General features: G+C 37.7%; 2 long non-coding RNA genes across 2 annotated transcripts; both read right to left on the reverse strand.

Annotated features, from left to right (window-relative positions):
* Nucleotides 1-12,462: 12,462 nt before the first annotated feature.
* Nucleotides 12,463-98,250, reverse strand: LOC136288890 (uncharacterized). The gene is made up of 3 exons (XR_010720631.1): nt 98,166-98,250; nt 28,796-28,928; nt 12,463-12,502 (listed from the first exon to the last, which is right to left on the reverse strand). It is a non-coding gene; the product is annotated as an uncharacterized lncRNA (long non-coding RNA).
* Nucleotides 98,251-121,858: 23,608 nt separating this feature from the next.
* Nucleotides 121,859-125,459, reverse strand: LOC136288891 (uncharacterized). Its single transcript, XR_010720632.1, has 3 exons — nt 125,326-125,459; nt 125,181-125,251; nt 121,859-122,687 (listed from the first exon to the last, which is right to left on the reverse strand). It is a non-coding gene; the product is annotated as an uncharacterized lncRNA (long non-coding RNA).
* Between the last annotated feature and the right edge of the window lie 17,757 nt (nt 125,460-143,216).

Raw genomic sequence — 143,216 nt, forward strand, 5'->3', positions numbered from 1 at the left:
AAAAAAATACATGAGTATTACCATATATAATTAGGAGAAGATGAGAGATATTTCTAGAAAAATCAAGTATGTTCATAACGCACCTAAGATGAAAAACATGGAGAGATTAAAAAAAAAAAAAAAGTGAAATATTTCTGAGGTTCTTGACTTGTGACTTTGGAAACCCTGCATTCAGAGGTCTTTCTTCCATGTTTCATACATTGGAAATAATACTTGCTAGATTTATAACAGTATTTCTGAAAATGATAATTGAAAACATCATGAGAAGCTCTGGAATCATGGCAATAGAGGTCTCAAAGAAAAAAACATCAGGAAAAGAAGAGGAGTGGTAATCAGAAACATAAGGAACTTAAACAAATAGGCATTTACACTTTCAATAATGTTCCTAAGTATAGAATAAAACATATCTTTCAAAGTGGACTAAAAGGTTAAAAACAAATGGAGAATGAAAGGAGACTAAGCTAAAGCACATAGGTTAAAAAAATTCTTACTGTGGAGTTGCTAATAGTTCAGGAAAAAAAAAAATCTCCTAGAAAAGCTTTTTTTAGAAAAGGGAGGATTACTAAATTTAAGAGACACATGAAAAGGTAGGAGGTTTTGTATGTTAATACTTCCTGCCTTAAGATTATTTTTCCACTCTGCTGTATTAAATTAACACTTGTATTGCATAGACTTTAGAAAAAAACTTCAAAGAACAGAAAATCTCAAAGATCAAAGGCTATCATTTCCCAAGTTTACATGCTGCTACTAAAAATGTGTATCTAGCAAGTTTCAACAGCCTGGTGACAAAATATTTGCAGAAAGTCATATTTAATTAAACAGCCGGAGACTGTAATCACCTAATTATAACACTAACTTTAGTCTTGTGCTGATTCATTGGAAAGGGACTCAGGCAGCAGCCGACAGGGAGAAACTGGCTGTGTCCTGAGAAATGGGAACACTTACTCCATTATTTGTTTCTCTTAGCAAATTAATTTGTAGAGATCAATCATTGCACAAAGTACTTGCTAGTTAGCAAAACCACATGTTCCTAAACAGTCACAGCTGCACTTATATTTGAAAGAACATTCATGTATTTAAAGGTTTCATCAGCTGGCTCTTAGAGACATATGAATCTCATTTGTTTTGGTTCACTTTAAGTTCAGCGATCTCTGCTTTATTCATTTATCTCTCAAGTCTGTTTTGAATTTCAGATATGAACAGCTCAAGCAGGCTATCCTTCCATCCTGTGTGACTTCATCCCACTCTGTCTTGAACTAATCCTCCTGCCTTTATATATGTGGTCTGATTATAGCTACATTCTGTATTCATATGATTCTTGGGCTGCCTCTCTGTTCTTATAAGGCTCTGTGAATTTCAGAAAAATCAGGGTCAAGTTAAACTGCATATTTTGGACTATTTCACTAAAAGTAATCCAAGCTCTTTTTCCTTTGCTTTTACAATATCTACCACAAAATTTCTGATTCGCATGAGCAATAGCATCTACCCTATATTCTCTCTGAGGTTTTAAGTTCAGATTAGATTTATTATGATCCCCTGAAACCAAATTTGATTATGTGATTTCTACAACCAGGACTCTCAGTGGCAGAGCTCACAGATAAAATTTTGCACAGCTACTGAACTCCACACAAGGGAAGTGCCTCATTAATGTTTCAGATCTAGTAGTGAGTCAGCTCACAAATGCAAGTTCTATACAAAACCAGTCAACAACCTATTTTGTTCTCACAAAATACTTTTCAGGAATATATATCAGTTACAGTGATGTTTACTGCAACATCAGTGAAAGTGTATCAGAATGCTTCATTCAACAATGAAACACTTATGGTACATGAAATGAAAATTGCAAGATTGCTATTTACCAACCTATAGTTTTAGTTTTAGTTTTGTTAGAAAATATAAATTTCTAACAAAATTTGTTTGCCACAATTTGTTAATACATATAATATATCTTTTGATACTGCACCTCAACAGCCAAATATGATGAACTGTCGCCCCAACTTTGCCTGCTTTTCAGAGTTTGCATTTTGTTCTCACGCAGCTTCAAGTAAACAAAGTATATTTTTAGAATTTATCTTTTTGTTTACATATTTCTCCTCTGGGAGGAGAAAGGTGACTGATGGCGGTCTTCACCAACGTGGTCAAAGAGGTGGCAACCTATGCAGCCAATCTTGTGGCCTTCTGAAAGAACTGTATATAAGATGGAGTCAGAAAATTAAATATAGAACTTTCCTGCTGACCTTCTTGCTGCCTGCCTCATTCTTTCGTGCTCCTACCAGAGACAATGAACCATGCTGTTCATGTTGGCATTTTTGTCTGAAAAGATTTTGATGTTTACTTCTCAAAGTAGAGCCCCTAACATATGCTTTTGTCAGGTTGGTTGAACAAAATAATTCAAGTTGTTCCCAAAATAAAACTGTTGCTCAGATGAATATCGTTTGTAGTGCGGAGCTACAAACAGTATTCATGGCTGAATGGCTGAGCTCATTCTAGACTGCACTGTCAGCACCATGAAACACAGGGCTTAGAGCTCCAATGTGCTTTTAAGCCTGTAGCACAGCTGTCACAGGAAACCTGCCTAAGTATTCACCACTCAGTAGTCAGGAGTAGCCACTGATTTGTTCAAAGTACCTGACACCCTGAGAAGGTGAAAGTAATGAAAGAAAATTAAGTGTGCACTTCTGATAGGCTTTTTATGACTCGAGGGCACAGGACTTCTCCATCTACACAAGGCAGAGTATAGAAGAAAAATTCAAATTTCAGTGGTAATTCAGAACTCAAATTTCCCATACTTTTAACAAAGCCTTTCTAAAGGAAGCAGAAAGAAAGGCTTGGTTAACTGACTTGGTTGCAATTGTAATTATACACACTCTTCCATACTGGTAAACCTACAAGTGAGAAGCACAGCTGGAGGAATGAAGATCCTACACCCCTTTCGGCCAAGAAAATATCATGCTATGAGTCAGTCTGGGTGAAGTGATACTGACAGTGTCAGTGGAAAAAATGTGTATTAGAGGAAAAACTGAACTTCCTGACAAAGACATTGCTGCTGAAACGGAAGTGTGGCTTAACTAGCCCTACACTAAACCAACCTGGAAAACAGGAGACAGACAAAGCATTTATGCAGTTTAGAGTATTGGGTTTTTCTGAGAAGGGAGAAGTTCACTCTTTCACAGTCGGGGTTTTCTAAATTAAACCTAAGTGCTTACCCTGAATTAGCAGGTGGGGATTTTTTTCCTCACAGCCAACAGAATTTGTTATTTCCTAAAATATATGTAAAATGAAATATACCTGTAGGATAGATACTCTAATATCAATAAAACACAAACCTATGGGACAGAGAATAATCCTAATCCTATTGCAAGAAGAACTGGTGTTCATAGACTCCTATCAGAAGACCTGAATTTTAAGTTTATGCAATTATATTTAAAATTGTCTTTTAAATATTCAAAGAGAGTTAGGAAAGCAAAAAGTCTGTGTAGGGAGTAATGCAGGCCTACAAAAACCACAGTTTAAATACTGCCTTCTTATATAAGAAAATATATGCATTACGTTTTTGAGTAGAAAGTTTTTGTTTTGAGTGTGAGTATTCTCATTTCTGACAACTTCTCATGAAAATCATCTTTTCTTTTCTCTATTCCCCACGTGAACTTCTTTTTTCCAGAATATTATAAGTTGTAAATATGACTGTGGCTTAAAGAAAGAAAACGCATTAAAGAAAAAGAACTCATGCATTCTTTTGGTGAACACAGTCTCCATATATTCTCTGGAAAATCTGGCCCCGATTTGTTACTAAAAATACATGGTTTATTCTGTACATGAAGATATTCCACCAGCTTGGAATCATCAAAATCACCTTTCATCTTTTCACATTTGTGACAGAAATTCTGAGAAAAGTGTAAGACATTTATTATTTCCCCTCCCACTGATACCCAAAGTTGTTTGCTTTACTTCTGAGAGTAGTGGAGTTAGACATGTTAGTCTCCAGTTAGGCTCCTGACTACAGAGTTGGAACGTATTATTGTGCCCTTAACAATAAAGCTACATGGGGGAACAGTTGAATCAAAAATAAAACTTTCTGCCAGCCACAAAGCATTTTTAAAGACCTCCAGCAATTAAACATAGCACACTTATTACTCTGTTATGTTGGTACGGAAAATATTCAGTAAGTATTTCCTTGCTATAAAATAAACTAACGTGAACGCATGAACTAACTTTTATACCAAGCTCACACACAAACATTCACCATTTTGTTCCACATAGAAGCTACAGAATGCTAAGTCATCTTTCTCACATTTGTTTTCAGTTTTCTTGGAACAAGGTGCAGACTACTAGCATTACAAACACATGTTTTTAATACAGCAAGCAGCCTGGAAAACATCAGCTAGCAGGAATAAAGAAAATCTGTGAGAAGCTATGGCTGAATTTCTTTAAATACTGCTAGCAGATAGAGTTATTGCAAAATGTACAGGCATTTCTCTTGACTGATTCATCAAAATATTTCTTTTTACCACTGAAAAAAAAAGTATGAGCCAAAGGCACCTATTTGAGTGCTATATGCTTGGGCAGAGTGAGAGCAAAGAATAAAGGAGTCTCAAGGAAGGGTAAGAAATTATATTAAATGCTTTCTAAATTTCACATAACAAGGATGCGAGTGAGCTGGAATTAGAAATATCTTGGAAATGTAAAGCAGTGGATTTATCTCACGCACAAACTCAAACAGCTGGGTCTCAGGTTTGGTTTTCTTTTCCTGAGATTCAGGTGGTAGTTCAAGTGAGCCTTTTTTGCCCTCTGAAAGCCTCGAGCTAGACGCGAGAAAAAAGCAGAGTCTTCAAGGTCTTTTCCTCTTTGGTTTCTCGTGTTGTTTATTATTTTCTTATCTTACAATTTTCTCTGTGCCCAGCTGAGATGTTCACAGCTGCTTGGACACAGGACGACTCCCCCGGAGATGGGAGGTCGCTGCCTTTTATACAGATAATGACATGTAAATTATTTACAATTATGTGCCAATGCCTATTACCTATACTAAAGGGGCCAACACTACTCTGACCCAATCTCCTTTAACTACTTTGTGCCACCATCACCAGATGGAGGCCAGGGGAGAAGAAGGAAGAACTCAGGGCAACACCCTAAATCTTCCATCCGTTCCCCATGCACCTACATAGTAAGAATCCTAAAACTACAAAATTTTCCACCCTGTGACACACTACACTACTGTCTGTCACATCTTTGTGACTTGTAATTCTTCTCTCAGTGTTAGAAGCTTTTTTCCATGGACTGAAGTCAAAGACAGTGTCTCTCTGGGCTCTGTGCCAGGGTCTACAACCCCCCTGTACAGATTCCAGATCCCCCTGTACAGATCTCAAACCCTCTTGCTCGGGCCCCAGACCTCTCTGCCAAGGTCTGTGGCCTCCCAGGGCGCCCAAAGGAATGCCCTGGACTCCAACAGCTGGGTTTTTAGATGTTACTATAGTAAATATACTCAAATGGAACCACATAATTTGGTCTGAGCCACTGAACTGTACTTGGGCAGCTGAATTCCCTTTGCAGGGATGGAAATTAGCATTTCCTACTTTTGTCAAATGCAAGTACGTTTTACGAGGACTCTAGAAACATCTGAAGGATCCTTGCATCCTGAGATCATCTGACTATTATGGTTTTAGGCGTTGTTTCTTCGTGAACTGTGAGACAAGCACAGGATAAGTGACCGTGGACTCTTTAATATGATTAATAGTTCATTATGAACTGATTATAATGCTTGGTGATTACTGTAAATATCAATTGCATGAATTGTCTGCTGAGATATTTTGCGGTGAGTTTTACATTACCACCACAGTTTTTCACACAGACCTGTCTGCATAGGTGTCACCAAAGATTTAACTGAAGAAAGGTAACAGCCTGAAATAACATTAAATTTTCTCTGCTGCTGAACACAGAAAAGATGTCCTACCAAACTCTGCTCTTCTCCTCACCAATATATCTCCTGCCATATGTCTCCTCCTCCTCCTATGTGAAGGAATCATCTTCAGGGTTTGCCCTGACTGCTTATTGAGTACTGGGCTTCCCACCTGAAATTGCCAGCAAGTTGGTCAGCTGTGGCAGTACCAGAAGGTGGAATCAGTTCTGATATATTAAGAATGAATTATCAACTCTTCCCATGCTAGTCATAAAACTACATTAATTTTACTAATGCTGAGAAGAGACCTTTCTTCCATGGAGGCAATGCATCATCCAAAGTAAGGAAACACTGCAATCAGCACTTATCCAATTTCTTTTTTTTTAATTCTTGAAAGTAAAGTTATGGTATAATTGAAAAATAGCAGGTTTGATATTACAACATGAATGAACCTGTGCCTTCAGATAAGCCACTCTGATTTATATCATTGAGGAATGCATATTCCCAGACCCAGATTATGATACTGAATCTTTCAAAATTTAACAGAAAAAAACAAAAGGCTTGTTTTGCAATGCAGAAATGGTTTGTGGAGTGTTCAGTCAGGATACCCCATTAATCAAGGGAGGAAAAAAAGTAACTCTTTATTTGTGCTCAATTTCTTTATCAGGGTGCAAAATTTTGCTGGATGGAAATGAAGTTCTGATTTATTTCCATACAGCAAGTCATTATTTCTAGGAAAGTTACTTTGACTTGGCACAGTGTGAGGCTTTGCATAATTTAAGAAAAAATATGACCTGTTAGTTTGCAGAATCTCACCTGATACATTGCTACAAAATATTCCTTATAGACTGCTAAATGATTTAGACTAGCCTACTGTTTATGAGCACTTACCAGACTGGTTTTTCAATATAAACTGCTTCACTAAAACTAAGAAAATAAAACAAATTAGTTATCACATTCCCCATATAGTACATACAATACTCATAGGGTGATAGATTTCTTTTTTTAGAGGAGTGTTTATTCCCAAATTGAACAAAATTTTGGATTATTGAAAAAATAATTATTTTTCTGGAACTCAATTGAATTACTTCATGATTCACAAAATTTTCCACTTTGTAATGAATAAGTTTTTTTACCTCTGAGACAAGCCACAACAGAAACAAACCCAGTATGGTAGCATAACATTGTAAATAAAATACAAATTGTAATCATCTCATCAAACACACAGCCTCTACTTAAAATATGTTGCTATGCATTACATTTACCAGATCTTTCACCTTTCTCCTTCTACAGAAGAATTTTCTACAGGAAAGACTGAGTTCAGTTAAAATACTTAACAATTCCCTTATACTGCCAGTACATAAACACAGTAATCCCATTAATGATTAATAGTTGAATAATTGTGTTTTATGAAAATAAACACACAAAAAGATTACTTGGGCACCATGACACATTTTCATTCCATTTCATGTACCAAACCAAATTTACCAGCCATTTGTACATGCATTATGTGTACTGGCATACTACCTTTCCTTTGTGTAACTTTTACTTTGTGTAACCTTTACTTTGTGTACTACTTTAGCCCAGAGCTGAAAGAAACCACACAGTAGAAAATCAAGCAGAGTTTAGTCTCTCCTTGCAGAAGATATACAATGAATAAATACTACTCACATTGTCCTTCCATTCCATTTGCAAATAATTAGGCTTTTATTAAAATTATGTCACCTACTTTTCTTTCTTTGTCAATTCTAATATTAAAGGATGGCCTTACTAATACATTATTATAAGTTAATCGGGCATTGTAAACACTAATAGCAATTATCTGGGTGTATTTCCTTCTGGGCACAATTCTAGGTAAAAGTTTGAAATTGGTAGATGGCTGCCATTAAAAATGAAAGCATAAATTAAAACCAAAATATCTTCTGTCCACAAGCTAAAGTAAGCTGCTGAACAGAAAGTAATGAAACTAAACAAGGTCATCATCTTTCAAGACCTTTAAAGCACAGAAGTGTCCTGAGTGGTTTAAATGGGTTCAGATTCAGAGGTGGATTGTGCTGCAGTATTATGTTTATCATGATCAAATTATTTCTTTTTACCACTTAACCATCTGATCTGGAACAGTAATTGCTGTCATACACAGTTGTCTGTAGAGTTGCACATAAATTCTGTTTCACTAATGTTCCAGTCTGAAAACTCCAGAAGTGGAAGCCCGCAGTGCTGAACTTGAGGATACCTAACTCCTAAATACCTAACCTTAGGTATGGCAAACCATATCTCCCCTGTTCATCACCATCAAGAGGTTTGGTATGCATTTAAGTTGGAACCCCTGAAAAGCAATCTCCCCATCAGGGTCTGGGCTGAGATAACCACAGTGAAACACTAAGACGTGGCTGAGCTACATCTGAAATGTACCTCTTGCAATTCAAGTACTTTTCTCAAACATACAGGAATCAGCTTCATCTGTCTTAGATCACAGCAATAAATATTTGTTCCATGTCATGATTTATCCCAAGCCAACTACCAAATACCACACAGGTATTCACTCCATCTGCCTCAGTGAGACTGGGAAGAGAATCAGAAGGGTAAAACTGAGAAAACTTTTGAGCTGAGATAAAAACAGGGAAGCAAAAACTATTCACACATGTGAAGCAAAACAAAGAATTCAGTGCTTCCCATGGGCAGACAGGTATTCAGCCATCTCCAGGAAAGCAGGGCCCCATCATGCATAATGCTTTCTTACAAAGACAAACACCATCACTCCAAATGTCTCCCTCCTCTTTCCTTTCTTCTTGTCCCCACAGCTTTATATGCAACACATGAGCCAGGTGGTCTGGAATATTCCTTTGGTCAGTTATGGTCAGCTGTCTTGGCTGTGTCCCCTCCCACAGACTTGTGCACTCCCAGCCTGGTCACTGGTGGGCTGGGCGAGGAGCAGAAAAGGCCTTGGCTCTGAACATTCCTGTTCAATTAATACTGCTTTTAGCAAAAGTCCAAAACCCAGTCCTGTACTAGCTGCTGTGAAGAAAATTAAATCTACACAGACAAAACCATCATTTTATCTCACCCTTATTCCATAGCATTTCTGTTATGATCAGATCCCACACTATTAAATTCACCATCATTAACCATGTTCTCTCTTCCTGTTTTTAATATAATACACAGATCACTACCTTGGACCTATGGATAACCCCTGTAAAACGTCTGTAAAATATCCACAATTGTTCACAAAATATCTTTTGATTTCATTTAGTCCATGACTTTGGGCTCCTATTTTAATGGTCTCTCAAGATGGGAGAGGTGGTGTGTTTCTTGCATTCTTGGGTACCAAAGCCATGTCAGGTCACTGTTGCAATTTGCATTATTTTTTGTAAATCTTCTGCTCCACTGGTTCAAGTTGTTCCTGTTAAACCAATCCTGCAACATTCAACTCAAATGATGTCTTTCAACTAGTTAGATGTATTTCCATTATATTCTTCCTTCCATTACATTTTTCATCCCTGATCCCTTTAGGCCAGGATACAGGATTTAAGATTGCAATGGACTTTCCCCTTTGCTCTTAGTCTCACTGCAGCAAGGGTTTCCTGCTGTAGTAGTTTTCATAATATGCAACTCAAAACATAGGTTACAACAATTTAAAGGTATTTCCATTACAATCTCCCCCATTAACATATGTGAGGTGCAGAACAACCTATTTCACCATGGATTTCACCATGGGCTGAAGGGGAGTTTCTGCTCTGATTCCCTGAGCTTCTCTTCCCTATCTTTCAAGTGATATGACTTCTTAGACTCTTCCCCTGCTCTGGGATAGGATCACTCCCATGAGAGACAGTTCTCCTTTACAAACTGCTTCAACATGTGTTTATTGTTATATCACTGATGCATCTAGAAGTTATCACAGAAAGCTACTTCTGTGTAATGTATGCAGTAAGTACATACATTAATTAAATCCCACAAACTTCAGTAAGGAAGGACTATAAACATGGATAGTATTCAAAACTAAAAGAGTGAGGTGACACTGTTCTCAGATTCTGCCCTTTCCTCTCAATCTTCAAGCAACACCTTTCTGCTCCTTCAGTGAACACAGAGAAGAGTCAACAGTCTTTTATTTTCCAGATAAACTATTTCACAGACAAAGAAGGATATTATCTGCCCTCTCAGCTCAACTATTAAAGAAGATTCTTTAAGTGGGAATGGGATGAGACCATATAGGATAAATAACACTGTTCTTTTATAGCTGAAGAAAGGAAGAGGAGCCAGAAGACAGAGTGTAGGGCAGAGAAAGTGACCTCATGAAAGTCATTCTGTAAAGTATAGTAGTGTCAGTGACACCATGAAGTATGACATGGCTCCAAGAAAAAGATCTGTTGCACATACAGAAGAAAGTCTAACCTGTTACTGTGACAATATGCTTTGACTATGATGTTCTGAGAGGATAAATCATTTCAATTTAGCCTGTTCAGTAATTTTGCTATTAAAGCTGACAAGAAAGCAACAGAAAGCATCACTAGAGAAATCACAGTAATATGTATCTGTCATATCATAATATGTTGGGATCAAAGATCATCCAGAGGTGTCATAGTCCTAATTACAGAAAAACAAATTCTAATTAGATTATGGCATCTACCTGCATCTCTTCAGTGTGTTTTTACAATTTTCTATCTGTTTGCATCTATTCATATAGAGGCATTGTGTGTCATTAAATACAGTGTGAATAAGTTAGGCATGACTGTGAAAGAACAGCTTGAAATGAGGAGCTACAGAGTAACCTGCAGTGCTTTACAATATAAAAAGTTCTTTGATGTGTGTGATATGTGAAGTATGACACAAAATAATTTCAGGTACTGTTAATTTTACAGAGGTTTAAAGAATGGGATATTTTTCTCTCCTTTTCTAGTTTCCCACAAAAATCAGGCAATGAGTGCTTTATTCATCTTCCAGATCAAAGTCAATTGTTAGTCTCACTTTCTTTCCTTCAAGCAGGACAGTAGATCACAATGCTTCATAAGTGCCTGCTAGAAGTCTTGCCACTTTTATGGCAATTCATGTTTTCAAGAAAAGGGGGAAAAAAATTGCTTTGCAATTAATAAATTGATTAATTTTTATGTAGTTTCCTAGAGTGGCATCATACAGCATATTTTTAATCCACAGTCTGTTTCTTTCTGACCAAGATTGCTGCTGAACATATTCTGGCAGCACTTAACTATTAGACAGACTCTGTTGCCTCTACAATTCTTCACTGCTATAATTTACTTCTATATTTCTCAAGTTTTATCTTTTTGTTCAGAGGTCTGAATCACATTTTGGGCATGTCAGTACCTCCTCCTTGATGCACGACATAGGCAGTTATAGCTAACCTTCTTGCAAGGATTCACAGAATCATAGAATATTCTGAGTTGGAAGGGAACTGCAAGGATAGATGAGTCTGAATCTGAAGTGAATGTCCCATACAGAGGTCAAACCCATGACCATGGCATTATTAACACCATGCACAATTGCACAGAGGCAACATAAATTTACTCCATACTAGTGATGCTAGGAAAAAATATTCAAATTCACTTCAGTATTTGCCACCTACAGTATTGCATTAAATTAACACAAAGGAAAATTCAAGTTTAAGTGGATGCACAGAGAAGCCTTAATACTCTTCCAGAGTCAGAGACAAAAGTGCAAACCTCCATTGTGTCTGATGAAGTTGCAAGAAATCCCTGGTTGCCTTTCTGAGGTGTGCAACAGACAGCTCTAATAGATAGCAATCAGTAAATGATTTCTGTGAGGTGACTCTCAGCAAATCCACAGCTGAGGTTGTGACCAAATGTGTAGCAATGCCTACAGACACAGACTACAGACACAGACTCATGGCCAGTACAATTGAGGATGATTTTCAGAATGCGACCAAGAAGGAAGAAGTCTTGTTTCTCTCAAGTTTTCCTTCTGTCTACAAAGTATTTCTGCTCCGTTTTTGTTCCATAGTAATACAGTTAGTCTCAGGACTTCTACATAAGGCTGTTGAAAAGTTTCCGCTACAATGCATTCATATTTTTAAAAATAATTAAAGCTGTCTTTTTATATATAGCATAGCAATAAACAGTTCAAAGTGAAACATGGGGACTTTTCTAGTGTAAATCAATCAATGCTCAGTATTGCAAAAAAACCCCCAAACTAGTAGACTTATGAAGTAACAGCAATTGCAATAAGAAATTCCAAGGACATGAAGTATTATTTACATTATTCTGGTAACCAAGCTTGGACGCAGTTCTTCTAACACACCACCGAGGTTAGGGAAACGAACATGACACCTTTGAAATGAAAGGAGACCACAAGGTTAATATAATCCAAATGTTGAAAACACAAGATGTTTTCAACTGTGGCAATATCCTGCTTTCACTGTGTTATTTTTAGCATGTCTTAAAATATGACATGATAGATAAAGGAAATGACTATTTTTATGGTCAAAGCTTGTGAGTAAAGATAAGATGTGATAAATTAGCAGTTGTAAAAGAAGTAAAATGTCTTTTTAAAATATTTTTAAATATATAATGAATTTGTTTTAGTCTTAAAAAACAAAAATTACCTTTTTTTCTTCGCTGACAGGAAAATTGCATCTATTTCCTTGGGGGGAAGGGAAAAAAAAAAAAAAAGGTATTCATTTTAAAATGCTTACTAGATCTCCAGTTTCATGTAACACCAAAATATCATAATGCAAATCAAACTATTTTCTCCTGTATTGCTAAATATAATTTGGACTTTGCAAACAAAAACATCCTGACTAAAATTTTGCATGATCAAACAAAGTAATAAATTGCTAAAAAATATTATAATCCTTTTTTCAACCTTTATTTTCTTTCTGAAAGTTTAATGTTTAAGTTAATATTTTAAATTATTTTTTTTAAAAAAAACCAGACATCCAGAGAATACAGCAGGATTTTCTTGCTGTCTGGCAGTCAGATTCACATAACACAGACATATCCAGAAAGCAATAACATTCTATTTCCATCAGTGAACATACAGCACGCTAACTTGCATTGATTTAATCCCACAAAGAACTGCAGTGGATATCTGTGGCACTTTTTATGTCTACAAATGAATTTCACTCAAACAACTTCAGTTAGCTCCTCTATTCTGCACTTTTCACTGACAGGTTTTTGCATAATCAAACCATAACACCTACTCTTGAAATGTTTCTAAAGCTAAAAAACAACAATTTTCAGATGAGTGTGAAAAAAGCCTCGTTATAAAACAAAAAAAAATTGAATAAACATCAGAATGTATGTGTACATGACACTCAGACTACTCTTTTCTAATATCTGACCACATGACTTTGTGGTCAAAACATTACTTTTTACATGCCTTTAAGTGAACTAAGGGGGAAGATAATTTTATAATGGCCAAAAATTTAATAATTATACACATTTTTATGAGAACTTCAACAGAGCTTGAGAAGTTCAAAATCACAGGAATTCTTAAATTAAAGCTCTCTGCATTCTTTCTTTCCAAACATTTGGGAGGAGAAGAGCAAGGGGAGAGAACAACACCACAACACAGATCCTGCAGCACTTCCACATCCCTAAGAAAGGAATCCAAATAACACATTTCAAGATTATAGATGTAAACTTCATTTAGATGATAAAACCAAGGATATTTTCAACTAACCCTAGAGGGGAAAGAAAAAGAACAAGACAAAGAATTTTCTGGATGCAGGTTCTAATTTTGCAAATGATGTGAAGATGACTCTTTACCTCCTCACATATCTGCACAATAAAGTATATACTTTACAGAAAACTGAATAAAGTAAATAAGCAAGTTTCTCCAAAGTAAATCAGGAAAATAAGTTATCAGCATTTTTGCACAGTTTTTCAATACAGAATCAACACCGATTTTAAAAGCATTTCCTCCAAATTGCATACAAATAATTCAAACAGCTTGCAGTCAAATACATTTCCTGTACCAAGGCTGCATTTCTAAAACCCATCCTCATGAAAACATGAGAGAACTCTCCCACATTTACATTCCATGATCTACACGCAAAAAGCACACAGAAATGTACATATGCAACTAATTTACAGAGAAGTGTGGAACGGGCACAAAAGAAAGGTCAAAAGTGCCCTTTTCAAAGTTCAGCTGAGGGAAAAAGAGGAAGTAGAAAACCAAAGTCAATAAAAACTGAATTTCTAAATTAACAGAGTATGTCATGTTCAATATACTGCTTTATTAAAATTTTTATTGTTAATCAATTTGTTACCACCAGATTTGAATATTATAATGCCATGGAAATACATAAAAAAATGTAAGTTTCTTTTTGATTTACATAAGAAGTGCTGAGCATCATTTAGGGAGTTTTTTGCACATATGGGTGCTTTTTTTAAACATGTGTTTTTCATGTATTTCCATTTGACTGTTTGATGTTCCATCACATCTGACAAATGGCTGAGTTAAAGCTGTGAGCTGTTCCTAATGATGGAGGTTCAAAAGAATCCAGAATTAATGAGAACTGCCTTCAGATATTTTCCAACTAAGAAGAAATACTATTATTTTGCAACTCTTCACTTTTTCCCATGCAAAACATCAACTTTTAAAAGAACTCATAGCTAGTGATGGAAACAGATGCAGCATTTACTGCCTGCTTACCTTATGTGATATTCTGAGGGAAATAACTCCAAGGTTAATGTCTTATTAGAAACAATTAAAATGTCAGTAAATTGATAGCAATGCTGTGCAATGCAGTTCCACTCAAAATTACCTTATCAGCAATAAACCTTCTCTCACTTTCCCTCCCCATAAAGTGAAAAAAGTCATAAGTGAATGTTCATTTATCCCATGGCAGCTGTATGGGATCCACTAATCTAATGGACATAATAAATAAATAAAGTTATTGCTGTAGAAAGCAAACACACTCCCAGTGGAAGATATCAAAAGGCTCTATTTGTGCTCTCCAAAGTTTTCTTCTTTACACCACTCAAATGGGGAAGGGGAAGGGGAAGGGGAAGGGGAAGGGGAAGGGGAAGGGGAAGGGGAAGGGGAAGGGGAAGGGGAAGGGGAAGGGAAGGGTTTTAAATAGAGCACATAAATGGGTTTTATCAATCCAACAACCTCATGTCACCATTAAAAGATAATTTTGAGTCAGCTCTGAATTCATATCTCATGTTCTGGTGGAACAATGACAAAATCTTCTGTCTCTGAATTCATCTTAAAAATCTCCTCCCAGGCTTCTCAAACCATTCTTTATTTATATATAATATGCTTCAATAGCGAAAGGTGATAAAGCAGGACTTAGATCTGCAAGTTCTCTCTCAGTGTGGAAGCTAGCAAGAAATGCTGGACAAAGTGATAGGCAAATAGAAGGTGAAAATCACAGTGAGTGGGGAATGCTTTGAATCACTTTATCATCATCTTAGTCTGTCACGATGTGCTTTGCAATTTTAATTGTTTTGAAAACTTCTCCTCCCCTCCTGTTCTTCCTTTAAATGTTTAGCCATTTGAGAATTTGAGAAGACTAAAACCTGTAATCATTCAATTTTTCACTTTCTAGATGATACATAAGTGCATTTTGATCACTTTAAAAATCAAATTCAAATCTATCTCTGTGCAAACAAATTTTAATACAAGTATATAAAAGTTTGTAATATGGAAATTAAGATGAAAGAGTGATATTAACACTATGTAAAAAAAAATTCGGAACAATTTGATTATATATTATGGGTTGTGGCCCCTAGTATTAATTCTACTATCCCTAGGGCAATCATCAATAGAGATTAATCACATTCAACACACTCCTAATTTAAGTAACTACCCTTGACCTATTGCCTTATACTGGAGCCTGTATTTGTAGTGGCATTTTGGAGAATGACTCCATGATAATCATCTTGATAATCAAAATAAAAAAATATAAAAATCTGGAAAAGATCACAGATAACATTTTACTGCAGTCAAGCCCAAACATAAGCATTGTCCCGCACTACTTGGAAGAAATACTCCATGCTTTTTAGATCCAAGCCATCCTGGTTTTCATGTAATGGCAAAGAGAAACTTATTCCCTTGAAATTTATAATTCTTTTAAATGATTAATTACTCTTTGACTGATGTGGGTCCAATTTTTTTCCTTTGAGCACAAAGTATGGAAGAACAATGTGACTGTGACTTTTCAAGTCTGTTTGTTTGTTGAAAAACCTCATCACAAAAGTGTCCTTCCCACTGGAATTTTACATCATGTAAATTCATACCTGTGGTGGCCTCAAATGAGTTGAAAATAATTTAAGTAGATGTAAAACAGACCACTAATCAGTAAAGAAGATACAATTTTTGTTTTGGTAGATCTTTCTTTCTTTCTTTCTTTCTTTCTTTCTTTCTTTCTTTCTTTCTTTCTTTCTTTCTTTCTTTCTTTTTCTTTTTCCTTCCTTCCTTCCTTCCTTCCTTCCTTCCTTCCTTCCTTCCTTCCTTCCTTCCTTCCTTCCTTCCTTCCTTCCTTCCTTCCTTCCTTCCTTCCCTGCCCATTTTTTCTCTTAGTTTCCATGTACGATTCTCCTGGTTGTCATGCACAGACATATTACATTCAAGAGAGAATACTGGCATTTCTCAAAAAGGTTTAAGATTAAAAATATTAACCCAAAACAGCTGTGTTGATTTAGAATTCCTTTTTAGCCAGGAAAGCTGACAGAATCTTAAAATGCTCTTGTAATTCTTCTTTAACTGTTAAACACACCTCCCATCCCCAGTCTAACCAATTGGTTAGTTTCTCCAATCTAACACATAGTTTTTATCATTTACATTTTTATTGACTGGAAAGAAAACCTACAGGCACAAAGAGACAAGGACACACAGATATCCATATTTCATCATATCATATTTCATATGCGATCTGGGCAAGTCCTTTTGGGCTTCACTGATTTTTGACCCTGGTGATGTTTGCTTTTCCTATTAAGCTAACAAAAAGGGATAAATTCTGAATAGAAGTAATTCCTATAGGGAAACATGTTTCAGATTATACAAAAGAAGTTTTAATTAATTTATTTTTGAGAGGTTCCTAGAAAGTGGAACCCTGTCTATTGCAGGCAAATCTCCTTATGCATGCCTGATTTTCCCAAGAACTTGTTAGAAAAGGGAAACAACAAGGGAAGACTTCAGCAGGTACAACAGAAGCAGCAGAAATTGCAGGCATTTCACAGAAGAGGGGAGATACATCTTGTCCTTTCAAGACAATGATCAAACACCACCTGTATTAGGAATAAAAACAGAAAAGCTGTAGGAAAAAAAAAAAAAAGGAAATCATGTAAATAGATCAAATGGTATTGTGTCAATTGCCCATCTAATTATCCTCCCACTACTCTAAGAAAATTGCAAAACAGAAGACTTCTAATGGAGTTTGCATTAAAAATACTTTTTATTCTGGATGAGACTGTCCTTCTCCATTTTGCACAATACAGTTAATAAATCCATGAGAACACACATAGTTGGCCTATTTTTTCTCCCTTCTCTCAAGCATCAATTCCTACTTCTTTTCCCATCAGTAAGAGAAAAAGCTTTACTTTTATCTAGAGCTGACTGCACCTTCTTCCTCAGCATTTCATTCTGAATAATACCAAAATACTAAATAACTAGAGGAAAAAAGTGGATATTGTTTTGTAATTTGCATTTAATTGTTGCATATTTTCTTACTAAGTAATAAATAGTAATAGACTGGTAACAGATAATGACTCAGACTGGTAATTTTTCATTCTATTTTATTGTTAAAATCAGGTTATTTTATAATTTATGTTCTGATGCATAGTTACTATAAAATACATTATATAGGTGTAAAATATATATGTATATTACATTTTAATATATAAATTGTTCATAATTATTTATTTTAGAGATGAACTTTGGCACATCATTTTATCTTTATATATGAATGGGGTTTTGGCAAATGTATTTTTGATCTCTGAGGATTTGTGCTGTCAGACAAAGATTTTTCCTTGATGCCCAGAGGCTTCATCCAACAGATCCTTAATATTTCCAGGTCAAGAAACAGAGCCTTGTCATAAGCTGTGCTACCAGCAGCACTTTAAAAATTGCTGATTCTGGGTAAGAGTTTCAGATTTTTTAGTGATCCCCCTGACACTATAGAAAAAAACAATTTCCAAGCTTGAACACCTTTATCATCTGTATTCTTTCATGAATATGAAACATCCTGCCAGCCTTGAGAAATGTAGACAATGAAAACTAAGGTTCATTTTGGCAAGCAGACATCAATTCTTAAAGAGATGAATTTTACAATATTTTTTTCACATGGTCTCATTTAAGAGAGAATATTCCTACCCCTCTATTATATGTTGTTAGGAAAGAAAGGCAGGAAGACCAGGGTGGAAGGAAGGCGTGGCCCCAAGCAAGGTTCCCAAAGAGACTTCAGTGTGAGTCTCACAACACCATGCTGGAGGGAAGGGATTGGCTTCACCAGAGAACAGAAATGACCCTCCACCTCCTGGGCTTACATCTTCCTCACCAATAAAATTTGGGCAGAGGTAGGCTCAACAAACCAGATAGGCTAATTTCATTTTGCCTGCAAGAGTTATGCAATCCCTGGTCTGTAATACCAAAGGGATCTTGCCATGAATGCCAAGCTATTACATGCTGACCAGAGCGAGTCAGCTCTGGACAAAAGTTCAGGGCCAGAAACACTGAATCAGTGGAAATTTACATCTGAAAATACTGGCAGTTGCAAGGCTTGGCTCTACTAAGCTGGCTGCTTTGAGAAATTAATTGCTAGGCAGAGGCACTTAAATATTAGGAGCACTTTTAGATACACAACACTTTTCTTGCAGTCTAGTCCTAGTCAAACATGAGATCAACACAGGGAGCTTCTGAAGGAGCAAAGAAACGTTACCAATTTAGCACCCTTCCCACTAGACTGTCCTGATTTTATATGAACAGACATAGTAGATCAGTATTTTTGTACCAGAAATAATAGTTTTCATGTCAATCAAAGCCATAAGAACACATTGACTCCTCAGCAATTAATCTAAAGCCAACAGTCTTTCAAAATATAACATTAAATAAAACCAGGAAATCTGAACATATCTTGTTCAATCTTACTTATTTTACAGGTAAGTTAGTTTGTTTGAGCACAATGCATGATACTTATTTCTGTACTTCGATCAAGTCAGCAACCTTGAATCTGTTTTCCAATGTATCTGCAATTCTCCTTCTAGTCTACCCCTGATAACTATTTAGAATTCCTTATGATGGAAAACATCCCTATGTTCAAACTTGAGCTTGAAACAGGACATAGATATATGGGGAAAATAACTGAACTACATTTCTTTCCTCTTTTATAGTAAGTTTACTTTGAAATCTGAGCACATCTTCATGAAAAACTGCTTCCAGAGGCCCAGTTCTATATGTTTTTTTATTATAATACCTCTGCTATTCTCGTGTCCACAAGATTGAATGTAATGTTCAGATTTCAAATAGCATACAGTACAGCCATGGGAAAGATGAAGTTGTGTTTAGCAGATAAAAACAAAGAACAAATGGGAGGCCAGATTAGATTACTGCCTGTCAGCAGACTTGATGAGGCAATTGCCTGGCAGCTTTGGTAAAGCTAACTACAAACAGCTTGCAGTACCAAACCATTATACATATTCCTTGCCAAGACTGCCTGTCAGCTGTATGACTGCCCATTTCCTGCCAACATAGCTGACATTCTCTCCTCATTCATTAGTGTGTGCCCTGTACTTGCTGACACAGTAAGTCAACCTACTGAATCAGGATGTCTAGATTATAAATACCTAGGGATGTAAACTATTTTCATGGAGTAAAAAAATAAATTTTTTTCTCAATATTCAGACTATCATGTTTGTGGGCTGGTGGATATGTATGTACTGGAAACCATCTTTTCTGCATCTTCTTTTCTAAAATAACATTGTGTGGTCATTTCTTATTTGTTGCTAGAGTAAGGCTTACCTTCACAGAAGTAGAGAAATGCATATAAAAAAGATTAGATGGGTTCCATTTCCACAAAAAGCAGTTGGCAGACTAGAAAAAGTAAGTGTCTTGCCACGTGGTCCAGAAAACAAATCTAGTTCTAGTACAAGTCATTGTGACAGAGAAACCCCAAGTGCTTTCTTGGAACTCTGTGTGGTATTAATGCAACAGTGTGGTCTCACTGTGGTCTGTATGTCCTAGACTTCAGCAGTCTTATTTACCCCAAAAACATGGTGGGACAACACAGACAACAAGGGGTTTTAAGATAAACATTTGTGGAATTCTTGGTGCTAAGGGGATTTCAGCAATCTCTCTCTGGAAAACACAGACTTCTGACAGTTTTCTCCTGGTTAACGACTTCATGCTATTTTAGGCCTTTAAAATTTACTGTGGGCACCAGTCCCAAAATAAAATTCAGCCTATTCAGATAACTCTGAGTTATAGTTCCACATTCCAGATTTTGAGTCAACTCCCATCTGAATGGGCAATACTCTTGGCAGACTTTAACTTACCCCCAAAAATTAACATTCTGAATATAGATTTCCACAAGCCTTCAAGGTAACTCCACAAACACAGGCAACTTCTATTTGTATTTAAAAGTTTCAGTCTCCTATTCCACTCACTAAACCATGTACAAAAAGTTACCACAAGTCAAAATTACTAGAAAATGACATCATGTTTTGTGACATTTAACATATAAAATAGACTATATGTATAAATTTCTCCACTAAGACTGGCCAATATCAAAACATTTGAAACTGAAATGACATAGAAAATGGACAGTGTATCCAAGCCCAGTATAGCCAAAAAGAAGAAAAAAAAAATAAAGTCGAAGTAAATAATTTTCTCTAACCAGTCTTAAAAAACCCCAAACCACCTACTTTTCCATTCATTTTTTTAATTATGGTTTTCTTCTGAAACTTAAATACAATGTTCTATACATAGAATCATCAAAATCTTTATATTTAGAGAAAACATAAATAAAGTTTGCAAATATTAATTATTTCCATTCTAACCATGCAAAATTTAACAATTTCATTAAATATTTTCATTTGAGGTATAGACCACACTTTGTAATTTTACTTCACTGGAAACTAAAACCTGTAGGTTGGTATTAGTTAAAATGTAAGCAATTTTTAAATAATTCTAATAATCACATTTATGGACTCTGTTATGTATTATGGACTTTTTTATTTTCTATAACTGCAAAGTTACAGGATCATTCTCTTTGTTCTGCAGACTGACATACATACTTTTAGATTAAAGCCTACTTTTCAATGCCCAGTTGCGCTGGTTTTGCCTGGAGTGGAGTTAATTTTCTTCACAGTCCCCAGTATGGAGCTGTATTTTGTACTTGTGCTGAACACAGGGCTGATAGTTATAGAGATGTTTTTGTTATTGATGAGCTGGGCTTACACAGACCCAAGGCCTTTTCTGCTGTTTGTACTTCCATGCTGGTGAGGAAGTTGGGAGTGCATGGGAGGCTGGGAGGAGACACAGCTGGGACAGGTGACCCCAACTGGCCAAAGGGATATTCCAGACCATGTGACATCATTCTCAGTACATAAAGCTGGGGGGAAGAAAGAGTAAGGAAAGAATGTTTGGAGTAATGGCATTTGTCTATCCAAGTAAGCACTACATATGATGGGGCCTTGATCTCCTGGAGATGGCTGAACACTTGCCTGCCCATGGGGAGCAGTGAATTCATTCCTTGTTTTGCTTTGCTTGTGTACATGGATTTTGTTTTCCCTATTAAACTGTCTATATCTCAAGCCAGGAGTTTTCCAGCTTCTACCCTTCCCCCAGACCGGTTGGGGAGGGATGAACAAGAGGCTGCCTGGGTGGCTGCTGACTGGGGTCCAACCATGACATAGTGGATTGTCCAGTTTATCAACTCTGTTACTCCTATTACACACATGATTTGGAGGATAATGACATATATATGAGGAATCATAACTCATCAATTTCTCAGACATGAAATTTTGTGCACTCAAAAATGAGATGTAAAAAGTAATTGGTATGTATTTGCAGGAGTTATTCAACAAGTGGCTTAAGTTATGAAAACTGCACAGAAACATTCCACAGTCTGCTTCTTTATGGTTGCTAACAGATAAGAAGATTGTAGCTGGTGCTGAGGATATATTGCACAATTCTTGCTCATTTTGCATGGCAAAATGGTTTCCCCTGCCAGCTGCCCTTGAAAACAGCAGGAAATAGACAAACTTCTAGCTGATAGTTATGAAGAAAGGTAGTTATGAAGGTAATGAAGGATGAAAAATTCAGAATGCAAATTATTTATAATCAATTTCTTCATTTCCAGTGCTTGGAAATTTATTTAATGATTTTTATACACTAAAGTGAAGGAAGAAAGCTTTATATTCTTCCCTTTATAATAAGGAATCAATTTTATTTGCCATCTAGTTAATTTCTTTATCTTTCCAGCTCTTTCTGCACAGACGTCTTTCAGACTCAACAGTAATATTTTGATAAACAATTTTTTTTTCACAGAATTCTTGATATACTGTGCAATGTCTGGTTAGAGCAGACATATAAAAAGAAAGTTGAAAAACAAAGAAAATGAGTGTGTGTAATTGCATTGATATTCACTGTGAATTCCTATTGCTAACATTTTGGGTTTAATATTTATGTTGGAGGACAATTCAGTACTGATGAAAGTGAGACATGACCAAATCTGTTCAGCCTTACTCTGCTGGACACAGAGAGTTTACTTTCTCTGTGAAATTAGTTTTACCACATATCCAATCAGACTCCCACAAGTTTTGAGGACTCTGTTTTTTGCTGCTTAAGACCAGTCTGATGACCACATATGACAAAAACTTCTCCTGAATACTCTGCAATGTTCTGCTTTACTGACCTAGCCAAGGAGTGGGGTGTTGGAGAAGAGGAAAATGCAGTGTTTCTTAGACATTTTAAAGAGGTGCATTAAAAATCTACCTAGAAAGCTCACACTTAAGCAATTCAGATAATAAAATATATAAGATAATAAAATATTCCGTTTTACTACAGATTTACAAAACTGTAGTAAATCTGAGAATAATATTATTCTTCTTCCATTTCACTGGTACCATATTTCATTCAATTACAATTATTTTTTTATGCAGGCAGAAACATGGAAGATTGACAGCTCAGTAATTTACAGGAGGTGATGAGCAGAATAGTACTATTGTAGGTCATGCCAAAAGATGATTTAAAGTCCTGAATTATTCTTTAGTCCTGAGGGGGTTTTTTGGTTTTGTTTGGGGGTTTTTTGGTTGGTTTTTGGTTTGGGTTTTTTTGGGGTGGGGGATAGGGGGGCCGGTTGGCTTGTGTCTATATGAAATGCCATTTAAAAAAAGGTAAGTGAAAGTATTCCCTCAATATCATTTCAGAGACTCAGATAAATTAGGGCTACAACATTACCCATATTTTAAAGAATCAGATTCAGTTGATAGTCTACAAACCCATCTTTGGTTTGGATATCTTTCCTTGAACATTATTCTGACAGATTAATGTGAGTTAATATTTTTTAAATTAGAAAAAAAACAGACAATAAAGTTCCTGAAATATTTTGCCAGTCATAAATTGATGGGTTTTCTATGTTTTCCAACAATTCACTATACCACACTGCCTCAATCCAATTAGTTGGGTTAAAAGGCATTTTTCTTGCTATAAATGCTTCTCAAATGTGGAAATATCTGTAACTAAAACAAGATTATACATGATTGGTATTTATGGGTCAATCTTACAGTATTGGAAATTGAATTTAAAGACCCAGACTTTATTTTTAAAGGTCCTTCTGTAGAAAAGGAGATTTCCTGACTGAAATAATTCTCAACTGACAGCTGTTTCATAGCTTTAAGTCTAAGCCCATTCCCAGAGGACAGATGCTTGCATCTTGAGAACCAGCACCAGTACCAATAAGAGTAAAAACTTTATATATACAAAGTTAAAACAGAAGACAATGTAAAGGATAATGCATCACTGCATCAGTGCAAGCAAAGTATTTTGAAAAACACAATCAACCAGTACAAGCCAGTTGTAACTGTCTCATATTTACCTTCCTCCAGAGTGATTCCTTGACAATTGGCTGGTTTTCTCTTGTATTCACTCTTATAAATTCAATTTTTGTCAACATTACAAGAAACAAATACTGGTAATACAAAAGCTATAAATAATATAAATTAAATTTCCTGTAGTAAAGAACTGAGATCATATTGTAAACTTCCTCTGTATATAAAAATGTCAAATCTATCATTTAGTGGCCAGGAAGAAGAAGGGTAGGAACAGAGTGATGTTCAAAAGAATAAATTACATGTGCTAGATATTCTGGTCCAAATTTTGACGTTTGAGGAGTGAAAAAGACTCTGCTGTCAGACCACATCAAACAGACAAGAAAATTGGGAAGACTGGGCAGGCAGAATTGACATCAGTCTGAGTGCATGTCTAAGCTGAAGATATTGCCTATTTTTTAACATATACGTATATTCTTTTTTTTTTTTTTAAGTGCTGCTATGAGAAGATTCGGTAAAAAATATACACCTTAATTGACAATACTTATAGGATCGAAGAGCAGAGTGTCAGAAAACTCAAACCTCTGGCGAGTTTTCACTCTCTAAAACGAGAAATGGGCCAAGTTGCCAGGTCTGAATTAGTTGGAAACTTGAATAGAAAAGCCTAACCGGCAGTATTCTATATAGGCAAGGCAGTTTTGGAAGCATTCCTGGATTTTTCTAATACCCGGAGTATTCAGACAAAATTAATTGCTGAATTCAATTATCTTATTCCCCTGACTGTTCATGGCATAAGTCAGCTCATCTGTGTGACAGATATTGGAAGCTGGATGCCTTTGTCTCAACACAGCATACGTAAGACATGAAAACTTCATGCTCCAAGACACTCTCATTTGCAACTGTCAAGATCTCATTTCCAAGAAGGTGAAACCCCAGATTTGCTCCATCCTGCAAAAGCTTAATGTACAAGGAATTTTTAGCCCATTGAAAAATCTGATTATAAATTAACCAAGAAAAAAATAATCGAAAACAAGTACAAAGAGAAAAGTGAAATGACAAGTTCAAATGAATGAAGACATTTAGGTGAAGTGCATTGAAGATGTTTAGAAGGTTGGAACACCACATCCATGAGGGAAGACTGAGAGAGTTGGGGCTGTTCAGATTGAAGAGAATGCAGCTTCAGGGAGAACTTCTGGCATATTCCAGTACCTAAATAGGGTTTATGAGAAAGATGGGGACAAACTTTTAGCAGGGCCTATGGTAATAGAACAAGGGGTAATTGTTTTAAACCACAATAGGGTAGATTTTATCTGCAAATAAAGGAAAAAAAATTAATACTGGCACAGGTTGCCCAGAGAGGTATATTCAGGTTCCATTCCTGAAAACATTCATTCTTGGGTTGGACAGGGCTCTGAGAAACCTATATAGGGATGGACTTTTAAAATTATATCCATGTCGCTTGCCATTATTATGTTAAGAAAGGCAGATCTAGACATTCAGCATGAAAAGCTTAACTGAAATTACCTATTCATTTTTGGGCTAGTCTTCTATTTAGATAAAATCAGTATCTGGCAGCAAGACAACAAATATGTTTAAATAATGCTGATGCCCAATGATGGAATAATGTGTTAAGAATAAGGTCTTATTCATTGGTTAGAAAGACAAATGGAAAATATGTACATCAGTCATCTCCTCCTACACTTATTTATTATGAACTGGTATTTTTGAGGCTCACTATTTGGGGTACCCTTAACAGGTATTGAAATTAACAGCTGAATTTTTTATTCTCATAATTTTTAATAGAAATGAAATGTCACTGATTTTTGTTTGCATGGACCAGCTGTGTAGCAAATGACTCATCTTTTCATCAAACTGATCACTGATATAACTTTTCTTATATTGATGGATACAGATTTCCAGCACTTTGCATAAATATTCTGAATCTTAACAGAAACAGAGATGTGGGTTATCTGAGGCAGTCTGCTATGCAGATCATTTATTTTCATGTGCTGAAAACTCCAATCCCATAAAATTATTGCCCTTAAGTAGACTAGAGCTCAAAAATATAGGGGAAAAAATTTAAAAATTAAATGAAAAAATCCCCCAAAATAAAACTAACCAAAAACCAAGTAACCAAATGAAAACAAAACACACATAGAGTTAAGTCCAGTTTGATTTCTATTAATATATTATTTTAGGTCTGTACATGAGTATCTTTGCCACTTTATCATTAAAGTTATCATCTTATTTTTGCATGTAGTCTTCCAGCGTGATCTCTGAACAAAGCAACTTTAATGAAGATTATTTTAAGACTTCTTATGATGAAAATGCAAGCAACTAGAGAATTTAAATGCATAGTATTAGGAGAAGGAAAATATTCCAAGAACAAGAACATGGGCTGATTCTATCCACTGATTCTTGCTTTGTCTCTTACTCCAATTTTAAGAGCTGCATGAGGACATGGTATTCTGAGTTTGGTTTTCAATGCACTCATTGCCTGTTTTCCTTATCAGACTTTCACACACTGCACAAGAATTCCCTCTCTCCTCTACAAACCCTAAGTGAACTGGCAGACAGATGAAGCTCAACACTTCCAACCAGGTGTAAATTATCAACAGACACTTTCATTTTTATCCATGCTAGGGGTAATAATGGATGTGCTAAAGCTGTTTTTTTGCCTGATGGATAACCAGTTTATCCTGCTTCTCCAGAAAGACTTGGGAGATAAAAATGTTAATAGTATGTGTTTTTAATCTATACACTGTAGCCCAAAAATGGACCAACCGGATGAATTTGCTGACAGACCTCCACACAACTGCAGTTTGATTTTGAGCTTGTATTAAGCTGCCCAGCTGGGATCAGCATACTGCATGACAGTCTGGGATGTCATCATAACAGAAGTAAAAAGACTTAAGAAGAAAGGTGGCTGGGACGGTTGTTTGTGAGAATGCACATTTGGAGCAGTGGGCAGGAAAATTAAACCAGAATGGAAGAGGATATAAAAAGCCCTGAATAAAGTTTATTCTGATATCAGAGTACCATGGTATCTCCATGAAACATTTGGTATTAGATTCTAAGCCATCAAAATATTTGGAGATTCCTTTGAATGAATGAGCCTTAATATTTAAACACTATCACAATCACTTCCCACCCACAAATACACATCTAGCTAGATTCCCCACATTGGCATCTTCGCTAAAAGCAAAATAGTTCCAAAAATGCAGATTGAAGTTGCTTTCCTGCCCTCCACCAAAAGGCTAGAGAGGAAGGAGTGTCATCTTCACACCATTTTCCCATTATTAAGTATGACAAAAACACCAATGAAGACCAATGTTGATGCCTATAGAAGGATTTGTGCAGGTGAAAAGAATCATGTATTTCTGTTAATCTCTGTACCTTCTTTAGGGCATATTTTACATTAAGCTCCATGCTCTAATATTTCTTCATACCTTATTTTAAATCCTGCAGAGCATGTACATAATGCACTTTTATCTTCTACTTTCGTTATTCATATGAACATATGCTTCTTTACATTTTGGCAGTCCTTCAAATGGGATCAGTTGAAAAAGACTTACAGTTAATGACTTTAACCCTCCAAACCTAAATACACCACGTCTTCAAAATCTGGAGAAATTTCTCTAACTTTGACAGCCACTTCTGTTAGTCTGACAAGTCATTCAAATTGATCATTTTTTTTAGGTAAATATAATTCAAAAATCCTCCAAAACGACCACAAATATGTATGCAATATAAAATTATATTGTTACTCTTCAAAGAAATTCTTCTTTGTGTATAAAAACCATTGACTTAGAGCAGCTTTTTCCTTTAACATCAACATCAGTTCTTTCTAATATGTTGCCATTCTCCATCAGAAAAAGAAACAATGAAAATATTTCAAGCAAATTCTGACTTTTAACCAGTGACAAGTTTCATAATATAGACATCTCCAAAGTCCAGGTCAAATGAAACTATCAAATAAATTCAGAAAGATTGATTAATAAAGAAAGGTAACATATATACTGTATTCAAAAGTGTATGGATCAAACAGCTACCAGTTAATACTAGGACATGCAAAAGGTGATATTAGTTTTTGTATTCCTTCTAACCGTAAACCCCTCCAACACAAAAAAACCAAAACCAAACAAACAAACAAAAAAAAACCCAACCAAGCAAACAAAAAAAACCCCAAACAAACAAACAAAAAAAAAAACAGCAAAAGACCCTAGCTCTAAGTCAAAACCACTTGGATCTACCCCTTCTACTGTTTTTGTGGAAACCCATGAGATTCTTGCAATTTATGCACAAGTGGAGTAAAAAATTACGTGATGTTAAGGCATAATTTTGTCCCCTATATGTCAATGAAACTTTGGTATTTTATCCTTCATCCAGTGTTTGTAGCCTTCATGTCAAACTGAAATTGGAGAAATTTACCCAGAAATTATATGGGTGTGTTCAGACCTATTTTTGTTTTTACTGATGATGGCTAGATATCAAAAGTTAGCATGAAAATTGGAAGCAGAACACTTGTTGTAGGAAACAGCATTTTTCTTTTTACTCAAGAAAAGATATTAAAAAGCAGTTGGGATTACCATATTAGCCAAAATATGTACTTCAATATATGTAACGAAAGAGCTGTTCTCCAACAGATTTGTCATTAGCAGGAGTTTTGCACTCTGCTTAAAATACAAAGCAGCATTCAGGAATGAAGAAAAGGGATAATGAAAATAAGGGATATCCCTTGTCAGATGTTTGCCCAATTTTTAAACCTCTAGTGCCAAGCTTCTTTTCTTCCACCAAATGTAGTAATTAGTGGCAAAAACTATCTCCTTTTTGTAATTTCATGCATGCTTGCAAGTCCAGATATTCTTCTGTATTTCTGTTCTTGCACAGTAAACCAGACTGACATTTATAAAGGAGTTATAAAGCAACAACTTACCATCCCTCCTATCACTGTGTTTTAAATTGTCTGTTAGTTATCTGCTTTCCTTCTCCTCAAGTAGTCTTTTTTCAAGAAAATCCTTCAAGGTTCAGAAGTCAGCATACAAATGAAAAAGCAGAGCCTTTCAGGTCTAAGAAAAAATGAGAGAGAAAAAGAAGCATCATTTAACATTACAATGATCTCATTTGTAAATAAGGGCAATGATTTTCAGTAGATGTTCATCTTTCTAAGTGCAAGTTTTCTTAAACACTTTTTCCCTGCACTCTGGATGACCCGCAGAAGTCTAGAATAAACCTGAACAGAGTACATCTGTCCTCATTTTCCTACATGTTTCTACCACGGGATATAAAAATGATATATACTTAATAGTGTTTTAAATACATTCATTGAAACTAAATCTGGTTCCCTTGCAGCATTTCACAGAGTCACATTATCACAACTCCTGGAAAAAAGTAGGAAGAGCAAGGCCTGTGGCTGAATGGCTATAAATGGCAAGTTTTTGTAGTAAGCTTTCCTATAAACTTTCATTCCTGTTCCTATTACAGAGCACCTGCTTTGAATCATCACCTCAAAGAGTGCAATCTTTTCCTCATTTTTGCTTCTCCCATTTTACCTCAGCAAAATAAATTCAAAAACTGAAGCCTGGAAATCATGGGGAAGAATGAACATATTTCTTTCTTCTTTCCCTATAGACTGGGACACAGGGACTTCCTCCCCTGCTTGGAATCAGGTAGAGAGTGCCTTTGAAGTCCCACACTCCTCACAATTTGCCTCTGATATATGGTTGTTTATACTCAGGCATAGGTCCTTGGAAAGGTAATCACTGTGCTTTGCAATTCTCTGCAATATTTTTGAGGAGAAAGATATAAATTTAAACTTCCTTTCACAAATGAGTTAATTGGACTTTTGTCTTTTATGTCCAGACTTAGAGTGGCCTGCTGGAAAAAAAGAAAGTTCTTCCCATCACATTTGGTAAGTAACAGTACTTTTTATGGGTAACCTTACCTTTTATAGGTAATTAATTCTCCCTTACTGTGACATTTGTATATTCTCCCTTTCAGCATTATTCCTGTTCAAATCTATCTGTCTGTCTGGCTCCCATCACCCCTTTATGTCATCTGCTACCACAAATAGTTATATTAAAAGAAAGGAAAAAGGAATTTCCAACAGGAGACAATTCTGTTGTTGTTTTAGTCTAAACTACTGTATTTTTCAAGAAACTTACTGCGTATTTTCCAGAATATTTTTCTGACAAATATTTTTCTGAAAGATAGTATTCCTTCATTTGAAACATTTTATTTTTCTATGTTCACTCAAAATACTCAAAACTACTGTTCCTCAAGTCAGGCCAAAGGCCCAGTGTGTACCAGCAAATGTGAGCAAATTCAAAGCTGTAAAACCACAGATGTGAAAAGCAAGGTAAACCTAAGATAAAACACACATGAACAAAGAGCACACATGCTGGAAAGATCAGAGTAACAAAACAGCCTTCCCTGGCAAATATTTAGCTTCACCTTATTGTCGGTTTAGCTAACCAGGTGGAAGCTGTATACATATGGCAGGAGGGAAAATACTGCAGCGACACCGAAAACTCCTCAAGAGGCAGTGAAAAAGAAGATAAAAATCAATGGAAGAATGTTGCAGATGAAGCTAACAACTTAAAGGTCAGTCAAGCTCAATAGACACTGTTCAAATTGTATTATTGCATCATTGCATTGGTTTGCTGAAATCCATGGGAAAACATTGATAACTGAATTTCCAACGGAAACCAAGCAGGGAAAACCCTCCTCAATCTCTCTGAAATTTCTCAGCAAGTCCCATCACTTCTGACCATAAATTTTACAGGTAACATACAGAAATGCAAGCTCTATTTCACCCAGTGTATCTAGTGACATCCATGTATAATGTATGACTAATATCACCACTTCATGCTATATGAAAAAACCTTTTCCTTAAAAAAAATGGTCTACAATATTGCACTCCGTAAAAATAAAATTATTCCAAGAGTCAGAGCAAAAGTACTCAAACCATCCCAAGCCTAAATTATGGAAGTTACAGAATCATTACTCTCCTCAAAAGCATCCAAGCCTCTCAAAGCCAAGTCCTTTGTCAGTGATTTTATGTCACCATTACTACCACTGTGAAGCAACAGGACCTTGGAGTATAGCAACATTACCCAGCTGAGGAACAGCTGAAGAATGTAGCCTTTCTTATGAGAACATAATATTAATATTCAAACCACAACCATGAGGAGCCATTGAAGAAAATATTTTACTCCTTGAAGGTCAACAAGGCAAAAGGACTTCAGGTGACAAATAATTTCACAGGAGAATCAATTGTTGAGGTAGATATAACAGAATAAATCCACTTATATAGCCTTTTCTTTAACCTTTCCAAGCACCTTGGAAATCTCTTCAATTCTTCCTGTCTGTGACAGATTTTATGTGCAGATATGAGTAGAGACTTGCCAAATGCTTCTGTAATTCCAGACACTGAAGTCTCTAGATATTTAAAATTATTATTAATTGTTGTTACATATTTCAGTCATTTTACTCAATTCAGAATTTTATTGATTTTAGGTGAATTAAATACTACACTTTACTACTAGTAAAGATTCTTATTTTTTTCTTACAAACACTGAATTAAAAATGAAGGAATTGTTATGAATAGCTCTTTCTATTGCCCTGGTTCAGAAAATATCTCTCACAATAACTTCATAATGGATAATTTCTCGGATATTGATGCTGGCTTTAGGAAACAAGTCTATAATCTTTGGTATACTTTTACGAGTGATTTCAGAAATATTTTTTGGATACTGTTAAAGAAAAGACAGCATGTACTCACTACCAACCAGCTAAATATTACAGTAATTCCTCTGTTCTACCTTTGGTTGTGTTATCAATAGATATATTAGATATAAAATAACCACCTGCTCATCTGAACAGGTTTCTCTTTCTTTTCTCTCTCAGCTGATCTATTACCACTACAGCTCCTAGTTTTCACTTTCTGAGCATTAGCCATTCATGGCTTTATTGCAACAATAAAACTATTGCTCTTTAGTAGTTCTAGACTTTAAAAATATAGCTGCAATGAACCTAGTCCTTTGGAACACATTAAGGGTAATAAGTAGCCATCAGGTAATTTCTAACTTATGTACAGAGTTATTTGCATAAATCAAAAACCAAAACACTCTTGCCTCACAGCATTATTTTTATAATCAGTGAAAGAGATACAAGAGAATACATTAGCTATATCTTCAGATTATAAAGCAACGCATTGAGAAATCCTGCACAGAAACACAAGGATAAGCATGAAAGAATATATTTCAGTTTAAAAGCTGAATTGCTTCTTTAAAATACTAAGTTCTTGGTAGGGGTGGGGAATTAACATTTAAGCCATAGCAAATTAAAATGCTCTTCTATAAAGCTGAAGACAGAATTACACTATTTCTCTAGGCTATGAAAAATAGTCATTGAAGGAAAATATTTTCAAACTATTAAAATAATGCATTAAATTTAATGTTCGTGACCTGGGTCCAGCTATACTCAAAATAAAAGCTACAAGATAACTATACAAGTAATGCCATAGAAATAGACTTACTGCAAAATTAATAACAATAAATTGAAACTATGTCCAGAAAGAGACCATAATGTTACATATTTATCCCAGATATTCAAATGTCCTTGATGACTTGAAGGAACAAACATGCCATAGCTAAGATGACATCACAAATGAAAAATAGTAGTGACTTTTAAAAGGATATTGCAAATAATGAATAAAGAGATCGTAAACCACAAACTAAATCACTAATCCAAAATCAGTTTAGAAGTGTTTCCAGTCATCAACAAGACCAAAAAAAGTGATAAAACCATGAAAGATATACAATTGTGCCATGGAAATAAATACAGGAATCTTAAAAAGCACAGAAAAGAGATTTAGCAGAATACGTTGTTGGCAAGGGTCAACAAGACTACAACAGCTTTTCTAAGCAGTGTATTGATTCTTTCTGATGCCGTTAACAAGTGTATGTGTTTTATTTTCCAAAGACTTGTATGCTTAATATAGGGCTTTTTCTAATTCTTCATCTTCTTAACATTTTAGCTAAAACCAAATCATTAAAGGCGAATTTTTCTTGAGTATTTTCACCTCCTCAGAGGAGGAATAACTGATTTGATTATGCTTTTACTTAGTGGTGATAGAATACTTACTTGATGATAGCAGAAATATTCCTGGTTCAAATTGTGATTTTGATTCTTTCCCACTAATTGCATTAACAAGCTGAACAATTTGATAAAAACTTATACTCACCTTTTTTTCCAGGAGAAGAGTCTCAAGTTTATTACAACATCACAGCCGGAAATTATTACCTACAGGTCAAGGGACTGCTTGCTATACTCTTCTACTGATATCCTTAAGTGGTTCAAGAGAGACTCTGTGATAATTAGATTCAGTTCCTCTCAAATAAAAATGGGGATTCTAGAGGGGACCAAAATATATGTTCATTTCTTTTTGTAGCAAAATTTAAGAAGGCACTGCATTTCATATTTAAAAAGGCTCCTACTGGTAGGAGTTTCTTCTTGGAGATCAGCATTAATAGGGGACGGTTATGTTAGTCACATAGAATACTAACCAAAACAGAGAGATCAGACCATTTTTATTTATCATTCATCTGCATTATTTATCTGCATAATAAACCTTTATTTTAAATATAATAACAATAACTGTAATTGTATTTATTTATTAATTGTTATTATATTTATATTTATTTGTTTAATAAACAAACTTGACTTTTTTTTGTCTTGTTAAACAAAATAGTGAAAAAGAAATGGTCAAGGAGAAAAAAAATCTTATGAAAATAAAAGAGCAAGAGAGGAAACACATGGAAATGTAAAGTATATGAGGGTAAAATCTGTGGTCTCATAAACATTCTGTAGCCTCCCTGCACAAACACATTTTGGTAATGGTTCATCAAATGCTTATGTGCATGAGGAATTCCTAGTGGATACAATGATTCTTACATGAAAAGCACTTACCTCTCTGACAAGAAAACCGTCACTGAATTGAGATGAAATGCTTAAACACAGGGGAAAAAAAAAAAGGAAAATAAACTATTGGGTCGACATTTTCAACAGCTCTTTAGCAAGTGCCAAAGAACTGAAGCAGACTGAGCAAATAAAAATGGGCAGATGCATAGGGCTGTATCTAGTCCATTCCTAATTAAGATGCTTTAGAAGCTTCTCAGTTGAACCACTTCTCATTGCTGTTACAAATACCTGGGTATATAATCTATTAGGAAAAAAAACCTAATTGCTTTTATTATCAGCTAAAGAAAACATTTCCTTCCTCAGTTGATATGTAAGTCAGTTGGAGCCATACTGGACCTTAAACCACAGCTATATACAGAGAAACGATTCCACTTAGTCAATATTTTGCCCTATCTTTCCAAGGTTTTTTTATGTTTTTTTCTTTATCAAGTGTTCTCATTTAATTCAGAGTATTTTTACTGTGTACTTGGCAAAAAAATGCACACTTTTGTAACAGTCGATTACAACTAGTTCACCCATTCCTTAAAAATTTAAAGGCAGATGTTCATTCTCATTTACTTTATCCTGTGAGACTTTGTGTATCTAACCAAAGGGTCTTTTAAAATTATGAAAATACTGAAATGTATTCATTTTATTCATGGCAATTAGGTCACAGGCCAGACACCTCAGCTCCAGAGCACTGGAGTACAGTTGGCAGCTGTTTCACAGCACAGAGTGCTTTCCTTCCTCTCCTGCATTGCATACCACACACATAAACAGCCTCCAAAATCAACGGGGTCGACTTTTCAGCTTGATTTTTGTGCAGTTCGATGGTACATCATGAATATATAATTATCAGAATTCAACAGATAAATGCAATCACTCAGTAGTTCTCTCTATTTGAGCATACCTTCCATTGGAGGGAGCAAGATGAAACAATTTGCTGTGAGTTTCCACACCTCTCCATATGAACTGAGCAAGCACCCTGTGGTGATAGCAGCTGCTGTTCTCTGCTGTAATGGATATAGGCTTGGAAACATTGCTGGAGATGGGACTACATCTGTGGCCTCTAGAATTTTTACATCTTCAAACACACATTCCCTTGCTCTACCAACAGCCTGTTAGGAGTCTTTTGAAAAACTTTTGTGGTGTCCTCCAAGAATAGATGACCTTTACATTTGCACCGTGGCTGTGCTCACCATGAGGACCTGTATCAGTTCCACTCTACTTACAAGTGATGAAGTGAGAACTGGATTTCAGCAACCGGGTCCCCTAAAAAATGCACCCATCTGTGTTTTATTAAAAATTGCCTAGGAGATGATACAGCCACGTGTTATGCTGCAGAGTTACATCTCAGACACAGGGTGGCTCTGCCACAACATTCTAGAGACAGAGAACCAGAGCAACACACACCCACTGCCCTTGGAGCTATCTCTCTGGCTTCTGTCTCAGGCATTTTCCCAGACTGGTTCCACTGTTTTGGAACACCTCCATCACTGGTCCTGTTATGCAGTAGTATTATCTTCCATTTTCACCTGGTAACCTTAGTTTCCTTGATGACAAGTTTATCTTTCAAATTCCCCTACAATAAACAGTCTTCTGTATAAGCTCCCAGGCTCTTTCAAATCTTTACTTTCCTTTGGAAGACCCCCAGGACACAAATAATGCTGAATGAGGAGCAGTGAAGTATGTGTTTACTGAAGGATATTATAAAAAACTTCAGCTTGACCAAACATTCCAGAACAAGGGAAACAACGTGTACATATCCATGAAGCTGAACCTCTTTTTTTATTTATATTTTTTATTATTTGTATTTTCAATTGGTCACTTCGCACATATTTGTCATAAATAAGGGATTCATTTCAACTGTTTGCTGGCTTCACCAAAATTAAGTGGTTGCAAGATCCCAGACACTGTTTTTGACAGTGTTAGTGAGCCCCGCAGCAGCACAAAACAAACCTTAACTTCAAACTTATTTACTAATTTGGTCACTGTGAGCAAAACGTGCTTCTTTCACTGCCTTTGGAAAAGGGATTCATAAAGACATGGTTTAAAAAGGAGTATAACCATCTTACAAAAATAACTCTTAAGTGTAAAAACAGGGAGAGTAGGCTGTAAGGGAGCAAAACTAAGGACACCAGAGAAAGAGGGGGAAAAACAAGATTAAAGATAAACAGACATTTGAAAATTTTAATTTGTCTTCACTTGACCAAAAGTACGCCATGAATCAACAATGCAAACTGTCTCATCCATATTCTAACTGTATCTGATGCAGTAAAGCAGCTTAGCCTTTCCTCCATGTGTGCTGCTGTTTACATAATCAGTTCTGACTCAGTTATTTAATGATGTGAAATACAAACTTTTTTTATCAACTCATTTTGCAAAATATTCTGCCTAATTAATCTCTCTCCAGCACTACCTATTACTCTCTGTTTTTAAACACAAGTTTTCACAGCAGATGTTACAGGAAGACGACAAGGGCAATTATCACTAGAACAATGCTGAACAAAGCTATGGTAATGGGAGGAACTGCAGTTCATTCACTGAGGTTCTGGAAGTGATGAAAGGAGTAAACTAAGCCTACCTTTATTTTATAGATAACAAAGCAATTACAGCATGTAAAGTAATACAGAGAAAATAATAATTTACAGGAAAACTGAGAGAACAGAAGGCCCTGAAAAGTACAAAGGAAAGCACACTTGTATAAAAAATAATTCACTACATCAAAATTATTATGAATAGGTGACATATTAGAAGCGTTGGGATGCATAGCAAATAAAACCACTTTTACAACAGGAAACACTGTTAATTGGGAAAAAAAAACAAAACAAAACCCCCCAAAAAAAACAAAACAAAACAAAACAAAACAAAACAAAACAAAAAAAAAAAAAAAAAAAAAAAAAAAAAAAAAGAAAAGAGAGAGAGAAAAAACAAAACATAAGGTGAAAAAAAAAACAAAACCAAAACAAAACAAAATCACAGGAAGAAACAGGAGTGCTTTATTGGATCCTGCAAAGAGATATCATATTTTGTTATTGTAAAATTTATCCTCAGAAAGCAAAATGTTGTTTGAGTAAGGGAAACACCATGGTCCAGGAGCAGCGCATTGTGAGGAAAAGACACATTTAGAATGGTGCACTTTGGGAGGCTAGTGAAGATCATGATAAATTAAAAGTACCATTGCACCTGTTGTTATGTAGCTGCCACTCAGGATCTGTCAGAAAGGCAAATTAAATTTTTTTCTTTCTCCCTGCTCCACAGTGCCTTCAAATGAAGCTCAGGATTGGAAAACCTCACAGTGTATGAGCTGGAAGGCTCAGATAGGGTTCCTGTGTTGCCCCTCCTGCAACATCCACAGACACTTCCACCAGATGTAAATGCTGCCAATGAAAATTGGTTACACATTCACATCATGTCATCTTGTCTTCTGATTACAGCAATTTTGCCCTTCTTAGGAACAGCAAGCAAATAAGTGAAAGGCTTAGCTAGGAAAAATCTTCTGCACTGGAAGTTCAGTCAGATTAATCTGAAAGTCATGAAACATCACACTAAAATCCAACATTTCCTAAGCTCATGTTTTGGCAGCACAGCATGGCTTAAAAGTAAATTAAGAACATGCAAAAAGAAATCTGAGGCTCAAAAAGGCCTGCCTCAGATTCAGGCAGTGAGCAGCCAAGACAGCCTCAGGTCCTTCTTGTGCAGTCAATCTACTGTCCTGCTTTGCCTCCACTTCAAGTGCATTTGTGGAAACCTCTCTTGGATTTTCAACATAATTTCATTGCCTTTTTCTGGGTTAGAATTGCCCATCATTGCTTACAAGGAATTTCCTATGAATTCAAAGCAGGTCAGTGGTACCTTTTAGGGAAGACAGATGCCACAGATGTGTATCTTCCTTATCTCCCTGGCACAGAGTTCAGCATGAGCACCTACAGCCTGGAAAGCAGCATTAACCCCGTGTGCTAGGCCGAGGAGCTGAAGCTTTAAGCAGTACTCCAGCAGATTAGGAGCAAGAGTAAGTGCCAAGTGACCTGGGTTTCCACCCTCTTTCTGAACTTGTTTTATTGCAGAGCATAACCTCTACAACTTACAATTCTCACACTTGAAAAAGTCAAATAATTACACCTCTGTACCTCATGGGGAGTCTGTGAAGTTTAAATTAATAATGTTTGCCAAGTGCTGTGTAAGTGCAAAGAATTATTAGGGTCACTCAGCATCAAAAAGGGGACCAAGAGTGCAAGGTTTTATGGCTCTTGGTCCCATAAATAAAACACAAGATTTTCCACTCAAGCAGTTGTATTAAATAAATCCAGGGCTTCAGTTCTTTACTATTTAATATGTGAAATGTCTAGACAGCTTTTCATTCCAAAACTGATTTCTACAAAACACATACATTTTTTACAAAGCAAAATTGTACTTTTTTGGGCTTTCTAACTACTCACTAAGATATTTTCTGGCATGTTAAGCAAGAATTTTCCTCCAGCAGTTCTATCCCACAGGCAAATTGGTTTTTTCGAAGACAATAAATAAGAATAAACACAATGGGAAAAAGGGATAATTCTTATAAGTAGATAACAGATGGAAGCTTTTTTTATTTACAAACAATTTTAGGAATGCACCTATTTGTTTTCTTTTTTTGTTTTTAAGCTCAAAAATAATGCTTTTTATTGAGTGGAAAGAAGAATGCAAGATTTTTCTATGTTTATATTCATGCAAGAACATGATCTTAGGAAAAAAATCCAACTCATTAACAATCCTTAACTTCAAATTATGCCATAACAAAGAGGATTTAAACACAGTATAAATGTGCCCTTAATAACATCTTGGCCCATTCATTTGGAAGGCTCTTGGGGAAACAGAAAGCTCAGGACTAATTTTTTGTTCAAACTGGCTCACCATTTCTGGGAGGTACTATACCTGACTTTAGTATTACAAGACAAGATGATGGAATCAATTGCTGTTTCCATGCTTTCTCTTCCAGACACATTCAATGACAAGTAATTGTTCTCTGGAATATGGTTTAAGAACTGGTAAAATGCTTCTTATTATCCCTTCCAGTCACACTAAGAACATCAGTCTCCAAAACTTATTCAGCTCACTCCTTTCCATGGGCTGGATAGGGGAGATAAACTGTGAGTACAGTTCAAAAAAAATCTCTCATTGATAATGGGTAATATTTTAAAACAGTGACTCTGTGTAAATTCTCCATCCCACAGGAATCCAGTAAAATTTGCAAATGTCAGATACCTAGGATAAATTTGCTGCAGAGTAAATTGATTTCATATTTTAGAATTTCTGTTAAAGAAATAGGAAGCATGCCTGAAGTCCACAAATGAGATTACCCTCAGAACTCCACCCAGACTCTGCAATACACAAACCCAGGCTTTACTCTAACCTCCTTGTCTGGCATGGAACAATACAGGACAGTCATTTTAATATAAAAGACATCTTTTTTGTTTTCTTTCTTTGTTTGTTTGCTTGTTTTGTTCTGTGGGTGGGCCAGCATGAGGCTGAGTGGTATTTTCCCCAACTCCAGTGGTATTCCCTTTTACAGTTTTAATTTTGAAGCTATAACGTCATAAAAATGAAAAATAAGCTGAGATTGACATTAGACCAGACAATGGTATTTCTTCAGAATTTAAAGTCACGAAATTACAACAGTAGTGTTAAAGTATATGCAGACTTCTTCTCTATAAGACAGAGCATGACAATTTCTGGCATCATTGTAAGATGTAGATACTAAAACTAAGATTTACATTCCTTTCATTGCCAAAATTATGGAATGTTGAGGGTTGGAAGGGACCATAAAGATCATACAGTCCCAACCCCCACTGTGAAGGACAGGGATATCTCCCATTAGAACAGGTTGATTTCAAAGCCTTATCCAACCTGGCCTTGAACACTGCCAGGGCTGGGACATCCACAACCTCCCTGGGCAACCTGTTCCAGTGCCTCACCACCCTCACAGTGAAGAATTTCTCCCTAATACCTAGCCTCTTTCAATTGCTACTCCTTACTCCTTGTCCTATCAACACAGCTCCTGAGGAAGAGTCTTTCTCCAGCTTCCCTGCAGGCTCCTTCCTGTTACTGGGTGGTTGCTGTGAGATCTCCACACAACCTTCTCTTCCCAGGCTGAACAGCCCCAGCTTTCCCAGCCTGGCTCTCTAGCGGATGTGCTCCAGTCCTCTGAGCAACTTTGTGGCCTCCTCTGGACTTGATCCAACAGGTCTATGTCCTTCCTGTGCTGGAACCCCAGAGCTGGATGCTGGGTTCCAGGTGGGGTCTCACTAGAGAGGAGCAGAGGGGCAGAATCCCCTCCATCCCCTGCTGCCCATTCTGCTCTGGATGAAGCCCAGGCCATGTTTGGCTTTCTGAGCTGTGACTGCTCATGGCCAGGTTGTGGAGTTTTCCACTAATCATCATGCTCAAATCTTTCCCCAAGCTGATCTCAATCCCTTCTCCACCCAAACTGCGGGTGTGTCTGGGATTGCCATGAACCAGGTGAAGTATATTTTACTTTAATTTAATAAATTTGAAATAATAGCTAATAAATATTTAAACTAATCAGTCCATCTGGAAAACAATACTATTACTAATACTATTGGGCCAAGTGTTTACTTTAAAGAAAAATACACAGAAATAAGGTTACGCTGGACCTTGCTCTTTCACTGATAGTTTCATAAATTAATCAGTAGCAGCTGTTGAAAGCTAAAATTAATTTTAAAATGAGAATATAAAAATATACACGTTGGCTTAAACTAACTCTACTGGAAGGAAAATTTTGCCAGCATTGTATCTAGGTTGTTCTTGCTGATGAAATATAAAACTGTACTACTTTCTCTGAAGCTGGAAGGAAGGACAATAATTTAAAGTGAAACCTTACATCCATCTTTGAAACAAACAGAGTTTGTGATGAAGACAGCAGTTTGAAGTTTTTGGCTTGCTGGAGTAAAGCCATTAGAGGGAGTATCTCTTCTATTTCTGGTTATGAACAATACCGTTATTCAAAGGTTTAACTTCACATTTCTGTTCACTTTGTAAGTCAGGTTGGAAAGTTCTCGACCACAAAACCCTCACAGCCCTGACCCTTCTAGACTGACAGAGGACTAACATATTTCCCATAATGCAGCTTTCCTTTAAGAGGCAGAATGATATATTTCTGAAGTGGTGAGAGGGGAGAACCATTTAAGTCCTCTCTGATTAACCAGATACTTTAGTGTGAATATTTTTCATCAGCTGCAGAGAGGGAGTGAAATTTAAAACTCCTTGTGGTACATTTTTTCTTCCTGAAGTTCTCCAGTTTCATCCCCAAACAGGTATACTTCAGCTCTGTAAGGTGAATGTTAATTATTTTGATAATGCCACGGTAAAATAAAAGCTACATGCTTGAAATCAGCTTGGTGAAAATAAAAATAGGAGCCGCATACAGCAATGTCTGACATGTTGTGCTCATTACTCTATTAGTCCCAGGGAGAGTGTATCTTTAAACGAGAAGCGTTTCAGTTTCAGCGCATTGTCTGGTTCCTGTCTCCTTTCACATTCCATATGTCAACCCTGTTACTATTACTTGAGCTAATCTAAAAGAAATAACCTACCTATTCAGGAGAGGTCTGAACATTTCACGTAAGATTACATGTCTTACTTTCTATGTCAGGGGAGATAACCAAAACCCAATACCCAGAGCAAAAAAATGATAATTCAAAGAGAAAGAAAATACTCTTGACATTTTAACAATAACAAGTTATTAATATAATTCACTTCAGTTTAAAGAATGTAGAATACATTTACAATGCAACTGAATAAAGGTTAAGTGTATTTTGTGTTTTGCTCCGCATTAAATATAAATATCTGTCATATCAAATCCTAGACTAGTTGTAAGCACCCTCTTAAAATCTATGTTACTACAAGTAAAGAAAGCAATTTAAAATACCTTTTTTACAAAATCCAAATCAAATGGAATAGCTCAAGGAATCTACCATAACTATTCTGAGCAGAGTTCTCCACACACTGGGAACATCACAATCTCTTTAATACAATTGGTGCTATTGAGATACAGTACCCTTGCAGCATCTCACTTAGAACCAGCTTCCCAAAATAAAGAAATATAAAGCAGACTTGTGTCTTCCTTTTCCCTGCTTGTTTCATGTTATCCCTTCCATACTACCCTCTATGAAAATTGTATCTTTTTATACAAAAAAAAATTTAACAAAATAATTAAATTTTACCATAATTTTAAGATAATTAAAATTCAAAATCATTTAAAAAAAACCACTGGAAAATTCATCATAAGAATTTTTAAAGGCACATGCTATATTATAAAAGTACAAGACAAAACCCAAATATATTAGAAACATGCAATGTCATTCTCTCCCTCTTTTTAATTTATGAGAGCAGTCAGTCTGAAGAAGGCGTTGATTTCTGAAGGCAGCATTGGCTTCCCTATATTTGGGATCAAAGACTGAAGCTGCCAGAACCATTCACTTTCACCAGTGGCATCTTTGCTCATTCCTGGGACACTTTGAAGTCATCATTTGAAATGCCTTTTCCTTCCTGTGAAGTTTAGGTCAAGCACTGTCCCCCAAAGGTAAAAATTTCTGAAATGTAAGGGAAGTAATGGGCTTTCGGCTGGCTTCCCACTACAGTTTCTTTTTTAAATGGACCACCAGAGGTAAAACAGTTCCAAAGCTAGGAGATATGACTTGTCATCACTAGCAAGAGTCTCACTATTTTGAAACAAAACCCAAATAATGAAAAAAATAATTCTCTTGGGGGATTTTACACCGTTCAGGATTTGAGGATACATAACCACCACTGCCCCACCTGCCCTTAGGATGCATATTCTAGCCAGTAAAATTCTTCACAGTCAAGGACCAAACTCCACTTTCTACTATTTGCTTTACAATGCTTAGAAATATGTACAAGGTTGCCTACACAAATATCAGCTACTGAATATATGACCTTTGTTCCCTGTACCCTAAGCAGCCACTAACAAATGAGTCAGTGTAACAGAATAAAGGGTATTTGTCAGGAGCATTTCTGGTTTTCTAACATGCTTTCCTTCAAAAGCTCAAAAGGTAAGGCACTTGGCAGATGTGGTGTGCAGAAAATGTTTTACACAAGGTAGGAACCATCAGAGTCAGAAGAAGAAAGGATGCATGAAAGATTTTCATGTGCACAAGTGTTCTTCATTTGAAAGGCATTAAATGGAGAAAGGAAATGGGGAAGGAAATAGACAACAAAAAATAACACAACAGGATGCAGAGGGTAAAGAGGAATTAAAACTTAAAAAAAAAAGTTTATGAGAAGTTCAGCTGCAAATCAATGCAGTACAAAATCATACAAAGGTAATTAGAAAAGCATGTTTAGTCTGTGAATGGAACATACAGCTTATTTGAAACCATGGGTTTCGCGTTAGAAAGGCCATTCCAGCATCAGTATCAGATACACATTTACTTACTTGACTGCTATAAGAAAACATATATTTACAGTGAGCTGAAGGTTATATTTAAGGCGAGTGCAGCCAGATCTCCCAAAGGACATATGTATCTTCTGTGATGCAGCTCTAAGCAAAGTAGAAACTGATGATAAACAAGTAACACTGATGATATTTGCAAGGTTTTAGAAGTCACTAGCTCTGTTCAGAAAACATCTGCAGAAACCAGCTGCACATGGACAAGGCAAAAGAGTAAAGAGAAAACAAGCCAGTAAATTTTTCCTTTTATATCTGTGATGACAAGCTCAAAGGCTGCCAAACAGCCACTTTTTACTGGGAAAAAGACACGTAAAACTACTGCAATGAGAGTAAAATTGGATGGTAGAAGGAATAGAGAAGCCTACTAACATGAAAGGAAAATATATATATAAGGAAAGCAAATTCAGTGAGGAATGCAACTAGTCAATTAAAATAAACACCTACTTAGAGGAATGATCTTGTCTGCCTCTGCTGCTTCATCTGAAGTAAAAAACCAAAGACTGAAAACAAATCCAGCTCACTTCCCTGCCATAGAAGGAGGGCAGGCTCCCTGTGAGTACAGCAGCTTTCCTGCACGGATGGCACAGGAATAGCAGAGCAGCAGGAAGTTTTCAAGAGAAGGGAGTGTGAAAAGTTCTTCTTAGATACTCCTCACTCTTCAGGATGCTTCCATAGGGAATGCCCTCTGTACCTTTTTGACCTCAAAGTGAGTATTAAACCCTGCATTTGTTAAAATTACTGTGACTTAAAGAAGTGATCAAATACTAACACATGTTAAGCAGTTGCAACTGAGACAGCATATTTTCTTTCAGATTTGCCTACAAAGAGAATTTAAATAATATACAGCAACGTGGCAGTTTAACTCTTGCCATGAAGATTGAGGGGATGACCTCAATTTTCCTCCCACTCATCTGGGACTCTGGCCTTTGGGCTAGTTAGTTCTGTCACAGTCATGCTGTGAAGTTACTTTCAACTCCATTGAGAGGTTTTGGTTGAAAGAAAATATCTTTAGGAATAAAATAGTTCTTTAAAATTAGTAAATAAAAGGCTTTAAATAAAAAGCACACCTTTAGTAATTGCAAACCAATAGATAGAGCTCTACCATTCACAAAGTTCACAAGGAACTTTGAGATCTAAGACATTAGTTATAAAACTGTTGTAAAATATTTTTTCTTTAAAGAACAACCTGTAAAAGAATTCTAAAAATCATGTTAGTCATATTTGCTATTCACATACTCTCCCAGTGTATGTTCTTAATATATTCAAAACAGTCTTTCCTTCCACTGCCTCACACCTAATTCCAGAAAAATTTCAAGTAGAGGAAAACACAACCGCATTTGAGTCCAAAATCCATTAAAGCTAGTGTTTTGTTGAGCGGGAGAAATGAAGGGCCAGTCAGTGTGTGCAACTGGTGACTGGAAAGACATCCAAGAAAGATGTTTCTGACTCAGAAAATAGTTAAAAGTGTTACCTGCTTTTTCATCAATTAAACAGGTCAAAAGTTCTGAAGTAAGCTTGATGTACCAAAGCACCTTTATATGTACTTTGGATGATACAATTAAAAGTGACTGCGAAAATAACTACCCTGGTAACAGGAAAAGAAGAGCAACTACTAACTCCTAAGAGAATTATGAAGAAAAATAATTGCTTCATCACAATTTTGCCATTTTCCTTATACAGATATAAGGGGGGGTGAGAGAACACAGAAAAAAAATTCACGTTTTCATACGTTAAGATTGTATTTAAAATTGAATTTTCCTGCTTAGAACCTCTGAATATTTTGTTTAAGGAGTGGAAAGAGATCCAGACGATGGAAACACATCTGGAGTTTGCACTGTCAAAACAACATATTTTCTTGAAAACACATTTATATGAAAACTCTAAAGCTAACATTCAAACTCAGATATACCTAAGTTATATAAAAGAGGACAGCATTTTTGCTACAAGTATTTCAATTGATCATTTGGTCTTCATCAGCTCACAAATGCTGGATCATGTTAATGCTGTTCTTTTAAGGGCACAAGAGAAATCCAACCATCTGCCTGTTCTATGTAAGGGTTGAATCAGCGTTATCATATTACAGTAAAGAGAGTGGCCCAAACCTGAGCACAGAAAAGCATAAAATCTGTTTCTTATCATAGTTCTTTGTAAACCATTTGCTGATTTTTGTCTGACAAGTTATCTTTAAGGCATGAAAGAGCTAAACCATGAATACTACAGGCTCGTAATTTTTTTTTAATCTCCAAAAGCATAAACAGTTATATTGAAAGCTTTTCATAATGCAATAAAGATGTTCTACAAGAGTCACTATTAACAAAGACAACACACTGCCACTAATGACTTTAACACTCTCTAGTGTTATGTATTATCATCATCAAGCAGAGTGCCTTCTTATTTGCTACGAGGTAGACTGCATCAGTTCACCCAGAAAGCACTCAACAAAAACATTCTGGGTTTTCCCAGAAAAATTGAGTGTGCATTTCATTTTATGGTGTTCATACCAGGGGTGGAGTGTGATAACTCAGGCTAGCGTGCCATTGATCACTTCAAACCTCTTAATTGACAGTTGTACCAGGAAAATAATAGCAGCTGGCTGAAAACATGAGCTGAGGACACATCTTCCTGACACAGGGAACAAGAGCAAGCCTGTACTTTGCCATGTAATGTTACAGCTAAGCTCCCTGGAGCGGGTTAACTTTAAATTAGGATGGTGTCTACAAGAGATGCTGTGACACACACAAAATGTGTCCTACAAGACCACACAAACTTAAAACAGCCACAGTGATAGACAATGTATTTGCTTAATTTTAAGAAACAAAACAAAAATCAGCTAACTCCTGGACATCAAGGAGAATGTGGACCCACAGATTTTAATATCTGTGGGACACTAAAGTTGGTGAATACAGTTGTTGGTACTTTTAGGAATAGATTTTTGAAAGTCTCTGCAGAGAATAGTTTTGTGTAGGAAAGTAAGTTAATAAGTAAAAGAGTTGCAGTGATTAAAATGGACTCGATGTTTTACACTATTTTCCCTACTCCTGTAATTGCTCTTTCTGATTTCTTGTAAATGCTTGCAAATGCTACAAAATATCCATAATCTGTGAATACTCTACTAAAACCGGAATAAAATAACAAAGGGGTAAATATTTTTTTAATACCAAACTTCAGATCAACAGTTTCTATTAGGAAAAAAACATCTATGTAAAAATTCACAAACTAAACCATTTGCAAAGGAAATTAAAATCCATGAGGTATCTACAATATTGGGAGCAACCTAAGATGCCTCATGAAACATTGGTGATTTCTGCAGTGTCCCCTAGAGATAACATACATCAAAACAGACCTTTCAGATAGAAGGCAAGTTTTACTTCATCCCTGAATGCAGATAACATGTACAGAGAGAGGGGTTCTTAATATTAAGAATTTTATTTTATCCTTGAAGTTATAAAACACTTTTAGCTGATACAGCATTTATAAAATAATACCTATTTAAAACAATTGCATATAATTTAACATATTCTGATTCTCCTTTTGAATGGTAACTGCTACATCAAAATAAATAGTCCAGGTTTTTGTTTGTGTGGACATTCAAAATACAAATAATGTCGTTGTTTGCCTCAAATAACCTTTTGTTTATTCTGAATGGGTGAGAACGTACAATTGTTTGATTAATTAATAGCTATTTCCACCCAGGACATAGAATACTAAGAACAGACAAGGATTTTGTTGCTGTTAGGATGGTGTGTGTTTTTATTTTGTGGTGATTCTGACTTGAAAATTGAACTTGTACAAAAAACCCAGAAGGTCGTCCAAAGAGTAGCAATTTCTCTTTATATTTTGAGGCTAAAAGTGGGCTCATAATTGCCCCTCTAATATCAACTTTTACATTCACAGAGGATAATAATATTTAAATAATTTATAGTATCTGTTAGAAACAGGTATAGGGTCTGAACCTTCACTAAGTTTTAGACAATTTACATAGTTCAGCATAAGGACAGCAACATAAGACAATTTAATACTCAGCCTGTGGGAAGACAGTTTGATAGCTGTGATGTTACAAAGGGCTGTCTTTCTATTGCTTTTACCTCAGGTCAGTAATTTATGGGGTGGTGAGAAGCCTCAACTTCATAAAACTGTGGTGCTTAAGAAAAAGGATAGTGACCAAAACCAGGGAAGAGTGATATGCCTCTGTGCAAATCCATGGGACAGAAATGTTTTGATGCTGCATGTAATTCTGGACCTGAGTGCAAAAACACTGAACTAGAAGGAGCAAAACAGACGATCAGCGATAGGTAGTATCTGCCTAAGGAGTTACTAGACAAAGAAGGTCTCTTTGGCCTCGGGAAAAGTGGAGAAGGGTTTGCTAGAAGGGACCTGCAAGGTTTCCTGCCACTTGGAGAAATGAAAGAACAGTCTTTGCCTAACCTTTGAGATCCCAAGGACTGGCAAAGCAAATGACACAACTAAGGTGGTGCATGTGTCCTCTGAATGAAATGGGCATTCATCACATCAATCAAGCTTTGGAAATCCTTGCCATGGGGCACTGTGACTTACAGGCATCCACAAAGCAACTGGACTACTTGATAAGAGAGTAAAAAACACCAGGCTATTAAATAAAAAGACAGGCATCCCCAAGATACAGGTTGCTAAAAACTGAGACCTTGTTTTGGAGGACGTGTACTTACTGTGCTGCTACGTTATGGTGCCCTCTATGTCCTGCAGGCATTTGAGGCATCTGCTCCCAAATCCTGGCTTGACAGACTTTTGTCTCACCTATATAAACAATTCACATAATTTTACATAACAAACCAGTCATCTGCTGCATACCTCGAGGTGTTGAGGCTGTTTATTGGGTATGATCCAACTCCATTTACCTAACAGCTACAGTAACACTAATGAAGAGCACCAGTGAACCTAGACAGGAAGTGTTATCAAAAATGTGATGCATTTTAATATATTTAATAAATTTTAAGTAGTTCCTTTAAAATGCTTAAAATGTACAGCATGAAAGAAACAGTACACAACTTAAGAAGACCTCCACAAAATCAAGAACCATCAGGAAGGAGAGAAAGAGAGAAAGGGAGAAAGGGAAGAAGTGGGGGGAGGGGATGGAGGGTGTGTGTGTGTGAAGAGAGGGAAGGATAGCTATCAAACCTGCTAGGTAAAGTGAACACCAAGCAAAAATCCAGAACATTTTATGAAATACATAAACTACCTATGAGGTCTCCTGTTCAAACCCACCAAATTTTGGAGCCCTTCCAAAACTCTTGTTTTCTTGATATTTCATGGGTTGAAATTTATCAAAATTCTGAAGGACATACTCCCCTAAATGCAAAGATTTAGTTTACAAGAACAAAAAAAACACTAAAATAGCCTCAACACTTAAAAAAGAAACTCTTCCTTATTCACAACTAATTAACTAGAAATAAAGTGTTCAAACCCAGGAAAAATCAGCAAATACCTGTTTTCCTGCTTTCCAAAACCAGCCCCAGTATTGCAGAATTCCATATGTTGAACTCACCAGTCAAAACAACTTTCTTAGCCAATTTTAGTCAAATTCCCAAGACATCTCATTTTTCTTTCTCCAAGACAGTCATTTTGGAATCTGTCAATGACAGATGCTGTAACCAACCTTCTGACCTAGTTAAGCACTGTTAGTTATATGGATTTAATATATAACTTATTCAAAAGCAATGTGTTGAAAACATTCTTCCAAATCATTGGCTGCTAATGAAATACCAGCTCTTCCCTATTAAATTATATTATATTATGGTGCTGCTTCACCTCTTCACAATGTAATTCTCTGCTGAGAGATTATGGATGTTGCCAGTCCCATGCCCTTTAATCAAATCTGAATGCTCAAATGTTTTATCTGGCTTCTATTTGCTTGTCTGGCCTTGCACACGGTCCTATTTAACTCCTGTGTGGTTTCTATAAAGTCTGACAGGATGTCTTGGCATGATTACAGTTCCTGTATGTGCTGAAGTTATTACTCTGGTATTAGGAAATGTGTTGTCAACTAGGAATTAACAAACCAGCTAAGATAAAATAACTGTAATCCTGCACCTTCATTAAAACTGGATTCAAACTGTGATTATCAAAGAGAAGGAAATATGGGTGTGCAGCTAATGCCACGGCTATATGCTGAAGGCTTCAGTTCCTGGTACTCTGAAAGATTTCTTGCTTGATCTGGAGCTGTGCCTCTTGGAGCCATGAGCTTGCAAGCACTTGTTAAAGCATCTAGTCACGTTTGCAGATACTTCAAAAGGTTCTTGCATATCACTGTTTCAATATTTTACAAGCATGAAAACTAGCATTTTTTAAAACTTCAACACATACATATCTGCACCTCCAGAAGACTACACACCTTGGAAACATTGAAAGCTGTATGCCTTCACCACTTTTCACCTGTGAATTTGGGATATCTTTGCTAAATACATTACAGTGCAGTGTTTAGAAAATAATTTTACCTAATGATCAGGATCACTCATTGTTTTATGGTCCTAAGATATGACTGCTCCACACAGCCATTTTTTAGCAAAAGTAACTTCCTTTTCCTTAGGAAAAAAACAGGCTACAAAAAAATCTGAGTACAAAGCAGTTAGCCATGGAGGTAGATCTTAAAGAGTAATGAACAAAACAGGGAGATATATAAGAATGATAGTATCACCTCTTGAAGGATCTGAAAGAGACACCAAAGGCACCTTCACTGATTATGTGGATTGATTGAAAAAGCAGAAAGGCCAACAGAGGTCCAAAGGCACTCTCAGTTTTGGACCTATCTCTAGAGCTGTCAAAGAACTGAAGACAGAAAAAGAATAAGGAAATAATAAGGAGAGAATGGATATTGAATGAAAGCAAAATGAGAAATATCTTTACTGAATTTTGCTTTCAAATTACTAAAGTGAAAACCTCATTCATTATTTGGGTGTTGGGCAAGTAGACACAATTACATTGCATATCCAAATTCTACTGCATTCTTAGTGAAAAAAATAGGTAGTTCTTTCTTCCTTAACATTTGTTAAAAGAAGCAGCATTAGAATTACCAGAGTCTGATAAATAGTACCTTTTACTTCAACATAACTCAGGAAACTCCTTGGGAAAAAAAGAGGATTTTTTATAATTTTATTACATAAATTCATTATATCTATTGCATGAAACACTCTAAAATTCTCAAGAAAAATAACCAGAGTTCCAAAAAAACATTTTTCTAAGAGAAACCTGCAGTTCTGTAGTAAAAGCAACTCAATCCGTTCTCCTATTCTATTTTGTACCAAAGGCACAGCATTCAAAACAAAATTCAACTTTTATTTCCACACTAGAAGTCTAATGTGCTGGTTTCAGCTGAGGTGGAGTTCATTTTCTTCACAGTGCCTGGTACAGGGTTGTGTTTTGGATTTGTGCTGAACAACAGGTTGATAATATAGAGATGTTTTTGTTATTGTTGAGCTGGGCTTACACAGAGCCAAGGCCCTTTCTGCTTTTCGTACTGCCATGCTGGAGAGGAAGTTGGTGGTGCATGAGAGGCTGGGTGGAGACATGGCTGAGGCATGTGGCCCCAACTGGCCAAGGGGATATTCCAGACCATGTGACATCCTGCTCAGTACATAAAGCTGGGGGGAAGACGGAGAAAAGGGGAAACATTTGGAGTGATGGTGTTTGTATTCTCAAGTAAGCATTACACGTGATGGGGCCCTGCTCTCCTGGTGATGGCTGCACACCTGCCTGCCCACAGGGAGTGGTGAATTAATTCCTTGTTTTGCTTTGGTTATGTACATGGATACTGTTTTCCCTATTAAACTGTCTATATCTCATCTCAGGAGTTCTCCAGCTTTCACCCTTCCTATTCTCTCCCCAGCCACACTGGCAGGAAAGTGAGCAAGGGGCTGCCTGGGGCTCAGCTGCTGGCTGGGGTGAAACCACAACATATGGTTTCCACTAGAAGTTCTCTCATCTCAGTGGTCACAGTCCAAATAGCAGGAAGTAACACCTGGATGTAGACATTAGTTTATAACAATTCTAGACCTCATTATAAAACCCACATCCAGGAAAGATCCTAAACCTCCAGCTCTTTTTGGGCGATATTATTTCTCAAAAGGAGGATGATCCATTGTGTTCAGATGCAAAACCTTCCTGGCATACTGACTAACATCTGAAGAGACTAAGGAAGACACCAAAGGGGTAACTGAAGACTATTGAATGTGAGGTGTGTTGGATAACCTTTCCACAACATAAAGAAAATGACTATTTTTGCCAGAACTGAGTTCCTTAGGTTCAGTGTAGCTTTTCCTAATAAATCAAAAAGCAAACACCACTCTGATTTTTCCCACTTATAAGGTCTGATTTCACAGCAAGTTAAGTGCCCTCACACTAAGAGTGGCAGAGCACCAGAACAGGCTGCCTGGGGTGGTCATGTAGCCTCACTCTCCAGAGACATTCAAAACACCCAGCTAGATGCATTCTTGTGTCACCTGCTGGGGACCCTGCCTTGGCAAGGGGATTGGACTGGATGGTCCCCAGAGATTGTTTCTAACCTGATGTATTGTTCTGGCATGGCCTGTTTTTTGGTAGCAGGGGGGCCACAGAGGTGGCTCCTGGAAGAAGCTGCTGGAAGTTTCCACCATGTCCAGCAGAGCCAGTCCCTGATGGCTCTGAAGACGGACATGCTGCTGGCCAAAACTGGACCAATGAGAGAGGCTCCTAACGCCTCTCTGATGACATATTTAAGAATAAAATCAAAACAACATAACAGGTTTTGCTTCTAGTTGGAGATGAGGAGGAGGTGAGAACATGTGAGGGAAGCAACATGGAGACACTGAGATCAGTGCAGAAGGAGGGGCAGGAGGTGCTCCAGGTGCCAGAGCTGAGATTCTTCTGCAGGCTGTGGTGAGACCATAGTGAAGCAGCTGTGCCCATGCAGCCCATGGGGATCCACAGGGCATGCAGAGATCCATATGGAAGATGCCCATGCGGGAGCAGGGGGATGCCTGAAGGAGACTGTGATCCTGTGGGACACCCGGTGGAGTGAGAGGGTCTTTGTTCCAGGCTGGAGCAGCTTGTCCTTGGAGAACTGCACTCCATGGAAAAAGTGACCCATGCCACAGCAGTTTTGGGAGGACTGTCTGCCCGTGGGAGGGTCTCATGTTTACAGTAGGTGCAGTTTGGCTGCTGCTCATGAGAGTGAACCCACATTGGAGAAGTTCACACAGAACTGTCTCCTGTGGGAGGGATCCCATGGCCTGACAGGGGACGGACTCTTCTGGAGCAGTGGAAGAAAATCTCGGTGATGAAGTGACTAAAACCCCCACTCCCTGTCAGCCTGTGCCAGGGAGAAAAAGGTTTTTTAAGGGCTTATTTTACTTCTCATTATCCTCTTCTGATCCTGTTAGCAATAAATTTCACTTTGCAACTTTAAGTTGAGCCCGTTTTGCCTTTGAAGTATTTTCCCCTGGTCCTTATCTCAACTCAAGAATTCTTTGTTTTCTTTTTTTTCCAAACATTAAAAATTGGCATATAAATATTCAAAGAAGGTGTGGCAGATGGTTTTATCCACTGACAACCCATTTCTAAATTTTGCACTGGAGATCTGAATACCGTATTACTTTAATGACTGCTTTGATAGTAAGTAATATTAAATTTTCTTACTTTTAAAAAATCTTTCTGTCCATAATCAAGCACAAGTCTGTATTTGCTTTTTATTTAAAGGGGTAAGATCATATATCTTGGTAATCTTAAGATATTGTTTTAATTTTGTTAACTGTATGAGAGTGTCTGTCTTACAGTACCTTGCAGGCTATGAATATTCAAGAGATCTTCTGCTAAGCAATTTCAATTAATCTGTCTCTCATGTCATAATCAGAGAAACAGTTTGCATTTTTTACAGGAAATGGACAGGATTCCAGATATACATTGCCTGCCAGAATTTATACTTCCCACTGTTCAGAGAATAAATTGTGCAGGATTTACTACCAATGTAACAATCAGGTTGCAATAAATGTTACTTTGAATTAGATGTGCTTTAATTTACCATGACTTTTGCATCTCTAAGCACCCTGCTGGAGCTCAGTGTTAATATTAACTGAAGCACATGGTTCTTTTGTTACTCATTAATAGCCCTATTCAACAGAAATTGAATTTCCACAGCTGCCACGCACTGCAAGAACCTAAGGCTGGGTACCCAAAATGCCTAATCCTGGTGCAACTGATAGATTGTTCTTTGTAGAGGGTTAGAGCTTTCTTCAGGGCTGCCATATCATCTCAGATGGCCTTTCACAGCCTTCTCATCTAGACCCAAGGAGAAGAACCACATCCAGGTAATGGATGGAACTGTTTCTGGAAGTGCTGACACACTTGACCATTTTAAAAGGCATCATCTGGACATTACAGGGTTTTACAATGATTTCAGGTCACAAGTGTGATACCAACCTGGAATGAAAATATTAAATTGTATATAACTTGATGAAAGCACACTTTTTATTGAATGGCTGACAGGTAATAGGAAAGCACTGCAAATTCAGTGCTTTCACCCTTCCATTTTGTCAAAGGCGATCAAAATTTGATTCTTACTATTTCCACATGTTTCTTAAGGTACAAGGCTCCTACTTAAGTGAAAATTCTCCAAAATTCAGAAAAAGCAGAAGACCTTCTCACACATGATTCATTAGGTTTTAGCTTTCATATTTTTCAGATTCTGTGCTGCCTAGGTGTGTAGTTCTGAGCCTCCTATTAACTGTTAGTAAGCTCTCTTCACAGAGTAGGTAGACAAAACAAATCAATTTCCAGAAGAAGACCAAGGACAACGAGTACAAGTATTCAGGCCCAAAAGCATAAACAACATTGGACTGAAGAAAGAAACAAGAAGGATGGGACCTCATAATATGAAGTTGTAATTGGACAATTAACCCCAATATGCAAATGGACCAAAACTTATAAAAGTGTGAGACCTTGCAACTGGTGGTCCAGTTTGTGACCATTTTAGGTCCATCTAGGGTGCAGCCCTGGTTAGGCCCTTGTCCTGCCCAAGGTGTACCCTTAGAGGCTTCTTAATAAATACCTACTTTATTCTCTTAGCTCTCTCTAGTCTCTGCTCCAGGTCAGCCTTCCCAAGGGGTCACAGATACTTCATTTCCATAGCCATTTGACCATTTCATATTTCCTAGGTAATCTGGGGACATGGCACTTTTTTCTGCATGCTAGCATTTCTAACAATGCAAGACATTTCTGCTAAATATAGGAGCTTAAGATAAATTCCTTTGTGATGTTTGTTTCCCATGTAACCTGATCTTGACTAAAATTATCAAAACCTCAGAGAAAGCATTTTGATTTTGCACTTGTCAAAGCATATCTGTAGATATAACTCTTCATATCTTTTACTTTGTCAGTCAAGCAACTTGTGTTGGGGTTAGAGAAAAACACTGAATACCAGCTGAGCATCATACAATCTACAGAGATGAATACTATGATAAAAGCAGCACCACCAAGAAAGCCTTCCCCAACCTGTTTTCTGCCTGTAAACATGCCTTGAGCTATCATAAAATCATTGAATGACAAAACAGTTTGGGTTGGAAGGCACTTTAAATACGTTGTTTCAACCTCCCTGCCATGTGCAAGAACACCTTCCACTAGACCAAGTCTCTCACAGGCCCATTCAACCTGGCCTTAAACACCCTCAGGGGTGGGACATCCATAGCTTTTCTGAGCCTGTTCCAGTGCCTCAGCACCCTCCCATCTGAGGAATACATCTGAAGCACGTAGCTCACTTTGCAAGCTGCAAATTGAGATGAATTTTGAGAAGCAGATTGAGCTCTGGGTAGGAGCCTGAACAAAAGGCCATGAGCTGCCAACCCTTTGGATAAAAGGGGGAATGAAGACAAGTGGTACCAGCCAGGTGAATGGACATTGAAAGACACAGCAGGAGCAGCTGGAAGAGCAGCAGGAGTCAAGAGGAAGAGCAGGACTTGCGCAGCAGTAGACTGTGAGAATATAAAAGCCTGGGGATGGCTTTGTTGGGGATTCCTCCTCAGAGACATCAGCTCAAGCTGTTTCTGTGTTACTGTGCTGTGAACAAACTTCTCTGTCGGATGAGACAGGTGAGACTTTGCAATGAGGAAATCTGATCTGAATGTGTGGGTGTGTGGTGAGCAAAGCAGGGTCCTGTCAGGTCACTGGAGCCACTCACTGTGAAGGGGATTTGGTCCCATTTGTGAAAGTCTCTGGCCTTGAGAGTGTGACTGCCAAGAGAGGCTCATGAATGGTCAGGCTGGGAAATTTCCTTAACATTGACAGCATAATATCTAATCTAATCCTACCGTCTTTTAGTTACCTCCTTGTTCTGTCACTACACGCCCTTGTAAAAAGCCCCTCTCCAACTTTCTTGTAGGTTCCTTTCAGGTACTGGGAGGCTGCAATTAGGTACCTCAAAACCTTCTCTTTTCCAGGCTGACCAGTCTCAACTCAGCTTTTCCTACTGGAGACATTCTTCATGCCTCTAACGAACTTGGTAGCTCTCCTCTAGACTTGTTCCAACAGGCCAATGCCCTCCCTGTGCTGCACCTTAATTACCCATATGCCTCAGGACTGTGAACTCCACCAATGCAGGGTCACTGCAGCCCAGGCTGCCTCTCATCTTGATAGCCCCAGTTAGTTCACCTGTGTTGGTGACCAACACACTCAGTAAAACAACCCCTCCACCAGGGCTGTGTATTAGCCCTTCCTGTGGGTTAGGAAGTTATTTTCCACGCATTCAAGGAGTTTCCTGGACTGCGTACAGCTCGCTCTGCTACTTTTCCAGCAGACACTGGGGTGGCTGAAGTCTCCCAGGAGGACAAGAGGCTGCAAGTGTGATCCTTCCTGTAGCTGGAACAAGAAGGTCTCATCAACAGACTACCCTTGGTGAGGGACATGTAGTGACATCATCCACAAGGTTTCCTTTGTTGCCTCAGTCTCCGTTCTTACACACAGGCTTTTACCTGTTCATTGTTGTTCTACTTCAATTCACAGGTTCTTCTCCACAGATGGCGCATCACACTCAAACCACTTCTCAATTTGAAGGGCAACACCTCCATCCCCCCTTTCTCCCCTGTCCCTCCCAAACAGCCTCTAGCCACCAATAGCTGCACTCCAGTCAGGGAATTCATCCCACCAGGCTTCGGTAATGGCAGCTAGGACACAGTTTTCCAGCAATGTGGTGGCTTCCAGCTCCTCCTATTTGTTGCCAACGCAGCATGCTCTGCTGTAGAGGCACTTCAGCTGGGCAACTGGCCATGTTGTCTTCCAACAGGTACGCCATTCCTGTCAGATTGTTCTCTGGAGTTTCCCTGTTGGCTCCTGTTACCTCAGGAGTCCCTGGCTCATCTCCATAAGACTGCAAGTGTGTCTCAGTGTGGTCAGCTCTCTGTGACTTCAGAGTCAGCAGCAGAGAGCCCTTGCTGGAACCGTCCCTCCAGCCTTTGCCTCTCATCCTACAGCTGGCCAGGAACAAGTCTGATATTGTCCCTCTATCTTGACACATCTAGCTCTGCAAGTGAAACACTAGTTTTCCCAAGAAAAAAAAAGGCTCCTCCTTCACTGAGGAACATCTGATGCCAGCATGCCTGGTGTGCATAAGCCTTTCCATTGTCATAGAACCCAAAATTTTTGCAGTGACACCAGCCATGGAGCCATATATTAATAGACTCAATCTGTTCCATTTCTTCCAATGTTACTCTCTTCTACTAGAAGAATAGAGGAGAATATAACTTGTGTGCCAGATTCCCTTACCCACTGCCCCAAGACCCTGAAGGCATTTTTGGGCAGCCTCAGACTACATGCTGCCACTTCATCATCCCCTCCATGGAAGAATCCAGTAACAACTAGTGTAGTCCAACACCCAGCAATTTTCAGCCTGTTGTCTGCAGGTGTTTAACACACCCTGCCTACGTTAAGAAGGGAGAATCTGTAGTACAAATATTTTATTTCCATGCTAATATTAAGCAGAGAAAAGCCCTTTTTTTTTTTTCTCAAAATGCCAAGCTCTCAGTATCATCAGGATTGCATACAGGGTTCCTATTTATCTCTGAGATAGAAATTGACTGGAATGATACAATTTTTTTTTGCCTGCTGCAACTTTGATTTTCTCATTTTACCAGATATATGCAGCATTCCAATAGCTTTGTAAATTCATGCCAAGAAGGTATGTTCAGAAAATTGCAGCATTAAAATTACTAGCTATAGATTAAAATCTTAAAGTTTTAAAATGTAATAAAATAAACTAAATACAAGTTAAATACACCAGGGTCTGTGATTCTTAGCCAGCATGAAAATTCATTATATTTAGTGGGATTGCTCATAAACTCCAGAACTGGTCTTCAACATTTCCAGAATCTGTAGCAATGTTAGTCTGCAGATCACAGAAAGCACACTTTACAGTCTTTGTAATTAATATGAATTAAAGGTTAGCAGCACTGGATTTTTTTTTTTAATTCAAGTATAACATAAATATAATTTAAAATAAATATAATTTAACAGAAAATTGCTGCTAAGTTTCGTGCTAACTCAACATGCAGGTGGTTTTTTCCAAGTTTTGTTTTGATTTCCTTGGGTAAGCCCTACTTGTCATAGTTATAGACTTTTATATTAAACAAAGAAGTTTAATTAAGACAAAATTCAGCTGTAGGAAAACAAAGTGTGGACTATCTAACATAGAGTTTCAGACAGAGAGTCCTTAGTGAGCATCAGAAAACATACCTACCTTTGCCATTTTCTTTACATTTTCTGGTGTAGCATCTGGCCCAACAAAGTCTCAATTGCATATGTACAGAAAGACATTACTATTGTTATTGTAATAGTTGTTAATGCTTTTTGTTTCCCACTCTCAGAAGGGCACACACAACATACTTTACACTGTTCTGATGGTTTTTTATAGATTATAGAGTCACAAAATATCTCAAATAGAACTCTGGATTATAGAATCACAAAATATCTCAAACTGGAAGAAACTCACAGGGGTCAGCAAGTCCAATTCCCTGATCTTCACAGGGCTATTTAAAATTAAACCATAAGAGGATCATCCAGATGCTTCTTCAATTCTGTCAGACCTGTGACCACTTCCCTGAGTAGATTGTTCTAGTGACTGACCACCTTTTGGGTTCAGACCCCTCTATCATCAAGGAAGTCCACAGCTCCTCCTAATACAAAATCATCATCAAACTAACTTAATGGACATTTGACTCCTGCATCCACATAATTTATAAAAAATACTAATGAACACTGGCCTTAAAATTGAACCCTGTGGAACTATGATCAACTATTTCTTGATTTTTTCTATTCATTTGAAGTTTTGCTTGCTTCACCTCTACTTAGGTTACTTTCTTGCTTTGTGGATTTTTTAAAAAAAAAATCTTTAAACATTTGTGAAACTTTTTTTTTTTTAATTAAAGACAAACTCACATAAGATTATTCTAGTTCTACAGATTTTTTTAATAAGGATAAAATTTCAAGAAAAATCAATTAAATGCTCAGAAGTAGTCACTATCCAACCCAAAATCCAGTTCAAGTTAGCAGTCACTTCCACTGCATGGTAGGTATACAGACAAATAGTTTTGCAGGAAAAAAAAAAAAAAAAAAAAAAAAAAAAAAAAAAAAAAAAAAAAGTGAATGAGTTTTCATTCATCCTTCTGTGGATCAAATATAGCAGACAATGTATCTATCAAAATGAACTTACTTTGTTCTCAATAAATCCAGGCTAGTTGTTACTCTGTTCCTTGTTATTTTTCAAAATCTCAGTCTTGGAACTAAGCTAGCTCATTAGTCCATGTTTCCCTTTTCTACATAGAGGAAAGGATCTCCCTTTTCCACATAAAAGTTAGTACCAGGCACTACACTTGCTGTTTTTCTAGCACTACTGTTGCACAGCAGTCATCCACCATTTCTCAAAGACAAATCCCAACCATTCTGAAATTGCTTAGGCAACATCACTAAGCATACTATTACAAAGTTTATCTGACCAGACAATTTCAAAACACCTAATTTGTCTAAGTGATCTCTTATCTGTCTTTTCCAGAGTTCAGCTTGAAACCTTTGTCATCAGTATTGTGTTAGCCATTTGCTCTTGACTGTCCTTTCTGTGAAGACTAAAGTAACAAGGCTCAGATATATCATGTGATGGTTGGAAAGGGTTTTCTTTTCCCTTCAATTTCCTTTTGCCAGCAATAGATTTGTAGAATTTATAATTAACTCCTTTTAAAATGTTTTCCTTTTACCCTTGACCTTTTCTGCTACTTAACCTCATTTCATACTTTGACTTTCCAACTTTGTTGCTACATATTCACATTATACTTAGTTTCCATCAGACTGTCAACCAGATAACCAAGTTTGCATTTTGTGTTTAGTCACTCCTTGAGGTCAGTAAAGCTGCCATGACTTGGGCTTATTTACTCTACCTAGCTGTCCTATTCTATCCAGTTTTCTTCCTGCATAACCTTTAGTAAAAATTCTGAGAACTAATTGAAAACTGTTTTCTGGAAGTCCATAAGTGTTTGTGTGTTTGTTTGTTTGTTTGTTTGTATGTTTGTTTTGGGGAAGGTTGTTTGTTTGTTTGGGTTTTTTGTTGTTGGGGGTTTTTTTGTTTGTTTTTTTGGGTTTTTTTTGTTTTTTCTTTCTTCTTCTTCTTCTCTTTCCAAAGATCACAAAATCTTCTTTTAGTGTCAGTCATTTTCAGGGAGTTTCATCCTTGATTTCCCTCTCTACTTGTTCTTTAGTAAAAGAAATCTTTCCCCTGTCAGTTCCTGTACTCTGTTGGACAGTTTGGGTCTTCACTTGGATTTGTTATGATCTTCCACTGAACACTGTTATTCATCTGGTGCTTTTTATTCTTTTATTTTTTTGACATAAATTATCACCAATACTTCTACCATACAAGTCTGCATTTTGTATCATGGACTTTGAACAAGTCTAACTCCACATGTACTCAAAGCCTCCAGGCAAGCATATTGTCTTACTCATGTTCAAGATCACACTTTTTTTCTGCCTGAGCAAGATAAACACAGGAATACTAGCATTCCAGGAATGAGTAATGCCACAAAACCCATTATACTAATTAAACTGTGGTTTTGAGTGTGTATCAAGATTTTCAGCTTCTCCTGTTGATAACCCACATTATTTCACTTATGTGCTGACATGCAAGACTTTTTTTACTTTTATTAGCTCACTTGAATGAATATACTTAATTTTGCCATCTTATCTAAAGACTATTTATGATCATCCACTGTTTCTTCTTACATGCTGCTTCTTGATCTTTACTTAATTAGTAGCTCAAAGTGCAGATGTTCTCCCTATGTTTAGGTAAATCCATTCTTGTCCAGTAGACCATAAGAATCACTGCAAGAAGTTTTATACTTGTCTTTGAAAAATGCCAGTGAAACAAATGTTACTCAAACATCTGAGTTCAAATTACATTGAGTGTAAGGGGTGGGCGGTTGTGTTTCATTTTTTAAGGCCAGGAGAATTAAACTGAATATCTCTGTTTACCTTTCAAGTAATCATAAGGGAACATTGGAGCTTATTTCTGTATTCAGTTATAAGAAGGTGCTCTAGAAGCTCTTTTCTTTTTTTACCAAATTCAGTAAAACCCAAAAATAATCCTCCCTTTTGATTTGATTGTTCAATAGTTGCCTATTTCATGACTTGTTAATCCTTCTTTAAAGCAGCTGGTTTCTGAAATCCTTGGATACAGGGTACTAGAGCAGCCAGAACCCTGATGCAGTAACTTGAACAATTCTTTTCTGATGCTCTTTAGTCATTTTTGTCCATTTTCTCACTAGGGGCCCAGCTGTTGCTCTTAAGGCTAGATACCAAGCAATCAACTACTACACATTCATCAGTTTTTAGACAGGATGCTGAAGAACTCAAGTAGTGAGGAGATGAGTACCTAAGTACTACTTCTCTGATGTGCGGACTACAAGGAAACTCCACTGCATCAAAGACTGGCAGCTATGCACCAGCAGAGCTGATAGCACTGTTGGGATCTGACAGCTACCCAGGTCCCAGTGACAGGAGGGGTAGGCACTCCACAAACCAGCAGTGGAAAAGAAACAGCAGACTCACATGGAAAGCAGTTGAGACTGCAAGAAACACGGATTAAAACATCAAGTACTGGATATGATTACCATAAATCATGCAAAAGTCTAATACCAAAAGAACCAATATCTCAAGGCATTTCAGAGTCCCTAAATGATGGGAAAAACGTCAGCATCTACACTGCTGAAGTGATCAAAGTATTTGATTGAGATGACAATGAAAAATAAGAACTAGAAGGAAACTGCTTCAGAGAACTTTGGGTGCTGTAAAGTCCTAACTGAAATTATAAAATCACCACTTCTCTGGCAGTTCTAGAGGAGCATACAAGAATTGTTTACAATGAATGTTATTATGCTACACATTATAAAACCTAACTATATCAATGCTTCCTGAAACCACTGAATACAAGTAACTCTTAGGGTATCCGTTTCTACCTTACCTTACGAAAATTCAGTTTAGATTGGTACCTATGACTCATGCATAAAGTCTGTTTTTTTCTGAATTCCTCTTTTAACTCAATCTACACATTGTGTTAGGCAAAAGAGCACCTGAACAATACAGGCTCAGTAGCTGAAAAATTTTAAAACCAAAAGGTTTGCTTTTTCTCATAGAACTCTTAAAGCCAGTATGCTTCCAAGAACAAGGAGTAATAGATGCTACAGATGACAGGAAGAGAAGTCTTTGTCCAAGGAAGAACAGAAATATTCCGTGACAAAATCCAGCTCATATGTGTACCATCAAAACTAGGCAATTAAGTTTTAAGAGAGAGTTTTCAGAAGTCTTAGGAACTGTTTTATGTATTGCTCTTTGTGCTTTATTCCTTCTCCCCAGCCCAAGATTTTACCCCTAGAATGCCTGTGAAGGAAAAGAAAAGAAACCCATTTTGTTTTTTAAAAACACTGGATACCTTATTCTATATTTATGTGCTATTATATGTATTGCTAACTGATTTCTCTGTTAAAATAATCAGGATGGTGTCTAACTTAGAGCAGTAGCAATGGCCAGCTTCCATGGAAAAAAAACATGGTAGAATTGACAAAGTATAAATGGGGGGTAGGAGGCATCTCCTGTAAAGGACCTGATGGCAATTAATATCAGGTCTAACTGCCTGTGCTGAGGAATGGACATGTGAGCTTCATCTGGACCTTACACAATTAACATAGCGAGCAAAATTGGTCTTATCTATGTTTTCAAAAAATACAGAACATCAGGCTTCCCAGCATAAGCTGACTGAATTGCTATTAAACTCCATGTACAGCAATTATCACTTAACTAAAAGATGTAATTGGCAGTGGCACATACCCTAGAGAATTCTAGGGAGAGAAAAGGGATTCTAGGGATTGGCTTTTCTCAGACACTGAAACTGAGTAAGAGAGCATCTAACCTCTAAGGAACTTCCATGTTCTTTAAATGGGACAGTTGCAACCTTCTAGAAATGTAACTCAAAATTTTCAAATGGGCTGTAAACATAAATTCTCAAAACCTGGGGTTCTTCAAACTTTTATCTCAAAGGGATTATCTCAGTAGCTGTAACACATTTCGCAAAATGTCTCAGGTAACTAAAACTTTATTCTAAAACAGTTTTTAGAATATGCAGACACTCCTATTACAGCCTATAATTTGCATGACATATCTTCTCATGTTGATGAGAAACAAATCAAGTCTTCAAGTTACTCTTTCACTGCCAATTATTGTTGAGAGCCAAATTTTGTTCTACTTTTCTTAAACCAAAATTGTCCTTTAGTCTTCCAGTTTCTTAATTGCGTGAGGGTTCAATGCAAACCACAGAACAAAAAAGAGAGACCAACCAGTAAGCCCTGTGTTGCAACCCAAATTGGAGAATGTCCACTGACCTCTTTGTGACCTATAAGCAATTCCTAGCTTGTTTTGATTATAAAAACAGGGGAGAAAAATAATGAAAAATGTAGGATTTTAGGATTTTGTTTAGGTGCTCATTTCTGTAGGTGCAGCTTGAATGGAGTTACACCTCTGAGCTATAGGAGGAAGTACAAATTGGGGCCAAATGCTCACTGGACTCCTACCAGCAACACTGAGGAAGTGGCTGTGGAGTAGGTCTTTGAGGTTTTCATGATCATCATGGACTGTCATCATCATGTTATTTCTCTGTTAGTAACAACTGCTACAGGCAGGTAAGAGCTGAGTGAAGTTAGCCAGGCAGCCCACTCTGGTCACCAGGCTAAGAAATGCCAACAGCTCACAACACAAGAGTATCACACAGAAGGAACAGGTAAATTCCCCATATCTTCTAGAACACTGCATCAGCCTTTTTTGGGTTTTTATTTTGACAACACAAGAGGCTTCCCAACTGAGAATAGGTTTCAATAGCATCACACGACAAATGGCAATCATGACTTTTCCATCAGCTTTGTGATGGTAAACTAAATTAGTTCATATCATTGTTCAGAGTTTAAAATGCTGCCTTGTGAAATTATTAACTCTTTTCTAAAAAAAAAAAAAAAAAATTAATGACATTTTTAAATTATTTTATGTCCCAGAGAAGCTGGAATCTATTTTTATGAGCACTCTTTTATTAATTATAGCCAAACACACTTCAAAACTTGTTTAACGTCAAAAAAAAAAAAAAAAAAACCAAAAAAAACCCAAAACCCACCAAACACAAATACAGATGATTGATCTCCATGAAGTTCAAACTGAGCAAGGAAAGTCTTGATAAAATGTATGTAGGAATTAATTTATCAATGGGAAAAATATATGTATATTATATGGTAGAGCCTAAGGGATTAGGGAGAATGTTTCCCCCACTTGAGATTTTAAATCTATATCATTGAGTCTTTCAGAAAAGGGAAATTATTTCTTTGTTCTTACTATCTTTGTATTCTCCTTCCAGGAAAAAAAAAAAAATTAAATACAAGGCTTGCAACTTCCTTATGGAAAAAAATAAAAAGAAAGAAAAGGAAAGAAAAGGAAAAAAAATTGCATTGTGATAGTAATCCTATTGAGAACTGCTGATTAAGAGTTTTCTTTGAAATAGATTTTAATTTAGATATCTAAAGGAGATTTTTTGAAATTCAGTTGAAGTGTGATATCCATACCACAAAAAAGAAGCAATTTTGCTGGAGCCTGAAATTGCAAAGATTTCCGTTTCCACCCATTAGAAGATAATGATATAATTTATCCTATCATTCCATAATCTGCTTTAAAAGGTGCAGTCTTCACATATAGCCCTTCTTGTTCTGTCAAAATTACCAGTGTGAAATTAGAAAGAAAAGTGTTGTCATGGTGACAATAGTTTGACATCTTTTTGTACAGTGGTCTGGATAAGTTAAGTCAGCCTGAGTGAGCAACACAATCGTAATGGAATATCTTGCCACGTTTGCACACACGCATTGCCTATCCAGCTCCAACATATAAACACAGCACTTTACAACAAGATGTCAAATTACAGTTGCAAGGACATTTTGCTTTCTAAAGAACTTCCTCACCAAGAGCATATCAGAGGGGGAATAACACTCAAGTCACAAATCTCCTGGTGACGTGTAATTGAAGCAATCCATACCCACTCAAGCCCTCTTTCCAGGCACAGTCATAAGTCGTGTTCTCCCAAGCATCTCATCTGACATCAGGTTTCCCAGTATCTCAGCCCTCCTTCTCTAAGATTAATAATGTCGTGGGCTGCCAATCAACCCGTGAAATGTGCAGACACAGAAGTGAAGAGATTCCCTTTCTGAAAGAAGGAAACCTTGCAAAGGATGCTGTGGTTCCAGGCAAACAGAAACCAGTAGAGGTATGGCTAAGCACACTGGCACCTGGTAGAGTATGCAAAACCAGGACAATCCCACCAGCACCTATCAGAAAAGTCCTGCTTGAGAAGAGCAAAGCAAGGCAGCCACTGAGAGAGGACTTTATCACTCTTGTAGTGTGTCTGACAATTTGCTTACCAACCTTGCCTTATGGTTTTCACCCTGGGTGAAAAACATAAAGTTCAAGGTACAGACACATCCATCATTGGTGGCACTCCAAACTACCAGTGAGGGACCACTGGAAATATGGCTGATAACCAACCTTTGCTCTCCTCCTGCCTTCAACAGGAGAATGAGGAAAATAAGTGTAGAACAAGGATACTTTAATTTTATAGTGCAACTTTAGGCCCAGATTCATTCTCTCTGTCCAAGTGCTTAATGAAGCCACTAAATCATCCTAGCTTTCCTCTGGAGTCAATATAGGAAAACAATGGACAGAATTGCCTGCTATATTAAAGGCATACCCGAGGGCAAGAAGACACCTATTGTCAAGTGTCTTGGGGAAGCACAAACTGATTGGGCCAAAACCTCTTACTACTTACTTCAAGAACATAATACGCTCTGTTCAGTTTACTTTTCAGGGATCTACACAATCCTGAATTTAAGCATATTCCTCAGACTTTCTTGAACTCAGAAATAGCTAAAAACAACATGAAACTATTTACTAATATTATGAGTACTTCAGCTACATTTATGGCATGGACATAGATTAAAGTTACTGGAAAGACAAAGTGCATAAACATTTTGTGCATTTGCAGGTAGAGTTGAATTAAGTGTGCCTGTATCAAATTGTGTTTCTTACTATGAAAACCTTAAATTTTATCTTTGTGTTTCCAGTTAGACTTTGTCTAATATCTGTTCTCCTCTTTCAATAGATTAGATTTCCACTTAATTATTACAATGTTTGAAGTAGGGTATTTGACCATAATCTTAACAGTAGATTCATTATAATTTATACATTAAGCAGAATATGTGAGCACTCTTTTGGAATCATGTGTGTTTGTTCTGTGCATTACATAAATAGATTAGCTATGAACTCCATAGAACATCCAATGCAAAATATGTCTTGACACTATGATTTCTGTTCAAATAAATTTTTGGGGGGAAACCCTGTGTAAGCAGAATTACATTAGTAAGTCATTTCAGGAGAAAAAAACAAGGCTCACTAAAACTATGCAATGCCACAACAGATACAGTCACTTGACACCTAAAAATTAGGGAAAAACTAATTTCACACCCTCGGCAACCATTCATAAAAAAAAAAATTAGCCTCACAGTTGCTTTCTGAGAACTGTGATTGGTAGTATTCTTGTGTAAAGTTAGTGTAACCTTGGAAGTGTCTCTGGGTGTTAAATATTATAAGGAGCAATTAAAAAAAAAAAAAAAAAAAACACAACAAACAACAAAGTGTAAGCACATAATTCTTTAAGAAAGATGTCTTTGATCTTTTTACTAGAGCTGAATTTCATATGAACTTCCTTCCAGATTTTCTCTGCCCTTGACAAAGTAGAAAATTATCCTTTTTGACCTCCACTGTAGGTAGTTTTAAAGGAGATAAAAGAGTTTTAACGACATGGCTGCTCATTCTCCCAAACAAATTGTACCACTTCCTTCCATTGCTCCTGCTACACCCCTGTGAGGAGGTGCAGGGGTTAGGCCCATGCAACATTGCCATCTGGTGAGGAAGTGCTTTCATTACTCTGTGAGCATGTTAGACAGAGCTTTACAAAAAGAAAACTAGACAAGATGGTTACTTCACTCACTCATGACAGACCACCTTAGAATACTCAGTAGGGAAGATAAGGGATTACAGAAAAAATGGGCAATGTCCCTTTAAAAAGTGTTTTCTTATATATTGTTCTTATCATCCACTACAAGAAATTGTTCTATGTTCTCACTCTGTGAGAAGCTCCAGCTGCATCTGTTACAGTGTGCATGCATGTAAACAGTGTTACTGTTTACTGGTTTTAAACTAATAAACATATTTTGCATCAGTATTTAAGTGACATAGACTAGAATGGAAAAGAGAAAGCACTATCTCTGGAATAAGAATTGCAGTTTAAAGAAAAAAGAAGTAATTGTTGTTATTGCACTAAAACAATTGCTAAAGACCTGAAAAGCAAGAAATCACTTGCTTTTTGTGGGTTTTTTTTTTTTTTAATCCTAAAATAATCAATATTGGTAAATTTCATAACTTGACATTATTAGGCCACTGTACAGAAAAATAAAAACATGACAATAAAATTTTTTGCCTCTACATAAGTCACTAGAAATCAGTGTCAATAATACATGTCAACAGCTTGTCAAGCCTGCAGCACCACTTGTTACATCTGCAGAACAGGACACAAAAGTGATAACAAGTATGAAGATGCATGCATACAGTATAAAACCCCTTTTCAAAATAAGTGGGAAAAATGTGTACAGTCATGCAAAAAACCATTTGAGTTGTAATTTCTGAGGTAAGATTAAGCTTTAGGTTCATGCATGCCAGTGTCCCAGTAAAACTGGAGCAATTCCAGGTAATTTCGGTGGCAAGCCAGTATTCAAAAATAATCAAACTCATGCAAATGAAAATCTTCTGAAAGAAAGACATGGCTTTTCTACCAGTTACATGAGTTTTTTTATGGACAGACAACTAGCTAGGATGATAGCAGGGACCATTTGTTATCACCCTACACATTGAAAAGAGCAAGGGTGATTGTAGTGAAGGAAAGAGGAACAACTGTGGTCAGGGTGAGCTCAGAAGAGAAATTCTCAGGTTATTTCCAGCTGATCATAGCTGTGGAATATAGGAAAGAAAGAACAATTTTTTTACCAAATTCTAGCTAAGGAACAAGAGTCATGACTGGAGAAATGAATCAGTTGAAGCTACAGAACCTTCTAATGATCAAAATGGAGAGCTTTCTTTATGGTCTGGTACAAAAAATCTATTTACACCAGACTGTGTAAAAAAGCCTCCCTGGTGTACTTGTAAAGTGCACTCTTATTTATTGTACATATTTAAAATCATATGAAAATTAATATACTGAAAAGCAAATGGAGAGTCATCCATGCACACTTGTGATGTAAAGATATCACAAGCTGTTCTTAGGAGCTTGATATCTTATGTCAGAACTGTGAAGAATTTAAGTCAAGCCACTGCAGGAACACTAGGCACTCTCATTGCACTGCCATTTTATTGGTTTTAGAATTAAAACAGGATATTACAAAAGTAACTCAGTAAATTAGGGTCCAGAGGCCACAGAACTGACACTGAGAACAAGTGCTGCTACATACCAGATTTGCCTGGACCACGAAATACTACAGACAGCCAATGCAGTACAATTACAGGGAAAAAATATTGTGAAAGGGCAGTTCCTCGAAAGATTTCTAGTCTCCATTCTATGGAATGCAATATGGGCTGCATTAAGGTAACACAGCAGCTTACTCGTGAGCTCCAGGGCAACTAGGGTACCACCAAACCTAAAGGGAAAACATCTGTCTGCTACTTCTTTGCCTGTGACATCTGTGGCAATACTACAATGCTTCTTTCCTCATTTTAGGGCCCAGGAAAAAGTGAGAAGGCTCATGTTTGCTATTTTCACTACAACTGTAGATCTTTGCTAATCTGGCTGCATTTTGACCCTCTATCCACAGCAGCTTTTGTGTATGTCCAGGCACTGCTGTTTGCCCTGAAACAGAGTTACTTATGGCCAGTAACATTAGTAAATTAACTTCAGATGGACACATCTCTGCTTTCTGATGAGCAGATAAATAGGGGAAACAATTCACCATGGGTATAATTTTCAGTTCATTTGTATGTACAATTATTCCATTTGTTCAGGCATGTTCTGAATTAGTAATTTGTGGACTTTATCAAAAAGCTCATAATTGGTAAAAGGAAACATTTTTTGTGATTTTGGAAGCAGTGTTACAGAGGGACTAACATGGGCACATGCCAGGCATGATACTTCTGATCTTTCTTCTCAGCTTTGTTCTCCCAGCTTAAAACCAAGAAAAGAAGAGGAATACAATGAAAAAAATCTCAAGCAGTGTGTTGCATGAAAAAGTTAAAAAAAAAAAAAGTGGATATTTTTAGGTTTTATTTTCTTTTAAAGATGATGACATTGACATTCTGAGGGAATTCTCTGACTAAAGATTTCCTTTCAAAGTTAACACATCTCAAGTACAGATCCCAGAGGAAGCGACATTTCATCTCATGTTCAAGGTCACAAAAATCCTCTGAAAATAAATTGTGAATGGGAGAGAGACTGATCACATCAAATAGCAAAGTGTAGAGCAACATTAAATTAAAGTCTTACTTGCCTGAACATGTTTACTTTCTATCCTCTTAAGGTAACAAAAAGACATTCCACGGGGGGACCAGCAAGGCTCTATAAGTGCCAATGCTCCTTGTGCTAGTAGAGGCCATCCTGGAAGGAATGAAGATATGTCTATTATGTCATTGTTACCCTTTAATTATTAATCATAGATGTAATTTCCATAATTCCTAGATCCATGAAACATAATGGAAGGTGCTATATACTGTTCTGCCACTCTCAGACAGGATAATGTCAGAAGAGCAGCAACACAACCATTTCAATGATTCTGGAACAAGCTCCCCATTTCTTAATTCTGTTCATGACTTTACAACTTACTGATACTCTGTTTAAGCATTTTGACATGACTTTAGCAAAAGAGGAAACCATTAAAAAAACAAATGTTCAAGCAGACAATAATGCAAAAATGAGCCTTTAAAAATGGCAGATCCACCAGGGTGCAAGATCCAGCTTCAAATGACACTGTAAGGAGTGCAAGCAAGCATTTTAAAGGAACCTAATTAAGAAAACTGACTGGCACTTGTTCTCATTGCTGGTCTTCTGATGTAGGGAAAAATCAATCTAGCATAGAAGACTTGACAGCTGTATAACATAAAGGGCAAACTGCAAACTGGTGACTAGGTCCAGACTAAAATCTAAATTGCGCATTCAGAGAGGGATCTGCCAGCATTAAATCAGAGAAAATCAAATACAGGGAGCCTTTGACTCCACAGAGTAGTTGACTTTAGCAGACCCTACACATAGCAGTTTGCCCTGTGCTTCACCTGCAAAAGAGAAGCAAGCTGTTGCTTTTCTGCATAGTGCAAAAATAAGCATATTCTCCCTCCAAAGTACAGGATTTTTCATGGGAAAACTGTAAGGGAACAGTGAATTTTATTTCTCCAAGAATCATTTTCAACCAGCAGAGGCATTCATGTAGACATTAGTTTGGAGACATCTCAATTCCTTTTCATTCCCTATTTATCTCTGTCCATTTGAAAATCCAAGAGATTTATTTACAGAAGATGAAATAAAAAGGAATAGTCACATATGTGCATACAGAATAAATGCAAACAGCAACATAAAAACAAAGATGACTGGGTTCTTATTAAATAATCTGCAAGACAGCCACAGCATAGGAGATGGGGTGGTAAAAACACACACTTAAAAGATGACACAGAATGATGAAAAAGCAGGGGGTTTTAAGAAAGAATTTTAAATTGCTTAAAAATTTTAACTTATGCCAAAGAAAAACCAGAGAAAGACATATTTCTTCTATGGTCTGGTTTCTTTTGGTCTTCTACCATCTATTTAGAATACAGCTTTAGAAAGCTTTGTAATATCTGGACAGGAATGTCATCTTAACGTGACTGTTAGCAAGGCTCATTGGTACAGAACATCACAGCTTCTAAAAAGCCCTGAATAGGTGCCATTCACATGCATAGAAATTTATTATTTCTTATTTCTTACCTAACAACATACCTATACCAAACTAGTACAACCTTGAAGTAAGGCCCCTGATACTAATGTAAATGAAAACTTCTGCAAAACACACATGCCAATGTTCATTGGAGATATAGAAGAAAAGCTCATGCAGCAAGTCAGCTAAAACTGAGGAAAAAAATTATTCATTACAGTGGTTTTGATCTGAAAAACAGGAAATTCCATCATTTTATGTCTTTACAGTGCTACAAGCAGAGGATGCAAAGCACTGCTGAGAAGTCAGCAACTCTTTGTCCCACAGACTAAAACTGCAGTTGCTAGGGCTCTGTAGGCGGGCTTATACATATGAACTTTAACTACAGATCATGTCTATATCATTCTTTTTCCTAAAGAAGAGTCATATTTTAAAAGAAAATTCGACTCATGCTCTCATGTATAACATGCTTAAATGTCCAAGTGAGAACTTTATTGTAGCAGCACTGTAAAAATACGGCAAACAGAACCTTTCCTAAAAGCTTCTACCACCAATTAACAGAAAAAAAGAAAAAAAAAATAATCAAGTCTTCTTTATAGTCAGCAATTGAACTTAGTAGCTACTGAGACCTCAAAAAACCCCAAGTCATTGACTTTCAATCTGCATTACCATGCCCAAGCATTCTGGGTCATCTTTGTTTAAAGATGACAACTCAATCTCTGAATGGTGGGAGTGAGAACTTAACATAGTCCTAAGGAAATAGTGTCAGTGCTTAGTTCTAATGCATGCAAACGTGCCTTTTTTATTTTTAGATAGAACTTTATTGACAGATGGGTTTCGCACTTTTGTTTCCTTTAGCTATCCACATAGCACTAATTTTACCTCTCAAGGACTGGTCTGTCAATCCAAGTCACGTGGTGGTCTGAAGGGCACCCCACACGGTATCCTATGGCACAGACAAATGCCAGTTAGCTGAACTGGCACTGGCCAAAGGCACAGTACAATTTGGCAAGTATGAGTTAGCTCGGGTACCAAAGAAATGCAGCAACATCCACACACTCTGTTAAGCTGCCCAGGGAGGTGTATAAACACTACACCTAGTTCTGGGCAGGGTTCAGACACTGCCAGCTTCAGCAGAGGCGTGCATGTGGGTGGGGGGTCTGTGTCTGCCACACTGTGTGAGACGGCCATACTATTTAAGAGACTCCGTTCCTTTAACATGGTGACAAAAGCTGTTAATCATACTGCAGAACAACACAAATACTTGGTCCAAAAAATTTAATCCACCATGATTTCCATTGGTTTCAGAACTCACCCACACACATAGTCCAAGCAAGGTCATATCTGCATGTTTAATTCTGTAGAATAGGAAGGGGGTGGCAGAAGAAGAGACTTTTGAAGCCTTTTTATTCTCTTGAATCTCAAGCACACAACTTTGTTATGAATTACAGTAAAAATTACTTTTCATTTTGACTTCTGTCAAATGGACAAGTGTTCCACTTCAAACAAACATCTTACCGTACAGTCTCCCATTTACGTATGTGTTGCAGAAACACAAACCAGCATTTAGTCCAAAAGATCAGAAGCCTTGATGAATTGTGCAATGCTTTTTAATCAAATAGGCTTTCACAAAGGGGTAGGCAGGAATCAGACAATGTGAAAAGCATTTCAAACATCTTCTGACGGAAAAATTTGCAGATCAATGACAGTGGACAAAAGCTGAACTCAAAAAGACTTTTGATCACATCCCCTAAAGTTTCTATTAAAAATGAACTCAATAAATTTAAATTTAGACAGCCTGGAAAACAGAAACATTTAAATCTGAGGGTTTGGTTTCACTCATTATGATGGTAAAAGGTCATTTGTAAAATTTAAAAATACACTTAGATTTTACATTCTTGGGTGGTCAAAACCTGCATGTTTTATGCCTGATCAAAACGAGCTTAAGAGGCCGAAGAGAGGCAAAGGAGTGGAAAGGCAATGACACCTCTATGCCACCATCTTTCTGTTCACCAAATTCTGACAGTTCAGGAGGCCAAAGCTACCACCTCCACCAGTCTTTATCCCTAGAACTGGCTTTCATAATTCCCTTGCCAGGAGCAATACTGTCACACAAGAACAGAGTATTACCACCTGAACATTCACGGTAGGCAGCCAGTCCAGGCAGATGCTGTCCTTGTGCTGGACATCAGTGCTATCCCAGGCCTCTGTCAGTAAGCAAGTCAGTTTAGTCAAGTACAGCTGAATGGTAGGAGAGGCAGGGTTATTCCACTTTCCTCGTTTGTTTGCTTAACCATGCCTTTTCAGAGGCCTTGGTTCTGCATGATCAGGACTAAGTCATGTTCCACTTCAGGAAGTTTTCCAGGCTACTCAGTAATTCTTAGCATATGAAGGTTTGACCCTGTCCCTAGCTTCAGATGTTTTTGCATCTTTGGCCCCAGAAACACAGTATACTAATTCTGTGGGCTTGATATTAACTAGCCCTTATGTTAAAGACCTAATCATTGAAATAATGTCTTAGTCATAAACCTCAATTTCTAATTATATTTCATTTTTTTAAGAAAACTTTTACCGTCCTCGGGGTGGTGCAAAAAAAATAAATGAAGAAAAAAAAACCCTGAGTCCAGAAAGCTCAGGTACCAAAAGAACACCAGATAATAACTAAAACCATTCAAGACTAAAACATAGTGCAGAGCCAACTTATTCAAACAGACATAATGATTCCCAAGTTTGAAACCCTATGTAAGAACTTTTTAAATTACTATATAAATATACCTGTTTAATTTATAGACTGTAAACCACCATAGATTTAAAACATAATTGGGTTTTATTTGTGTTGAAAGGATCTTTTGAGTCTAAGTATAAGATGGAAGACCAGGAGGCTCTAGCCTCCAGGGTGTGGATAGCCCTGTAGTATATCTTGGGACAGAGATGAAGTTGTGAAATGGAAGAAGAAAGAAAGAAGGACAAATATCTTATCCTATAAATATTGTTTTTACTTTTGAGTCATAAAAACTGAGAAGAAACAGTGATACTTTTTTCTCAGAAGCCAAGAGTAAAAAGAATTCCTTGACTGTGAGACGTGGCCTGTTATCTAGTTACCTCAACAACTATGCATGGGTAAGGCTACATAAAGCTGCAGATTACATTTGGAATGAAAATATATACACTGATATCTGCATGAGACACAAAGTATTAGTTTATTCACAAATTTTACTCTCTATTTGTCATAAGCAAGGCTCAATAAAATGATTTTCCTAAGAGACACTTTGCTGGGGGAATTATGACAGTTCCCATTTGAGTTTTTTTAAATCCTTCAGAGAAACAGCAGTCAAAAAAATCATAATGCAATAAAAGAGCTCATTCTTAAAATCATGAGACCTTCTTCTAAAGCCATCTGCCTGTTTTTCTTTGCAACCTATTTTTATAGCTTTTTCTTTGCAATATCTATATACCTGCCTTGTGCTAGGCTGAACCTGAAAAGAAAAAAGAAAAAGAAGTTAGTAGAGATGAATGGAAGAATAATATTTAGGAGCAGCTTACTATGGGATATTTCCATGAATGGGAGAAAAAAAACAGGAGTTCTAGCATATTAGACAGCTTAGTTACATTCTTTAAGCATGAAAGTGTTAAAAGCAACAAAAGGATCAATAAAGTTAGGATATGAAATGGTGCTGTGTGAAGGATTCATTTCACTTTTTTTTCCCAACCACAAACCCTTGAGTCAGTTGTACACCAGAAGAAAAAGAGTTGAGTTACCTGCCCTGTTATTTGGAGATTTTCCAGAGCTATAAAAGTAACACAATGAGTATAAATTTTTGAACTGTGAAGAAAAAAAGCTGGCTATCATTGATTAGTTTTCCTCAAGGCAAAGATTCTGGGGAAACTAATTGAAATATCATCCCCCTTCTCTTTTTGCAGATTATCTTAAAACTTCAATAACCCCAAGTCTAAGTGCAAGCAACAAACTCTTCATGAGTGTGCAATCCTAAAGATAAACAATTTCCTAGACGTACCTGAATCTTGCACATCAGCTATACACTCCAAAACAAGAATCATTAAAACCATCAGCATCTTTTCTTGGGAAACACTCAAGGAGAGATGAAAGAAATAACTGCTGTTTTTATATGTAGTTAATTCATTTTAGTCTTTATTTTTCACCCTCTACTACCTAGTGTGAATTTGTCTGGCACACCCTTGCCTGATCCAAAAGCACTTCTCTGTACCTGTTCCTCTAAACAGCTTTTAACATTGTGTTTAATTAATGCCTAGGGCCCAACATATATAATTTTCTTGATTTTCTGCTAATTAAAATTGCTTGGTTCTTACTTCAAAATTCAAGAATATTCAACACACACTATAATATTAGAACTAAATTTTACATCATTTTTAAAAAAGGAAAAGGTCTCTTTCAACATGTCTGTGACAGCTATGTCCTTTTGACAATTTTAAGATCATCAGCCTGGTATTTAGTAGTGAACTGAGCGTTCCCATGAGCACAAAATAATCCACTTAAGTTACTGGACCACTGTGCTTTGGGCAAGAAAGTTCAAAACCGTTTAAAATTTTTACAGCTCTACTCATTATCTATGTTATGTAATTTTTTTTTTTCTTCTTATATTTTTGTTTCTCAGCTCAATTAAATGTTCAGATGCATTTTTAAAACAGTTTAAAAAACTACGACCTTCCGGACTTACAGAATGCAAAAATTTGCTATGGAGCTTTGAATATGCTCTGCATACCAGCATCAAAATAGAAAGGTGGACCATAGTGGCCATGAGTATCTCAAAAGGGATTTCTTTGAATTACTTAACTAATTCACTTGACCTGGATTTACACTGTTTCCCTTCTCTCTGTGTCATCTAATAGAGAAATCTGCAGCTAGTTTGTTGGAAATGAACAAGAGACAGAAGTGCTGCATCTTTCCCCATATGGGGAGTTCGAAAGCAAACCAAGGTTGGATTGCATAGGTCCACCAACCTTGCCAAGCACATGTGGCCGCCAATAGCAAGGACTGAATCTTGCTGGTAGCAATATTTATCTGGTTCAAGAGCCAAAGCTTTCCTAGCATGGCATTGGAAACAGATAGGAGAGGGTTTGCCAGACAGCAGTCCTCCTTTGCTACCAAGTGATAAAATGCATTTGTCCCTGGCAGGCTGACACAGCCACAGTATAGGAGCTGCACAGCCTTCTGTCAGATCAGGGCCAGGACTGCTTCTGCTTGCAGAGACCATGCTACAGCATCAGCTGGGATCTGCTCTTACTTGGTTTTTGGTCAAGTGCATTTACTGTTAACCTGTCAGGGAGCACTGAAAAACACCCCACCCTTGACAGACCCTGTGGGTACACACAAAACCATACAGCTGCCATTGCCAAGGGTACCTGATCTCTGAATATGTTCCCTAAGTCCTCACATGGCAGTCAGTACACAGGAATACCCACAAATGCTGTTATAGTTACATGGTCAGTTACAGTGCTGACCATGGCAATGAATTTCAGGTGCAAGATTCCATGTGGACTGCAGTGGAGGTGGGCTTGAATGCGGTCCTCTGTCTCCAGTGCGGGCTCTTAAAAATTTCTCATGTGCTTTTATTTAGAACAACTAGTACAGTGTCTATCTTGGTGACCATTAATAAGTCAGAAAATAAATTTTTTTCCTACATCTAGCCTATTTTCATAGTACTTTGCCATCTTTACAAAATTTTGGATTCTTTTCCACAGAAATGGCATTTTTTCACTTGACTTGTACATTGTTCTACTGTGAGCAGCTGTAACAAAGGGGAAAAAATAGAGAAGCCTCCATCCCCAAATTACTAAAACCCATGAACTAAAAGAACTAGCAAAGTGGTTAGTTCTTACACAGTGAAGTCAAGGCTGTATCTTCCTGAGGACAACATCCTAGAGCACTCTAACTGGCACTCTGAAAATTGCTCTGGCTGCTTCTTTTCTGCTTCACAATTAATGATGTATTACTCACTCCAGAGAAAGGGACAAGCTGATCATCCAGATAAAAGTTCTCACCACTCAGTGAGAGACGCTTTTCTCAAGCTTTTCATATGGCTGTTCAGGAATTTTATACACAACAGAAAACCTTCACTTTACCCCAAAATACACCATAGTAGATTTTCTGGATGGCAAAAAGGACATGAGTTACACCAGAGCTATTTTGATACTGTTAAGCAAGCTGGGAGAGGATCAACAGCTTGAAGTGAGAACTCATCCCAGGCATCATCGACATCTACTACAGGTGATAAGTTAGGTAACCCTTACCATTCTCTCAGGCAGAGAGGATCAAACTTCACATCCTTGGTCAGAATGCTACTGATTTTTACGACTGTCTCTCTCAAAGAACATAGCAGAGAGAAAATCGTTGCAATGAATTTATCCCCAAAGCTACCGAAACATTCTGAGCACCAGAAAACTACAACTCTGACTGGAGGTTGCTGCCTTCCTCAAGGGGGGCTGATTGTGGAAACCATGCAAATTTTTATACTTAGATACAATGAAGTTTTACTGTTTGCTGTTCATTTTAGGGCTCACTCTACTGACAGAAAAGCTTACTGACAGAATTCAGATCTTAGTGTAAAATATAAACTTCACATCCCTTTCCATATCTGATACTGCAGTATTATTTCAGATAGGCAGACTTGGGAAAAAACCAAAGAAACAAACAAAAAATATAAAACTTTTCCATCCCATACCACCTTAATTATTTTTTTTATCTTTCCTGTGAATAAATACGAGTAAGAATCCAGAGCTGACTCAACAGCTGCAAATCTCTGTTCTACGCATTAAAATGTAACTTATTTCCAGGAATGTCCTGGTCAAGAAGTAGAATTTTGTATGGACAAGATATCTGGTTCAAATTTGAAAACATTCTTTTTAAGCACTGATAGAACCTACAATAAAAACTGACTAGACTACAGCTAGAATTCATGAAAACATTATTTTAAAATTTTTTCTACAATTGGATTGCTCTATATCTATGAAACAAACACAAAAAAATTTCTCATAACTGTGATATCAAATTAAGCATTTTAATTTGCCAAACTTCAAGTACAAAGCTGCACAGTACCGGCAAGCTGCAACTCAGACCTTCAATGTTTCAGTCACACAGTTAATATCACTGACAATTTCTGGATGCTTATGGTTAGCATTAAAGTCCAGAGTAAAGATCTTTCTTAAAGAGAACAAACACTTACATTGTTAGTTTTGTGTTGATATTGTTCAGAACTTCATTACAGGTGCTGCAAGACAGATTATGGCTCTCATTCAGACAAAAAAACCCACCACACTAAAATGCATAGTTACCATTGAATTTGCTCTTAGATACTTCATAAAAATCAATTTCTCCAAAGCCAGTACATTCCATCACACACTTGTTCTCAAGCACTCTGAAGGACTTTAGAAAACAGCAATGTATGATGGGTTTTGCATAGATGTTTTGAAAAAAATACAGCATTCAGTTTACTGTTCTTATTAGACAGACTTTCATGAATGCTGCTTATAAAGATCTAAGAATGAGCACCAAGAAGTGTTTAAAAAATACCACAATAGGCTCTGCACAGATAATAAGACAAAATAAACTTGTCTGGCTGAAAATGAGCCTATGCAGCATAAATTAGCTCTTTTAATCCTCTTTAGTTTTGGTTGTGAAGCTTGTCACCAAGGCACAGCCTTTTGTTTTAAATGAATATCAAAGAAATTATCTGAAAGAAACTCTAGTGAGAAAATCATTAGCACTACCTGTGTTATATGAAAATACATATTATTCCAGCCAATGTCAATAGCACACACTAGGACACACCCTAGAAAGGAAAGAACTAGTTAGAGAAAGATTGTAGGAAAAGCCCGTGTCAGATAGCTCTCTCATGTACATACACCTCCCCTCATTTAAAATTTATGAAGATGAAGTGCTGCTTTTGTTTTCTGTCTCCAAGATGAGCCCTAATACCCTTGCCAAAAGCAAGCTAACACAGTGTAATTGTTTTACATATAAATTGCATGTCCAATCTGCTTAGTTTTCAAAGGACATTAATGAGGCTACTATGATACCCAACTGCCGAAAGACAAAGTGCAGGGCAAAGAGGCAGACGGGCATGATGTGAATTTTTAATCATTATGTTTCTCAGTCATTTTACAGAGTGTGGAATAGCAGGAAAGAGAAGAAAAAATATTTGCAATTAAATAAATAAATGTTTGTAATTACAAAAAAAATTTGTAAGAACAAGATCATTTTTATTTTTATTAAGAATAATATAGAAAAACAAATAAGAAAAGAAACAATTCAGCACAAAGATCCTCTGAGGCATTTTAAATCTGCTATGTTCCATATTGCTAAAAGTGTTTTTTGAAAGATAGCAAAGTGGACAGAGAGAATGGACAGAAAGCACAGAGGCTACTTCCTTTTTTTAACAAAGACACTAGTCTTCATTCTGAAAGATAGCTTCAGAGTTTGATATTTACAGAAGACACTTGTAAGTTGCTGACACCATAAATTAGATTATAAAGTAATCATCCTTTAGCTTTCTCAAGTTCATAGACAAATCTTAACTGTTGGCACTCATCTCCTATTTTTCCTCTCCATTTTATTTCATGTCATCTGTTTTCAGAAAGCAGAACCACATGGAAATATATAAGGAAATGTATGAACAGTCAAATTCTCAAAATACATCCTCAGTGATGATCATCCAGTGCAGAAAGACAAGCAGCTTCTACCTTTGATCCATACACTTCATTCTGTTATCTGGAGCCAGAACAAAAAAACTTGATTCTGTTTATCATGCTTGTCTGGGTTAATTTAGTACATTTCCAGGTTAAACTATTGTTCTCTAATTACATTCTCTAAGCTTTACAGTGCAGGGGTCAGGGAGTATATTGCATTTCTTGTTGTGCATAAAAAACACATGGTTTCAGCAGCTGCATCTATCCTGCTGGCTTTCTGTAACCTTATCTTTATCATATTCAGCCACTGATGCTTCAAGGAGAAGCAGGGCATCCTGCAACACCTCCTTTAGATGTGAGTGAACACATGTGAAGAACAACACTGCATGTGGAAAAGAATACAAAGAAAAGCATACAAGACCAGCAGCACAAGATCATCACAATGTCAATCCAGATCTCACCGTGAATTAAGGAAGGAAAGGAGAGGCAAGGTTCTTTTGCCAAGACTTTTTCCCTTTTTTTTTTTTTTATTATTGCAGCTACTGCCATTTTTCTGTTAAATGGAAGCACAAGTATCACAAATATCAGTTTCATATTTAATACATATCCTCTTCTATTTTCAAAATTAGTCAAAGGACGTTAGCTCTCATGTTTCTTTCTTTTCCCCAGATACTTTCCATCCACTTATGCACGCATGTATATATTCCTGGCTTAAAAGAGACAGACATCAAGAAAATAAGACCACTGACATTTCATGAAAATTATTCAAAGAGAAGTTGACTCAGGGCATACATGCCCATTTCTAAACTTACCATCATTTTGCCATCTGACTACCAGTTATGACTTCCCCTTGTGACAGATTTGTTCCATCCATGGAATAGGAACAATTCCATGGATGGAAAAAAACCACATACTTTCCCATGCAACACTAAGGCACATTGTATTTCAATCATCATTTTGTCCAAATGCTTAACATTCAACTGCCCAGATATTTTCACTCTCACTAAAGCATAGCTTTCCAGGTTGCTAGTACACCTATTCTGAACCATTTAACCAAATGTTTAAACACATTTATCTCTTTAGGTATTGGTCTTTTAGCTCTGACATCAGGATCATCAAGGGCTATTGAGTAATGACTTGCTATTTAAAAATTACCAAATATGTAATTTTACTTGTATAAATAGTCTTGCAGAAAACCTTAGAAGAAAGCGCCAAAAATGCCTTTATTGTTTGATTTTGTTTCTCTCATTAAAGGAGAAATAGTAGCATGATAAAAAAAAAATCAGTATGAGGCACAAAATACTCTGCTTCAAAATAACAGGTGTACACAGAATGCATCCAGCTAGAGAAGTCCCACAGCCTATTAGCAGGAACATAGATTTTGCATTTACTAAAACCTGTCTGACCCTGTGAGAAGAGAGCAAGGAGAAAGGGAGAACAAACCAGCAGCAGCGCCGTAGCCTGAATTTCACGTGAGTGCTATTGATCTTATTGACTGGGGCACTGAAGTGTTGCTGTACATTTAGTTGGGAGAACAACAGAAAATTACATTAATTCAAATTGTTAAATCAATATTTAACAGTATAGTTAGTGGCAGTTGACCTTCAACACACCTTTAATAAAACAATAGTGAACTAGAATTGCAAGAGTCATAGGCAAAATAGTCATCTGAATTAGTGTGCAATATGTGTTTTAAGGGCCTGTACAAATGTAGACATTTCCATGTAAGCTTAGATATTCCTTGCAGCTGCTTTGTTTCTTGTTGCAAGTAAAAGCCTCCTGTCAACAACATGTTGTGTTACACTTCATGTTAAATGGTCAGATAACCATTCAGAAAAAATCCTAATATTTCACTGTCACACATCTTTTCTGATATATTTTTGGACCTTGAGAAGAAGAATAAAAACAGAGTAACAACATTAAGGAGGAGTGGGCCACTGGCCAGCTTGTTTTAACATACAGTGCATTCCTCCCTCAGATAAGTGAGCTGCATCCTGATCTGAGCCTCAGGGGTTCCTTCTGCGGGATGATTCTGGCAAGATAAAAAAACAGAAGTTTTAATAATAATTTTTTGTCAAGCTAGCACTACAAAAACACAGAGTGGCAAAACCAACAAAAAAGCAGATTTAGATCACTGCACTTGAATCTCCCAGTAACAGGTTCCTAGGACATATTTAAGCTGCTGCTGACTTGTCAAGTGAGATTCTTAAAGCATCCGCTAGGCAACCAGGGTACCAGATCATCATATATGACAGATGATTCCAAGAAATGTGTTGTCATTAACAGATTTGTAGCATTGGATTAATGATTAATACATCAAATTAATCAGAAACACATTAATCCATGCAATTTAAAGTCAATAATAAAGCAAATCCTTTTCCCTGCCTAATAACTTAGATCCCTAAGATCACTAGAGATCTAGGTTCAAATCCTTCCTTTTTCATAGGCGTCTTTCACTGATAGCAAAGTACATCAGCTGTCTTGACTTACACTCCATTCTGCCTATCTAACAGAATATAAATAATACTAAAATAATTAATAATATGGTCTTAAAAAATACTCTGGTCTTCAGACCAGATATTTCATAGCCATAAGCACAATTTATTCAAAGAGAGACTAAAAAACTGGTTAGGCTTAAAAGCCTTCATTATTCTGGGATCTCTAAGTGAGTAAAACTTCAGGAGAATCATTTCTTCCCACAGACTGAAGCCTGAACAGCTTTGTAACACTTGATGTAATATTATCCACTCCACTTATTTAAGAAAATCATCCTTACAATTTCCTTTTTCTTTTTTTGATTGGGGAGAGAAGGAGATCAGGCATTCTGAATGAGCTCTGAAAGGCCATGACCACCTGCCTTTTTACTGCCTACTGACCGAGTACCACAAGATTCCTGTGCAATCTTTTACAAGTAGGCTTGCTCCTTACTATGTTCAATGCAATGCAAACAAAAGGTAATGCACTTTCAAAACATATAGAGTGTTAGTTCCTAGGTTGACTGTTTCTAGTCACAAAAGATTATGTGATTAAATTAGATGGGTTATTGAAAATACCAGTCTAAATCAGTCTAACACCCAGTTCCCTGTTATGGGATACTTTCCATGCTGGAAGTCTACAATTCAAAAGAAAAGAGTTAAAAAAATAAAAAATAACCCAAATACACACAAGGGGGAAAAATAATAAAAAAAAAAGCCTGGAATATCTACCCACCAGGAAATATTTAAATTTACTTTTATATTTCTTCTAGTTCACATAATTCCAGAATTACAAGTGTTATTGTATGCAGATTTTCTTAACACAGTTAACTTAAGTCACAATACTACAAATAAAATTTTAGAAGTGACTGGTTAACTAAATATTAGATTTGTAAAACCTGGCACATAAGTTAATGAGGAATTTTCTTTTATACTGGCATAGTTGCAAATATTTTGAAAGTATCCACTGTTGTCTAATTATTTTAATTCTAAATGTGTCCTAAGTCTTTCTTATTCCTTATTTTTATCCGCATTGTTTGGGAAAGTTTTACATCTCCTTTGAAGATTTAAGTCAGAAATTTAGCAAGTAATGGAGGCTTCATGTTTTCATAATGACTGGGTCCAGGAGACCCTTGATGGATGGAGTAACTGTGAATTAAGGAATAATAAGCTCCTCTGAAGTGAATTTTTAATTACTGCTCTGCCTTAATGCAGTTCACTGGTGCCATGAATGTCATCCAGGATATATTTTCTAACAGTGCTTTTCCTTTAATGCATCTTTCTGTTTAAAACAGATGACATTTTGTCATTACTAAAGCTGCAGTGGTGCAGGCATATCCATAGTGACTACACTTGAATTATTATTTACTGTAAAACACCTAGAAGATATAGACGTAGTGTATTTATTACTTAGGTGAATTTGTTCAGGTGTTACTTCTCTTCTGATAACTGGATTTTAAACACCAAATATTTACTTTCCTTTTATTTTCTCAATTAAGAAATTTCACTGCCAAAATAACATCTTCTAGTCAAAGAATATGTTTAAATAACATTAGGAAAATTGGCTACCCTTTGCCAAAAAAAATTGGCAATTTTTTATTCTATTATTGAAAGCAAATCCTATTTATAATTGCCAAAAAAATTCAAGTCAACCTGATGCACTCCCCAAAACGTCTTACTCATTACACATTCTGACTTTCATTTAATGTAAGTTGTACAGCTCCTTTACTGCAATACTGATGTCATAGCAAAGAATGAGCTTAAGGCAATATTATTTAAAGATTCTTAGTAGCATGCAATAAGAAATACTTCCTGTCAATTTTATGATTCCTCAGCTGCATACCATGCTCAATATACTCACAAGTGACCTGTATTTGTCTTTTCATGTCTGTTATTTCCTGACACAAAAGTTTTATCCATTCAAATGAAGTTATATAAATCACAGCGACTTCTTTTTAACTAAATGTAATAGCAGAAAGCAGTAGAAAAAAGTAGCTGGGAATGCAATGCAGTGTTCTTTTATGAAGCTTTTTTGGGTACAATGTAAACCTCAGCTGGTTTGATAAGAGAACTGTATTTGGAGTTGCGTTATTTGGAGAATGAGTTCTTCTCAATTGTCATTGGAGTGCTGCACCAGGGTTTTGATTTGCATAAAACCTGGTTATATTTAGTATCTGCTCATGTATCCATGCTAAATCAGCATTCCTTCATCAGCACACAAAGATTATCTTTCTGCCTGTATTTCTTCTAAGATCTTCCTTAGACTTATTATTGGAAGACTTCTTATTACGGGACTTGTTAGTATACTTCAGTTAAAAAATATGCATGAAATCATATCTGTAATACTCATGGGTCTCCAGATGTCTCCTAACATCCTATCTTTCTAGAAGAAGAATTCTAGGTAGAATTTGTTCTTCAACCTCCAATAAATGTCTGCAACTGATATTCCATTTCTAAACGACTCTCCACTGGAACTAGTACCGACTTCTGAGGTGCACAGGACTTTGGTAAATGTATGAAATTATGATTAAAACTATAGAATCACCAAATGTTAAGTGGTTGGAATGGACCTTAAAGACCATATAATTTCAAACCCTCTGCCAAGGGGGGTTTGATTAAAGCTTTGATTTCTCAAAGCTTTATCTAACCTGGCTTTGAACACTGTCAGGGATGGGGCATCTGCAACTTCCCTAGGCAACCTTTCCAGTGCATCACCTCACTCACAGTAACAAATTTCTTCCTCATATCCAGCCTAAATTTTCCTTCTTTCAGTTTGCACCCATTACTCCTTGTCCTATCATTACTAACATTGTCCCTAGTTTCCTGTAAAATTTCCCTGTATTCCTCCCAGGTCACGTGTCCTTGTTTCTACTTCCTGAAAGCTTCTCGGTTTTGCTCCATTTGCTCAGTAGGTAGGTCCTTATCTGTCCATAGAGACCTCTTGGCATTTTTTCTGGATTTCCTCCTTGTTGGGCTTTATAAATCCTGAGGAGGTGATCCTGGAAATTCAGCCAGTAATACTGGGCCCCTCTGCCTTCCGGGGCTTTATCTCATGGGACTCTACAAGGAACCTGGACAGGCTGGATAGATTGGCTTGGGCCAAGTTCAACAATACAAAGTTGTAACAAGTCCAAGTGCCAAGCCCTGCATTTTGGCCACAATAACCCCATGCAGCACTACAGGTTGGGGATGGTGTGGCTGGACAGTGCCCAGGCAGAAAGGGACCTGGGGGTTCTGGCGACAGCAGCTGAACATGAGCCAGAAGTGTGCCCTGGTGGCCAAGCAGGTCAAAGGCATCCCGACACGGATCAGGAATAGTGTGTCAGGAGCTCCTGCTCCAGCAGGAGCAGGGAGGCCGTTCTTCCCCTGTTCTGAGCACTGGTGAGGCCACACCTTGAGTGCTGTGTCCATTTCTGGGCCCCTCAGTTTAGGAAGGACGTTATGATTCTTGAGCACATCCAGAGGAGGCAATGAGGCTGGTGAGGGGCTTGGAACATAAACCCTGTGAGGAACAACTGAGGGAGCTGGAGTTGTTTAGCCTGGAGAAAAGGAGACTCAGAGGTGACCTTATCACTCTCTACAACCTCCTGAAAGGTGGTTGTAGCCAGGCGGGAGCTGGTCTCTTCTCCCAGGCAACAACTGACAGAATGAGAGGACACCATCTTAAACTGCCCCAAGGGAAGGTTAGGTTAGACGTTAGAAAAAAATTCTCCACTGAAAGAGTGATTGTGCATTGGAATCATCTCCCCAGGGAAGTGGTGGAATCACCATCCCTGCATGTGTTTAAGAAAAGACTGGATGTGGCACTCAGTACCATCAAGGAGGTGTAAGCTCATGAGTTGGACTAGATGACCCTGAAGGTCTTTTCCAATCTAGCTCATTCTGTGATTCTGTGATTCTGTAACCACCAAAGCACTGTTTGTCACTGCAATCTTGGCAGCATCAGCCTACATACTTGAGTTGCCTTTGTCTTTATACTCTAGACACCTGGGATGATCCTGCAGTCAAGTATCACCCTGCATGAAAACAGGATCCCATATCACTAAGTTCCTGAACAGTCTACCAAGTCCAGCCAGAAGGCAAATATCAGAAAGGTCCTTACTGAAAGAAAAAAAAAAAAAAAAAAACAAAAAAAAAACAACATTGAAACAGGTATTTCCAGAAAAAAGAAAAGTTCTATTTCTATTGAACATTTTTCCAGAAACTCATTATATTTTCCAAGCATGTCAGACACATCACTTTGAGCTCACACTGTGTTCAGTTGTGCTTTCTTTTACACACAGCTGAGTTCTGCTCAACTAGACTGAGTTACACAAAACATTTAGGCACAAATTCTCCAAGTATAAACACATATAACCCTGTTTGGTTCAGATATGGACGCCTTGTTGAGTGTAAGTGCAACCGTTTCCAGGATCCGTGTCTTATCTAAATGATTAACATATGCAACTGTCTTAATGTACATGTAGGGTGGTAAAATACACTCACATATGTGCAGAGCAAATATTACCCTTTCTTCATATGCAAAAAAAGTGCCAGCTAGCAAGGAAGTAAACGTGAATTTGTTTTATTAGACTTCAGGAGAACAAACTGTCCAGCTCTGATGAAAATACAGATTTTAAGTTTTAATTATTATTCTAATGGAGTCACTTTCATTTTCAATTACACATTTCATTTTGCAATTTAATAAATCATCACAGTGGGAGATAAATAAGCAGACATTCATGCTTCAGCCTGAAATTTCTGCTGTCATTTGCATAAAAGACAACATCTCAGAGAAAATACACTCCTGTTACATTTTCACATAGTGGAAATAACTGCAAAAACTAAAGAGATGCAGCAGGGTGTCATGGGTTTTGTAAAGAACATGTTATTCTATTCCATCTGGGTAGAGCAAAATTGCTTATCTTTGCCCAAATGGGTCAGTGACACTTATCAGATGGTGGAGTGCTACTTACCTCTCTTCATTGTTTCACTACTTCCATGGGGATGTCTTCTGCTAATGGACCATTAAGAGCTCATCAATGACATGACACATTACACGGCACTATTGTAAGATGCTCCACACAGGGAGGAGGAGCCAAACCATCTTAACCTAGATAAAAAGGAGCCACAGTCCCACTAGGTATCCAGTTTTTCTACCGGATCCCTGGAGGAAGACAGGACCCATCTCACCATTACTGGACCCTTTTTCTTCAACAGGACCATCTCTACTCCAACAGAACCACATCTGCCACTCCAGGAGGGCTTACTTTGGACTGCTTCCAACACCCTGACCAACAGGGTGTCAGGTTGTATTTCTGACTCTGCCAGGGTTTTTTCTAGGATTTCTTGTTTGTTTGTTTGCTTGCTTATTCTTCTGTACTACAACATTTGTAATTTTATATCCCTAATAAAGAACTGCTATACCTATTCCCAAAATATTTGCCTGACAGCCTTTTAATTGCAAATTTATGATAATTTGGAAAAGGGGGGGAGGGGCTTACATTTTAAGGGAGACTCCAACCCCCCCTGGCAGACACCTGTCTATCTAAACCAAGACACAGGGACAGATTTATTGAAAAGAAAATTCACACTGTCAATATTTAAATATGGAAACTTCATAATAGTGTGATCTTAGATACCTCAGAAGGAGAATAACTTCTTACTAAAACTCATGATCTTAAATGTTTTCTGTGATATATATTGACAATAGCACTCTCTTTTCTTAAAAAGCCTCATTTCCTTAAAAAACTCATTTTCCTGAAAAAACCTCATTGAAGTCATCATTTTACTAACACTAATGCTAGGCATCCATAATAAAAATAGTAGAAAAATTACAAGTCTAACTAACCAGATTTATAATCATGTATAATAATTGGGCCACATGAACGAGCCACATTTTGTCAATGACTTAGAGAAAAGACATGTTTTTGTACATCTTCACTCTTATGAAAAGAATTACTTGCATTTCTATATTTACGCCTCAAGATTAGAAAATACAGACACAGAGGAGAAAATAACCTCAATAGAGTGATGCTCATTCCAACTTTTAAGTCCAGGTTGGAAATCAAACAATTAGTTGATGATATAATAATATTATTATATAATATATTAATATAAAATATTAAAATAATGTAATAATATTATAATATATATATATATTATACTAACATAATACAAAATGCCTTTTGAGCTCCAGACAAAAATATATTGACACTGTTTGAATTTATACTTCTTCCTGATCTTTATCTACTTCCTCATCTTTTTCTTAACTATACATTAGACAGCTTTCAAGTAAACTGTTTTTTAAACATAAATACATGCAAATTAATTCTTAGCGGAGTGCATACTCTTACTGGAACAGTCCTCTCATTTCAGGAATTTAATACAAGAATTGAAACCTGTATCAGCTTCTTTCTCCATAAGACTTGTTTTCCTACCTAGAAATAGGCCACCAGAGCATCATTAAGCTGTTTTGTTTCTTTGCTAGACATGAAAGTAAAACAGAAATGTTTCCAATTTGGAAGAATTTCATGACATCTGAGGTCTCTAGCTTGACCCACAAAAACAATCCTAATAATAATTTTACTGCCTGTGACAGAAAAGGAAAAAAAAAACAGGACTGCAATTTTCTTGTAGCATGAGTTCCATGCGTTAAAATTAGGATTTTAGCAATAGAAAGCATTAAGTTAAGATTTTACAGGGGGGAAAAAAAAAGTGACAAAAATAATAAGGTCTCAATTGTTACAATACCTTTGATGGTTTTTCATTCATGTTTAAAGGCTGAGCAAGATTTCACAAATTAGAGATCACCCTGCATATTTTTAAAACTAGGAGAGTATTGAGACAAGAAGCAAGAGGAGAACACAACTGGGTTGCAGAGTCTTTTCCCCAAGAAAACTAATTTAAAGGTCCTATGGATTAAACAGTTTGAAATACCGCAGATTAAAACAATGTGAATATTCCAGTGAACTAGGGGGAAATAAGTGAAAGCAAACTACAAGATATTCATAAGTTCAAGATCTGCCTCAGGCATGGGAGAAATACATAGAGTACCAAGAACATTTTTTATTCCAAAACAAGCTGAAAGCTATTTCTTTATAGCAAGAAACACCTAAGCAGAGGATATGCATTAATCACAGACAAAAAACAAAAATAAAGTAGAAGCTATGTAAAAAGAAATGTAAAAATGCAAAACTAGAGAGATGAACAAATTAATTTCTTGAATAATTTTGTTATAAAGAGCATGAAAAATTCCCTTCCTACTGGGCCACATAGCAGCTGTGTCTGTGTGCTAAAGCTTGTAGTAAAGGAAAAAAATCAGCCACTCTGAAAGCAAAACAGCAACTGAGAGGAACGTTTCTGCACTTTATGACTGTAATGCAATGCAAAGTAGCATAAAGAAATGGTTTCTAGAATTCAGGCTAGTATCAGATGCAAAGAATAGGCAAACAGTCAGCTGAACGCCAAAACAGTCAGTGGGACACAAGTAAAATCATCAAGCCAAAAAAAGTGCTGCAGAAGAGGGGAGAAAAGATAAACCTTGCAGTCTTACACATGCAACATCAGGATAATGCAAATCCTATGCAAAATTCTGGTAACAGAAAAAAAAGAAGCTAAAATTTTAGGCAGGACAAGGACATAAACCATACAATACTTGAACAGACATTCAGGCAAACCGACTAACACTAAGCACATTCTGCCAGGGCCCATAGTATCCAAGGGGATCTCTGCAAAGGTGGTACAGATTATTATGACACATTTATAGGACCAGAGCATCCTGCCCCTAAGCTCACTAAACCAGATAAAAACACTAAGCAATACAGCATCCAGATCACTGATTCTTTTTGTGATATGAGGGTAATGGAAAGACCAAACAGAAACAAAAAAAGGAATTACGGATAATTTCTGTTAAGTAATTTGTGCCATAGCAATATTCAAAAAAAGGGGAATGAGAGCCATGGATACCCTTCAGTGTTTGAAAGGTTAAGGACGCACATTTTTAAGACAAATTCTAGTCAGAAAAGAGTGCTCCAAAGAAATCTTCTGGTAATGGTCTGAAAATGTAATGTTCTCACTTCCCTAGGTTTGTACAGTAAACAGTGCCAGAGATAAACACCATGTTTTTTTACTCTAAAACTATCATTTTCGATCTAAAATGGTTCTACAGCAGGCCAAGAGGATCTGTGCCACCTGGGAAAACAGAGATAAAGCAAATGAACTGAACTAGTTCCATTGCTTCAGAGAGAACAAAAACAAAGCAAAACAAAAATAAAGAAGATTAATCACAAACTAATATTCTATGACTATTTGCATCTAATGTTCTAAGAAGGATCAGCTACTGAATGTCCTGAACTATCCAGGATTATCAAGTGCAAAAACTGTCACTGCAAAATAAAGCATTGAAGTTCTTGAGATACAGAATCCTTTGTGACATTATTTTAAGCTGATTAGGGATAGACAACCAGCTCTGGCTGGATTTGACTTTCAAGTCAAGCCTGCTACAGACATTTGCCAAACATGACCACAGATATTCAGCATACAGGTGTGACACATTCCAGGAAACAGAGCAAAAGCAGCAAAAGCCAAATGTTTCTTGGAAATCGAGAGCATTCCCAGTTTCAGGGAGAGGGAAGGGGAGTACTTCATTGACTGACAGACTTGTTAAGGATCTGCACTCCAGAACAGCATAGCAAATGAGTAAAGCAGAAATACAAATCTGTTTCTCAGCCATTAAACACATAATCCCATGTTTTAACTTGCAACCTATTAAGTCAAAATATGAAGTCAGTAGGGATCATCACCCAGAAGGCTATGATAAAATACTGCTGATCTGATTTCAGTGTCATTTGAAAGAGTGGAGGCACCCAGAGTGTTCAGAAACTGATTCATGTTTTCTCAGTCTTGGGGCAGGAGCAGGGCAACACCGAGTGATGTGTTTGATATCAAATTATATTAACCATATGCCACCACCTTAGAGGCAAAGACCTAACTGAGATGAACATACATGTTCCCTGTATTATTTCTGCTGTGAGTGTAACAGCCACTGCATGAGAGCAACGTTGATGATGACCAACTTTATCACCACCACAGCAAAAACACTCCAGCCACTACAACAGAGGTTTCATTCAGATTTTGAGGGAGACTGTGACCTGCAGATGTTCTGCATAAACCCAAGACAAGTGCTTGCAACACTTTAGAAAGCGGGTGTTTTTGACAACAGATGGCTGTTTGCTAGCAGCGTGTTTACACACCATAGCCACAAATTCAGTCATAACACTCTATCACAGCACCACAGCCAACCAAGAGCCAAAGCTTTTGAGTCAGCAACTAGAATTTTAACCTTTTAACAGCTGCATGAAGCAAATAGATGTGTCAAGCCAGCCTTGAAAAAAATAACTACACATGATGTCTGATTTACAAATTCTTAATAAAATATACAGTGCCAAGACACAAGCTTGGATATGTGCAGCATGACACAAATCAGCACCAAACATATTGTCCAAAGAGGTTTTGGACTCCCTATCACCAGAGAAATATAAGAACTGTCTGGACAAAGTCCTGCGCTGTGTGCTCTGGGGTGGCCCTGCTTGAGAAGGAGGTTGGACCACATGACATGGACAACTGTAGTCTCTTACAACCTGACCCATTCTGTGCTTCTATGATACAATGTGGAGTGAAATGGTGACATAAAATCTTCCAGGGATCCTGTGAGGGAAAAAAAGAATTTCTGAAGATAAATTATGTTCTGGAAAAGAGCTGTATATGTGAAACAGAAAACTTCATGGACTTTGATTTGTTTAGGTTTCAGGTTAAGTGTATGGGTACATATTATTCCTAAACCATAAATATAGCCACTCATTACGAACATAGGCATCCATGAAATACACCAAGAATCAGCAACCCAGAGAAAGCATCTGCACTAGTAAGTAGCCAGCATCAATTAAGACATCCTCAAAAACACTACACATCCACCAAAAAACCACAAACAACCAACCAAAAAACCAACAAAACAAATAAAGAAACAACAAAAAAAAGGCAATTAAAAAAGCTATTTAAAAAGTCTAACTTCAAATAGCCCATGAACCCCAGTGCTTCACTCAATGTTAAGATAAAAAGAAAATCTTTCAGATTCAGAGGAGAAAAGGTTAGTTACCAAGGAGAGGGGTAAGGTTTATTGCTGAATTTAAAAGGATGGTGATGTCAACACAAGCTCTACTATCATGAGAAAATACAATAAATGTAAGCAAGGTGCAGTAGCTGCATCCAGTTGTGCTCTGTTGTGTAAAGAGAGGAACAGAGATAAGAAAATAATCAGCAATCAGGACAATAAGGGCATGCAGTATGCATGTACAAAGGATCTTAAAATATTAGCACTTGAAGGATATATATAAAAAACAGAACTGCTCAGCTAGGAGTTATACACTTATTTTGCACTTCAGCAATGAGCACATTTGCCTTAGCCTCCTGAATCATAGAATCATAGAATAACCTGAGTTGAAGGGACTCCTATGCATCATCAAATCCAACTCCTGCTTGAAGGCAAATATGTTTTGGCTTTCAACACAGTTGCTACAAAAAATTGCACTGCACCTTCCAAGCCAGTCTACTTATAACCAATCCAAAGCAAGGAGGGACATTAAAAAAAGTGAACTTCATAAATGGCAGAAATTAGTGAAACAAAGGATCTAATGCTTTTAGCAGGATTTCAAAGCACTGAGTGAGCTTGTCTTGTTCTGTGCACAGATGTCAGCATATGAAGACTTTGTGTTGTGGAGAAGCCCATCCAGCAACAGTTTGTTCCTTGTTTAATACTTAAGTCCATTTCTTTTGTTTTACCTGAAGTATATAGTTAATTCTATAAAAATGACGGTCCTGACTTCTGAAACAGCAAATAAATTTTAGAGATTTTGCTGGTAGAGCTTTTTATTTGACAAGTTAAAATGAATTAAGGGATCGGTTTTTTAAGAAATGTTTTGTCTCATTGAAAAAATGTTTTCCTTTCATAGAGTCTGAACTTTAAATTCTTTCAGTTTAAAACTATTACCCCTTGTCTTATTGCTACAAGCCCTATTAAAAAATCTGTTCCCATCTTTATTACTAAAGTCCCCTTTACAGAAAGGCCAGGTGGATGCCTTTGGCCAAAAAAATACCTGCTTCTTTCAAGAAATCATTTCAGTCATGTTTTCAAGATTTTTCCTAAAGATTGACAACTAAAAATATTTTTAGGATGACAGGTAAAAGTTAGATGTAACCATGAATCCAGGAACATAAGTTGTCAGTCAAAACAGTATTATGAAACTGCCATATTTGAGATGTGAGAAGGACATGCAGATGTGTTACATTATTTGTCTGTAATCTACATCCATGACACAATACTGGCATCACAGGGAGGATTTAATCTGTCTGAGAGTTGTTCAATTTTTCTTGTCTGTTTGACATGCATGCACCACATATTAAACCTACTGATTTTTCATCATCACATCATTACATTTTCAATTTCTTGATTAAAAAAAAAAAAAAAAGAATATTTATGTATGTTTATTTGCCCTTCTGTTGTTACTCTCTGAGCAGATATGAGGGACAATATTCTCTAGTACATACAGCTTTACATAATCTTGGTTTTTTAAAAAAATCAACAAGAAATCCCCAAACTTTCTATCACTTTAACTCTGTCCCTAGGAAGGGTACATAAATACAAAAAACCCACAAGGCCTTCAATTACACAAGAAAGCACAGAATCAATATAATCAAATGTTACTGGGTGGAAAATATTAAAGAAATTATAAAATATTTCTGGGGATTGATAACCCAGAATACAGAAAGTTTTTACAGTTCTGGTGCATGAGCCTAGGCATGCACAATGCAACGCTGATGTCTAAACAATTGATTTGAGTTTAATAAGAAATGAGACTAATTTGCTCCACACTCAATTAGTAGAAGCATCTAAAAAACCAACCAAACAAACAAACAAACAAAAAACAGAATCCACAGTTCCGTGTAATTTATTCCCTGTTTTCATTTCTAAGGTTTCTAGTGTACCTAGTCATAAAAAATTTGAAGTGGATAAAATGGTAATTAGGTTTTGTATGGATTTTCTTTATCTAATAGTATTAGGAAGCTACACTGCCAGCACATGGAATATTGCAGATTATCTAAAATGCACAATGGGAGGAAAGTGATCACTATATGCCTGATATAAACGAAAGATCCTTCTCATAGTTTTCTAGAACGTAATAAACTGCAGTACATCATGGCGGACTTTAGTCTGGCAGAGGAAGCAACAAATGAATCCAGGTTTTTTGTGTTAATAATTATTAGTTTCAGCAACAGAGTCCCTTAGATACCTCACTGCCAGTAACAATCAACTGTGTATTTAGTCCTTGTTTATGTTTATGGCAGAATTTTACTTTTAAAGCAATGTAAAAGAATTACTTTTAAAGAAATGTAAAAGAAAGCATATGCCTCATCACATTAGTCTGTACCCCTGTTTAACATCATCTGTAATGATCTTTTGAGAATCTGACTGAAAGCCTGCAGTTTCTCTACATGATGTCCCTTGGAAAACATCACAGAATTCCTGCCATATAAAATTAGGCCTAATCTTAATTATCTTGCTGTCTGTTTCCTGAGCTTAATTAACTTTTATGAGTGCTTTTTTTCATCTTACTGATGAAAATTTCATCTTATTCAGCATTTCATATTTTCTTTTCTCTCAGTTCTAGGACAACAAAAAGTTCTCCACAGTCCTAATTGTTATGGCAAAAGCTAAGGTATGAAATCTGAAAGAGAGCTGTACCAAAAAATTTAAGAACATTTAGCCAGGCATACAAACTGAATGGCAGAAATCTGCAAATGTTGAGAAATAATCCATTATATCCTCTTAATGAACTGACTTTAAATATTTAATTATCTTGTTCAGTAAACCCAGATTATAATATTCAAATCCTAGTCATTACAGGTCATGAGGCTGCTTTAGGTGAAGAAGAAATTGTCTACAGTCCACACAACTCAAATAATTTTAGAAAAATATAGCAGCTACTTTGCATGGCCAAGCCTTCTTCATTAGTGCTTACTCAAATCTTTGTATGATCTGGACCCTTTTGCCACAAGACAGAAAAACACAAAGAAGACTGAGCATGTATTGTAGCATGTCACTTTCCTACTGCTTGACTTTCACTTTGTTTCTCTCCAATTATTAAAACCATCTCTACTCTTTGGGGAAAGGAGACACAAAGGCTGTTTACTCCAGTTTTTGCCCATTCATGAGACAAAAGAGTAATTTTATTTAAACTGGCTCTCTAAAAATCTAATAGATCTATCTTAATTAAAAGAATACTTTCTTCCAAGATAAGACAATGTCCATTAGCCCTTACAGTGCATTTACTACATAGTACTGTCTTCACCTCTACCATGTCAGCAAGAAGCAAGGTGTCTTTGTCTCTAGGTATGATCAGATGAGGTACTCTGTGAATGACTGGCTGATATGCAGGTGTTCAGGTTAGCTGCTTTTTAATAATACCAAAGGCAGAACAGACTAGTACGGGGACACCAGGCACCCTCTACTTACTTAAAGGTTTAAGGACTACCAGATTTTACAGAATATTTGTTCGACTTCTCAGGATTTAATACTGTAACTATGTGACTGTCAGCATCAAAGACAGATTAAGATACTTAAAATAACCAACACCAAAGGAAAAATAATCAATGTCCATCCAGAAAACAGGGAAAATCTAAACTTTTCCACTTTTCCCACAGCAGGCACAAACAACAATAAAAAAACTTAGCAATAACTTCATCAAAGTGAGCAAGAAAGTTTGATTCTAACTTAAAGTTATTATACCTTAAAGTTAGTTCATGATGGGGCAATCACTCTATGCAGATGATCATCTCCTCTGTTACCCTGGATATCAACAAAGTACCCATTATACCAAAAACTAATGCACTGCATAAAGAATGAAGAGGGCCAAAGTTTAGGACATATCACTTCATGAATTTGTTTCCGTGTGTATTTCAGTCCTTTTCATTGATCAAGGCCTCCAGGTTCTGAGCTGAGAAGTCACACAGGGCCACTTTCAGTGTCTATGGACCACAGGCTTACAAACACTGCTGTCCCAAGCTGTCCATGTGACAGCTTTCAGAAGGAAGCTGCAATAAGGGCACCTGGATGTAATGAACAACTTGTACTCTCTCCTTCAGCAGCAGGGAGAGAAATTAAGCAGTAACATTGTGACTCCACGCTGTCACACAGGATGCACACTGGAAATCATCAGTACAGCATGGAAGTGTGCAATTGCACAGCTGCAACAACTCACCTCCTCCTTGAACTTCATGCTAATGCATCCCTACATAGTAGCAGGTATTCTATCTTTCTTGATAAGAGAGTAGTAAACTGAGTTACAGACCAGAATGCTTGCAAAAGCAGGTCAAAAGAAGAGTCTTAATATAACCCATTATAATAAACAACAGAATTAATTTAAAAACACCTAGACTCCTGCTAGAGTAATGTAATAGATGTACTGTATAAAATTCATGTATTAAAATTGTATGTGGAAAATTATACATTGGAATTAAAAAACCTGGATTCTTGGAGGCAGTCTGAGGGCATCTCCAAGAATTCCAAAGTCTTTTTTTAGCTTGGAGGTGCCACCAAAATATTTGCAACATAACAGAAGAGATAACATGAAAATGTCTCATTGATCATGGGCAGGCCACATCTTCACAGCCACTCAAGGATCTGATAACGATTGCGAGGGAAACTAGCAGATGATTTCATCCAAGTGCCCCAACAGAAAATTCAGAGATTCTTTTTAGGACTTTTCTTCAGGAAACCCTTTCAAAAACATCCCTTGGGGGATGAAGGACATTTTGGCAGTTGTGCTATTTGCATGATGTCATGTTTTGGGTGAATTCGTGAACTTTGCAGCAGTCGTGTTTTTGCCTCAGGGCAGAAAAATGGTATAAAGCTCCTACCCTGAGATTCTGAATTCGTGGCCATACCTGAGAGCACCATTTTTGCAGCTGGGTTGTCCACCCAACATTTGATCGATGTTGTCCTGATTTATCGTGGCGTTTTTGAAATTAATTTTTGAAAATTGCTAAATAAATTTTTGGATTTTGAATTGGCTCGTGACCATTTATAACAGTAGGTTTTACTTTTATTTTCCCCATTAGCTTCCACTAACATCAATACTTAAACAATGGGTAACTTCATTCTATATCATCATAATTTCCCCATTTTACTCTCCAAAATACCAGAAGAGACGTGAAGAAGGGCAAGGGCTACTTGACAGAACCAAAGGGCAATCCCAGCTGGGTAAATAGCCTCAAAAGCAAGAATACCAGACTCCCAGGACTGGCACCAACACGCTGAACTCTGACACCTGGGCAGTACACACAAAAGGAAGGCCCACCAGGAAAGGAAGCAAGCAGTTGATGTCTCCCTCTTGTGAGGCGCCCCAGCATTGAAGCTAAAAACAGCTTAGAGCAACCTGTTATGCCTATGTCACTAGTCTATGGCAAATGGGCAGTTTTGACATGTGGCCTATAAATTTAGAAAGGTTGGCCATTTTACTTTTCAAGATTCAATCACAGTATAAACTGGAACAGTTTCATCTGATTGCTTTGAAAGTGGAAATGCCTTTTCCTGCAAGGCAAATCCCTCTTAGGAACCAGAGCCCAGAGCAACTTACTGGTCATCAGTTCTAAAAGGTTCTGCTAAGCAAGGGCTGCTCACACTGACATGAACCCTATTGTGTCAATACAGAAACACCAAAACCTTAAACTTTAAGGCAGTAGAAAGGATTTATTTCTATTAATGTGACAAGCTGGAGGTGAAAGGTTCACCATATGAAGCTCAAAAGAAAAAGCAACAATCTTCTCCTTAAGTCATTTAAGATTTGACTCACAGTTTCATCAGCTTGTGGATTTGTAAATTGTTTTCACCTTACAGAACAATTGTATTGTAAACTGGACAGCATTTTGATTGAAAGATTAAGCCAAACATTTCTCATTTCCTATCCTTCTAGCACTACTGTAATGGTGTAAGAAACTGTGATGAATGAGAATTGTTATGGAGTTATAAGTTGTTGGTTATAGAGTTGCAATGTTTAGCTAAAATCAGTTCAAGAGTTATAATGCTGTTTGTTAATTACCAAAAGGCAGTTTTTGTCCACTCTGTATCCCTTACCCCAAAATCCCACTTACCTGATTCCGTCGCCTTTCTGTCGGGTCAAGCCGTCACTGCTCTCCATTTCTGCTGCTGCTCTGCCTGCCTGCACCCAGCCTGTCCCACTGGCTTGTTCCCTGCTTGCTCCACTTCCTACTTCCTGTCGGATCCTCTTCCTACTTCCTGCTGACAACCGGCCTGTCAGTCAGGCTGCTGCTGCCACTCTTATGGAAATTAAAAGGGCCCAGCTGCATGATGGGACCATATCGACACCAAGAGCTCCTGGCCGAAACGAGCCAACTCAGAATTTAAATCTGCCAAGGACAGCACTGGACTGACCATACCCAAGGGTATTTATGCCGAGGGTATTCATAGACAAGCTCTTGTATCTCACCATAACTTACAAAGTACTTAAAGAGCGAGACACCCCTGAATGCTATGAGGCAAAGAGAGTTCTTTAGAACCCCCGCGAGGCAAGAACTCCCACTCTGCAGTGCAGGCAACAAAGTGGATTGCACCTCCTCCTCAGCAGTGTGGACAAAAGGGAGCAGCAGTGGCGTAGGCCACCCCTTGAGACCCCTAGTTATTAATTAAAGGCATTTAAAGGAGGAAACTGTGTCTCCTGCCATTTTTAACAAAATCACTGCCTAGGCAAAAGGTCCTATTGGGGGTTAGGTTTGTTCCTTCTTTCTCTAAAGAATTTTTTCCCCATAAGTTACCAAGGAGACCAAGTGTTGGATACTTGAGAGTACTTAACTGAAACAAAGAGGTGGACAAACTTGGAAGGGGGAGATAATGCAGGTAGAAGACAGAGCTTGAGGCAACTGCAGGCTGTTCTTTTTCTTTTTTGGCGTTCCTGGAGAGAGAACGGCTGGGCTGTTGCTGGCTAGAGGAGTTTTCACTGTGGCCAAGGGGATCCAGTCCTGGGAAATCTACTATCACCGGTTCGGCCTGAATCCTGAGCCTTCTCTGCCACCCACGGGAGCTGGGCCGGCTCTGCCTCGCCTTCGGCTTCTTTGGCACTGCTCCTCTTGCTACAGTGTGACCCTGCACCCCCTGCACTGCCGGGACATCCTGCCATCCCAGCTACCAGCCCAGGACTTTCCACTGTTTCAGCTTGGTGGTCTGAGCATCCTGCAGGGGCACCGAGACCAAACTGCCCTCAAAGTTCTTGGTACTGTTTTCATTTGTTATTAATGCTGTAGTTGTTTGGGTTTTGTTTTTTGGGGATTTTTTGTTTGTTTGTTTTTTGGGGTTTTTTTTGTTTGCTTGTTTGGTTTTTTTTTTTTGTTTGCTTTGTAATACATACTAGTAAAGAACTGCTATTCCTATTTCCCAAATCTTTGCCTAAGAGCCTCTGGTTGTAAATTTATAATTGGAAAAAAAAAGGTGGGGGGGTGGGGGGGGTGGGTGGGCTTACACTCTCCATTTCAAAGGAAACTCCAGCTTTTACCTGGCAGATACCTGTCTTCCCAAACCAAGACAGGTCCATGAACCTATCACCTTACTGTATCTGTTGTCTTTTGAAGTGAGCAACCTGCTGTGTAATTCAGTTCTCATTGACAGATGCAGACAAACATATCCACATGCAAAAACAGTCAATGTCTATTTTAAAAATATGAGGGAGGGAAAAATGCATATCCATAGCTGTTTTGAAATGAACAGTCTGAACAATCAGAAATTCAGCTCAATGCACATATTCATATTCTCATTTGATTACAGAGAGCAATAGCCAAATAAATGAAGTGGAATAAAGAATCATAGACGTTCAACAGGTTGCTTTTGCTCAGACAAAAAGTAGCTGCATGTTAGAAGTGAGAAAATGGGTTTCACACCCATGCGTGCTCATGCTCAAAGCAGTATGTAATTTTCTGCTGTTTCTCTGTATGAAGCAGGTGATTAAGAGTGAACAGCTTGAGAGACAAATGTGATGTAGGCTAAGCGTTAAAAGAACGCAAGCTCATGTTATCCCAACTGCACCACCATAACACTTTCAACTACTACTTGCTTGCTAAAATGAAGCAAAATGAACAACTAGAGAAACAAACAAGAAATGAAATAAATTCTCATAGGTAACCCTTGGTAACAGCAACTCAAAGATCTTCTAACTAAAAAAAAGTTTCTAGTAAGTTAGAAAAAATCTGCTCATGACTCAAAATGCAGTGATTTTCCAGGCATGCTTCATGATTACTAGAAAATATCATAGAGTTTTATTTGATCTAGATGAATGGGGAGAATAATAATCCATACACCTGCTGAAGCCACTAACAGCTTATTGATAGGTTCAATTGACCCACTTCCATGTTTTCCCTACTTTGCTCAATATATATCTTTGCAGTCAGCAGATGTGACAAAATACAGTACTACAGAAGGTAGGAGAAAAGCCAATGCCGCTAAAGAAAAAGATACATCAGCACTTTGGTCAACATTTTTTCTGTGCTTTTGTTTTTTCCTCAGTGTGTGACATTTTTCTAGTTATGTCTTTATGAAAGCTATTATTCAAATTAATATGAATTAAACAGATTAACATATGTACACATTTCGCTGCTCTAGCAATTTATAGATTTCTTCCTGTATTTTATGGGGGTTTGAGATTATGGTTCCCAGAAGCCACAGAAGCACTCCTTGACGTAAACATGAACATAAAGCACTAACATATCCATGCATAATACAAATAATACTCCAATGTCCATTCCTTGATTCTTCCCTTCCCACCTTGCTTCACTGCACAAGTGAATAACACGTAAATAACATTAGATATTTCAATATGATTTTGCTTACAGCATTTTCATGTAAAGATATTCCTAAGATTTCACAAGAAATTAAAACATTTCCACAACAGGAAAATTATTAGGACACATTTCTCTGAAATAAGCATTCTCTCTGAATTCTAACACCTGCAGTTTTTTTAAGATGGCTTTGCATTCAGATTCTGTGTATAAATGGCAAAGTAACTGATATAAATCAAAGGCAGGACCATTTTTTAATGTAGTCAAGATAAACATGTATAGTTTTATATACACATAAATATGTTTATATGTGTATATATCCTGATTATATTAAAAGATAGTGCTGTTTTTAATTTACATAAATTGGTTTGCCATATAGTAGATAGCAAGATCAGAGGGACTTCTGTGACCCGTGTTTTAATACCATTTTTTCCAGCCCTGTGTCTTCACTGTGACTTTCATAGCCATAAGGACAGGTTTACTACATCTTGGTCTGGCAGAGCACTGGGCTTTCCAAATTCGGCAAATTGTATTCCTGCACTTGATATCAATAGCTGATTTCAAAATCATGAGGAAGTGAAGAGTTGAATATTCCATAATTTATTTTTCATTGTGTGGAATTTGCAAGAAACATGAATACCTATTTTTCTGCCCTTCTTATCTGCACAGTAATAACGAGAAAGACATCCTTTAAACACTTTTTGCAAAAACAGGGAAATAATTCATTCATATATTTCCCCTTTTCCAGTGCAATATTCTTTTGTATTCTGTTTCAAGCAGATCTGGCATTGGGCCCTGAAAGAATGAAGGGACAATGCTATTCATTTTACACGGAGAATAAACACAATGGTATAGAAGACTACTATATAGATTATGATTTGATGCCTGCTGGATGTGAAATCTAGAATAATATATCTTTTTATCAGAAAAAATACCAATGAAAAGTGTAGCATTATAATATCACAAATGTACACTCTTGCTTTACCTCCGAATTATGGAACAGGCCAAGTAACTAAAAAGTGCTAAATGATACAAGCAGAAAACAAGATAGATGACACAGAACAAATTTAATATCAATTATGCTGGCAAGGTCAGAATTCACAGTGCTTTCTGTGAGCACTAGCAGTGTCACCCAGGCACAAATATGATGATAATGTGCAATTTCCCTGCTTAACAGTAAAAGAGAGCAGGATATAGGCTAGTTCTTCCCAAACAGAAGGGGACCATTTAAATACAAATGAGACAGAAAGTCTGGAAGTGACAGAGAATGAAGGTGGAAAGTGACTTAAATGAGGATAAAAAAATAAAAATAACATTTCTGGTTCTTAGGAAGGAAAGCACGGGAAAAAAGCCAATAGCCTTCAGGTAAGCAGACTTCTATAACCTTACAGCCATGGTTGCTGAGGTCTAGTGGGATGGATGTCTAGATAAGAGAAGGGAGTGAGGAGATCTGGTGACCTTTAAAGGTCACGGGTCCAAGTTATCACAGATCAGTGGAAAGATAAAGTAAGGCTTGGGAGACACTGACTTGGTTATTTCAGTTTTTCAGTGATTTCAAAAGGAGAACCCAGAGTAGAAATCAGCTCATATTATTAGCTTACTAGTCATTTAAAAAAGGTGAGAACAAAATACAGAAAGGCCAATCTTCGAAGAGCTAGGGAGAAATTAACTTACTTGGTAAGTAATTCAATACACAGAGAAGCAGTAAAAGAGCTGGCTTCATACACAGTGAAGAGGAAGCACTGCTTGGCAGCTCTCAGTGACTGACATATTCAATATCAGTTTGCCTCCTTCCTCGCTTGGGATGCAATCAGTGTTTAACATGACCAATCCAAGTGACAGAAAGGTAAAAACTCCAGCAGGGCAAAGGTTATCTTGGATGTTTTGAAGCTGGCAGTGCTGCTGAAATACACTATTGCATAGACTGAAGCCAGTGCCCCTGTGAATGCTGAAGCCAACTTAATAGCACACTCAAGCTGAGGGCAGAGGAGAGGAACCTGCCTCCTTGCCAGCAATGGGCAGTTTATTGGCCCACCTTACAGTCCTAAAACAAGTGTTTGCAAAAGGCCAAAGGAAGCAATTCAAGAGCAGCCTGAAGAGCAGTTCAAGAACAGTCAAGTCACCAGTTATGCTTCAGGTTTCATAAAAGAACTCGACAAGCTCTGAAAACTGACAAGAGGACAGAAAAACAACTTGGTGACAACTTTTAAACACGGGAAAAGAAAGGGTAGAATTTAGGAATCTGAGCCCTATGAGCTTACCTCTGATTTCAAGAAAAAAAAGAACAAGAAAGCTCAAGCACCACAGAGGTGCAAACAGCACCAAATTATTTCCACTTCTCTTCCTTTCAGGGCATAGATGCTCCTGAATGGGGAATAAAGTAAGTGCTAATACCTTGACTTTAAGCTTTGATTACAAAGCTATTCCACGTTATTTTCTTGTAAGAACTGAAAAAGCAAGTTAAGAGAAAGCAGCATGTAGGACAAGCTAAATAGCAGAAGTATCATCAGGTTAGAGACAAGCTGGATCAGGGTATGGAGTGAGGTTTTACAAGAGTCTATCCCAAGCCCAAAACTCTTCCATATTTTTTTACCAACCTGGATGAAAGAAACAATAGGTGGTTATCAAATTTATTACAGGTAATATCACTAAGGATCAGAGTTGGAATTCCAAATGATAGTTAACTGAATTCTTACTGACTGCAACAGAAATTAGGCACTGCTCAATAACAGCTAATGCAAAGCTCAACATTTAGAGGTAATCCATTCACAGACATAGGAAAACACATTATTCCATGCATAGCTGCACTGCAGAAAGTGATCTAGGAGTTAACCAGTGTATTTAGTGATCCAAGAGGAAATGCATAATTGGAATAGGTTTTGTCAACCATGTGAACTTCTTCACTCATTTAAGTGACTGAATTGCCCTCAGCTAGAGAGTCATGCCCAGCTCTGGGCACTCATTCAAGAAAGATGTGAACCAGCTGGAAAAGGCAATAAGAATAATCAAAGGCCTGGAATACTCAGTCTAGAAGGATGAAGTGGCCAAAAACCCCCAAATGTACACCAGAAGAAATGGATGCTGCTGTCAAGAGAAAATAGTGATCCTAGAGGTTTAAAGCTCTACTTACATGCCGACAAAAAATCTCAATATCCAAGACTTTTAGAAATGCAAGACAGTGCCTAGAACCATTCCAATTTAAGAGCACACTGGGCACTTGTCTATGACAGACAGGTAACAGGATCACATTGACCCTCTAATTAAATCCAAAATAAAATAATGAAGTAAAAAGAGTTGGAGTTCGGAATAGAAGTGAGTAGCCATCCTATAGATAGTGTTAAATGAATTATTTTAATTACATTTGGTTTGGTTGGCATGGCAAGGTTTTGGTAGCAGGACTGTACAGGGGTTTCTGTGAGAGACTGCTGGGTGCTCCATTCATGTCCAACAGAACCGGTTCCAGCTTGCTATAAGACAGTCACTGTCACTGCACCACTGGCCAAGGCCAAGTCCAACAGCTGCAGTGGTAGCACCACTGCAATAAAGTAGTGAAAAAGAGGTAAAAACTGCTCCTCACTAGCACCTGGGAAAGACAATTGAGAATGTGTGAGAGAAACAACCTTGCCGCCACCAAGGTGCAGGAGTGCACTCCACCAGTGCAGGAGTGGGAGGAGATGCTACAGGTGACAGAGCACAGACTCCCTAAGACTATGTTGAGTCAGACTGTGACCCTGCAGCGCACGGAAGTTCATGGTGGAGCAGAGATCCATCTGCAACCCCTGGAGGAGCCCAAGTCAGAGCAGTTAGATGTCTAAAGAGGCTGTGACTCCATAGGAAACCTGCACTGGAGCAGGGTCCTGGCAGCACCTGTGGTCACATGGGGACAGAAGCCCATGCTGGAGCAGATTTGGTGACATGACTTGTGATCCAGTAGACTGATTTGTGACCCAGTTGAGCAGTCTGCTCCTGAAAGACTACACCATGTGGAAAAGGATCCACACTGGAGAAGTTAATGAAGAATTGCAGCCTGTGGGAAGGACCCATATTGGAAAAGTTCATGGAGGTTCACAGGTCCTCCTGTGGGAGGGACCCCACACCAGAGGAGGGGAAAAGTGTGAGGAGTCCTCCCCCTGCAGAGGAAGGAGCAGAGACAGCTGCCATGAACTGCAGTCTCTATCTCCTGTACCTCTGCCCCACTGGAGGGGAAAAGGTAGAGAGAATTGAGGTTAAAATTAAGCCCAGAAAGAAGGGAGTATTGTGGAGAAGGTGTTTTACAATTTATTTTTTATTTCTCATTACTCTACTTACTTTCTTGGCAAGAATTTGTATTAATTTCCTCAAGTTAACTTGCTTTTGCCTGTGACAGTAATTGCTGAGTGATATCTCCCTATTATCTGAACTCACAAGTCTTTTATTACTTTTACTCTGCCTTGTTCTACTGAGGAGGGGAGTGATAAAGCTCCTTGGTATCCAGTCAGGGTCAAGAGCACCACAACAGTAAAAAGGTCTCATACTGCAGGGAGCCCTCTTTTCCTTTCTGATTCTCAGTGATTTCTCCATCCAAACTGTGTTTTGCTAACCTTGAAATCTCAGTAGATTGCCAATTTATAGCACATATTCTTTGCAAATTGGATATTACCTCTGTTTTCCAGAACTGAATCATGAAAAGGAAAGACAATGATGCAGTTCCATGTTAGTACTTGTGAACTTTGCCACAGGAAGACAGGATTAAAGAAACAGAAGACACACGATCAGTGTTCAGTGTCTCACTTAAAGCTACACATCATTTGAAGCACAACAATGCTTTCTCATGCCAAGCAACTATCTTTGCTAGAATACTAAGTATTGCCCATGGTGGTATTTCTCACTTAGGCAGAATATTCAAATGTGATACAGAAATGCAGCAGTAGATGGCATAATTACACTGTGATCTGTGGGAAATTTCAGGTTCACTCTTCTCTTTGTCTAAGTCAAGCAGACCAAATATTAAAAAAAAAAAATTAAAATGCTCTATATCCAAAACATTTTGTACTCCAGCTGAGGAATTAAGAAGGTGGTTGATCAACTGTAAGAGCAGAAACAACACAGAGGAAACTGGAACTGTGTTTTCTTGTGAGAAAGTTGACCTCTAGGCCCAAATTCCTACAATAGTGGTCAGAATCAGGCTGGAATTCAGTGTTTAGATTCCTTTCTTTAAACTGAAAGCAATAAAAGTTTCAGAAAGTAACTCCATTGAGTTCTTATGTAGTTATAGATAACTACATAGATAACGTAGTTAACATTACTCACTCCCGATTTAAGACTATTTTCTTCCATATAGATTTTAAGGGAAGGTTGGTTGGATGTTACAGTTTTGGTGGGTTTTAAGGAATCATAAATCCATTTTGAATTAACTATATATCATTTTTTTTTCCCTTGGACTTCACAGCTATCATATGTCTTCAAAAATTTCATGTGAAGTTATATTAAGTTTCATTAAAATCTCTCACTGCATTTCAGGCTATGATTTTAAAGTGATAAATAGATATTAAAGCATGTGAAAAAATGACAACATAAACAACCTAATTTAACAGCTTCGGAGCCACAGGCAACAGTAAAACTAAATTTTTACTACCAGCTGGGGTTAGCAGTACCTTAAAGATAACATGAATTGCACAGTGCCTGTTTCCTTCATCCTTAAGAATGTTTCAAGGTGCTTGCTGTCTTGCAAAATACCTTGATTTTTCTAGAGTACAGAATAAACTGCCAAGTGGATATCAGCATTATCTTGCTCATATATGGTTCTCATTCACTGAACTGCAGTCTCAGAAGGAATCAAGACATGTAAAGAAAATACCCTCAAAAAGCTGTAGCATCAGGGTAGCTAAGTGTACTCATATATGACATAGCACCTGGAGTGCTCCAGAGACAACACCAATCCATGCTAGGAACCCAGATTTCTGTCCTCAGGATCACCATGTGTCCACTTTCTTCAGCTATCTTTACTGCTGCCTTTCCTCATTTAGAGAAATAACACAGAAAGACATATTATCTTTTCTATAATTCATGCATAAGTTTTGAAGACTGTGAGCTATTTATGACATTCCTATAGGCAGGTTAGGCAGACAGAAATATCAGTGCCTCCTCCCTATTTAATTATCTCTCCTTTCTCTTTCAAGCAAGAATAACTGCACTCAGAATTTCGGTTATCTTTCCTGTGGCACACTGGGTACACACATTTTTCCCATCCCAGAAGAGACTGAAGCAGTCTTCAAGGGGTTCCTCTGTCTTCTAGAAGAGCCTTTTGAAACACCTTTAGACAAACACGACAGTGGAAAGAGTAGGATCCCCTTCTCTAAAACTTCACTAGAGAGGATTTAAGACTTGACAAAAGAAAATATTCTTCCAGGCCCCCATACCTATTCAGATTTGTGTTTATATCAGTTGTGATAGAAGCAAAGAGACTCAAGTGTACAAGTTTTTTCTACTTTGTGTGCAGTAGTAGCCTTAATTACACAATCAAATTTCTTTCTACAAGACAGTCATCTGAGTGGCTTGGGATGCAGATGCTCATTGAAGAGAAAGTACTCAGCACTATAATGTTGCTCTTACTACTCAGCACAGACTCACATTTTAGTATATTCCCCACATTTTATTCTGAATATTGACCCTGAGATCAGCTCAGCTTGTTAAACCCTGGTGCTTAAAACATCAAGGTTGTGGATACAGTCCCCGTATGGGCCAAAAGTGGGACTTGATGATCCTCATAGGTCCCTTCCAACACAATGTTCTGTGATGCTGTGACCTGCTAATTTCTGTATAAAAGTCAAGTGTTTGTCACCCATCACGTTGTCTTAGGTGCTCCTTTGAATACTCCACAAGGTAAAGGAGCACTATGATTCCTTTGCTTTTACTGATGATAAATGAAAGCACGGAAGTCAAAGCTAACATTATGATGACAAACTTTTTCAAGTCAGCACAATGTGATTTTTCAAGTTTTCAGGACAGAATTTCCATTTGGTAAAGTTTAATTGTGAAATCTCAACATGTATGTGAACTGGGATGCTCAGGGTTAGAAGTAACATGCAAATAATTAATGAGCATTTTGGCTTGGCGTTCTGGTATTGGGGTTGTTCTCTTCGGTTCGTTTGCAGGAGTTTGGCTTGAGTGACCTATAAAAATTTCAGTAAGACTTTGTGTAATGAAAATTAAATTCTCGTGGACAAGTTTCATCTGTCTTAGTTTTAAGACCTCTCTTCTCTGCGTTAGTCATCAAATACTCCTGTCTACATATCGCTCAATCTCCACAAACCTCATACTCCAAATGTTTATTACTATTTTCTTGTTAACATCACTACTGTTCAGTACACTGTGCAAGCACACTGACTGTTCAAAATGCAGTAGGAAAAGCACCCTCTGAGAGACTGTCCATTTACTTACACATGAAGATATGCTATATCTTGCTGGAAACTGTAGTATTCCTAAATCATCTTTTAAGAGTGGTTGGGAACAATTCACCTACCCCTTTATGCTACTTTATTGCATAAGCCTCTTTGCAGCATGTATGAAATGAACAGTCCACCTGCATTTGTCTCCCAGCCTCAAACTATTTCAAATGCATACATCCAAACAGACTAAATTCATTAATATTACTCAAACAATTGAGGGCATGATTAGAGCCAACAGTATTACTGCTGCTGAGGAAAATATTTCAATGAGGAAAATATTTCAATGAGGAAAATATTTCAATGTGGCATGGTTGCAAGGGACTCCAGACTTTGTAGATTCTATTCTAATGCTCAAGTCAAATCAAGTGGCACCTTTCAAGGATTTAATTTTTTTTAAACAAAAAAACCTGCTTTGGAAAAAATGTTTCACAACAAAAATGTATTGTGCAAATGTTTCTGTTCTTCATCCTCTACCCCTACAGTTTATCCTGGAAGCTGACAGAAGTTTCCTAAATTTAAAAAAAAAAAATCTATTCTTAATTAAGCTCTCTTCTCAAAATTTTTTCTCCTTTGCAGGAAATGGAAACTGGAAAACTTCCACACATAATGAGGAGTCTATGGCTTTCTTCCACACTCTTGCAGAATTCTCTCTTGGAGAATTCATTCCAGTTACTGGGATTTTCTGCTGGATTTTTGGGGGGGGTTGGTTTTTGGTTTTTTAAGAATTGAAGCCACCTAGCTTGTAGCTTTTGTATTTTTATTTCTGTTACTGCCCTGGCTGAGTTCTTTACCACAGACAGATTTTCTCAGACTGTGTCTTACAAGTGCTCTCTGAAAGTTGTCAGACACATTTACATATTTATCTAATAACAGGTGTTATCTTGCCTAGAGTTTTTTCATGTAACATCTGTCCCAATTCCCTATTTGATCGTAAGAGTTAAGTCCTGCTTGCCTCACAGGATATAAAATTGGTCTCTGGAAACAAATAAACCTTTCTTCGGTGTCAATATTACTAAAACTACTCTTCTGCCAGAACACTAGACAATGCACAGCTGATATTAAAACAAAAGCAAAAACCAACCAACTAAAACTCCAAACAGACAAGCAAACAAAAATGTTAAAAACTCAGTACATTACACACTACATTAGGCCTGAAGAATTCCTCTTACACTTAAAGAGTAATCTTATGGCAGTTGTATTGTAGTTCCTATTTTTTCCCATACTAGGCAAACTCTGCTAAGGTTTGCAAATTTAAGTACTGATGTAAGCTTTTTCCACCCTATAGGTAAGGGTGTGTCTCTCTGTGTGGCTAATTATAAGGGCCAATGTAATTTTTTTCTAGACAACAGCTTAGATCTCCACATGTCATCGACTACAGTTTCTTTGACTGTAGTATTCCAAATTCTCAAATCATCTCTACAGTTTCAGGCACTATCTACCTTCAGAAATGGACCAAAGCCACTACCTGCCAGGTTGTAGCTGTTTTGTAAAGTATACGTGGCTTTTCAGAGTTTTCATTCAGTATCTTTTCTTTTCTTAAATACATGTTGCAAATGAAATCAGCAGCTTAAGTCTTTCTGCATCTCCATCTGATCAGTAAAATCATATCCTCCAAGTTTAATTTTTGCAAAGAACACCAAATTCTTCAAGTTCCTATGTTTTCATATAAAGTAGACTCTACAGAACAGATCCTTTCATGTAACTGAAAGCCATTGCAGAGTAGGAAGCCCCTCAGATATAACATGTCACTACAGCAAATGCTTCCTGAAAACCTGCAATATAATTTGCTACATTTATTTGCAGGGTCAAACGTGATTTAATTTTTCTAAGCTTTTTTTACTATTATTATCATTGCATGTCTTAGCACACTACCATGTGTGGTATGCAGTAATTGTTCAAAAATAAGATGGTTTATGCAGTTTAGATTCCAGACACTTCTAAGATTAAAAAAGCAAGCTTTCACACCTCAGCTGCCTCTCATCTGCAGCCCTAGTGCAGCAGCAGACAGGCAATCAACCTGCAAACACTCCAGAAGGGACACAAATTGCTCCTGAGGAGAGCACTGCCTCCCCAGAAAGCAAGACAGTTGAGCTACCACTATTTAATGTCTTTCATTTTTCAGTACCTGCTAATTGAGTATTGTGCTACTCGATAAAGAGATACCACACATGCTGTGAACACTGTCAGGCCTTTTTCTGTCTCTGGTTTTGTGGCACCTGGAGTTTTAAAAGTACTTGAATATCATGATCAAGATTAATTCAACTGGTGCTTCATAAATGTAAGGGAACGACTCCTTCATATTTTTGCAACAAATTGTAGCTCTCCTGCTTTGGAACCCAACTTTACATCTTCACTTTCTTGTGATATCTTTAGACTCCATTCCAAAAAACTAGCACAAAAATTAAGTTTAAAAGTCACTTTATTGAATGAAGAGTCTATTGTTACAGTACTAATTTGGAAAAAGTATTTGAAAATACTATGTAGCAAAACAGACACTGCACAGAATAATGAAATAATATAATACAAATGCAAGTCACTGGCAGATCAGATCAGAGCTACTGAGGCTTAATATGGTCATTAAAATTATATTGTGGTTATGAAGTAATAAGTTTCGATACAGCATTAGGACTTGTTCATGAAGCAGCAGCTGTCAGAAAGAAACACAGACTGTCAGAAAGAACTTCAAGATTGTGGCAAATAGTGTACAGGTGTGTGTATGTTTCTCTGTGTGTGAATGGTCCAAAATTATAACATTCACAAATTGAGTTCTCTGGTAGGGAGTGTATAATTTAAAATGTTTGTAAGACATAACAGATTTTGTTTACTTGAGTTCTGAATTTTAAATATAAAATGAAAGCATAGGATCCCAGGCAGAGAAATTGGAGGCAGACATTGCATTCCTCCCATTTGGATTGTTTGCAAAATGCACTTAATGGTTTAAATCCAGTTGCTCCTACGAGCAGACATGGGGAGGTTGCTGAAATCTGGGAGCATCACTGGACTAAAGGAATGCTACTGAAATCACAGAACTCTTGTAAGGCTCAAGCAGAAGGAACTGGAGACGTTGCACCTCGTAGCTGAATCTGCACACTTTTCTATGCCTGCAGTAAGGCACAGCAGCTCTGCAGGCCTCTGGGGCTGTCCTGCCTCCCTTCAGGCACACATTGCTTCCCATGGGTGTCCATTCTGGCACAGCCCCTGCTCTGGCCATGCCAGGGCCCCTGCATGCCCAAATCCCAGATACTTCTCCTAGCCTGACTTGCCTTTGCAGCATAAATTCCAAAGTCCAGGCTAGGAGCCATCCCACAACCCCAACAAGCTGGGCACTGGCTGAAGACCTGGACATCAAAACTCTGGCTCAAGAGGCTCTGAAGCAGGAGCTTCAAAGCCACTAGTTCAGCAAAAATGACAAAGATGCTTCTGCATGGGGGAAAGGTGCCCACCTGGCTAACTTTCACAGTGGGACACTTGACACCTAATGCTGCAGTCTTCCCTCTTCGTTCCTGGCCAACATCTCTTATAGACAGCAAGACTCTGTACTGCCCTGACACTGCCTACACCATTTCACAACAGCTGGATTTGCTGCTCGACTCCTGAGTCCAAACACCTGCAGCTCTGGAAATGAAAAGTGGTAACTATTATTTATCATCTTCCCCTCTTGCTGCTGCAGCATGCCAGGACACAAGCTCCAGGCTGCAATGTCACCACCATGAAGCATCACGGTGACATTTGAGAGCTTCCTCTTGGAACCTGCAACCAGCCAGCGCCAGTTCCTTGGCATTTGCTGTCTGGCAGGACCAAGCCCAGCTGACCAGAGAAATGCCTATGGCTAGGAATCACTCTGCTCTAACCCTGACAAGACAATGTGAACGGGAGTCATCTCAAGGAAAAACATCATCTACTTCTGCCCAAGATGAGTCCCTTCAGCTGAAAGACTCAGCTTCCTCTGTCCCTCCAGCATGGGACAAGAAAGCACCTTGTAAAGCTGATCTAGCATCCCTCAAAGAAAAAAAGCATTTCTAAACATGCACTGATTACCAAAGATTTGTTAAGAGGAGCATTCTGGTGAAGCTGATGACTTTATCTTTCCAAACAGAGATGGACACACACACCCCTTCCTAGACACATATGCACACACACATTTGTAGATTCCTTGGGAAGCAGCATGGACCCTCTTATCTCACATACACACTTACAGCATATTCTGAGTTGAAAGGGACCCTAGGATCATCAACTCCAGGTTGTAAGTAAATGGCCCATACAGGGATTGCACCCACAAACCTTGATGTTATCAACACCTTGTTCTGACCAAACAAGATTATCTCCGCTCAGTACCCCTTCATGGATGTCAGCCTTCTTTTAATCCTGCATCACCTGAGGTACAAGGTGAAGTGTCTGGAAGTTGCAGCTCTGAGGTGGCACAAGTGCCTCCCTGCAACTGATGCACAAAGTGGCCCAACTCCTTGCCCCCATAGTTTTCCAACAGTGCACCAAGGCATGGGGCCTAATAGACTTTTAGGCTTTCAGCATCATTTTGCAGCAGTCATTTCCTCTGCATGTTTACAAGGACAGCCCTCCACCCTTTGAACTTACCTAAAGTGACATACTCCAAGTTAGAGCACTTAGGCATCTGATTAGGTCAACCTAGAGATTTACAGAGTATTCCTGTGTTTTAGGGTGTGCAGCAATATATGCGTTCTCCTGTCTTCTTTTATTTTCTTGAAATCATATCCTAGAAATATGAAGATTCAAGAATGAGAGCTGTACTTTGCCAGCAAGCCTCAGCTGTTTGCACCCTAATTTTTAATAAAACTAAATCCCATTCCTGGTCATGCAAGGTATAGAATTATTGATTGGAAAAAAAAAAAGTATTCCAATCACACAAACCATAAATTTGTGTAGACTATTAAAAATCTTCTTTTAAATTCTTTGCCTTTTCTATGTCAGTAATAGTTGTATTTTCAGATACAGAAACATTTTACAGATGTAGCCAGCCACTAGTTCAGTTTAGAATGGCATTTCTAACTCTATGTGAGAAACTGAAGACACTATTGCTCTGTTAAGTACAGCAAGAGCACATTTTTTATCCAAATAATCAAAACAACTATACAGAGACCAAATGAGATATCAAGAATAAAAGCTGAAGCCTCACAGGGTAGGCATGTATTTTTGATACTGCATAACCCAAAATCAAAAAGCAACACAGAACTCAGTACAGCCTTTGCTATGTACTCTCAATATAAGCAACACAGACCCAGACAGCCTTGCTTTCTTCACTACACTCCTTGCACATTTCACCAACATACTCTTTAACCTTTACAGACTAGATATTCTGAACCCTGAAATAAGAGCAAGGCATCATGAATTTAAAATACCAGCTGAAACTCCTCTGAGGGTAAGTGAACACAGACATGTTCAGCTAGCAGTTTTATCTAGCTTTATTACTGGCCTTGGAGATTACATATCACTATCTGCACACTTTGGATTTAATTTCCATGATTTGGGATGAGCTGAAAGGCCAATTTGCCAACAGCACACAATTGCCTGCATTTTGATTGACTGGCAGATGAGGGAAGAGTTTTGCATTTACTACAATGAAGTCCATTCAATAAGTAATATTGGTAGCGTTACCAAAATTAATTGTTCCTTCTTGCCAATGGTGTTCTTGCTGAAAGAAGTGTGCTGACACCCTTCTGTCTTCCTGCACACAAAGGTTTCATACAATAAAATCAATCATAATAGGAAATCAAAATACTTCCAAGTCTTTCCTAGCATGCACTAGCTCATCCAGTTGTTACCATAACAACAACAACAAAAGATACAGTGGATGACACTTTACTTTTAACACTGAAATACCTGAAGAAGTACCTTCCTCAGGAAAAAAAAAATCAAGAGGATACTAGATATTCTCTTCTTTAGTGGCAAAAGGACTGCAACCTCTTACAAGCCAAAAAACTGCTTGAAGAAAGAAACCTATAAGAATAAGGATGCAATTTAACAGAGGAAAAGAATATACTAATAATCAGATTTGGAAAATCTGAAGCAACGTTTCTTCCAGCCTCCCCACCCTAGCTGTGTCAAGATCCAAGGAGCCATGAAAGGACACATAATGTCCATTAAAAAGGTACTTGGTCCTGCATCTATGTAACTAAATCATGAAATTTAGCACTTACGATGAAACAGAGCTTAAACACACTCAATCTTTGTTTTAATTTCTACAGTACTGTTTCTCAGGACCAAAAAGCTTATTCTCATAAGCAAAAGCACAAAATAACTAGCTTAAATATGACGCAAATATGGGCAATCTGCTATTCTAGCTATCCAACACCCTGACTATGCACTTTGTGACTATCTGAAGGCAAGCGGTACAACTACTCACTGTGTAGAGAAATTGGGCAGAAAAATTCAGTCTCCAGATTAGAAAATAGTGTCAAACACTGCAGAAGCCTTCAAAAGTCATGAGTTCAGAAACAGATAGACGTAGGTGAAAAGAAAGTAAAGTAGAACACTTCAGCACACTTTATGGAAAAATGGATATTTCTGACCTCTCTTCTATCCATCTTTTTCAAGAGAGAGTAATTCATAAAATGTTGTTCATATACCTTTGGTCCTAAGGAATCTAAAAGTGAGTTTGAGAATCTAAAAGTCCTTTTTAACCAAGGGTTGAGGAGTTCTTTTGAAAATGCAAAAGCCAAACAAGAAAATCACACAAATATTTTTTCCCCCATAAAGAATTCTAATGAAGAGCTTGCACTGAATTTTCATAATTTAAGATGTAGTCACTTCCACATATAATTTCAAGTACTCAGTGAGAAGCACTTCTGGCTAATACCAACCAACAATTTATGTATTTCTATATCAGTTTTAGGACTGTGTGGGTTGTTTCAGCTGGGGTAGAGTTAATTTCCTTTCCTTCACAGTGGCTGATCTGGGGCTGTGTTTTTAATTAGGTCTGAAAATAGGGTTGATAACACAGAAATATTTTTGTTATTGCTGAGCAGGGCTTACACAGACCCATGCCCTTTTCTTCTCTTTGTACTTCCACATTGACAAGGAAACTGGGGGTGCATGGGAGGTTGGGAGGAGACACAGCTGGGACAGGTGACCCAAACTGACCAAAGGGATATTCCAGACTATGTGACATCATGCTCAGTACATAAAGCTGGAAGGAAGAAGCAGAATGGGAGGAATATTTGGAGTGATGGCATTTGTCTTCCCAGCCAGCTCTCCCGGAGATGGCTGAACACATGCCTGCCATGGTAAGTAGTGAAATAATTTCCTTTTTTTGCTTTGCTTGTGTACATGGAATTTTTTTCTCTCTATTAAACCATCTTTATCTCAACTCGGAAGTTTTCCCACCTTTACCTTTCTGATTCTCTCTCTGCTGACAGGGGATGAACAAGTGGCTGCGCAGGGTTGGTGGCTGCCTAGGGTGAAACCACAACACTGTGCCACTTCTCTTTCTCCAGCTTCAAGTGAAGTTTCACTTAGCTATGCAAGCTCATTTTTTCCAGCTGAATACTGCTGTAAGATTTTTATGCAGGTTTACATCCAGAGGTTCAGTCTGTCAACATGTTCTCCCTCGATCATACTCCTTTGTCTTTAGTATTGAGGGGAGCTACAAAGGAAAGAAGAGCAGTATCAAAACTAAGTGCATCTGTGCATATGAAGAAACGAGACAGACATTTAATAGGAAACAGGTTGAGAGCTTCACACTATGAAGTATATCAGTTCTTCAGTATGAAATTCTTTACTGTGAGAGTGGCAAGGCACTGGAATAGGTTATCTAGAGAAGATGTGAATGCCCCATCTCTGGAAGCATTCAAAACCAGGTTGGAATGGGGCCCTGAGCAATGTGATCTAGTGGAAGATGTACCCCTGATGTGAGGGTTGGAAATAGATGGTCTTTAAGGCCCCTTCCAACTTTCCTATGAATCTGTTCCTCTGAATTCTTCACCTTAACTTTTATATCCTCCCTCATAAATAACAAATGACAAACATCCCAATCACAAAATAAGATACAGGTTACATATCTCACAAATACTCTCACCTGGTGGACACATGTTAGCTGTTATCTAGTAACCTCAAATGTAGAAAATGCAATGTTGACACATGATTAAACAACATTGAGTAAAAAGCCACATAGAAAAAAAATAGGAAAAAATTATTAAACTTCTTTTTACTTATAAATGTCTTGATTTTGCACTAAAACTAACAAATAATTCACAAAAAATAAATTATTAAACACCTGTTTCGGCATCTGGCTGCCTTCAGATATCAACTTTCTTGTTTGTCCATCATTCTTGGCTCAACCACTTAACATAGTTTTAACTTAAATTCTTGCCAAAAAAAAAAAAAAAATCTACATTTAAGATATTTTGTGAGAGTCAGAAGGGTGAATGCCTCACAGTAGAAAAAGTTTTCTTTGAAAGAAAGACCATTGCTGAAGAGCTCTATTAATAATCATAAATGCACTGCAGAGATAATCAAGAGCTTTCTCAAATAGGGAACTTTGATAAGGATGCTTTTAATTGATATGTCATCAGATTAGTTTTAGAACAATTAAATAAATCAATGAATTCTTAAAGATCCTGAACTCATCCCAAGCTGTAGAAAAGCCACGTGCTGAATTTCTGTGTAATGCTTTATTAACTGCAGGATCTGCAGTCTGTAATTTGAATTAGGCCCCATCCCAAGCAAACGGGGACTGGCAGCTGCTGCACCAGCAAGAGAGATGGCGGTGTGGGTCCATGTCTGCGGTTCCACGGGAAAGAAAAGCAAACGTCCCCCAGCACAGGCCACCGGGGTGGCAGGACGCGCTAGATGGTGCTGTTTTCCCATATATTGAGCACTTTTGTCTTAGAAAAATATAAAAAAAAAAAAAAAAAAGGACAGGAAAATAACCACGGAGGGCAGCAATTTTTAGGGGGGGAAAAAAAAAAAAAAAGTATCAAGTTTCAGATGAATTTTTTAATCAGATTTCTCCTCATCATTCGTGTGAATGGTGTGATGGTCTCCATCAAATCTCTTTCTTGAGGCAACATTAGATCAGAAAACTAAACTTGGCTTAGATATATGTTCTCTCTTTTTTAAATGTTGTTTTCTAAAATAATCCAATTCTTAGGCTGCTCTAGTGATAATGTGTATTATTCAAACATGTATTAACTTATAGCCTGGAAGAAACCTCTCATTTTATTGATTCAAAGTAATAGTCAGGTTTGAAAATAATTTACATTGCAGATGCAAAAATAGCAAAACTTAGACTGTAGGAAACAGAATATGTCCTGAACCTCTTCCAATTTACTCATTGATAAATATCATAAGTTCACCACACACAAAGAGAAAGTTGAGTTTTTCCAGATGGCTTGTCTTCATTTCAAAATAACAGTGTATAACAGTCTAACTTCTATAAACCTTGAATGCATACCAGGAAGGGGGCAGGGGGGAAATATATAGTATTTTCAGGAAATTTTGGTATGAAAATGGTAGCTAACTCACAAAAGATGGTAATTTTCTCTTGGAAAAAGAGAGTTTTATACATACACACACACAAAAGTGAGACATGTAGGATCAGGAGGCAAAGAATATTGAGTCAAAAAGAAATTTTACTGAAAGGGCAGGGACAAAGTGTGTAAAGCACTAAGCTATTAACATACAGCAGACTGTATCAGAAGAATAAGAGTGATAATGAGAGACAGTGAAGGTACAATCATTAGCAGATTCAATAGAATTTAGAAAATAGGTTTCTTATTGCTGGAGGCCTAAATAAAGTTCACAAAGAGTTCAAGACAGCAATTGCAGATGGTCATGGAAGAATCACATTACAGTCTACTTTTTCTGGTGTCTCATGAAAAGCTCAGAAACAAGGCTGAACCCAAAAGTTAGCTTCAACATCTCAGGTAAATAACAAATACAGTGCTTGCCTGAGTAACAATACAGAGGAAGCAAATCTGCTGGTGAAAACTGCCTATGTATCCAAAGTCACCATCATTCCTCTAGAACCTAGTATAAATCAGTGACTTCGAAGAGCATTTTTAAAGACGTTGTTTTAAAGAGAAGACAAGAGGATATAGCCTCAAGCAATGGACATCAGGAAGAAGGTTTTCACTGAAGGGGTTGTTAAGCATTGGAATGGACTGACCAGGGAGGCAGTGGAGTCACTGTCCCTGGAGGTGTTCAAGAAAAGACTGGACATGGCACTCAGTGTCAAGGTTTATTTGTCATGGAGATGTTCAGGCACAGGTTGGACCTGATGATCTTGGAGGTCTTTTCCAACTGTCATGATTCTATAATTCTATCACATAGGATTGACATAGCCTTAGAACTGTGGGCATAAAATACAAACTTCTTAAACTATGCAACAATTCTGATTATGAACCAAAATTGATTCAAAGTGTGACTGCAGAGGTTTAATTTAATCTTTCAGATATAAAACTGACAAAAATGTTAAAGGTTACCAAGAAAACTAGCAACCAAGAAAATAAAATATTTCTGATATTTTCTTTCATTAGCACAAATAACTTACCAGATTAGATCGTTCAGCAAATTCATAGGCAATACTTATTAAAAATTTTAATTTCTAGTAATTGAAAACAATATTAGTGAAGTTAAAGATGTTAAAAGCCTTGAAGCATTGTTTCCAGTTTTACTAGAACACTGGGCTATGTCTTCTGTTTAAGCATAAACAGCCTTTGTTCACATAGGGTACTACTGTACTACCAATAACAAATTGATACTTTGGCATAGCAAACTGACCTACAAAACATAGGTTAAAACATGAAAGATTGATCTCCTCAAATCAACAACTTCTTACGCTATTAGCTTACAAGGTAGCTCACCACATATTTTATTGTTCACCATAGAATACAGCGTACTAGAGAGTTAATGATCTGATAAATATTTCAATTCCTCTAATTTTTAATAATAAACTATGTTAGCACTGAAAAGTAAAAAAAGGTTAATGTTAGATCTAGTAAAGATTTTAAAAGTGCTTCCTTTAAAAGTGCTTTTCAAACATGTTTCTAGATATACTAATTACTGATACAAATTTCTAAATATACTGATACAAAGTTGTCAACTTTGCTGCACTAATGTGTTTTAAATTTGTTCATCTTCATTCAAGGGAGAGGAAAATTAGCCATAAGAATATTAAAACAGATTTGTAAAAAGGTTGCTAAAAACCTAAACCCCATTACCATTATCTGAGGAATGCATGCAGACATGGACAGACTAAAATTACCATGATTCAGCTCCTTTAAGCAATACTATCTACTGAAAAATGACTCAAACCATTGCTTTATGTAATTCATTTAAAGTAAAATGGTTTTCAAGTACACAGTCCTGTATTGCCGGTCAAATCGAAGAGCTGAAATTTTGAAGGCTCTCCCTGCCTCACTTATTTGAATGACATGGGCTGCTTGAGCAGGCTTTTTAAACATTCAGCACTAATTGGTAACAGAGACTAGATTAAAATCAGTCGAGTTCTTTTAACCTTCCCCAAATACCCTCACATCTTCAAGTTTCACTTAATGTAATTGTAAAAACAGGTCTACTGTTACTCAACTCTCAAGGGTGGCATTAACTTCATTAGGTGCTGTTTGTACAATGTGTTAAGCTCCTCATTAGAACATGCACAGAGGTATTTTAGACTAATGAGGCTCTATTGTTATAACCTATCCCTGCTTAATTGCAATTTCTTTATAAGTAGCTGATGTGGCACAAACTCTCTCAAATGGCAAATACTGGTACAAAAATCAGTTTTAATTGATGTGTACATTAAAATAAATCTTCCCATTAGGCTGAACACTGTATGCCTATTAGCCTCAGAGGATTAAAAAATATTTTTTAAATAAAAAAGAAAAAATATGTGTGTCCAATCATGGGCCTTATTCATTTGCAGAAGAGTGTTGTGGAATCCTTCCTTCTCTGCGGCCCTACACAGCACAACCAGATGGGCCCTACAGCTACAAGTGAGACAGAAGCATGGAATCATTTAGACTGGAAAAGACCTTTAAAGCCACTGAGGCCAGCACTGCCAAGTCCACCACTAAAACATGTCCTCAAATGCCACATCTACGGGTCTCTTAAATACCTCCAGGAATGACAGATTTCAGGTCACCATATCTGTATTTTTCAGCAGCAGCCTTCATCATCACCTCAGTTCAGGTAATTCCCTGCCTTCTCTCACATTTGAAGAGAAGCAGAGGTCAGGATAGACAGACAATCTTCTCTCACAAGTGCACAGTCACAAGAGCTAAACTGTGGTATTGGAACTGTGCTTGTGGTGGTAACAGCAACAGATGAAATCCCTCAACTTGCAAATGCCTCAAAAAATGCTCTGCACAGGACAAGAATATACAACAAATCACTTGGAATTAAAGAAATTAAACAAATCAAGGCAAAAACAAAAGCAAAACCAAATAAGGCAATATCCAGACTGCAAGTAGGAATTTTGTTTCTGAACAATGTCAATTCTGTGCTCTTCATGCAGGAAGGATGTGAGGCCTATGTAAATTTAAGTCATGTGAAATACAAAACCATCAAGGGAAAAGAAATGCACCAAAGCTTTAGTTCTTCTTTGGCATTGGCAAGGCTCCTTCTAACTATCATTCCTAGGCAAAAAGTCTTTTGCTTTTAACACAGTTGCACAGAGAAAGACATTAGATAAAATCAGGTCTGTGTATACAGGAATAGAAATTTACCTCGGAAAAGGCATTCAAAAGGAAAAAACTTATTTTAAAACAAAACATGTCTTTTTATTTTACTTTAAGGAAGCACTCTACTGCATAATCACATAGGATTAATCTTGTATCTCTAACCCTTCCTCCTACTGTTTGTGTCAAATAAAAATACATGGTAAGAGGTAGGAAGGGACCACACAAACAAGTGGGGGCAATTTCTGCTTGGGACTACATGAAGGTAGGAAACCACTACTTTTCTTATAAAGAACACAAAAACAGGTTTGAAGTGCTTAAACGTCATGGATCTGTTTATTTTCCTCCTGGGCTAGTCTAATCTACTTCCTAAGAAAATCAAAGCAACCAAATCCATGAGTTGTTCAGATCATCTTTATGATTACTGTAAGCAAGTTTCTATCCAGTGAGGGTTTTCCATGCTTCCTACCTGCAAATTAAGTTCAGTGTTGCACACAGGGTTGTCTGACAGTGATTGGACCAGAATTCTGATGAAGCTTCCGTTCACCTAGGTGGAGTTTTGTATAATACCTCAAAGGCCATTCCCGTTTTAGTGATTTGCTACATGGACATATTAATAAAGCTGTCCTTGCTGGCTTCCCATTACCATGTTGCTGCTGCTTTGCTGACAACTCTACTACCAGCTGCTATCTCTTTAATGTTTTCATGGTCTCATGCATCTTCTTGGTGCTACTTTAGCTGAACATTACTGGAATTTCCTATTTTATTTGCTAATGGCTTCGCCCATGCACCTCTTGAGAGGGGATGTCACTACACAGTCAGCAATGATATTTTACATGGTACATACCAATACTTCATTTACCAAACAAAATGTTTAATAAAGCAGAGATCTAGCCAGGAGGCAGCTAGCTCAGCACAAAGATGACAAGAGTATGATAAGCAGAAATTTCCAATATTTCACAATGCTATTCACCAAATTTATTTCTTCCTTTCATGTCAGTAGCCATCAGCTTGGTAAAATATTATTACTTCTCACTCCTAGCAACATTTTACTCTAGGTCTGTCACTAATCTTCATCACTAATACAGAAAGTTTGAAAACATGACCTGGGCAAACTCATCAGATTCAGCATTGTAAATAAAGATATTAGTATTAGTATTACAGTGAAGAAAATAGATCAATTTATGTTTTTTTAGTGGATTGATAGTACAGCAAGAGTCTGGATATCATATAGAGAATGGGAAACAAAGCCATTTACAAAGCTGAATTTATTTAACTTTTTAAAGCATAACCTACAAAGATACAGTCTTTATTAATAGTAATAGTCTTTCAGTCAACCAGATCAAGTGGTTTTTTTCTTAATAACAAACCCAAGTCTTTTACACAGGACAACAAACTGTATCAGACACTTTTTGGTCTTACATTTTCTTATCAGCATCAGGTGCTCAAGACTTAAGGCTTGAATTTTTAGATTTCGGTGTTTCTTTCTGTTAAAAGAAAATATCGCAAAGTCTCATCTTCTAAGGTAAAGTTGGCTTTCACAAGCCCACTACATCAGACTGTCTTCTCCATGCCAATGGCTCTCTTCTAAATCCATTGAGTGAGGATTTGTTTCTTAAGAAAGCTTTTCCTGCCTGGAAGTAGAGGCTTCCAAACACAGACATGGACCTCCAAAAGTTGAGCATATGGAAGTTCCAGGATGAGGAAGGGAACTGGATGTTCATACAGTGAAGTAACTGAAACAGCATCCACTAAGGTGACCACCATGCGAGAGAGCAGAAAAGACATAGTTTTAAAAGCATGTTCTAACAAGATTATCTAAAGAATAAAACAGTCACTGGCTTCCACAAACATGGACACCACACCATTCATTTCATTCACTAGGCGTAATTCTTTTATGCTAAATATTCATCTTTCACTCTCACTCCACCTGACCAGTTTTCTGTCCCCTTTCTCCACAAATTTGTCTGTGATTCTACACGAGTTCTGGTCCCATGCAGCATTCAGAGTAGTACAGGAGGAGGCACAGCAATTCTACATATCTGCCTGTAGCATCCCACATACTCAACACAATATTTGTGTAAGTTCAAGCAGGAGCAGACACAACTGAAAACTCACTACACACAGATTGAGTGTATCTCTCTATTGCAAATCAAGCACAGAGTAGGACAGATCAAACCCAGTTGAAGAGGAAAACCAAGAAATCTAAGATCAAAAAAAGAAAAAGAATATCAGAAACTACATATAAAATTTACGTTAAAATGTCCAAACTGATTTGAGAGTGACCAACATGTGACCCATATTTCTTTCTGGAATTATTTGTGGAAAGGTGCACTTTTCACATGTCCAATTCATAGGAAAAAAAAATATTAGTTTTTGAATAGACTTGGTCCAAGCAGGAAAAATAAATGAGACAATCCTAACCATGAAAGACAGTGTCAGTTCCAAATCAGGGTATCTGCTCCTATATACACCTCAGAAAACAAAAATTATGAGAGCTAAACCCATAAAGCAAGAACGCGCCTCCCCATTATTCTAGGGATCATAACAGACTAATTATGCAGTCCAATTTACAGGCCAATAAATTCTGAGAGTCAGAACAAACTGATAAAATGACCACACATTGATTCCCCTGCTCCTTACTGAAAAATCTGTAAGCTTTTGTGGCCACACTCCAGCCAAGACATAAACTCTTAGAGTATTGTACATAATAACATTCATTACCGTCTCTAGTCACTAGTATGACCTTCAGCCACAAGTTTAGCAGCTGGTTTATTGCTCATTTGGTTCATTCCGGGATGGTAATAAAATTGAATGTTTTGTTTATGTCTCTTTACAGACTCTGTCTAACAGCATCTCCCTGTACCATCACTTCAACTTGTCATATTTAGGCAGTTTCTTAGCAACCACCTATCACAAGACACGAAGGCCTTCCTAGCATAAATGAAATTTCTTTCCCTGGATACCCAGTTTTTTCTTCCAATTTTTCTTCCTATCCCATAACATGAGACCATTTAGTAAAGACATAAGGACTTTAAATGTGTATAACAAATCGGCATTGTTAATATATTTCTGAGTATCTCTATCTTCAGAAGAAACACTCCAGGGACTGAGAAAGCAAGAATAATCTACCATTTCTTTTCCTGGAGTAATTAACTTTATTTTAACTAAAATATATATATATATATATCATTAAGAACAGAAGAAAAAAAAGTGTACACCTTTGCAGACAAGTTCTAAACTTTTAGTGACAACTGCTGCAGACTGAAAAAAAATTGTATGAGGTTCAAGGACACCAGCCACATTTTTTTTCCTCTCTGCCTGCCTATCAGAAATAATTGCAACAGTCCTAGACTCCACAAGATACTGTCGAGCAGATAAGAGATAACAGCATGTCAGTGACAAAGGTCAGAATTAAAGGGCATAGTTTGATAATTTAGAAAAATAAGGATACACTTGGCCAAATATGAATATGGAGTTCAAGAAAAGTAGATTAAAGGAAGTGGAACTCAAGAAATAAAGGGGGAAAGTTGTTTTCATTGTATGAGATAGCAGGAGTTAGAGGAAAAAAAATTTACTCAAGCTCACAAGGCACTGAGCTACCAGTTTCTTCAGAACATGAAGAGCAATTCTCTGGGGAGAACTCCATGTATAGCCACACCATCAGGAGTATCAACTTCTTCCCACACCTGATCCATCGCATCAGAAACAGAAAAGATACTGGTGTCTGTTAACTACTGCTAAGAGGTCTGAAGTGAGCAGTTACAAAAAGTAAGTTCTATATCTGCCCCACATCTCTATTGGTGACATTTCTGTAGGTATCTAAACCTCCCCTGAAAATATTTATGGATACCAGGATTAGAAAAACATGGAGGGATCAACTGCTTTTAAATTTGCCTAGTAGTTATAAGCTACACGGTTTTCATATCGCTGCAGCAAAATAGGGCAGTCCCAAAGATGATACTACAGCTTATATCCACTTGGAATAAAAATTGCATGAATTCAAGTCTTATCATTTATACAGGCACCATCAAGTCAGCCTTTCTGGCCTCTTAACTACAACCAACCATCTACTATTTTCCAGCCCTAAAACAATCTCTAAAACAGCTCAAGATAACAGTTGTGCAGCTCAAGATCACAGTGCAGATGTAGACGCACAAATCAAGAGTAAACTCAGTTTGTGTGGGCCTGAAAATAAGAAGTCATGTCTTGAGCATACAGTGACAGCACTACCACGACTTTACCTTTCTGTTCCCACTAGAAATGCACCTTTCAGGCCTGTTCCTCTTCTTTCCATCAATCCAGGGAGTTACCGCTGCAACATTTAAGACAGATAAGACCCCTGAATAAGCGAGAGCAATGAGAGTCTCAGGGCACTGTCACACAAACCTGTTCTTCACATGGCTATACATAACACCAAACGCCACTGCAACAAAGCTCCTGAGATAGAATTGGCAGTGTTAAGTTTATGGATACACTCGATTTAAATGATTCTGTGACTGTGTGGTCAGGCCTCAGCTGACCTAAACTAGCTCGGTAACACCAGCTGCATAGGCAGGAGCATTTAACACCCCAGCCTTGTACTTGACCTGGTTAGCTTTGCACTAGCATGGCAAACCTAGAAGCCCTTCAGCACAGGCATATGCAAGTAGCCATATAATTGCAGGCTGGAAAGCATACACTCACCACTTACTATTGTGTTATAGGATGGAAAATAGTTTAGAAGGAGGCATGGTACCCTGTACAAAACTGCAAAACTTGACTGTTTTGTAGAAAAACAAAGATGCATAAAATTAAAGGAAGGAATCATGTCATAGTTTTTCCTAGCTAAGAATGTTCCTGTAATTATTCATTTAGGGGAAAATGCAATTGCCCTCTCACACTACTTGCTCTTAAACATAAAGAACACAGTTGCATTCTGACTTTTAATGAAAGGGTTTCATTACATTTTATTGTACAAATAGATTGCTTTCAAAGGCAAATACATCATACTAATGATTTACAAGCTCACTATGCCACTTAAGTTTTCTAAAGAGTTTTAAGAATGTTTCTTTCTTTGAAAAGAATAAAGATTTCCTATCCTAAGTGAATAGATATGAACAACACAACAGAGCCAAGGCAAATTCTTCTTGTGACTAGAGAAGGAAAAAGCTTTTGTGTTTGTTGAAGATTATATCACTTTTTTTATGGAAGAGTAATAAAGTACAGAGACTTTGCCTAGTTAGGCAGCCCTGTGTTTTTAGCCTATGATCACACAGGATCAAGTGCAGAGTTACAAAAAGGCATAGATAACAGGAAACCAAACATGTACAGCACAGTGACTCAAGGAGACATTAGTTCAGAATCCAAGTAGCCTAAATACAGCTGCTTAAGAATAGGTTTCATGGGGCATACTTAAAGATGACGAAAAGATACACTTGGATATATTTTATTCCTTTTCTGCCTTTTTCTTAGAAGTCTTCTAACATTTATTTGGAATTTTTGCTTCCAAGAAAGTAGCTGTTCCATCTTTACCTTTCTTAACTGTTATGCTAATCCTGTATTTCAATAGTTACTCTTTCACACATTTATAGATTTCATTACAATTTGTTAATACTTATCACAAACAAATTTTATTTTAAAAAAAGACTAGGTATTTAGTTATGCAAAGAAACCAGAAACAAATTAAATTTAAAAAGAGAAAAAGACCTCAGTTTGCTTAGATGTCTTTACATTTACAAATAAAACCTGTGAACAGTCAAAATGGATTTGTACTATTTCACAAGCTGTTTATAGATGCTGAGAATAGAAAGTGTGTATTACGTGTAAACATCTGTGGTCAGTCTCACAGACAAATCTTCATTACTGTGCAGGTCCAAGATGAAGTTTAACAGAATTTCTAAATGCCTTGGGTGCTAAATCACTACTATAAGAGGATTTGCATTATAAAGAAAGATTTCTGATAATTTCATTCACTAACCTAATCATTATAGTAATCTTCAAAGAGAAAAACATGCAAGTTTGTAGTCAATGTTTGCCAATTCCTATGCAAAAACTGGTTAGACAAACTGGTTTTGTCCAGTTGGGTTCCTGTGTATTGAGAATTAAAAGACTACCTGTATTTAAATTGAACTGCAATGATTTGACTTTTACAGCAGCTTCATGCACACATGTGGACCAATTTGTCACCAGAGAAGTGCAATATAATAATTTTGGCAAGTTCACAACAAGTGGATGTAGTGACTTCTTAAACACACCCAAATACGTTATTCAAACTTGGATAATTAGAGACAGGTAAATAATTCACAAAGCAGAATTTATGACCGACCATGTTACAGTTTTAGGTACAAGCCTGAAAACAAAACATAATTTGAAACAGAGTTCTTGTTTTACACTCCTCAATTCATCCAAGCAAGTTATTGTTATTTAAAATGAAATTTCAAAGACACAGTTCACCTGGATTTGATGAATTTTGCTTTCAAGTAAACTTCTGAAGTGCTGCAGATAAAAAAGAAAACTCCCTTATGATGTCATAACACTGTTACTCATTAACTGATCTTTAAACCTAGTTTGGGCTGGAGTCACACCAACACAGCACTTCCTACAGCAGAAGAAAGGAAGGCTGTGTGCTTCAAGGATCGCTCTAGAATTGAACTTAACTAAGTCTGCAGTTAGTTCCACTAAAATGCTGAAAAAAGGAAGCTCCTTGGAGGACTCTGTTTTTCATTCTGAAAGTCAGAACAGCTTCCGAAAATCAAGTAACGACACCCCAGCCAGTCCTACAGAGAGTGTTGGATCAGTATTTATAAGGTAAATCCCAATATGACTGAGTGTTTTGCATGTGCTTGATAATGGGAGAACAGGGCAGCAACACAAGAATGCACTGAGACAAATGCACTTCCTAACTTCCAGATAAGGAAGCTCAATATGAGAAGGAAATGCTCAAAGAGGTGGTAATTTCATGTATGTCACTGATTGCACTGGGAAGGGGAGCACTACTGTAAAGGAGAAACTTGTGATGGAGGACAGAAGGGTATTGTTTTCTCCTTCTTTTTCTATTGACACTGAAATAGGGCTTTGAATGCGTATAACACTACGTACTATTAAAACTCAAGTTTTAAATTTACTTCTATGGGATCACCCAAATATCTATAATATTTGATCTCTGTAAAAAAAAATGCAAACTTTGTTAGATCAGGGAGTTTAACAAAATATTTTCCTGTGTGTTTTGGCCTAAAGGATTTCATAATGTTAATTAAACTCATTTCCAAGATAAGTGCCACCGTATTCAAAAGAAATACTCATGGAAGTAGAAAACTTGCTAAATGAATACTGGTAAAGGGTTTCCTGATGGAACATTGCTAAAAAATTAGGGGAAATAGGTTTTCTTACTTTGGAATGGTGGACTTGTTGAATTGCAAATTCCCTCTGTGGTGGAATTCATAGCAATGCAGAGCTCTGGATAAATCATGCACATTTTAGACAGCACAGAAAAATTAGGGAAGTCAATATCAGAGAGCTACTGGCACTTACTGCTTATCCTTCCTCATCTACTGCAGGAGCAAGACAAGTAAACACCCACAGTACTTATGTCAACCCATCATGAATAGAATAGCTTAAAAAGCTATTCAAAATATGATTAGACATTTATTGGTTCTTAATCCATTTGAAAATTCTTTGCCAAGGCCTGGTCCTTAATTGTTGCATGGTGCCAAACAACCCTGAAGAGTGATTTGGAACCTCTACATAGTTTTTGTGTGGCTGAATTACATTTCTTTGTGGCTGTGCACAAATTCTTTATGGCGGGTGACAGATCTTATCACTAATTGGGTAACTAATTGGTATAAAAGAGCCTGTTGGCCTAATTTTTTCTCTTCCGAAATATTATTAAGGCTTTTTCATATTATATCTGCATATCATCCTTTCTTCCAACTCGAATGTCAGAGAGATAACATCCAACGGTTTGAACAGATAATAGAGAATCAGAAATTTTAAGTTTTAATTAGAGATTTCAAAGGCTCTAATCTAGAACTAATAAATTACAACTTGTTTTTAAAAATAAAAATTCAAATGATTTTTTGTACGCCTCTTGATCTCATGTTCTGGTTAGGTGTGGGACATAGGTACATGTAGAGGTATTTGGAGGGTGGCAACACAAGTTGGTGATTTTTAACCAGTTCCTAATTTGGACAATATAAATTTAGTCCTCTTTTCTATGTCCTGTCCAGAGCACTGGGCAGACATCTACCTGCTTTATTTACCACGAAACAACCAATACACAAAAAGCTGCCATATATGCTCTGGGAGCAATGTGACCGGGCCTTACAATGAACAGAGTCCTTTACCCCAGATTTCTCAATAATCAACCTGCCTGCCAAGTATCGAGTGGTAGGGGCAGGCCTTCTAGAAAACCAGTTTACTTAGTTGCTAGTTCAGTAAGGATATTATGATCATAAAACCCTGCTGTGAAACCACAGCTCTATCAATAGCAAAGATGGAGTAGCAGGCTGCAAATACTAGACAATCTAATAAGTAGGATGCATGATAGCACACAATGAGCTAGACGGACTGAGCTCTCACCAAACTTGCTTTTCATGTGTTTTTCACAGTCATGATACATTTATTGAAAATGAACCACATGAAAAATCATGGGAAATATTTTTGCGAAAAGTAAATGAGGCTCTGCAATTTTAGGTACTATTTTCATACAGTCCTATTTATTCGGAGCATATTTTCCATATATATATGAAGATGCACCCACAGAGGAAATTTACTATATTAATGACTGTTCTTGTTCATTCTAATTATTCGTGCCTGAGGACAAAAACTGACTATATGCCTAAGTTTTTATATACATCTGTTTTCACCTCACTGTAATTGGCACCATGTGGATGAGCATGAGTTTGGTAGATGTAGGAACATCCGCGGATAGTGGGGAGAAGGAATTCTGCTGACCTGAGATATTCTAGAATATGTGGTTTTATTGCAAGAGTTGTGGGTAAAAAGGGTTTTCTTTGCCTTCAGCCACCAGCCTCAGCTGAAGAGAAGTCCCAGAGAGAGCAGGAGAATGAACAAGGGGGTAAAAGTTAAGAGAGAAGGGAGCGAGGGAGCAAGGAAAAAGAGAGGGCAGGGATATAAGAGAGCGTAAGAGCAGAGGTAAGAGCGAGCTGGGATCAGAGCAGAAGAGGTTAGAGATAAGAGAGGTAAGAGCAGAGTGAAGAGAGCAAGGTCCTTATTACAATGTATTATATCTCCTTTTGTGATGAATATTCTAATTTACAGTGACCAACCAATACAAGACACAAAATCCTATAGAATCTACATATAGCCTATAAGAACTACTACATTACCATACTATGTTATATTTTAAACTCTAAAAACTACTCTTTAGACTTTTCTGTTTTGCTACATTGACCTTTGGTTCCTTAGCTAGCAGAAAGGTATCATTCCATCAAAAGGGATTCTTCTTCAGCTAGCTAGGGTATTGTTTACAGGTTATATAGTAACTAAGACTCGGTATCCTACAACTCAAAGTAAGCTTCCATTTCTATTTCGATTATAGGTTTCATATTTTCAGAATCTTTTGCTAAACAATCGTATTTATAAGGTTTCCCTGATTCATCTTCCCCAACAGGTAGAAACCAGGGAGTTATTAACATTTCATAAAGGGGAACTCACAGTTTATCAACATGGCAGCACGTTATTCCTGACATAGAGAAAAAACTGATTTCAGAAACAAATTAAGACTCTGGAGCTAAAGCTGAGGTGTCAGCCATGGATTATCGACCAGAAATCAGTATTTATAAAAGTACTGGCCACATGTCTTGGCAGCATTATATCACCACGAATGTATAGAGTTGTTCTGACATCATAACAAAACATTTTCCAGTAGGCCAGAACAAAGTCTGGGCTAAATAAATAGGGATCTCAACCTCCCATTTGGAGCCCATCCCTATAATATGGGTCAACACCCTGTTATCCAATTCTCCTAAAATTTAGAAAAATTTCAGGCTTTTGGTTTTGAATAATCCTCAGAGTGACTCCAGGAAAACAAAACAAAACAAAACAAAACAAAAACATATTAAACACAAGAAAATTAATTTTTTCAGCAATTTAGACCACCAGGTCTGTGAATGTCATAATGCTCTGTATGTTTACGCCAATCCTAGCAATAATCACTTTGCAGGTTATATATTAAATGCTTGTAAAAAAAAATCAGCATTTTTCAGTTACATTGATACTAGGTTAAAATTACAAACAATTCTTTTTAAATTATAGAAAAATGTACAGCATGGAGAGGTTTGTTTTCTAAATATCTCATGAAAATGGAAGTTAAAATGGTTTTTGACTCTAGTCCTACCCCACAGCTCACAAACAAAATAAATACAGTACTCACATTTTGCATCTGTGACCTGGCACTAATATTTACCTATCTTTTGCTTACAACAAAGTAACAGAAAATCTCTGTAACAACCAGCAACATAAACTTTAAAGATGATTTTGTTACAGATGGGTTTTTGTTTGGACACAAAAAGGAACCCTACATCCAGATTTCCTCTCTGAAGATTTTTTTTGACAGAAAGGTTTTTTAAAGGGAATTCTGCATTGAAATTATACCACTCAGAATCTTCCAACACAGTGCTCTAAGACTGAGGCTTAGTTCAGACTAATTTAAGAAATCATGCTAAAAAGATAGACACATACCACCTTCTATAAAGAGTGGTTTTTTATAGCTCAATTATGAGCACTTGAAACACTGTCAATCACCTTAATGCTCAATGGCCTGCATCTGGGATTTGGCATCGATGGCCTGACTATGAAGACATATTTACACTTGTTTTGTTTTTTTTTTTTCCCCCAGAGTAACATAACTCCTAGTTCTAAATGAGACAGAACAGTAATTGTATAAGCACCGTTAAATAGCATATTATTCACAACCCCATCTGATGTAAAGACTGTGAGAAATGTGAGAGTATGATTAATTCTTTCACATTATATTGTGTTCCTCGCTTTAACCTTCCTCTCCAGAAATTAAGAACAAACATTTCCTGAGCTTCTGGAAAGTCTAGGCACTATATTTTCTTAAGGTAGATTCTATTTATCCTCAAATAAGTCTGTTTTCATTTTCTTACATACTTAATGTACCATACTGCTGCACTTCAGAGACTGTCAGATTACTAAAGGGTTTTTTTCAACCAAATGATCACCATATTTACACAAATCATGAATGCTTGCATGCACTCAGGAATATGTGGTTCCGAAAAGGACCCACATGTATTCCTTTATGATACAAAGACTGAGTAATTATATGTGCATGCACCTTATTCATTTGATACACATCATCTGTTAGATACCCTAACCATACAGCTGTATCTGTATGGAAATTTTTGTCCAAGTCATTTGCATACAGAGATGTCACACTTAGATGTTGTCCAGGATTTCCTTGGACAATTATAATCAGAGGATGACAAACCAAGCTAAATGTAACCCACCAGAGCAGAACAAGCAATAGTTACATTTAACTTTTTTAGCATAGCTGGACAACATATTAAATGAGAACATACATTTCTTTTATTAAAAATGAAAATGTAATTTTTAAATTATACATGGAGTAAGTGGATTTTGCTGCCATAAGATTTCATACAATCATTTTAAATGACAAAATCTAGGCATCACAGTATTCTAATATGTTAGCATTGCCAGTCATGAGGCATCCAGGACAATATAATGCACAAAAATATGCCATAACTGGGGGGTTTTTGTTGTTGTTTTTTGGGGTTTTTGTTGGGGGTTTTGGGGGGTGTGTTTTGTTTTGTTTTGTTTGTTTTTTGTTGGTTGTTTTTTTTTTTTTACTATGAGCTAAGAGGAAACACTGACATGTGTTTTTGTGCAAAATGCCAACTGACTGAGTGCTTTCTCACAGCCAGCAAAAACAAACTGTTACGTGTCACAAGGTGGCTTTTTCCAGAATGTAAGAAAGTTGCCATAAACAACTTGGAGCGAGATGAGCGTTCCTTTATTTTAACGGTTCTAGTGTGTTTTGCCATTAACCCTCCATCCCACACTGTTCTTTTGATCACCATGGCACAGTAAGACACAGTGGTGAGGCTCACAGTATGCAGTGTGTCTTCTGTGTCTCCACACAGGTCATTTTGAAGATCATTGGTTCTAAAATGGCAGTAGATGTGCTGACGGGTATCAGTGCAATGCATTACATGCTCACTGAGTGGTGGGCTGACACCCTACTAAGACCCCAGAAGTTTTGTGTGGCACTCTCTCCCCTTTGTCCTGCTGGGTATTAGAGTCATGAGTGTAGCAGTTTCATTCACCCAACTGCTCCAGCGTGAAGCCACAAGCCCCAGTGTGCTTCACCATTTGTGATAAGTGCCCCAACTAGCTTTCAGCCCAGTTTACTTTATTTGCCCCATGCACTGCCCTGTCCAAAGGGGAGGTCAACCAATACAGTAATCCAGGCTACCTTAAACAAAAAACAGGAATTGATAGTCATATAAGATTTCTAGTAAACAGTTTGGAAGAAAAAAATTACCTGATATGGGTATCCATAAAGTAATCTCAAACTTTTAAAAACAAATAAATTACTAAATTCTTAATCCAGGCAAGGAACAAGATTCAACTGGACAAAATTGCTTTTCACTCCTTACAAAATTGCACTATTCACTGTGTTCTGGCCCTAGTTATCTTCCACAGACTATTTTGGACCTTGGTTCCACCTATTCTGAGCATACTTCAGGTATGCTGAGTAACTTGAACACTGTTTTTGAACATTCCTCCTTGAGTCAGGAGTATCATCAACACCAGCTCAGCTCAGGTATGGCTTTGTCTAACTGGGCCTTGTACCCTCCAAAGACACAGTCTGTAGCCTCTCCAGGTAACTTCTTCCAATGTTGCACCACCTTTTCAGTCCTGTTGTTTTGGTTATTTTTTTCTAGTGTGCATCTTGCAAGCTGACTTGTGGATGACTTGTGTGTATTCTAGAAATCAGATTTTTTTTCCCTTGTTTCAATACCTTTCCAAACATCTATTAGTTTGTGTCTCATACTATCAGAGCTCCTATTTCTATAGTATCTAACATAAGACTTTTTTACTGTCATATTTCAACTACAAGGACTTAGCAGGTCTTTCAACACTTAATGGCCTCCAAGAAATTTGCAGAGCTTTCACAGAATCCTACCAATGCAGAATATCATAAGGAAAACTGAAGACAAGACATACATAATGACTTATTAGGCAAAAGTATTCATGCACAATTGAGGCTGTATTTCTTGATACACTTTTACACCTGCAAAGAAATACAGAAGAATTCCCTACTGAAGAGAAATGTGCACAAAGTACACAGAATGCTTATAACCACTCTCCTCATTTTCTGCTTTGTCTCTTTCCAAGGAAGTTTCCTCACATTCAGGCATGCTGATACTTGCTAGATAAACTGAAAAATACTTGATGAACAGCCCCAATGACTGTACTGAAATAAACCTTGTTGATTACACAATCTCTAATGCTGTCTATTTTCAGGTAGATTGTCTTCTTCATAGTTCAACAGCAATATCCTAACCATGAACCTCTAGGCATGGGTAGCAGTTCCACTGTTTTTTATACTGACCATTCCAGTGTGTCTCATTAGGGTGTTCTACTCTTTCTTTCTTCATGTCCTTCAAGACATGATTCATAACTATTCTGATAAATTGAAGAAACTGATTGGAAAGAGAAAAAAGAAAAACAGAGCAAAATGCATAAAGGATATGTAAACAGTCATACTTAGTCAAGTGTTACAATTTGCTGCTAATATACTAGAGAACAACATCTCAGCTGACATTTAGGTCATAGTGCTTGAATATTAAACCTGAGCCAGCCTCACACAAACACTCTACCACAAAATATGACCAGTGGTACTGTGCATAGGACAGATGAAGTAATCTTTTAAACTCTTCTCTATACAGCCTTCATAAGACTGCTGGTGTCCAGTCAGGGGAATCACACTTCAGAAAATACCTGAACAGAGGCAGTTCATAGGAAAAAAAAACAAACAATGTCCAAACCCACAATTCATATCTTTTAATCTGAGACTAAAGATAGGATGAAAATGAGGAGAAACAAGAGACAGGTTTTCACTGCTCTTCATATTGAATAAATTAAGAAGTAATGGCTTTAGATTTCAGTAACAAGGATTCAAAACAATGTTGTGAATTAAGGACATTCCCTGGATGATAGCAAACACTGGAATTGGTGCCCTGGACACACTGATGGTATTTTAAGAACAACTTAGACAGGAGCCTTCCCAGGAGTGACACAGGAATAGCAGGTCTTAATTTTGGACAGAGAGTGAACTCAATGTGAACTTAAATCTTTTTATTTTGCAAGGAAAGTTTTTCCTACTGTTTCATCTCTAATTTTTTATCCTTTGCTGTGTTATACATAATGTTGAAGGTCCTAATTACTGAGAACCCTGAATCCCCTCTAAGGTTTAATGTACTCTTCAGAGCAGGAACATGTGAATTTTTGTCTATTCAGCATCATCAGTACTGCCAGCATTAAAAAGTAATCAGTAACTTTATAGTACATTACTTTCTCTTTCTCTCCCCAATCTGCGCTTCAGCAGTTAGAGAAAAACACAGTCCAGATTTTCTCACAATGTGTCTCTGTTAGAGACAGCTTGATCTTTAAATACTTGCTTTACTGTATCTCTATATATGAGCAATTATCACAGTACAGTAAAAGGTCCTTTGTGGTTTTTTTTTCTTTTTATGGAAGATTTGATCATAATAAAAGCATATGGTTTTCAAGTATATCCCATTCATATCAGCAGTCGTGCATTTCCTTATTTAATATAAGGCACTCCTCCCTGAATATTACTAAGAAACCTGGTATTCAGAGCTTTTATCACTCAGGAGTGTCCCCTCTCACTCTGGATTTGCTACACCATGTGGTTTGACAGAGTTTCACCACAGCGTTTCTTTTTCAAATTCTCCAAAAAACTCACAAGCTACAGTTCTGGTTCATTGCTTATTACTTCCACTGTCATTATCAGGTAACAGCAAACTGGAGTAAGCACACATCTATTGGCAATCTGCCAGAAGCAAGTCTCTGATAAGAGTTAAGATATCATGATATGGAAGAAATTACTAAGCAAGGATTCATTTTTTAGTGTTGAGGCTTTAGGCATCAATTTACTTGAATGTAAGTTTCTTTTGCACTAAGTGATTAGACAGATTTATTTAAATCAGAGAGGTGAGCACACCTTGGGAGTGGAGCCAGATTAAACTACAAGAGAGACTGAGCCCCAGGACCAAGCAACTCCTTTCTAGTTCTTACATCACTGACATAAAGACAGGAATCTCTGGAAATGAACAAACAAAACAGTCCGTGGTAACATTTATCTCCTAAACAGGTGGTTAAACCTGACAGACTGAAAATCTAAGCACTCAAAAGAAAGCAGATTTTATTTAGTCAAATATCTAAAAGTCAGCTTCTCACCTACTAAAACCAGCACTTCTGCTGAACTGTGTATAGCCACACAGGAATTATTCAATTATTCACAAGTCTGCCTCAAAATTAGGACTAAATTAGCAAATACATTTTTAATGCAATGGAAAGCCTCCAAAAACAAGATGAGGGGTGGGAGTCACTTTTCCTAGTGATTCCAATCCTCCTGTGCATGCTTTTTTAGTGCATACTTACACAAGAACAATCCCCAGGGAACCTAAAACCTCACACAAGTTGCTGCACCCAAGAAAAGGGCCTGAATAGACAAATGATGCCTCCCCCAGCCCTCTCAGTTCCAGCTCTATTCATAGTCCAGGCAGCTGAAATGGCTCCTATTCCGTTATGGTTGGATAAATGAGACACAGTTGTATTGTCACAGGTTGTATCTGGTGTAAGGGGGCTGGGAGAGGCTCTGCAAAGCAGTACCAAGTGCATTCAGGTGCTCGACAGGGAAGAATAGCAGCAATCAGTGTTCCACAGGTAGAGGGCCTAAGAGGCTGAATAATCACTCTTATATTAAAATTAAATCTGACTTCTTTTCCACATGTGCTTTGAATTTTATGTTAAATACTACATGAACATTAATTAATGGTGTCTCCCAGAAATACAGCCATCTTAAATGTCTTCCTTTTTATGCATCTTAGCACATAGTCTTTAAATTTTTCTGTACTGGAGCCAATTAAACCCACACAGTCTAAAAAAAGTCATACAGCAATCTCACTTTCTTGCAGGATCTGGTGCCCAAGCAACTATGGCAGTCTTGAGCCATTTCACCATTAACACCTCTTTCTTATCACTGATTTCCTGAAAGTATTGCAACAATACCTAATCCTTATTTCTTGCACCTCATAAAGACCAAGTATTCAAAGGTGATTAATTTGCTTCATACATTTTTCAATCTGAAATGTACATTAGTATCTATCTTTTACACAAATATTCACTAAAAGAAATCACTCTACTGTGCATATTCTCCCTTCAGCTAATGTGAATATTCAGCTGTTAGGAAGTTATTCTATTATTAATTTTATTAAAACATGAAAATAGACCTTTGTCTAGACATGTTACTTTGAACTCTCATCCCAGGATTTTCTCCTTTGATTGTGTACTTACAACCACAGAGTCCATTTTAGCTTTATGAAAACATATAGTACACCAAGCTGAAACCTAACTGGGTTACTAACCACGTAGTAAAAACATTTTTCATAAGTATGTTGACAGTTTGCACCTGCCACGCAAGATAGCTTGTGGCAAATGCCACATTAAAACTAACCTTCCTGAGGGCACTCAACTTGCCCCACCGCTCTGCCAGCACAGACCCAAGGAAGGCAGGGGCAAGCCAGCCTGCTGGGTTTTTGCACAGTATTGGGTCTTTTTGTCAGAGTTAGTAGAAATGAGACAAGGACAAGGCCCATTTGGAATTAGATCTAGACAAGGATGTCAATAACAACAAGAATGTCTCTAAATACATCAGTAACAAAAGGAAAACTAAGAAGACGCAGAGAAGGCAGAGTTACTGAATGCCACCTTTCTATTGGTCTTCATTGGAAAGACCAGCCCTCAGGAATCTCTGACTCAGGAGACTAGGGTAAAGGAACATCAGAAGCCAGACTCTTCCTTGGTCAGGGAGGACTGGATTAGAGTACACCTAGGCAAATTCAACATACACAAGTCCATGAGCCCTGGCAGGATGCATGTAGGAGTGCTGAGACAGCTGATGGACATCATAGCTGTGCTCCTTACAATCATCTTTGAAAGGTCACAGAGATCAGGACTAGTGCCTGAGGGCTGAAGAAAGCAAATGTCACCCCAGTCTTCAAACAGGGCAAGAAGGAAGATGCAAGGAACTATCAGCCAGTCAGCCTCACCTCAGTCCTTTGAAAGGTGACTGAGCACCTCATTCTGAAGGCCTTCTCTATCCACAGGGAGGACAAGAAGGTGATCAGGAGCAGTCAGCAAAGATTCACTAAAGGCAAATCATGCTTGACCAACCTGATTACCTTCCACAATAAAACAACTACCTGGATGGATGAGGGGAGAGCAGCAGATTGTCTGCCTTGACTTCAAGGCTTTCAGTACTGTCTCTAACAATGTCCTCACAGGCAAACTCAGGAAGAGCGGACTGGATGAGTGGACAGGGAGGTGGATTGAGAAATGGCTGAACAGCAGATCCCAGAGACCATAATCAGTGGCACAGGCTCTAGTTGGAGGCCTGTCCATGGTGATGCCTCCCAAGGTTCAGTAGTGGGCCCAGTCTTGTTTAACTTACCCATCAATGACTTTGGTGAAGGGGCAGAGGCCTCCTCAGCAATTTCACTGACAACACAAAGCTGGGAGGAGTGGCTGATACCCCAGAGGGCTGTGCAGCCCTTCAGAAGGACCTCGACAGGCTGGAGAGATGGGCAGAGAGGAATCTTCTGACCTTCAGCAAAGGCAAATGCAGGGTCCTACACCTGGAGAGGAACAACCCCAGGCACCAGCACAGGCTGGGGGTGACCTGCTGGGAAGCACCTCAGTGGAGAAGGACCGGGGAGTCGTGGGGGACAACAGGCTGTCCATAAGACAGCAGTGTGTCCTTGCAGCCAAGGACGCCGATGGTGTCCTGGACTGCTGTCGTGGGTTTTGTAAAGAACATGTTATTCTATTCCATCTGGGTAGAGCAAAATTGCTTATCTTTGCCCAAATGGGTCAGTGTCGCTTATCAGATGGTGGAGTGCTACTTATCTCTCTTCATTGTTTCACTACTCCCAAGGGGATATCTTCTGCTAATGGACCATTAAGAGCTCATCAATGACATGACAGATTACATCGTACTATTGTAAGATGCTCCACACAGGGAGGAGGAGCCAAACCATCTTAACCTAGATTAAAAGGAGCCACAGTCCCACTAGGTATCCAGTTTTCCACCGGATCCCTGGAGGAAGACCAGACCCATCTCACCATTACTGGACCCTTTTTCTTCAACGGGACCATCTCTACTCCAACAGAACCACATCTGCCACTCCAGGAGGGCTTACTTTGCACTGCTTCCAACACCCTGACCAACAGGGTGTCAGGTTGTATTTCTGACTCTGTCAGGGTTCTCTAGGATTTCTTGTTTGTTTGTTTGCTTGCTTATTCTTCTGTACTACAACATCTGTATTTTTATATCCCTAGTAAAGAACTGCTATACCTATTCCCAAAATATTTACCTGACAGCCTTTTAATTGCAAATTTATGATAATTTGGAAAAGGGGGGGAGGGGCTTACATTTTAAGGGAGACTCCAACCCTTCCTGGCAGATACCTGTCTACCTAAACCAAGACAGATTTCGGTGCCCAACATGGGGCTGGAGGGCATTGAGAGGAAATAGGAATAGCAGCTCTTTGGTGACCTAAGTTCTTGTGTATAGAAGCCTTGTTGGACAGCATCATGCGGTCCAGTTTTCCCAAGTTTGGGTGGCACGTGGTTGTGGCTGTATTTCTACCATTAACAAGTTCTTATCTAAATATCGGCCCCATAACTAAAGCTACTGTGACTATCACTCAGTTTATTTTATGGCTTAATAAGGTGAGAAACTCATGGATTTTTAATTTCCTCTGGAAGGCAGGCACATGGATTCAGGGCTATCACATACTAACTGTGTGTTTTTGGAGTTACTTTAACAATGGTACCTACTGTGGGGAAATGACACTGGGGGAGTTTTTTTCCCAACCCTTTACCCACCTCTTTGGGTCTACCCCACCAGTTTTTGAAGGGTTTAAATCCTCTCTGAATGCTAATGATATCATACAATGGCTGGTGCTGCTTAGAGGCGTATTCTATTTAGCATTCAGAGATAAGAGAAGATTGACCTGGAAAACCACCCTGATACCTACCCCACAGAATAGGGATGATACCCCAGAGCCTGACTCTGCCCCACAGCCTGCCTCAGAAAGGACCCACCTGGATTGGGTTGAGGTTCTGGTAAAAGAGATGCAGGAGATGGGCCAGATGCTGAGGGAGTACATTTCCCCAGCTCATGAAAAACCCTCCCCCTGCCCCGAGAAGGCAGAGACTGATGGTGCAGCAGTGGAACCCACAAACGTTACAACTGTCCAGGTTCCAGCTGAACCACAAGGGCAGCCACAGCCAGCAGCAGTCGCCCCTGTGGAAACAAGGAAGTCTAAAGTGAAATTGGCAGATCCTGGTATTAAGGATAAGAAAGGAGGGCCCTCACAACCCACAAAGGAGTCACAGGTTAAGATCATCACTGAGTCCCTGTCGTATGAAAATCTACGTAATCAGCAAAAAGATACTGTACGACGAGGATGTGAGGCTTATACAGCCTGGCTACTTCGAGTCTGGGACCTTATGGGTACAGGCGTACAACTGGATAGTGCTGAAGCAAAGAATTTGAGACCCTTGACCCAGGACTCAGCTATAAATCAAGTATTTGTAAGGGAGCAAAGGCCCCTTTCCCTTTGGGAATGACTTCTAATGAGTGTGAGAAAGAGATTTGTCCACAGAGACAGAATGCAAGAGCACAACAATAGAATGCGCTGGAAGACCCTTGAAGAAGGAATCCAACAATTGAGAGAAGTGGCAGTATTGAAAGTACTTTTTGGGAGGACCAGACAGCATGATAATGACCCCGACACGGTTAGATGCACAGGGCACATGTTGTGGAATCTGGCAACTCATGGACCATCTCAATACGCCACATTCATCGCAACAATTAATGCCGAGGATAACCGAGAGACAGTGGGTTCTGCTGCCAACAAGCTCAGAAATTATGAAAGTATGATCAGAGGCCCAATGCAGGCTCATGCCTCTGCGGTGGTGAAGGAACTCAAAGAGAAGATGAGGGAAATAAGAAAAGAGACGAGAAGGAACAGTTCCCATGTAGCACCGGTGCGAGTCAACAGGCCCCAGAATCAGAGCCCAACATCCCCCAGCGAGAGAGAGAGGGTACACCCCTCGAGTTGACCTGTGGTTTTATCTGCGGGACCATGGGGAGGACATGGGAGTGTGGCATAGGAAACCTACTTCTGTCCTGGCAGCACAAGTACATGAGCTCAAGGAGAGAAACACTAACAGAGGGAGTTCCACTAGAATGAAAGTAGCCTCAGCCTCCCATGAGCAAGCTGCCAGGTATTACGGAGGTGAGACTGCTGTGTCGGATTCCCTCGAAGGAACCTCTACCACGTATGTCCAAAAAGAGACTAATAACCAGTGCTAGAGGGGTCCTGCCTCTAGCCAGGAAGAGGCACAGGAAAATCAGGTTTTTTGGACTGTGTGGATTCAATGGCCTGGCACATCAGAGCCACAAAAATATGAAGCTTTGGTAGATACTAGGTCGCAGTGTACTCTAATGCCATCAGGACATGTGGGGGCAGAACCGATTTCCATTGCCAGGGTGACGAGGGGATCACAGGAATTGACTCTGGTTGAAGCCGAGGTGAGCCTGACCGGGAAGGAGTGGCAGAAACTTCTGATTGCGACCGGCCCAGAGGCTCCGTGTATACTGGGCATAGACTTCCTCAAGAATGGCTATTATAAAGACTCTAAGGGACTCAGATGGGCTTTTGGAATAGCTGCTGTAGAGACAGAGAACATTAAGCAGTTGAACACCTTGCTGGGACTATCAGAGAACCCATCTGCAGTGGGACTCCTGAAGGTAGAAGAACAACGAGTACCTGTTGCCACCTCAACGGTGCACTGCCAGCAGTATCGGACCAATCGAGATGCTGTGATCCCCATCCACAAGATGATCCGTGAGCTGGAGAGTCAAGGGGTGGTCAGCAAAACCCACTCACCCTTCAACAGCCCCATCTGGCCTGTGCGCAAGGCTGACTTAGAATGGAGATTGACTGTGGACTATCGTGCATTGAAAGAAGCAACTCCACCACTGAGCGCTGCTGTGCCGGACATGCTGGGACTCCAGTACAAGCTGGAGTCCAAGGCAGCGAGGTGGTATGCCACTATTGACATTGCCAATGCATTTTTCTCCATTCCTCTGGCTGCAGAATGCAGGCCTCAGGTTGCTTTCACCTGGAGGGGTGTGCAGTACACTTGGAACTGGCTGCCCCAGGGGTGGAAATATATCCCCACCATCTGCCATGGGCTGATCCTGGCTGCACTGGAGAAAGGTGAGGCTCCGGAACATCTACAGTACATAGATGACATCATTTTGTAGAAGAATACTGCAACTGAAGTGTTTGAGAAAAGAAAAAAGATCATCCAAATTCTCCTGGAAGCCGGTTTCGCCGTCAAGAAGAATAAAGTCAAAGGACCTGCTCAAGAGATCCAGTTCCTAGGAGTAAAGTGGAAGGATGAATGGTGACAAATTCCCACCGAGGTCATCAACAAGATCACAGCAATGTCTCCACCGACCAGCAAGAAGGAAACACAAGCTTTCCTAGGTGCCATAGGTTTTTGGAGAATGCACATTCCAGAGTACAGCCAGATTGTGAGCCCTCTCTACCTGGTTAGCCGCAAGAAGAATGATTTCCACTGGGGCCCTGAACAACAACAAGCCTTTGTTCAGAACAAGCAAGAGATTGCTCACGCAGTAGCCCTTGGCCCAGTCAGGACACGACCAGATGTGAAGAACGTGCTTTACTCCGCAGCCAGGAACAACAGTTTTTCCTGGAGCCTTTGGCAAAAAGTGCCTAGAGAGACCCAAAGTCGACCACTGGGATCCTGGAGCAGAAGTTACAGAGAGTCTGAAGCCAACTACACTCCCACAGAGAAGAAAATCTTAGCTGCCTATGAGAGTTCAAACTGCCTCAGAGGGAATTGGCACAGAAACACAACTCCTCCTGGCACCCCGACTACCAGTA

This window comes from Chamaea fasciata, unplaced genomic scaffold, assembly GCF_029207755.1.
Source record: "Chamaea fasciata isolate MVZ Bird 193981 ecotype frontalis unplaced genomic scaffold, bChaFas1.0.hap1 SCAF_4, whole genome shotgun sequence".
NCBI classification, from domain to species: Eukaryota; Metazoa; Chordata; class Aves; order Passeriformes; family Sylviidae; genus Chamaea; species Chamaea fasciata.